At 48.3% G+C, this 141,400-nt stretch overlaps 3 protein-coding genes and 1 long non-coding RNA gene across 11 annotated transcripts; 2 read left to right on the top strand and 2 right to left on the bottom strand.

Annotated features, from left to right (window-relative positions):
* Positions 1 to 10,904: 10,904 nt before the first annotated feature.
* LRRC74A (leucine rich repeat containing 74A) lies at positions 10,905 to 42,398 on the bottom strand. 2 transcript variants are annotated; one of them, XM_027571619.1, is made up of 14 exons: positions 42,068 to 42,398; positions 40,406 to 40,534; positions 37,408 to 37,580; positions 34,830 to 34,937; positions 33,745 to 33,841; positions 28,762 to 28,811; positions 28,314 to 28,395; positions 22,921 to 23,006; positions 22,278 to 22,454; positions 18,778 to 18,873; positions 15,685 to 15,831; positions 12,844 to 12,951; positions 12,548 to 12,630; positions 10,905 to 11,078 (listed from the first exon to the last, which is right to left on the bottom strand). In XM_027571619.1, exons 1-14 carry the CDS (start codon positions 42,102 to 42,104, stop codon positions 11,054 to 11,056), a joined length of 1,398 nt encoding a protein of 465 aa, XP_027427420.1. In that variant the 5' UTR covers positions 42,105 to 42,398; the 3' UTR covers positions 10,905 to 11,053. The 2 variants fall into 2 exon arrangements, with proteins under 2 accessions (XP_027427420.1, XP_027427419.1); XM_027571618.1 differs by having other exon boundaries at positions 22,278 to 22,472.
* Positions 42,399 to 42,581: 183 nt separating this feature from the next.
* Positions 42,582 to 77,954, top strand: ANGEL1 (angel homolog 1). Of its 7 annotated transcripts, none has more exons than XM_027571486.2 (12): positions 42,582 to 43,069; positions 45,447 to 45,545; positions 50,014 to 50,128; positions 54,062 to 54,637; positions 55,539 to 55,765; positions 56,227 to 56,296; positions 56,971 to 57,404; positions 59,603 to 59,729; positions 60,033 to 60,143; positions 71,670 to 71,739; positions 72,251 to 72,414; positions 73,177 to 77,954. In XM_027571486.2, exons 3-12 carry the CDS (start codon positions 50,026 to 50,028, stop codon positions 73,335 to 73,337), a joined length of 2,043 nt encoding a protein of 680 aa, XP_027427287.1. In that variant the 5' UTR covers positions 42,582 to 43,069; positions 45,447 to 45,545; positions 50,014 to 50,025; the 3' UTR covers positions 73,338 to 77,954. The 7 variants fall into 7 exon arrangements, with proteins under 7 accessions (XP_027427287.1, XP_027427288.1, XP_027427289.1 ...); XM_027571487.2 differs by lacking the exon at positions 45,447 to 45,545 and having other exon boundaries at positions 42,582 to 42,734; positions 42,891 to 43,069; XM_027571488.2 differs by having other exon boundaries at positions 42,582 to 42,734.
* Positions 77,955 to 78,737: 783 nt separating this feature from the next.
* On the bottom strand, positions 78,738 to 98,680 carry VASH1 (vasohibin 1). Its single transcript, XM_027571327.2, has 7 exons — positions 97,017 to 98,680; positions 91,351 to 91,439; positions 90,152 to 90,208; positions 88,654 to 88,728; positions 85,302 to 85,683; positions 83,608 to 83,720; positions 78,738 to 82,686 (listed from the first exon to the last, which is right to left on the bottom strand). The coding sequence occupies exons 1-7, from the start codon at positions 97,317 to 97,319 to the stop codon at positions 82,614 to 82,616; spliced, it is 1,092 nt and encodes a 363-aa protein (XP_027427128.1). The 5' UTR covers positions 97,320 to 98,680; the 3' UTR covers positions 78,738 to 82,613.
* Positions 98,681 to 98,869: 189 nt separating this feature from the next.
* LOC113909778 lies at positions 98,870 to 100,728 on the top strand. The gene is made up of 3 exons (XR_003515811.2): positions 98,870 to 99,123; positions 99,843 to 100,032; positions 100,358 to 100,728. It is a non-coding gene; the product is annotated as an uncharacterized LOC113909778 (long non-coding RNA).
* The last annotated feature ends 40,672 nt before the right edge of the window (positions 100,729 to 141,400 follow it).

Here is a 141,400-nt window from a genome sequence, read left to right on the forward strand (position 1 = left end):
GGAGTTTTGTTTTGACTCCAGGAGCCGAAGCTCAGCTGAGGTCAGGGAGAGCAGGTGGGTCCTGCCCGGGGACTGGAGCCTCCCCGTCCAGCTGCATGGAAGGGCCAGGCCAGAGGGAAGGAGGGCCTGACAGGAACAGAAAGCAGCGCTGCCCTGCCCTGGCAGGCCCCCCGGGGCACAAGCCTGTGCAAGACCCTTCCTCTTCAGTAGCCTCATCCCCACGCTTCCAGACCCGCCGTTGGCCTCCTGGTAATGGTAATGGCCACCACCCCTCCCGTGGCGAAGCCCTTAGTCAGGGCCTGGTGAGGGGCATTTGTGGCCTAGGGGCAGTGTCCCATTTCTTCTCACAAAAGCCATAGGAGGTGGGTCCTATTGTTCCAATAAGAGTCTGATGAGCCGAGCGACTGGCTGCCGTCCCCATGGCGGCCACGTCATCCCTGGACACCCTTCCTTGGTGGCAGCCCTTAACACAGCCGTGCTCGGGCGGCTGTCGGTTTCTGTGCGCCTCCCTGATTGGGGTTAAACTCCACGTCAGTGAGTGGAGCTGCTGTGTGAATTCACGTCTGGCCAATCGCCACGCTGAAGACTAGCCCCGGTGCCACACTCAGTGCCCAGCACAGAGCGGGACGGCCATAGATGATGAGGGGAGGAAGGAGGGAGGGAGGAGGCGGCTGAGCGAGTGTTCCAGCACAGGCCAGCCTGACACGAAGCCTGGGACCCTTAACCACTGGACTGTACCAGCTCCTTCTCACCAGAGGCTCCCCTGACATACTTCTGCCAGGCTAAAGTGGGTCCCTGTGGCAGACCCGAAGGGGGCAGGACTGAGCTTGGCATCGTGGAAGGAGCTTGGAACGAGGAGGGAAAGGCCTTGTCACCCTCTCAACTCCCAGTCAGGGGTCCTTAGCACTGAGGATTCAGGAAGACCCCTCCTTCTGGGGGTACCCCACTGGGCCAGGTGGTGGCTGACTTCTTGACTCCCTGGCCCTGTGGGGCAAGGGTATTGGTAGCTGGAAGAGTCTATCTCTGTAGGGCCTGGGTAGCAGGGTGGGTGTCAACAGGGAGGCCTTTTCTAGTAGAAACACCTGCATTTATAGCCTGCTTCCAGTCTGGCCCCGTGGAGCAATTCAGTCCTCCGTTCTCTGTGCATTTGGAATATCTGCTTTCCTAGTGGGGCTGGAACCACAGCCTCTGGGCCAGTACTTCTGTCATCCGAGGCATTTGTGGGCGTTCACCCCAGACATGTTTACACACGGGCACTGCCAGGCTGCTGGAGTGCAGTGTGTCTGCTGGGGCAGCTCTCAGGAAGCCCAACAGCTGGGCTGCTGAGAGCAGGGATCCCCTCACTCTGTCCTCCATTCTTTAAATGTATTCATCAAATATCTCTGAGCCCCTACTCTGTCCCAGGCATGTTGCTAAGCCTGGAGATCACAGATGGGAACACAGCCCCAGATTCGAGGGGCTCCCAGTCCCGTAGGGGAGGGCCATGTGTCACCAGACAGTGGCCACACAGTGATGGTGTGGACAGGAAGTGTGGGGAGGGTGGCCTGCATCTCCTAGGATGCTTTGGCGCAAGCCTGGGCAGAAAGACATTTACTGGTTCACTTTGCAGGGCAGGTGTGAGGCTGGGTTGCCTAGCAACTTAGTGATGTTGTTGGAGTCAGGCTCGTCCCCATCTTCCTGCCCTGCTATGCTCAGCATTTTTGGGTGATGCCACCTCCAGTCCATGTGACGGCTACCGCATCCTCACACAATCATGTCCAGAAGCAGAGAGCAAGGGTAGGCTCTCCTTGTGCCTGTTCCTTTTATCAAGGAGGAAGGATTTTCCCACAAGCCCCTAGTGGCCTGCCCTTCACATCTCGAAGCCCAGCTGGGTCACCTGGGCGTGGCTAGCTGCAAGGGAGGCTGGGAGAGCGCGGGCCGGGCATTCTCAGCTCTCCCTGAAAGACAGGGAGGGGCACCTGTCCCCGGCTCCATTTAGTCTCCGTTTGTTCACGCTGCCACCAAAGAAGAGTGTAGACTGGGTGGCATATAAGCAGCAGAGGTTTCTCTCTCCACAGTTCTGCAGGCTGGAAAGATAAGGAGGCAGCAGACTTGCGGTGTGAGGACCCGCTTCCTGGTGTGCAGACGGCCATCTTCTCTGTCCTCCCGCGGGGGAGGGGCAAGGGAGCGAGCTCTCCGGGGCTTCTTTTAGAAGGGCCTTATTCCCGTGCATGAGGCCCTACCTCATGATCTAATCACACCCCAAAGGCCCATCTCCTAAGGCCACCACCTTGGGGGTTAGGATTTAAACACACGAATTTGGGGGTGGGGCACAAACATTCCATCTACGGCAGGGCTCCTGTGTACATCACAGATGTTTGGCAGCATCCTTGGCCTCTACCTACTCAGTGCACCCTTCCCCAGGCTCTGACAACCAAAAACCATCTCCAGACATGGTCAATGGTCCTTTCAGGGACGTGGGATCACCCCCCACCCCATTGAGAACCACGGATCTGGTCTTCATTAAGCCACGCTGAGGAGACAGGGAAGTTTTCCCCTGACAGAACTGAGCTGTGAAGAAGGAGAGCTTACCTGGCTGAGGAAGGTGAAGGGGCTCCTCCCCCTCCTCCTCCTCACACGTGTCAGGCTTCCTGCAAACGCCGATGGCTACTCCCTCGCATTCGTATACAGCTTTATAGTTAGAAATGCACTCGTGTTGATTTAATCTTACTTATTCCTCATCACAGTCCTGAGAAGTAGGCACTTGGCCCTCACTTGCGGATAAGGAAACTGAGGCTCAGAGAAGTTATGATCTTATGGCCAGAGGATGGTGGCACAAAGGTCTGAACCCAGGTCTTTAAACCTGGAGTTCTCCCCGTTGCTCTGGATGCTTCTGAGATGGTACGGACCGTGGCATTGCTACGTGACGGCTGGTGGTCGCTGTGGCGGGGGCCGCTTTCCAGGAGATGTGGGCACAGAGTGGGAGGGAAGGCTACTGGGCGGCTATGGTGGCCTTGGGGACTGTGAGCTTTACAACTTCTGCCTCGGATCCCCTCCCAGCCTGACAGACTGTGGGCAGTCCCGTTGGCTGCTGGTGTGACAGCACGGAGCCAAGGCTCTTGCGGGGCCCTGGCAGGCAGTTGGATATTTAGGACCCTCTCCTGTCCCTTTCTTCTCCAGTGGCTTTTGCCCTCAGCCCACCTGAGCTCTCCTCGTCCTGCTCACCCACCCACGCTGTTCTTGGGAGAGGCTTTGGGGTGAGTCTTTTGGGCTTGGCCGCTTTCCTCAAGTGCCTTCTGGGCCCTGCACTCTGGGGTCCCCCCTTCCTCCCGGCTGGGAGGTCCCCCCGCAATGCCCTGTGCCGGTTCTGCTCTCCCTCTCTTCTCCGTCCATGCTAAGACCCCCAGGGCCCCCTGCTGCTCTCCTGCCATCTCTCTGACGCCCAGGGCTCCCGAGCATACTCCCCAGTCCCGATCCTTCCCCCAAAGCCCATTCTTGGATTCCGAAGCCCTGCGTGACCCCTCCCTGCAATATCTCACAAACACCCCCCGAATAAATTCTTGATTTTCTTTCTCTCCGTCCCCAACACCCAAATCTGCTCCATCAGAGGCTTTCCCGTGTCAGTGATGAGGACTTTATTCTTCCAGGTGTTGGGGCTCCAAACCTTGTGTCATCGCTTTCTCGCACGGTCCATATCTTACCTGTTGGGGAACCTTGTTGGCACCGCCTTTAAGTACATCCAGGGTCTGGCATCCGCCTCACCCCCACAGCGTCCCCCTTCAGCTTTGCCGGTATTATCTTAATGGCCCCACTGGTGACTCTCCTGATTCCGTTTTTGTGTCCCTAAAGTCAAGCTTAACCCAGCCTGGCCCAAGCATCCTTTCAAAAGGTGTCTGAGTGTGCCCTCTGCTGCCCCAAACCCTGCAAGGGCCTTGTCCCCCAGACCCTGCTTGCTACGTAGTGGCCTTCAGGGCACCACGTGGGCTGGCCCTTCCCTCTGACCTCATCCCATCGCCCCTGCCTCCCTCCTAGCAGTCTCCCCCCCCCCCCCCCCCCCCGGCTCTGCTGCCTCTGCACAGGCAGGATCACGGGTCCTACAGGCCCGCTCCTGTCTTGGGTCTTTGCTCAGCCTGGAAAGCTTCCCCCCCCTCCCACTCCACCCATGTTCTTCAAGTCATTGCTCAAATGCCACCTGTTACCTGCCTGAAATTGTAACCGCCTCCAGTCCACCCCCCCCAGTAACGACCCTCCCGAACCTCCTTCCCCAGCTCATTTCCCCCCCATAGCACTTAATATCTTCTCACACACCATAGGACTCACTTATTGATTGTCTATATTGTTTGTGGTCGGTCTCTTCCTGCTGGAGTGTAAACTCCATGTAAGAGATGGGTTTTGTTTTACTCACTGATGTATCCCAAACATACCCACAATAGCACTGGACACAGGGGAAGCTCTTAATAAATGTTTATTGAGTTTAACTCAAGTCACTCACACTTTAGTATAAACTGAAGTATGTAATCGCTCTCCCTACCCACCCCCATCCCTCAGACTTGCATTCGCCATTAATTTTAAGAAAAGGTTATTTCCTGTGTCACAGTGCCCTTAGGAAAGGCATTTTGGGGGCTGTGAGTTTCAGAATCTTGAAATAAGGGCAGGTGGATGGAGGACCCACAGTGAAGCCAGGACTCAAGGAGGGAGAAGCAGCACCTGGCTCCTCAACAGGCAGATAGATAGAGGTGGCAGCCTCCGGGGTGTGGCAGAGAGGGAAGGGACAGTGGCCGGCCACGCACATGGCCATTGTGTGGTTACAAGTGGCTACTCCAAGGACAGTGGTGGGGGGGAGAGGCGCTGAGACCTAGACAGGCGGCTGGCCTGAGCTGTGTCTTGCTAGCGTGTTTTCATGGCAGGATGGGCTCAGGAAGCAGGCTGGACTCCTCATTCAGAGGCAGCTGTTCGCTGCTGGGGGAGATGCAGGCAGAGGCAGAGTCCCCTGCACCCCTAAAGAAGCTGAAGAGGCTGGAGCTGCACAGACCCTCGCTCAGTGAGACCCTCTACCAAGGCCCAGGGTCCATCTGACGTTCAGACCACTATGAGCTTCTGGAAAATGTGCCTTTTGTTGTGACTTTTTCCTCCTTCTAAATAAACATCCACTTACTATTACCTCATCTTGTATTTGTAAGTGTATATATTTATAAAGAGGTCCCCCAGCTCGTGCAGCTCAGCCCCCACAGAACCTGGACCTGCCCCTGGGTGGAGAAGCTTGCTCTCCAGGCAGGGTGAGAGTTCTGGCCCACGCCCCTCTGCTGTGACCAGTGTCGCTGAAGCAGGTGCACTGCTGCCCTTTTCGAGCATCTGAATTTGACTTCCTGGAGCCAGTCTGAGGTCCTGTTTTCTTTTTCTTTCCCCCAACCCCCGCGTTAGAGAGCTGAAGCTTTCCGGAGGGGGAGAACTTGTGAGGTTGGAGCGCCCTCTGCTGGGAACTTGGCAGTATAGCCAGGAGAGGTACAAGCCGGGAGTGGCTGCTGAGTTGAGTTTAGTCGTAAGGATGCAAGCAATAAAGCAGGTGGATCTGGGGGTTAAAACGCAGGTAAGCCCCTCTTGTTGGGCACAGACACCGTCTTGTTGGTCATGGACATATTTGAGCACACACATTATTTCTCTATAATTCAAACGTGGTAATGCATTCATGTACGGTTTCCATTTCCATCATACCTGGGGCCGGGGCAGCACCACCAGAGTGAGTGTTGGGACTCCACAGGTTAAAGGCTCAGTCCCCTACAGACTATTTCAGATGCCAGGTGCAAGGGGATTCCCCAGGATATCTGCACTTCTTTTTTTTTTTTAATTATTTATTTTTTTAAAGATTTTATTTATTTATTCATGAAAGACAGAGAGAGAGAGAGAGGCAGAGGGAGAAGCAGGCTCCCAAGGAGCAGGGAGCCCGACGTGGGACTCGCTCCCAGGACTCTGGGATCATGACCTGAGCCGAAGGCAGACGCTTAACCATCTGAGCCACCCAGGCGCCCGATATCTGCACTTCTGATCTGCCAGCTACAACGTGGGGGTTTCCCAGGACCCCCTCAGGTTTGATAAGTCACTGGAACAACTCACAGAACTCACTGAAAGTGCTATACTTATAATTACAGTTTTATTACAAAGGTTCTGGCTCAGCAGCAGGCAAATGAAGATGTGTGCAGGGCAAGATCTAAAAGGGAGTTGCAAAGCTTCCCCTCCCAGGAAGCTCCTCTGAGCCCCACTGTCCAGAGTTTTCACTGGAGTTTCATTAGGTAGGAATGATTGAACACTGGCTAGGTCATTGAACTCAATCTCAAAGCCCTCTCGCATCGGCTCAAAGTCCCAACCTCTACTCCCTGGTTGGTCATTATGGCTACCAGCATCCCGAAGCTATCTAGGGGCCCACCCTGGGTTGCTTCATCAGCATAACAAAGACACTCCTGCCACTCAGGAAATTCCAAGGGTTTAACCAAAAAAAGATTTATTTATTTATTTTAGAGAGAGAGATGGAGGGAGGGGCAGCGGGAGAGGGAGAGGGAGAGGGAGTCTCAAGTGGATTCTGTGCTGAGCACAGAGCTTAACAGGGGGCTGGATCACGATCCTGATCCTGAGGTCACAACCTGAGCCAAAACCAATTGTTGGATGTTCAACCCACTGCGCCTCCCATGTGCCCCCCAAGGGTTTTTTTAAAGTTGGTAGCAGGAACTGGGAGAAAGACCCAGTATGTTCTTGATGATAACGCAACACTTGTACACACTGATGAGAGTTCCGTCTTCTTCATCCTGGCCACCACGGCAGCCAGCTAGTCAGCCCCACACCAGCTCACCCACGGACTCCCTAAGGTGGGGCCGAACAGCCAAAGTAGCCCTCCGAGGGCCACACCACCAACCCTCCTTAAAAGGCAAACCACTGGGCCTCAAGGTGGGCCTCCCAGCCCCCTGGTGTCCCTCCCCATCCAGGACGGCTGCTTGCTGAAGGCGAAATGTTCCCTTCCTGTAGTTCAAGGCCATTGATCTGCAGCCAGTGTTTAGGATGCAGGCTTGCCTTGCCAATTATTGTTTGATTTTGTTGAACACAAAACACATCAAAACAAAACCCGTCCCGAGCCCCCGCTTGGCGAGGCAGCCTGGTCCCCCGAGGACATGGCAGCTGTCACTATGGCTGAGGTTGCCGCTCACACCGCTGACCTGCCGGCTCTGTGTCCTCAAGGGTCGCCAGCAGCATCGCCCCCACTGCGGGGGCTCGTTCGGCTGCAGGGCTTCGGCTCTTAGGGAGAATTCGCACTGGCCCTCGGTGCTTTGGGGTGCCGGCTCCTGAATCTAGCGCCAGGAGTCGGGGTCTGGTGTAGGCATGCTCCGGTGTCCCCGCGGCAAGTCTCAGCTGCCCCTCCCCCAAGGCGAGGCATTCTCAGCCCAGGAAGAAGGGTTCAGACCTCAGCAGCTAGATGTCTAAAGATGCTAGATGTCTACTGTGTCCCCCGCACTGTCCGCACAGTGCCGCCACTCCCTGGTCCTCCCCACATCCCTCCAATTCTTAAGATTCTGGATAGGGGCGCCTGGGGGGCTCAGTCGGTTAAGCGTCTGACTTCAGCTCAGGTCTCAGGGTCCTGGGATCGAGTCCTGTGTCAGGCTCCACACTCAGCGGGGAGCCTGCTTCTCCCTCTCCCTCTGTCCCTCCTCCGGCTTGTGCTCTCTCTCTTTCAAATAAACAAAATCTTAAAAAAAAAAAACAACAGACTCTGGACAAATTCCTTTGATTTTTTTATGCAAGTCTTAAACCAAAGCCTGAGATTAGAATGCTTTCATGGTGTTTCAGAGGCCAGTACTTGGATATTTCAAAGGTGGCTGCTTGGTTTGGCTGCTCTTGTGCCTGTGGGACTAGGGCTCCCCTCATCTCCACCCCCCCTCGGAAAGGAACGCCCACTGTAATGAGGTCGTCCTTATAAGAAGCACTTACTGTGCGCTAGGCCTTGAGCTCAGTGTTTCACATGCATGAGTTCATTAAATCTTCACAGCAATCCTGTGGGGCAGGGGATACCATTATTGTTTCTGTTTACAGATGAGGAAATTGAGATTCAGAGAGGTTGAGTGGCTTGCTCAAAGTTACAGAGCTGGCAAGTGGTAAAGCCGCCTGGCTTTAATCAAACCCAGAAATGTCACACGCCAGAATCTGTGATGCTGGCACACAGAACTTTCCAGACGCTTCCTTCTGTTCTCCCATCCTACCTCCCCTGGTGTAATTCCTGAGCAATGCAGGGGACAGGGAGAGCCTATCAACCTGACCTTGAGAAATCAGCTGCTATACAACATTACCATCTGCCTTTGCCTCCCTCCCATTGGCTAGTCCAGCCTGGCCTGGAGCTCATGCCTGCTTATGGATTTAGTTATTCCTCACTTTGTTGCAGAAAGAGTATAAACAGAGTTAAGTGCCCATCAACTTCCCTATCTTGATCTGAAGCTGCCACTTGGAAGCCACCAAGGGGCGGGAAGTATAGTGGTTAAGACCCCAGGAAGCCAGAGCTGTATTGCTAGGGTCTGAATCTCAGCCTTGCCACTTACTAGCAAGAAACCTTGAGTGAGATGCTTAACTTCTCCAGGCCTCCATTTCCCCACCTGTAAAATGGGGTTAAGAACAGACCTCCCGTACAGGGTTTCTGGGAGGAGCAAAAAGCGCACAAAGAAAGCTAACCGAGTTAGGGCATGGAAGGAGGGGCACTCCCAGGGTGCTGTTTCCCCGGGGCTGCAGCCTGACCCCCTCCAGTGCTGGGCCAGTGTCTTTGGGCCATTTCCACCCACCAGCCCTGCAAGCTTCCTCTAGCCCTGCCTTGGGCTTGCAGCTCCTGCTTGGGTCCTCCTGCCCATCAGCCTCCCAATTTGCCAGGCTGATTGTCAGAGGATGAGTTCCTTGTGCATTCTGCGCCCCCCCCCCCCCCCCCCCCCCCCCCCCCCGCCCCATGAAGCACTGTCTCCTCCTGCGGTCTTGCCCAGCTCCAGGGTGGGCTGACTGGGGGAGGGGACTGAATGTTTATGGTTTTTACCAGCCCCTGATTTTCTTCCCCAAAGGGTGCAAATGTAGCTGTTAGAAACCTCAGTTCACCGTGAGGACACTGAGCCTTGGAGAGGTTTGCCCAAGTGTCAGGCTGCTGGACGCTTCAGGGCTCATATTTCACGTCAGGCTCTTGAGGGGACAGAAGTTTGGGAGCTCACAGTAAGGGCGAGGCAAAAGCTGCAAAGCAGTCTGTAAAATCTGGAGGCGTGCTCACCCGGATTTTTGGAGCTGCCCTGACACCTAGTGGCCACTTGTAGGAATTACTTCAACGTTGGGAAGGCTCCCAGGCTCTTACAAGGCAGGTTTTTTTGGCTTGGCAATCCTTCACCCACTTGGGGGTGGCAGTGTCAAGGGATGGCCTGGATGGTCGGGGGTGGTAGTAGGGGTGGATTTTAGCTTCCCTATATCTCCATAATTTCCCCAAACCTACCCAAACAAAAAATAACATTTGATCAGAAGATTGCTGCCTTTTCATTTTTATGCAAGAGATGGATTAAAAGCATCTTGAGAAAACTTTGCTGTTTTTATTGATCCATGGCTTACAGTCCACAAATTCTGATACTTTGTGGCTTCATAATCCTCAGGGTTCCACCCAGACACCAGCAGTTATTGGATGCTCAGTATGGGCAGGAGACTTGATGGGGAAATTTATAGATTATAATAAACTTAAAAGACATAGCCTGACTTCAAGGGGATTCATTTGTGGAGTCGGAGCAAAAGACATCTACATACCCTGGTGAGTATGGTAGATGTGAGCTTCAGCCCTCAAATCCCTTATTGCATTTCTTTATTTTCTTTTATTATCCTAATTTTGACTCTGAGCTCCTATACCACTTAATCAATGGAAATTGAACTTCAGGCTAAGACCTCAATTAAGGAAAGGAAAGGGGGAAATGCACTGTGGGGAGGGGGCATAAATTATTTCAAATAATGATTCTGTCCCATGTGCAGAGGGGCCTTGGCGTCAGATCCACCCCCTGGTGAAGCAAAGTGAAACCCAGGGTGGTAACAGTATGCCTAGATGCTGGTCCAGCACTCCACCGGTGCTCAAAAGTGTTGGTTCTTGGTTACCCCCAGATTTTCCCAGTTCTCCACCACTTGGCAAAAACAACTGCCAGGTGAATGTATTTGTTCATTCCAAAGGTATTTATTGAGCATCTACTTTGTGCCAGGCACTCTGCGGTGCTACAGAGATGCACGCTTCAGTCCCTTCCCTTGCTCACCCACAAAGACAACTGGCAAGGTTGATCAGAACCCTTCAAGGTGCCAACCCCCCTTACCTGTGCAGCGCATGCTGTTCTTGACCCTCCCTGCTCTTATTATGCTAAGCAACTCTTATCTCCCTAGCTTCCAAAGAATTTTAAAAAGAAATGCAGAATAGTAGATTCCCCAGAACAGATTGGGAAGTCTTTAGTTCAGCTGTCCTACTTTTCAGCTGGAAGCACAAGCCTTCAAGATCAGGTGGCTGGGTAGTGCTGGGCCGCCACCACCTGCCAGGTCTCTGTCTCCCATCCTGGGCTCTCTCCACGTGGTCCCTCAGCATTTGCTTCTAAATATCCCTGTTCTCGTTTCCTGAGCATCTGTTCCCTCAGCCACTGCCTCCAGCATCTCAGAAATCTCCTCCTGGACACAGTTTACATTTACTATGATGACTGCTTTTGTGTACTGATCTCCTCCCTTCCACTCCCCGCTTTTCTGTAGCAGCCTAGCAACCCGGTTGCATTTCCAATTTGATCCCCCCCCCCCCGACCCCCCGACCCCGTTCCCACCAAGGCTGCCGAGGATGCGCCCCCTGCTGGCCACTAAAACCAGGAGGTGCTGCCCCGGGGAAGGGCATACCACCAGCAGCCCAGAGGCATGGAGACCCAGTCAGACTTTATTGGCTCGCTCACAGTCTGGCCTTGATGATTGTCTATGGAGGTTTCAGACAGATCGCTGCCTCCTCCCTGCCACCATCTGACTTGCCAGGACTTCTCTGTCGCCAGGACTTCTCTCCAGATCAGACTTGTTGCTATGGCTTCGCCGTTTTCAAGAAACTGGTTTGAAAGGTAAGGGGAAAACACTGGGTGTCGGTGGAGCCTCGTGGCTGACTGGCGGGAATGTTAGGCAGTCGCAAATCCAAGCGAGACCATCTGTCAACCCAGTGCTCATGGTGGCAGAGGGTTGAACATGGGTAAGTTTACGTGCCGGCTTGGGGGACCGGGCAGTGAGCTGGTTTACATTGTTGGCAGGGGTTTGGCAGTAGACTGAAATTTAGAATATGCATACCCTTTGGCCCAGCGATTGCACGGGATTCGCTCCACCGAGCCCTTGTTAGAGAGACTCATGCGTGCAAATACCGTATACAAAAGGATGCTGGTTACAGTATTATTTGTGGTAGCAAAACAATGGAAATAACTTAAACGTCCATTAAAAATGAGACTCAATAATGAGACTTCTGTGCTATATATAGCACATGGCATTTAAAAAAGATGGAGATGGATCTAAATGTACAGACGTGGAAAGATTGCCAAGACATCCTGGAAGGCAAAGCAAGCTCAGAGGAACATGATAACATGCTTCTATTTATGATAAATAAGGGAACCTGTGTGTTTGTGAGGGTAAAATAATATATAAGAAAACATATGTGTCCTCTGAGCCTACCACATGCCAGATAATGTCCTAAATGTTTTACAGGCGTTCATCCACTTAGTCCTCAAAAACTCTGCTACCATAGGCACTATTATTAGCTTCATAGTACAGATGGGGAAACTGAAGCCCAGGGAGATTGGGTAACTTGCCCAGGAGTGGAGCTGGGCTTGGGACTCCGGTGGTCCGGCCTCAGAGCCCACATTTTAAACCCCTATATCACACGCACGCACGCTGATGCGGGCACAGGACAGAGGTACCCGGGGAAGGCTCGTGGGGCAGGGCCAGAGTGGATCCCTTGGACAGAGCTCCCTAAGGACACTGTAAGACGCAAAGCCGCAGGGCCAGAGGGGGGCCAACCTGTAGGCCTTGGCGAGGAGGTCCAGCTCAGTGGAGCAGCTTCCAGAACCACACAGACCAGCTGCCCTGTTCTGTGGGCGCACTGAGCTTCTGTACTGCCCTCCTCCAAAACTCAGTGTCTATCGCCATGAGCAGGCGAGGACAGTGGCTGCTGAGCCCTGTGAGAGGCCGCAGCAAGGGCTCCCTTGGGACTGTCACCCTGGCTCTTTCCTGTCTCTTTAAGGGGCGGAGCCCACGTCCCGCCCACGGCGCTGAGTGGCCTGTGGCTTCCCAGTGCGACTCCCGTCCCTGCCTGAGCCATCCTCCCCTTCGGGCTCCCGGGGGACCTGCAGACCCCTCTCACGTACTGGGGCCTAGCCACGTGCTCCCCTGTGTCACCCCACTGTGTCCCCAGAGTCTGGCCCTGCAGCCAGCAGCCCATGGCTGAGGGGAAGCTGAGGCGGAGGGCAGCCCGCGGGGGGCCCTGGGGAGAGTGCTGTTTCGGGGGAGGTCGGACATGGGGGGGGCTGGGACTGACCTGAAGTTCACCCCGCCTCTCTTGTCATCCAGCTTCTTTATCAGCTCCCTGACTTGGTACAGGTTTACGGGGACCTTGTCCTGCTGAAGGGGTGGGTGGGCCGGGCAAGGTCAGCGGAGCTCTCTGCCCATCCCTCTGCAGCCCCTGCCCCCAGACACAGACACACGGACACACACACACACACACACACACACACACACACACACAGACGCACATGCAGACACACAGACACACACAGAAACACGGACAGACAGACACACACACACACCCTGGCTGTAGCCACAGGGTCAGCACACCTGTATCATAGCTTTCCGGAAGTCGCCCACAGGCATCGTCATCATTCCTTTAGGGTTCAAGCTCCTGAAGAAGTCTACAACTGTGATTCCGTGCTGGTCGGCGTAGCTCTGAGAGAAGCAGGAGACACCAGGAGCGCACACTTGACTTTATAACATTTATTAACCTCCCCCCACCCCCCACCGCTACCTTCCGCCAAAGGGTGGCCTGGCAAGGGCAGGGGAGGTGTAAGAGGCAGACTGGGGGGCCCGAGTCTCCTGTGTGTTAGCGGTCGCCTAAGCCCAAGAGCCCTGCACGGAGCTGCATGCCATGACGGCTGTGGGGTTTGCTCAGTGTCCGGGAGCCCCCACTCCACGGAGCAGGATCGCCATGCAGCTCCAAAGAAGGAAGGATTAGGGTCTCTGCTGTTTGTTCTTTCTATATATCTGTCTGTCTATCTGTCTATCTGTCTATCTGTCTATCTATCTGTCTGTCTATCTATCCATCTGTCTGTCTATCTATCTATCATCTATCATTCTATCATCTATCTATCTATCTATCTATCTATCATCTATGTATCTGTCTATCTATCCATCTATCCATCTATCATCTATCATCTATTATTCATCTGTCATCTATTATCGATCTTTCCGTCCATCCATCATCTTTCTATCGTACATACTCTTATAAAATGCCCTGTACTAATACATTGTGAACACCTTTTCAGTATCATTAAAACATTCTTTTGGGGTCCTTTCTAAGTATCTTTATGTTTCTCTTCCCCTCCCACTCTCAAAAGGCCCTCAAGGCCCAGCCAGATTGATAGATATTCCCGCAGATAACCGTGCTCACTGAGGAACTCCTCAGGGACCAGTTCTCGGTCCCCGGATCTTCTTTCCCCACACTTTGCCCTCTGGGGTGCACTGCCTCTTCCCCCGGGGGGACCCTACTTCTGCATCCTCAATAGCTGCTCACAAGTCCGTGCTGACACCCACTGGCACCTCAATCCAACACGTCCCAGGTGACGCACAGGCAGCTCGACCCTGTCGGCGGTTGTAAGCACTGTGGCGGACCCCGCGGGTGAGCCGGCATGCCTCCCCTCCCTCCACAGCACGCCCCTCTACAGTGCAGATGCTGCAGAGCCAAACGTCGACTTTCCCAAAACCCCCCTTCAGCTAGGCGTTGGAATGGGATGCATTTCACCAAGCACCCAGGGGAGGCTTGTGTGGGAGGTCTGACTTGGAAGGAGCAGGCCAGACGCAGCTGGGGGGCCGTCCTGATTCAATGGGTGATTCCCCATTGGGCAGCCTCCCGATCATAGCAGAAGCAGCCATCACCCTGGCAGCCCACATGGGGGATTTCGGGAGCCATTTCTGGAACCTAAACCAAGAATCTGTTTCTTCAGCCCCTCTCAATGTTTCTGGGGTCTGTCTCTGGTCATATATCCCTCTTTGTTTAACCCAGCTGGAGTGGATTGTGTGCTCAGCAACAAGAACTTTGACCAGCGCAAGAAGGGCTTGTTGCTTTGGTAGGTGCTGGTGACAAGACCCATCATCGCTCCTGCCCTGGAGGAGTTCAGAGAGGGCCTAGCTACTCCTGACTAGGGAGTCTGGAAGGGTTGCCCAAGGACATGAACTTGAGTAGAGACCTAGAGGAAGAGTAGGAATGAGTGAGACACAGAAGGCAGGAGGAAGGGTGTTCCAGGCAGAGGAATGTGCATGTGCACAGGCCTGGGGTTGAGCGAGAACTGGTGTAGAGAAACAGGGAGAAATCCAGGGGGGCTCAAATGTTGGAGAACCAGCTGGGAGGGGCGGACAGAGAGGGTGGGGCTAGAGAGGACTTCCCTACTCCTGCCAATGTCATCACCTTTATTTTAGTCCCTTGGGGGGCTTGAACTTTGCATCTGAGAACTCCATTCCTGTTCCCTGGAGCATCCTGCTCCCCTTGCGAAACAGGTTTCCTCTTGGTTCCATCTTATGTCATCTGACTCGTGAAGATACTTGATGACCCCCTTGCCTTCTAGAACTTTCCATACAACAATAATATTCATGCAGAGCTCTTCTATTTAGTCCTGGAAGCTAAGGCACAGAGCAGACCAACCAAGGAGCAGGAAGCAGCCCCAGCAGTACATACCCTGTAGAACCCACATCGGCATGGCATCACCACAGATGGCAACCAGTGTGCATCCCGCAGAGGCTGGTCAACCCTACCACCGGTGAGAGCCGGGAATAGGAACACCAGCCTGGGCTGGGCACTACTCTGTGAGGTGATCAGACCAGATGAGAGCCCTTGTAGCTCTAAAACTGTCTAATTTTTCATTTCCATGGTTACATCTGCCTTCTGTGATCTGAGACTTGAGCTGGGAGCAGGTGACCACAAGACAGAAAGGACCTCTTTAGCTGAAGCCACCAAATAGCTGTCCTCACCACAGGGGTGTCTTGGCATCCTTACCAGCTACTGGCAAGAGCTTGCATTTGTTGGGTGCTTATTATTGGCCAGGCGTTTGTGTGTAACAGAACTGGATCTCCACAGCAGCCCTCCCGGCGTGAGTCCTGTTGTTCTACCCATTTTCCAGGTGAAGAGACTGGGGCCCAGAGAGCACAGTGACTTGCCTTTGGTTGTACATTAGCAAGCAGAGGAGCCTGGCTGATAGAAACCATCCTGTTCCAAGCCCCTCCCACTTCAGCCCTTTCCCAGATGGCCCCTTCCTCTGGGAGCCGGGAAGCACTGCTGAGGGGATCCAACACCCACAAGGAATATTCCACGTCCGAGAGACATTCCTTGTCAGAGAGGATTGTGCAGACGCTTTGGGAGAGGGGCGACTCTTGGTCTTTGGGGTCTCCAAGAGGAAGGCGAGGGCTCACCTGGATCAATTTCATGGGGTTCGTCCACTGGAGGAGCGCTTTCTTGGCAGAGAAGCCTTGCACTGACTTGTATATCACGTCCAGCTGGGGGTGGATGGCACACACCCCATCCAATATTTTTAGGAACTGCTCAGACACCAGCACATTCTGAGGCGGGAAGAGAGGGGACCCATCATGAGGAAGGCATTGCCGCCGTTGTACCATCTCCACCCCCCCACCCCCTTCCGCACCTCCGCCCTGCAGACCAGCAGGCCCATCCAAGCCAAAGGCAGAGCGTTTTTTTGTTTTGTTTTGTTTTGGCTTTTCCAGCTTGTTCTGCAGTGCTGCTCCTAGACTGGTGTAGCTCACCTTTCTTAGAGCTTGCAATTTGACTTGTAAGGTTTGCACGTGATTTTGATCAGATGTTCTAGCTGAGGGCTGGTACTATCACATACTCTCAGTTCAGCTCTCGGATGGTGAGCCTCAGTGTCTGCGTGTGGCAGATGAGACACAGCTATGGGGTTAGGAGACTGGCCTCCAGGCAAATGCCCTGAAATGTCCATTTCTACACCATATTGGTCTTTGGAGCAGGTGCCCTGGAAGAGGATTCCTCATCCCAACCACCCTGTCCTGGTTCAAAACCCATTGGGAATGTGCCTTTTGGAAGTGCCCTCAGAGCTGGGTTAGAGGCCACAGGAGAAGACATGTTCTGTGAAGCAGTGTTTGACCAAAGCTGACCTTCCCTGGTTTGGTCAGCCTGCTTCATTCCTCAGATGTGGTTGTGAGGAATTATTTGCCACTTCAAATAATTAAACCCATGCTTAAGGGCTGCAGGCTTACCTCATCCCAATTTGTAGATATTCTAGAGAAAGTTCTAGAGAAAACTCATCTGCAATGAAGGGATTCCAACACTGTTTAGAGCTACATCAGGAGAGATGACGAAAGGGAAGGAAAAGTCTAATTCAGACCTGTCTGTGCTGGTAGGCTTGTAAGGTGGCAGTGTGATCTCAGCTCGTGGGGTCGTGCACCATCTGGGGTTAGCCAAACAGCACCGCTTCCAATGTTCCCCAGACACCAAGACAGTGCCTGAGGGCATGCCTTCCAACCTGCACTGGGCGGGGGGAGAGCAAATGCCAACAAAATCTGGACCCGTAACTGAGTCCCAGAGTTGGGGTGGGGTGGGGGTTAAGGCAGCGTGAGGGGTGCAAGTCCCAGAGTTGGGGTGGGGTGGGGGTTAAGGCAGCGTGAGGGGTGCAAGTCCAGAGCTGTAGGATGAGGGTGGACAGAAGGCCCCTGAGGAGAAAGACCATGAGCAAAAAGAGGAGCCCGGGGGCAGGGAGCAAGGAGAAGAGGACAGAATGAAAAGAAAAGCAGGTATGTTTTTCTAATGTTTCATAATCTGTGGCAAAACTAAGTCCAAATTTTACTTATTATTTAGTTCCAAGGAGTTTGGGCTTAAACATTCAAAATATCATCACTGATATTATTGCAAGGCTTTCAGATCTTGGCAAAATATCATATTTGTGTGGCATTAAAATAATGTAACATGACTTTAACACTGTCCCTTTATAGAACACTAGAGTAAGAGGCAGAAGCCCTGGGTTTACCCTTTGTCATGTTTCTCACTTGCCTGTGTGGTCCTGGGCAAGTCATCTAACCTCTCTGGTTCAGTTTCCTTATATACAAAAGGGGAAAATGAGGAACAGTTCTTGTTATGGGTTGAACTGTGTTCCCACCAAAAAGATACTGAAGTCCTAATCCCCCGTACCTATGAAGGTGACCTTATTTGCAAATAGGGTCTTTTTATTTATTTATTTTTTTTAAAGATTTTATTTATTTTTTTTAATTTTTTTTAAAGATTTATTTATTTATTTATTTATTTGAGAGAGAGAGAGAATGAGAGATAGAGAGCATGAGAGGCAAGAGGTTCAGAGGGAGAAGCAGACTCCCCGCTCAGCAGGGAGCCCGATGTGGGACTCGATCCCGGGACTCCAGGATCATGACCTGAGCCGAAGGCAGTCGATTCACCAACTGAGCCACCCAGGCGCCCCAAAGATTTTATTTATTTATTTGACAGAGAGAGACACAGTGAGAGCAGGATCACAAGCAGGGTCTTTTTAGATGATTGAGTTAAGATGAGGTCATTGGGGTGGGCCCTAATCCGCTATGACTGGTGTCCTTCTATAAAGGGGCGTTTGGATACAGAGACAGACATGCACACAAGGAGAACGCCATCGGAAGCTGAAGGCAGAACTCAGGGCGATGCTCCTACAAGCCAAGGAACATCCAAGATTGCCAACAAATGAGCAGAAGCTGGGAGAGGCATCGAGCCCGTTCTTCCTCGCAGTCCTCTAAAGGAACCAGTCCTGCCAACACCTTGATCTTGGGCTTTAGTTCACAGAACTGTGAGATAATATACTTCTACTGTTTGAACCCTGCCCCCCCTCCCCGCCCTGGAGTGTGGTACTTTGTTCACGATAGCTCTGGGACATGAGTCCACTCTACCTACCTCCCAGAGTGGGGCCAGAGGAGCGGAGCAGAGATCACGTTGGGGGGACAACTAGTATAAAGTGGTGGGCCAGCTACCACCTGTCTGATGATCCAGGCACGAACACCTGGCCCAGCGAAGTCCCCTCCTTGGGCCTTCCTCCTCCCTCAGGGCGTTCACCCTTACATGCTACTCTCAGGAGGCCACGTCATGGAATACAAATACAAATTTGTACGTGTGTTAATATGCAGATTCTAAAAGTTCTGCGATTCTGGAACCGTTCTGGGACCCAGGGCTGTCCACGAGCAGGGCTGGCAGTGAACAAAGGCTGCTCGGGGGATCCCACCTCTGTCTCTGCTGTTTCTGCTCCCAGACCCACTCGGGCTCTGGTCTGGGATTTCGCACCATAAAGTTACCAACGGACGGGCTACGCCTGCGAAAAGGAGCCCAAGAGAGGGCCAAGTTGTACTCCAAAAGGAGTGACCTTATCATGGAGCATGGGTGTCAGGGACAGAGCTGTTGGCGCCTGGCCACCCAGCGTGGCTGTGGTAAGCGCCCACATGGTGCCCGCGGCCGTGGTAACTGGTGTGGGCCCTGGTGCAAGCAGCCACTGTCTGATCACTCACGGAAATGTCGATCTCTTCCATCTTGGATTTGGGGTTCCTCTTGATGGACAGGATAAGTAGAACAGCCCCGTCCATACTCATAGGGTTCAGGAAAAGCTGTGGGAGGAGGGGCAAGATCAGAGGAAGACGAGATGGGGACAGGAGAGCCTGGCTCAGAGCAGGGCTTCCCTTTCTTCCCATCAAATCATCATCTCTATCTTCCACCCAGACTTCTCTGTAAGCACCTGTCTCCCTGTTCGTCCAGTCATCCATCTGCTTGTCCATCACTGCTCATCCATCCATCTATCCATCCGTCCAGCAAACCTACCATGTGCCGGGTGCTGGGAAATGTGCAAAGGGTTGCACAGGCAGACAGGACAAGGTCTCTGCCCTCACGTAGCTCACACTCTAGAGGGGGCCACAGGCAAAGGAGTCAATGGCATCAGAAGTGGGGTGAGGGCAGTGACAGAGGCACATGCAGGGGCCAGGAAAAGGACATCCAGCACAGTGGAGGGGACACTCGAACTAAGCCTTGCAGGACTAATGGGGATTCTTCTGGTCTGGAAGAAGCAGGGGGCAGGACCAGAGGAGGGAGTAAGAGGCACCGAAGTCGACAAGGGCAGGCAAGTGCAAAGGTGCAGAGGTGTTTGGGCAATAGCAAACATTTCATGAGCAGGAACAGAAAGAACAAGGCCACAGAGCTGGAATGGGCCAGGTCACAGGGACCATGCAGGCCTAGCTGCGTAGCCAGGGTAGTATCCTAATGTAGCTGAGAGCCACTGAAGCTTGGGGTGGAGGTTAACAGCAAGGAACATGGAGCCCAGTGGCTCTGCTTACTAGTTTTCTGGCCTTGGGTCAATTCCCTGACCCCTGGGAACCTATCGCTTAGGGCCACTCTGAGGATCCAATAAATTAATTCAAGCGAAACATTCAAAAGAGTGCTAGGTACATAGTAAAGCAGCAAATGAATGTTAGTTATTATTAGCGAAGGCTTTCCGCCAGGTGGTGTCCTGATGAGTCAGCCAGAACTTTCATTGAGCACCTACTGTGTGTCAGGTGTTTCCTGGGCTCTGATGGACTCGAGAGAGAAAACACAGACTTCATAGGGCTTAGCCTCTAGAAGACTTTGATGGACACACTTCCCTGGGGAAACCTTATTTTTTCCAAAAGTAGGGGAAGGAGGGCTGTGCTCCACGTGGAGAACAAGAGATCATTCCAGTGGCAAAACCGATGCAGCTTCCACCTACGTCCAAACTGAGAGGTATGTTTTAAGTTGTGTTTAAAACTTTTTTCTTTCATTTTAAGACATTTAAAATTTTTTAAATATAAACACATGACAATGGGTTTAATTAAACATTTAAACAATGACACATGGTCATTATACAAGAAATTCAAAAAGAGGTAGAAAAAGTGTTAAAATCACCGGTACCCCCATCAATTAGAGAAAACCCCCATTGCCATGTTGTTGAGGCCGTGTTTCAGTCTTTTACGATTCAGGTGCTCCGAACTTTCCTTGGCTTCATGGTTCCACGGAGGCTGAATCACAGGCAGGCTGCATCCAGTCAGTCTCTCTTCTCTGAGTTATTCTTCCTCCCGCTCTGGCCAGACCTCGCTCCCAGCTCTTGCGGTCACTAGCCAGCCGGTCGCCCTGCTCCCTCCACTGCTGGGAAGCTGGCTTCTTCTCTGCAGCTCTAAGGTGCTTGTCCTCTCAGATGGCAGCTCATTGTCACTGACTTCTAACCCCCGTCCTTCTCCACCAGCACCCCCACATCTGTTGCCTCCCCCCGAATCGCCCCCACATCTTGAGGAATTTGGAGTTGCAGTGGGAAGCCAGGGAGGGCTGACTTCTCTGCCTCTCTGGAGCTGCATGGGCCTGAGCTGGTCACGTAGGCTCCGCTTTCTCATCTGACAGGTGGAGCGAGCGGAGCCTGCGCCGGAGGGCTGTGCCGTGGGCAAGAAGCAAGCCACCTGATATGCATCTGTCTCACTGTGGGAGCCCCAGAAAGGGAAACTGGTAATGGGAGGCCTCCTCTTTCATCTGTTTTCCAACTGCCCAAGAGCTTCTATGTTAGACATCTATAAGCCAATCTATTTATTTATTTTTGAAGATTTTACGTATTTATTAGACAGAGAGAGAGAGCACACAAGCAGGGGGAGCAGCAGGGAGAGGGAGGGGAGAAACAGGCTCCCTGCAGGGCAGGCGGCTCAATGCGGGGCTTGATCCCAGGACCCTGAGATCATGTGCTGAGCCAAAGGCAGACGCTTAACCCACTGAGCCACCCAGGCGCCCTTATAAGTCAATCAATTTTAAATGAAAGATGTATTCATTCATTCATTAATGGACATTCATTGGGCACCTACTATATGCCAATAAGTACAAGGGGTATAATAATGGGCAGAAGCAAACACAGTCTTTGCTCTCATGCAGCTCTCACACCAGTGGGGGTAACCAGTCAGCGAGTCACTGAAGTCAGAGTCTAAGAAGGAACCTGGCAAGTTGTGCGTGAAGGGGTAAGCTGAGATCTGGGAGTCCATGAGGACAGCTGCTGGAGCGGCGTGCTGAGCTGGGGCAGGGACTCGGGTAGGTGCAGGGAGCAGTGGGGGAGAGCACTACAGGGGAGGCTGAGTCCGAGGCCACAGGGAGAGTCGGGCCCTGGGATGGGGGAGATGAAAGAAGACCCGAGGCCATGGCTGGACAGCGAGGGAGAGTGTGGGGTAAACTGAGGCTGGAGAAGCACACCAGGATGAGAGAACTGGGTTTGAACCACAGGAAGCCATGTGGGGGTCTAAGCTGGAAGAGACTAGATGGGGGTGGGGGTGAAAGTCAGACTTATGCTCAAAACGCACACTCTGGCTTCAGTGCAGAGCAGAGTCTGGAGGAGACCCAGGCGGGAGGAAGGAAGACCGGTTAGAAGATGACACCAGGCACCCGGTGACCGTAGAGGGTGACATTAGGGTTAGAGCAGAGGGATAGTCAAGAATCTATGCACATGTGAAGCACAAGGTGAATTTTCCCAACAATTCTCTCCAGCAATATGCAGCCCCATCACCCTGCTGTCCCCAGCCCAACACACACAAATACACACACACACACGAATGCATGGACACACCCCCGATGCACACACACACGGATGCACACACATGGACACACACACAAGGATGCATAGACACACGCACGGCTGCACACACGTGGACACACACACACGGATGCATGGACACACCCCCTGATGCACACACGCACGGATGCACACACATGGACACACACACAAGGATGCATAGGCACACGCACGGCTGCACACACGTGGACACAAACACAAGGATGCATAGACACACGTACGGCTGCACACATGTGGACATATGGATGTATACACATGGATGCATGGACACACACAGAGATACACACACGGATGCAGGCTCACAGAAGCGTGGGCACACAGATGCATGCACACATACGTGAGTGCACACATGCACACGGACACACACATAAAACGGCCCATTCCCAGCTTAAGTAAAGACTTTACCTTCAGAACTTTGAGGCTCTCATTGACCTCCAGCCCTTTGCTGATTTTGGAGACTCCGTCGTTGCTGATGTCATTGCTGCTGATGTCTAGGTAGCCCAGGGAGTTGTTGAGTCTGAGGACCTCTCCTAGGGCCGTAGCCCCCTCGTTCCCAAAGCCGTTCATAGAGAGATCCAGTTTCTGCAGGGTCATATTAGCCTCCAGGGAGGGGAGAGAACAGCATCAGCATCAAGGCTCCGTGTGACTCTTCCAGCCAGCAGGCCCTGGTTTCTCTCCCCTGCTGCCATCCAGTTGGGTGCTCAGTGGTCTCCCAGAGGGAGAGCTCCACCAGACCTTTCCAGATCCCTCCCAGTGGAGGGAGTCAGAACCTGGTCATTCCCTACCCCCTAAGGAAATTGCCCTCTTGAAGTATCCCCAAAGATGCCACTGAGGCCCCAGCAAGGTGACTTGGCCAAAGTAGGATTTATACTAAAGAATAAAGCACATGCAGAAATTATGGGAGGGATGCTAACAACGGGAAAGCATTTGACGAGAGCTCCATGTGTGCTCATCCATGGGGTCATGAGGAAGAGGTTCAAGATGGAGGGATGGGAGGCCCTGGATGTCCTCACTGGACGCAACACACCACTGCCAGAGAGCGCCTTACCTGGAGACCATTGCACAAGGCCACAGCTCCCCGTATGTAGAAGTGATTCCAGCTCAGATCCAGTGACTGGAGCCCTATATTGAGGGCTGGGGGAGGGAGGGAGTCATCTTAGTATTCCCCAAATCCCAGAGAACCCATTCTCAGAGTTGACAGATGTCCGTGGCACTGGGGAAAAAGGACTACTCAATGTTCATGCGAAGTAAGACACTGGGGCAATAATTTTTCAGTTATTCATTTAAACACAAAATATTAAGAGGAGTCCCAGTGCTGGCAACAATGTAGTAAAACAATCCTACTGCTATATTGCAGGGGGCAAGCAAATTGCTACAATCTATTTGGCAAATGTGATCTGGTCACAGATATTTTGCTATCACACAAGCAACATCACATCTGAGCTGCTTCCTAAGGAGACAGTGCAGGATATGAGAAGCGTTCCATGCTTGAGGTGTTTATCACGGCCTTACTTATAAAAGTAACATTCGTGACTCACAGGGGAAGGGTAAAGTATATAATAAATATCCATCTGGCAGAATATGATGCAACCATTAAACTAATAGAGATAGCCCGGAACACAGGGGTTGTATTTACCTAGAGAGGCTGTGGTGGTATATTACACCATGTGACGTGGTTTCCTTGGAGAACTATGGGAGCAGACGTGGCTCCAGAAACTTTAGGGACACCATCAGTTCTAAGTGGTGAGGCATCAGGCTTGTCTAGAAGCTGGTTTGCATAGAAGTTGTATTTTTTTTAACTTAAAAATATTTTGGGGGCGCCTGAGTCGCGTAGTCCCTTAAGTGTCTGGCTCTTGGTTTCAGCTCAGGTCGTGATCTCAGGGTGTGAGTTCGGGCCCTGGTTTGGGCTCTGCGCTCGGCAGAGAGTCTGCTTAGGACTCTCTCCCTCTCCCTCTGCCCTTCCCCCACTCTTTAACTCTCTAAAATTAATAAATAAATAAATATTTAAAAAAATATTTTTGCTTACGTGCTACATAGGGTTGGGGAAAACATCCTGTTGAAACACATTATCATGCTTATTTTTACGGGGGGAAGGCAGATATGCTGAGGACACTGTTGGGAAGAGGCTGAAGAACTCTTGAAACTTTACTGTGCGGGAGGCAGTGCCTTCAGCCTTCAGACCCAGGAAAATGTCTTACTCGATTTTCTTTTCCACAGTCAATGTTCTATGTACTGATTGTGTGTCTCTTGTGTCAACCACCAGGATGTACTTTCACTAAAGTGCACAACACCTTATATTGTTGTGAGAACAAACTTTCCCCCGCCTTCATTCTCTTCTTACCCCCTAATCCCTCTTCTCTGCCAATTCCCTTACTTAATATGCCATGCACACCTGCATCTCTTCAAGGGCTGCAAAATTTAAATGTTAGTTCTGTTCTCGCCCCTGACTAGCTGTGTGACCTTGAGCAAGCTACTTATTCTTCCCTTACTTCTGTTTTCTTATCTGTAAAAATGGAGATATTAATGCATACAAGGTTTTGGGAGGGAATTGATGTGAAATGTCTAGCATGATGCCTATCACGTGGCAACCATTTAATAACTAGCAGCTCTAATAATAATAAATATTTTTTAAAGCTCACATATAATATGATGATAACCATATTAAAACAGGATGTAGTCTGTCTCACTTTAAAGTTGTTTTAAAATTTAGGGTTATTTATTTATTTAAAAAGATTTTATTTATTTATTTGAGAGAGAGAGAGAGAGAGCACACAAGCAGGGGGGAGGGGCAGAGGGAGAGGGAGAAGCAGACTCCCTCCCCGCTGAGCAGGGAGCCCGATGCAGGACTTGGTCCCAGGACCCTGGGATCATGACCGGAGCCGAAGGCAGACACTTAACTGACTGAGCCACCCAGGCACCCCAAATTTACGGTTTTAAAAAAGATTTTATTTTTAAGTAATCTCTACACCCAACATGGGGCTCGAACCCACAACCCCAAGATCAAGAGTCGCAGGCTTCACCAAGTGAGCCAGCCAGGTGCCCCTAAAATTTAGTTTTAAGGTATTTGAAAATCAGTTTTCAGATGGACTCAAGTTGCCCCACGAGGCTTGTACACTTCGCTCCGCCCCTCTGACCTGTCAGCCTGGACTCTCTCTCAGGGAAGATGTTGCTCAGCAGTGAGATGGGAGACCTCTGCCCCCCACCCCCCCACCTGCCCCCCCCCACACCCGCCAGCCTACCTGCCGCCTCTAGCACACACCTCCAGCCCCTCCCTCTCTCAGCACTGCTCCCCGAGGCCACCCCTGCCCCTTAGCGCTGCACTCCATGGCTGCCAGCCTTTGTTTTGTTTTGTTTTTTTAATTTAAATTCAATTAATTAACATATAACGTATTATTAGTTTCAGAGGTAGAGGCCGGTGAGTCATCAGTTGTATATAACACCCCGCGCTTGCTCACTGCATCCAGTGCCCTCCTTACTGCCCATCACCCTGTTACCCCATCCCCCCACCTCCCCTCCAGCGTCCCTCAGTTTGCTTCCTATGATTAAGAGTGTCTTATGGTTTCTCTCCCTCTCTGATTTCGTCTTGTTTTATTTTTCCCTCCCTTCCCCATGCTCCTCTGTTTTGTCTCCACCTTTTCAAGGACTCTGTCCTGCAATTTTCTCCTCTTCCTTCCTCATGACCCATTTCTTCTTCTTTTCTTCCTATCAGCATTTTCCTTCTTTACGAAACTTCCTGCCTCCATGTCACCCATCTTTCTGCCCCAGCCTCCTCTCCGAGGGGCTCCTGGAGGTGCCCACATTGCCATTCACTTCTTTGCATCCCCTTTTCAATTCTGCTCCCTCCAGTCAGGTCTCCACACTCACCTCCTTCACTAACACAGCTTTTGTCAAGGTCACCAATTATCTTCATGTTGCTGAGTCCTGTGGTCACCTTTCTGACCTCATATTATTTGACCTCTAAGCAGTACTTGAACCAGCCGAGACCTGATTCCTTCTTGAAAGCATCCCTCACTTGGTTCCTTGATACCTCACCTTCCCCCACCTACTCCTGCTCAGGCTCCTCCTCCCCCTCTGGGACACCTAAAGGTGTCAGAGTGGTCCAGTGGCCGCCTTCTTAACTCCATCCACACTCCTTGCCTAGATGATCTCCTCTTGCCCCATGGTTTTAAATACATTGCCATACCTCTAACTCTCACATGCATATCTCCAGTCCTGACCTGTTCACCAAGCTCTAAATCCATATAGCAGACCAGATATCTCCCCGTAGATGTCAAACAGACAAGGTAAGCATCACATGACCAAAACAGAAGTCTTGGCTCCTGATCCCTGTCCCTCCGTACCTGTTACTCCCCGAGTCTTTCCCCATCTAAGTAAATGGCACCACCATCCAACCAGTTCCTGAAACAAAATAACCAGGCGTGTATCTTCCTCTCTTCCTTTCCTTCATTCTCCACATCAGCAAGTCCTTCTGGCTTTACTTCCAAAGTCCATTCTGGATCCGTCCACTCCTCTCTACCACCACCTCCTTCCTCGGCTCCAGCTATGGTCCTGTCTTGCCTGGACTGCTGCATTAGCCTCCTCACCGGCCTTCCTTCTTCCATTCTTTTTTTTTTTTTTAATTAAAGTGTAATTAACATACAATGTTATGTTAGTTTCAGGTGTATGACATATTGATCCAACCATTCTATACATTACTTAGCGCTCACTATGGCAAGTGTAGTCACCATCTGTCACCAAACAACACTATTACAATATTATTGACAGTATTCTCTATGCTATACTTCTCATCTCCATGACTTACTTGTTTTATAACTGGACGTTTGTACCTCTCAGTTCCCTCCACCTATTTCACCTCTGCCCCCTGCCCCTGCCCCAGCAGCCACGAGGTTGTTCTCTGTATTTAAGAGTCTGGTTGTGCTCAGCTGTGTTCTTCATAAAACTACATAAAACTTCACAAAACAGTTCCTCTAAAACTGCAAATCAAACCGTGTCACTCCCCGACATTTAACACCCTGCGCTGACTTCTCATCGTGTGGGGAATGAAATTCAGACTTCATGCATGTCATGGCCCACCAAGCCCCACCTGAATGGCTGCAGGCCACCTCGGTGACCTCCTCCTTCTATTGCCCTCTCCTGCCTGCTCCCCTCCCCACTCCCCTGCCTGCTCTGCTGCAGCCAAACTGTCCCCCTCCTCAGACATGCCAGGCTCTGCTCCTTTAGCTTAGAATGCTGTGCTTCCAGAACCTGGCATGGCTGATTCTTCTTTGATATTCAGGTTTCAACAAGAAGCCACCTTCCCTGTGGGGCTTTTTCTCACCACCCACCTAAAGCAGCATCTCCCCCACTAATAGTGATCCCCTTTTCTACTCATTTCCCCAGGAATGAACATTTAGGTTCTTTCTTTTCTCTCTCTCTCTTTTTTAAAAGATTTTACTTATTTATTTGACAGAGAGATACACAGCGAGAGAGGGAACACAAGCAGGGCGAGTGGGAGAGGGAGAAGCAGGCTTCCCACTGAGCAGAGAGCCTGATGCGGGACTTGATCCCAGGACCCTGGGATCATGACCTGAGCCGAAGGTAGTTGCTTAACGACTGAACCACCCAGGTGCCCCTCTTTTTTTTCTCTTATAACAAATCTGCAGTGAGCCTCCTCAGACTTTCTCTGTGTACGTGTGAGAGCTTCTCTGAGACATGCACAGGTGAATTGCTCTATCATAGAATATATACATTTTCAATTTTACTAAATACTGTCGAATTGCTCTCCAAAGTGCCTTTACCTGGCAGCTTCAGAGAATTGTTATTTCTCCCTTGGGTTCAATGCACTGGATATTCTCTCACTTGAAATTTCTGTAGCTTTGGTAGATGACAAGGGGGAACTTTTCATTGTTTTATTTTGCATTTCTCTAATTGCTAGAGAGTTTAGGCATTTGGCTTTCTTTTTGCGCTGTCCATATGCCTTGACCATTGTTTTATTGGGAGTATTTATCATTGTCCAATGGATCTATAGGCTCTTTTATCAACATTCTGAACACAAATCTTGTATATGATACAGATGCTGTAAGTATGTACTCTCTATCTGCTGCTTGTCTTTTAACATTGCCCCGTAACATCTTTTATCATAGACAAGTTTTAAACTCATTGTTGTCAAACAGATGAACGGTTTTTGTTACAGTTTATGCCTGCTGTGCATATTTAATCATCCTTAGCCTCCCTGAGGTCAGCAAGTTATTATATTCTTCATCTGTTTTTCTAATCTTTGTAAAGTTTACTTCCCACATCCAGGTGTTGGCTCCACTTAAGATGTGTTTGGGGTGTGGCTTCCATCCCTTTATGATCTGAACATTCAGTAACAATAAAAAAACAGGAGATACAGCCCTGACAGGCAACCGTCTGCCAAGTGCCTCTCCTTTGCTGGCCCTTTCCCTCTGCGGGGGGACTCACCCAGCATCTGGCCCACGTACTCTCCTCCCTTATCGGAGAACTGGTTGTGGCTGAGATCCAGCGTCTTGATTTGGTAATTGGCCTGGAGAAAGAAAGTGTAGAGAGAGGTGAGTTTTGGCTTCTCTATGGCTACCTCTTTCATCTCAGGGCCATGTGATGGAGGGCTCCCAGGCACCAAAAATCGGGTGGACGCGAGTTTTTAGACCGAAGACATTCTCCTGTGCATTTTTGTGTAACTGTTGATGACCCTGGCAGGGTCTCATCCCATCCAAAGGGCCCTGCTACTGCTGTGGCTGTTGTCAGGCTCGGCAGAGTCCAGACCCTCACCAGCTCCCTAGACATTCAGGGGACCTCACCTCTCTCTGCCCGGAGCCACCCGCCATGCCCCCACATCACCCAGGGCCATCCCCCACAGGGCTCTCAGTGGCCCCTGCCCCTCACTTCTTACCGACAGGGCTTGGCACAACAATTCTGCGGATTCATCCCTGAAGTTATTTCCTGCAGTGAAGGGTGGGGTGGGGTGGGGTGTTTGCAATGTTGTCCAGACTAGGGCTCCCTTCCTCTCCCGTGTCCTGGCCCTGCCAGGCTCTTCCTTTTGGAACAATCAGCCATAGGAAAGGTGGCAAGTACTTAAAGCAAATATACAAACATGGAAGAAAACAGGAGAAAAGAGGGCAACTATTTGCCTTTCGCTTTAACATTGTCTGCCATGATAGGGCAGGGAGTTCCAGGAGCCCGCGCACGGTCCCCTGTGCGCCCCCTGGTGGTGCCATCCCCTAGCTTAGTGCCTAAAGTCTGTCACGTGATAAAAAATAAGACTACAGCAGCAAGGCCAGGACCAGAGGGGAACAAGTGAGGCATGCCCTTTGTGTGCAAAATCTCAGCTCAGTAAGCACAATGAGCAATATCTTAATACAATATTTGTAAAAATCAAAATTAATGCAACACTTCTTTGTTGAACAAAATTTAAAAAATTTTAAATGCAGGATTAGCCCCTACACTTGCATGGCTAGGCCTCACTCACCTCACCCCAATCTGTCCCTTTTGGATCCTGTTTTATATTTGAAGTGTTGATATTTTGTTCACCACAGACTTTTTTTTTTACATTATTTTTGACATTCACAAACACAATATTATTTACTTGTTACTGAACTTTTTTGTGCCCCTTAAATTCTGGGACTGAGGCGTGTGCTTTCCTTATCTTACTCTTGGCCCAGCCCTCCTGGACAGTTTAAAAGATTTCTGGAAAATTGGGGTGCTTGGGTGGCTCAGTCAGTTGAGCGTATGACTCTTTTTTTTTTTTTTAAAGATTTTATTTATTTATTTGACACACAGAGAGAGATAGCGAGAGAGGGAGAGAGCACAAGAAGGGGGAGCGGCAGGCAGAGGGAGAAGCAGGCTTCCTGCATGAGCAGGGAGCCCGATGTGGGGCTCGATCTCAGGGCCCTGGGATCATGACCTGAGCCGAAGGCAGCGGTTTAACCAACTGAGCCACCCAGGCGCCCCTGAGCGTATGACTCTTGATTTTGGCTCTGGTCATGAACGTAGGGTTCTGGGATGGAGCCCTGCATCAAGCTCCGTGTCAGGCTCTGTGCTCAGCGGGGAGTCTGCTTGAGGATTCTCTCCCTCTTCCCCCTCTTCCTCCATTCTCGTGCTCTCTCTCTCTCTAACATAAATAAATCTTTTTAAAAAAAGATTTCTGGAAAATAAATGACCTAGAGACTTATCCCCAAATTTCTCCTTTAAACCCTTGATAATTGTATCTTTAGCACCTAAACAGGGCTTGGCACCTAACAGTGCTCCATAAATGTTTACTGAATGAATGAATGAACCCACTGAGACACAAATGCTTCTTGGTTGCATCTGTACCAGTGCAATAAAATGAGATAATAAGCTAGGCAAGGTATAAAATTAGGTTTCTAGCAAAAAAAAAAAAAAAATTAGGTTTCTAGCTATTCAAATTGTGTTTACATCAGTGGTTACAAATAGTAGAGCTGGCTGTAAGTTTGATAAAATACAGATGCCTAGATCCCTCCCTTTAAAGATTCTGATTCAGCAGCCTAGGATGGGACTAGGTAATTTGTATTTTTACAGAGCTTTCTGTATTATGCTAATGTTATATTAGAGGTCTTAGCCAATGCAACTAGAAAAATCACTGGTAGCTATAAATATTGGAAAGAAGAGACAAAACTCCCATTATTTGCAGAAAGATCACCTACCTAAATAATCCAAGAAAATTAATTGACAAAATGTTAGAACTAGGAAGATAACTCAGTAAAGTGACTGGGGCGGGGGTGCCTGGGTGGCTCAGTCAGTTAAGCATCTGACTCTTGATTTCGGCTCCGGTCATGGTCTCAGGGTACTGAGCCCCATGTTGGGCTCTGTGCTGAGTGTAGAGCCTGCTTGAGATTCTCTCTCCCTCTCTCTCTGCCCCTCCCCACCCCCCACTTGCACTCTCTAAGTAAATGAATGAATGAATGAATAAATAAATAAAGTGACTGAACATAGGGTCAATGTACAGAAATTAATAGCTCTCAGATATATCAGTAATGACCACTTAGAATATATGATAGAAAAACATTCTGTTCACGCAGGAATAAAATGATAAAACACCTGGACCTAATATGAAATGTGCAAGACTTCTAATGGAATAAAAGCATAATACTTTATTGAAGAAGATAAAAAAAGACTTGAAGAAATAGAGAAAAACCTAGTGCTTGGGATTGGGACCCAAGTATTGACTTCAACATCCACACATTTAATCATTCTGATTTACAGACAACTTGCTGAGAGCCAAAATGGAGACAGTATAGGGAAACAGATTTTCCCCTGGTGGTACTGTAACCTGCTACTGTCTTCTTACATGAAGACATTAAATATTTTGAATATGTCAATTCTTTCCTAAATTAATCTAGAACATTAAATATAACCCCAAGCAAAATTCCAACAGTTTTGGGGGGTTTTTTTTTGATGGAACTTGACAGGATGATTCTAAAATTCAGCTAGAGGAGAAATTGCACAAGAATAACCAAGATTACTTTGAAAAAGGTCAGATTTTTTCCACTCAAATATAAAATGTATTGTGTCATATAATGATACAGCTAGTATATTACATATTATATACTTGATATATTTCGTTAATTACAACTAATCATTACATTATAACACTTGGCATATAATTTTAATATTCTGAACAAATATTAAAACTGTGGTGTTGTCATAGACACAGAGATTAATAAAATGGAAAAGAAAATCTAGAAAGAAACTTGTATTTATATGGAAGTTTAATATACAATAAAGGTGACATTTCAAGTTAGTCAGTAAAGAGTAGTTTATTCAGGGCGTGCCTGGGTGGCTCAGTCATTAAGCGTCTGCCTTTGGCTCAGGTGGGGCTCCCTGCTCCGCGGGAAGCCTGTTTCTCCCTCTCCCACTCCCCCTGCTTGTGTTCCCTCTCTCGCTGTACCTATCTCTGTCAAATGAATAAATAAAATCTAAAAAAAAAAAGAATAGTTTATTCAGTTAATGATGCTGGGACACTTCGCTATACATTTTGGAAATACAGTGTTTGATTCTTTCTCTACCTCATGCCATGAATAACAATAAACTCCAGACATATTGAAGGTTAGGGATGAAAAAACAAAATCACAAAAATACTTGAAGAAAATTAAGGAAAAGTTTTTATAATCTGAAGTAGAAAACAGTTTTTTGAGCAGGACTACAAAAATCAAATCCATAAAAAAGAATGATGAACTTGACAATGGTAAATAATACAAACTTACGTATAAGAAAACACCATAAGCAAAGCCATATGTAACATTCCAATATTCAAGTGTGAATATGTATAATATATAAAGAGTTTCTAACACTCAATAATACAAACAATCCCATAGAACAATTGACATTTCATAGAGGAGGAAATAAAAAAGGAAATAAGCATCTGGAAAAGATGTTTTATTTCAGTAGTAATGTGAGAATGTAATAAAGATAGTAATAGTGATGAACACTTATTGAATACTTAGGTCCTAGGTATTGCTCTAGGTGTTACAGATTTTAATTCCCTTCATCTCAGCAGTCACTGTCTGAAGTAGGTAATATAATTCTCCCTAGTTTATAAATGAGAAAAATGAGTCACAGAAGGCCTAGATAACTTGCCTTGTTTCAAAGCTGGGATTTGCACCCACATACTGTGACTTCAACAGCCACACACTTAACTATTCTGATTCCCAAAAAACTTGCTAATAACCAAAGAAAACAGATAGATATTCCATTGGTGGAATTGTGAGCTGGTATAGTCCTTTTTTTTTTTTTTAGACTTTTTTTTGGTAGGTCATCTCTACCCCCAATGTGGGGCTCTAACTCACAACCCTGAGATCAAGAGTTGCACGCTCTATTGACTAAGCACCAACTAAGCACCCCTGGCATGATCTTCTTCTTCTTTTTAAAGATTTATTTATTTATTTGAGAGAGAGAGAGAGAGAGAGAGAGAGTGCACATGTGAGTGCGGGGAGGGGCAGAGGGAGAGGGAAAACCAGACTCCCCACCGAGCAGGGAGCCTGATGTGGGGCTCGATACCAGGACCCCAGGACCTTGACCCTAGCCAAAGGCAGACGCTTAACTGACTGCCACCCAGGTACCCCTGTTTCTAATAATTCTATTTTCTCAAGTTCTTGATGGGGCCACTTGTTAGAATCTGACAGCTCTCATGGTGTTTTGTTTCCTTGTTTTGCAATTTTGGACTGTGAGCCCATCTTTAGTGGAGTTTTATCTGTGGGAATCTCAAGCAGCCTGGAGCCTGGGTCGAGGGACTGTTCCTCCAACTAGGTGTTCTATTTGTTCCTGTTGCATGCCCCAGGGCATTACCAGTATAGGACCACTTAGGTTAATTTCTTAGGGGTTCCAGGACCCTGAAGATAATATAAACTCAAACCACAAACCTGAGTGAGGACAAGTCTGTGGGTGCTAGAGTTCTCAAGTGACTTTTTTTTTCTGTGAGAGAGACAGATAACAGACTAATTAAAAACTGAGTGTACAACTGGGGTCAGGTAGCAATAAATGCTGTTAAGAAAAAAAATAGTGATGGCGATGGAGGGGAGGTCTGGGAAGTCCCCCCTCAGGAGATGACATTTGAGCAGAGGCATAAATAAAGCAACAGAGGGAACCATGCAGATATCTGGGGGAGAGAATTTCAAGCAGAGGCAAGCATGCTGCCAAGTGGGTCAGAAGTCTCTTGTCCAGGACAGCCAGGAAGCCAGTGTGGCCATGGGGAGGGGGAAAGGATGGCCAGAGGGCTTAGCAGGGTGCGGACGCAGTGTTCTGATCTTGAATCGCAGAGGGTGCCTGGTCTGGCTCAGTTAGAGCCTGGATTCTCTCTGCTCTTCCCCTTCTCGACTTTTCAGCCCCTTGTTCTCTCCTGCCTCTTCCATGGGCTCACCTGAAAGCTGGAGTTTCCAGAGCGAAGAGGTATTTCTCTGAAGGAATTCCGAGATGATTCTGGCCCCCTTCAAGCCAAGATCATTGTCGGAAATATTCTAAAAGGCAAGAACACGCTTATGTGTGTGAAAGTCCCAGCCAAGGGCCCTCGTTAACAAATGGTGTCGGGGTGGGGCTTATAGGAGGCCGGCACCAGGGAGTAGGGCTGGGAGGGGAGAGGGGCAGGGGTGAAAGGGTAGGAAGCATTGGGAAGAGCAAAGGAGCAGAGGACAATGGGAATTCAGCTTTCCTAAGGCCCAGCTGTGAGGCCCTCTCACTGGTCTCCGTTTTCTCTGAAGTTGGTTTTGGTGACTCCCCACTTCTCTGGTTTAGCCCTAGTACTTTAGATAAGCACACTGTATTATTATTATTATTATTATTATTATTTTAAACCTAAGACAGCTTTATGTGGAGAGTTTGGCATAAAGCAATTGAAAGATTCGTTTAGAGTAACTCATCATGGTAAATTCTATTCATTGATTCATGAAGCATGGACTCTGCTGGGAACACGTAGGGATACAAATGGACATAGTCCTTTTGGGCTAGCAGGAGGGACCTTTATATAAACCAGCCCTATTATCTTAATTGTTTCTCCTCTCTTTTTTCCCCCCATTTTTTAATTATGGTAAACTAGACATAACACAACATTTACTGCCGTAACTCTTCCTAAGGGTACCGTTCAGGGGTCTGAAATATATTCACATACTTATGCAACCCTCACCATCATCTGTCTCCAGACACCTTGTGTTTGATGAAAGCATTTCATGCCTTTATTTTCTCTAAGTTCACTTTAAAGCGACTCTGTGGAAGGGCTTATAAGGTCCAGGCAGAATTGGTTTCTCAGGGTTTCCTCAGGCCACAGGGAACACAGCCCCCCGGCCAGCCTCTGACACGCGCGGCCCTCCTCTGAGAAGTCACCTCTGGAGGAGAGGGGCCTCCGGGCCACTCGCAGAAGGCTGGAGGCTGGCCAGGGCCAGGGTGGGGCCCTCTGGTGGGTTCTGAGAGCCTTGGTGCGGGGGAGGGAGCTGGCAGAGCAGGGCACAGTACCATCTCCTGCAGGTAGTAATTCTCTTGAAGCATCTCCACCAGGCTCAGGAGGCCCTCCTCCATGAGAGAGTTGTCTGCCAGCTCCAGGGTGACGACACTCATGTTGGACTTCGGCCGCCACCAGGGGAGGGGGAGAAAGACAGAGGGAGTCTGTGATCCGGCCAGTTCCCCGCCCTTGCCCAGAGCCTGTCCTCTTCTTGAACATCCCAGCCTTTTGGGAGGGTATGGAGACGCAGGTTAGCACTTCTGGAGAATGGAGAGGAGCAGGAGAAAGCCCAGGGACAAGCCATCCTGCTGAGGTGTGCTGGGACAATATGCTTATTCTGGGCACCTCCACCAAAGGGGGCTCTGCAGGGGAATTTAGAATGGGGACATTAAAACGATGAAGTGGGGGCGCCTGGGAGGCACAGTCATTGGGTGTCTGCCTTCAGCTCAGGTCATGATCCCAGGGTCCTGGGATTGAGCCCCACATCGGGCTCCCTCCTCCACGGGAGGCCTGCGTCTCCCTCTCCCACTCCCCCTGCTTGTGTTCCCTCTCTCGCTGTGTTTCTCTCTGTCAAATAAATAAAATCTTTAAAAAAATAAAAAATAAAAAATAAATAAAATGATGAAGTCCCTGAAAACTGCGAGGAACAGGGATGATCTAAACAGACTAGCTATTTAGCCTGGAGGAGAGAAGCTGTGACCTACTCTAAGATTAAGGAGAACTTGCTGCATTTAATCAGGGTATTTAAACATAAAACATCTACTGGCGCCGGCTTTTTCCAGAGGTCTTGCTTCTAGTTTAGGCTCTGGCTTATCTGGTACGTTTCTTTAGTCAGGACATGGCCCCAAGGCTGCTTGGAAGGACCCGGGCTTCAGTCTTAAATATCTACATCCAAGCTAGTCGGCATGCCCACAGGCAGCAAGGTCAGAGGAAGTGACTTGCAGCAAGAGGGCCAGGGGTCCGCTCTCAGCAGCACTGTTTGCTTTTCTCCCCTTCCGCACCTCAGGGGTCTCGGTATGGAAAGAACAGATACATGGCTGGACTTGAGCATTTTCAAAGTGTGCCAAGCAGCGAGAGAGGTAGCCAGCGGTAAGGAGCTCTAGCTCCAGGCAAAGGGCAAATGTGAGCTCAGCTACTGCGATGGGAAATGGTCCGCTCAGGGCCTTCTGGTCTCAGCTCTCTGGGCGGGCAAAATTCCATCGTGCTCAAAGGCCACGGTCCTGGCTCAGGTGGCCAGGTGTCATTTAACAGTGTCCAGGATCGGGGGGTCGGATGGCCAGTTCCGGAGTCACCCTGGTGACCAGCATGGTGTGGGGGGCAGTGGGCAACCCCTCCCCCCAGGACTATCCACATTCATCTCACACAGGCCGGTAGCCACTGGTTACCCTTTGTGCCCACTGCCGGGGAAACAAGAATGAACAGAGAAGATCTGAGCACCCCACCAAGTGCAAGGGCGCAGAGGCGGGCAGGTGAGGGAGGGATGAGACGCCTGAAACATGACCATCACTATCAAGGTGCTTTTAAGCTAAGCCAGGGAAACACGACATGTGCAGAGTTGAACAGTACAAAAGATAAATAACAGTTTAGTCCGCTGACATGTCACAGTGATTAATTGTCAAATTAGTGACACAGAGAATCAGAGAAGAGAAAACTCCCCCAAACAGAAACTGTTGTTACTAAGAGAGAAGTGGCCCAAGTCCTGAGAGAATTGCATTATTATCCGTTTTTTTTTTCATGAAACTCATGAGGTAATGGTGCATTCCTAACACCTCATTAATCAGTCTTTCAACACTCAATAAATTTCGAGATGACTTTGTTCGTTCTCTGCTCTTCTCCTCTTCCCTCCCCCCCCCAGAAAGCAGCACAATCTCACATTTTATGTAGCCTCTTAATGGGCATGTGCTAAATGCAAATGCTGTTCTATTTCCCAAAATAAGTGAGTACTTTTTTTAAAAAATCAAACTTTCCCTTTACCATCCTAAATGAACAGTGTTGTGCTGACCTACAGTTGTCACGTGTTCTGTTTTTCTGGGATGGAAGGTGGTTTGTATACAATCAATTATAATTATATAAAGCCATGATGAATTCAAGGTCAAGTCCTTGGTTGCTCATGCCAAGCCGAGAGAAAGAGAGAGAGAGAGAGAATTATTCCTGTGGGAAAACATGATCTACTCTACAGTGTGATCTTTTAAGAATTATAACATTGCAAAAGGCAAGCATTGAATAGAATAGCTCAGTAGTGAACCTATTTATAGCAAAAGTGAGCTTTGGAATTGAGACCCAGGCTGACGTTTTGTACTACGCACTTGCATTAGTGCCCAGCCCAGCCACTTACCCAGGGCTGTTGCCTTTTCTTCCTGAAGCAGAAAGAGCATAGGCTTCTAAGACCAAGATCCCTAGCAGCCCCCTTCCCAGGAGCTAATGGGGCATCCCTGCCTGTTAGGTAAATCAACTGGTAGTCAAGCAGAGCCTAGGGCAGGGTGGGCACAAAGCTTGAAATTTAGGGTCCCATGGAGGATCTCTCTGAGTCTTGGGCCCAGCACTCCATCAAACCCCACCTCTGTCTACACATGCTCCCGTTGGCATGCTCACCACCAGGGCTATAGCAATAGCCTTGGTACCGTTGGGGCCCAGCCCATGGTGGTTGAGGTTCACGTAGGACTCCTCCATATTCCGGAGAAAGTAGGAGACAGGCACTACGCCCATCAGTTTGCAGGCCTCCAGGTACAGCTCCCTTTGTCCAGTGGTGGAAAATTTCTCCATATCTACACAGAAGATGCAAATGGATGAAGTGGGGTTTCTCTTCTCCCTTTGCCTTATTTCCCCTCTAACCCCAGGCCAGGTGCGCTTCTGCCTGGTGTTCCCTCTGCCTGAGGATGTCCCTGTGGGTGTGTGCGCTGGAGGGCGACTCCAATCAGGAAGGCAGCTGGAAGTGGGAGAGGGAGACCCAAATTTTAGAAAGCCCCAGATGGACGTCTCCCTTTGGGTAAGGGACAAGGCCCCTGGTTTTCGGACCCAAGCTTTCCTAGGAGAAGGAGCAGTGTGCCCACGCCCACCTTCCCGGGTTGCCCACATCCAGGACTAATTATCAAGGATGCATAAAGGCCCTGCTCTTTTGCCCACTGTGGGGCAGCTCTGAAAGTCCAAACAGACAAGAAGCTCATTCGTGATAGTTGAGGGGAGCCTCCATTTAGTTTTAGTGTTATGGCCACTCTTAAAATGAGAGCCACAAGGGAAGTTTTACTAAAGATTTAGAGAGGTTCCAACTTTAAAATACCCACGTAGGACTGAGTGGGCTTCTCAAGGTGGCCAATCAGTGCAAGATGGAGAGCCCCCCCAAATCAGCATGAAACAAAGAAACTTGTATTTGAGTGGGCTTTCCTCTTTCAAAGACTTGCATGTCATTTTCCTCACAAAAAGGATGGTCATGCCTCCTTTACCAATGACAAATCTAGCCCCAGATCACACACAGCTGATCAGCGCTAAAACCAGCTAACAGAATAGGGGACTTTAATCTCTCCATTCCAACCTCTTGGGGCATTTGTTCCTTGGGATTTAGACCTGCCTGGCTCGTGGTCAATGGGCAGTGGGCCTCCCTGGGTTCCCTATGCCCTCACAGCTGTCTCCTCATTAGGTGAGTCCCTTCCATGGCTTCCCATGGCCATCTGGGGTCTAAAGCCTGCATCTGTTTTTCTTTTGGATGCCAGGGCCTTTGGCCAATCCACCCCGGACATTTCTGAGGCAGACAATGAGAGCTTTGTCAGTGAAAGGACAACTTTACAAGGAAGTTGACTTTGCAGACACAGCTACTAACTAGCCTTCTTAGGATGGTCGTAGAGCAGAGTTCTCAATCTTGGCACTACTGACATTTTGAGTTGGATAATTCTCGGTTGCGAGGAGCTGTCTTGTGCCGTGAAGGATATTTAGCAGGATTCCTGGCCTCTGCCAGCGAGATGCCAGTAGCATCCTTCACCCCACCCCGGCCCAGGTTGCCCAATGTCCCCTGGGGTGCAAAATTGCCTCCGAGTGTGAACCACGGCCACACAGGACGGACAGCATGTGGCAGGTGATCAACTTGTCCTGTCTTCTCTCCCTCCTCCGTAGCTTCGTTGCAGCTTTGCTATTGCGCCTGGGCTCAGGCCTCAGGCCTGCCCAGGAAGCCCTCCCTGCCCCATTCCCATCACCCCAGTACCAGCGGCAGGGGCATGAGAAGCTGGAGTAGCTGGGCTCTGGGTTTCTGCCCCAGCACGGCAGAGATGGGTAGAGATCCCTGTTTGCCAAGGCAGGGTCGGTAAGCCCCACCTTTGTCCTTGGCACTAAGTCTGCTCTGTTTTGTTCTGCTGACCCTTTCTAGCTGTAGTCACTATGGTTGTATTTTATTTTATTTTTTTAAAAGATTTTATTTATCTATTTATTTGAGAGAGAGAGAGAGGGCATGAGCTAGGGGAGTAGCAGAGGCAGAGGGAGAAGCGGGCTCCCTGCTCGGGGCTCGATCCCAGGATCCTGGCAGATGCTTAGCTGACTGCCGTCCAGGCGCCCCACTCTGGTTGTATTTTAGAGGCAGCTTGCAACAGCGTTATCTCTTTTGGGGAGTTGGGGGTGGGGGAGGAATGGCATGGAAGCAGGAATCTGGGAGAAAACATCCAGTTTCTATCTGCCACCCCCTCCAACCAGGTAAAATTCTGTGTTGAAAACATTAGTACATTAGCAGTCTTGACATGGAAAAGAAGTCAGAAAAAGAGCAACAAGATGCAGGCTGGGCAGGCAGGAAAGAGGCATGCGTGGAGGGGAAGTTGTGTGTTGACCATGGGTGGGGAGGTTTACGCACTGACTGACCCAGGCTGGCCCATCAGGCAGGGCGAGCCTTGTGCTCACCTTGCTTCACAGGGGTTCTGGGCACCACCCTCCTCGGGGAAACAGAGAGGGAGAAGAGGGTGAAGCCTTGTTTGCAGTAACAGAGTCTTTGCTGCAGCTCAGCCAGCACCCTCCTTCCCCGCCCTCCCACTTCCCAGGGCACACTTGCTTTGTCCAGGGCGAACTCTCAAGTAGGAGAACCAAGAACTCAAATGTGAGTAGAGAGGAAAGTCACCAGGATGCAAGATGGGCCACAGACACTCCAGGGGCCCCCATAATACGGAGCAGATTGGCAGGGTGGGGTGAACAGGGGATCGGTGAACATTGGCATCTCTCCGTGGCCTTGGGCAACTCACACAATCCCCGTAAGCCTCAGTTTCCTCCTCTTTAAAACGTGGGTGATGATGACTACCTCCCGGGACACTTGCAAAGATGACATGTGGAAACATTGAGAAAACCAGAAATCCCCGTCCATGTATTGGTTTAGCTTCCAACAAGCTGATGTGACCACTGGGCTCACCAGGAAGGCCACCAGCACAGGGCCGCTGCAGCTGCCACCACCAGGCCAGCCTTGAGGAGGATGTGGCATAAAGCCGCCCCAGGCTGCAGCCACTCTCCTCCTGCAGGACAGATAGCCCAGGGGCCAGAGCCACGGCCGCCCCGGGGGAGCAGAGCTGTCCAGCTTCTGAGGAAGGAGGCGCGCCACCCACCCCCCCCACTAAGGGCCCACCCTCACCTTTGATCTCCAGGTCGGTTTCTGAGCTCTCCCGGGCTGCCTTCTCTTTTCCTACAGCCCTGGAGGCCTCGGCCTCACAGTAGAGGGTTTCATCACTGTTCTGTGGCGCTGGTTCAGTTTCGGGTTCATCTGGAAGAAAAATTCATCTCCTTGATGCTGGAAATGAAACCTGCTGGCCTTTCACGTGGAGCCCGACCTATGCTCCCTGGCTCTGCAAGGCGGTCCCGGCTACAGCCTGGGGCGCCCCAGCCTCATGGGGCTCGGGGTGCTGAGGAACTGCAGTATGCGTTCAGTCCCCCAGGGGGACTTCATTCTACAAGCCCTCCCTCCCAGACAGTGCCACCTCCTGATCGTCTGTAGGGTCTTGTGCTAAATGCCCTGTGTCCTCTGGGGACTCCCTGCTTCTGCCCCGTTCCCTGCTTTGAGCCTATCTCAGAGACTGGATTTTTCCTGCTCTTTTGGCTCACTCTTTTCCTGCTCATCGGCTTGGGTGGGGTTCAGGGTCCGCTTCACTCTTTTAGGGAGAGGATGTGTGCCGATGCCTAGGCTTCCTCATTGGCAGGCACAAGCCATGCTGCGGACGGCCTGGGGCAGGGCAGGGCAGGGCAGGCGACTTGGGTCAAATGTGAAATGAAGTGGAACAGGAACAGTCCCAAGGAGAAAAAAGGATAACTTGATTCCTAAGAATTTGACCTAGCTTCTCTCCCTTTCAGTCCAACATTTTGGGACCATGAAGAAGGAAGGGCCTGCAAAATCTTGCTGGGGTCAAAATTAATTGCTATGATTAAATATCCATGCCCTACACTTCCCTCCCACCAGTCCCTAAACTCGCTGGACATGGGTTTTCTGCCATTGGACCACTGATCTGGAATAAGCATGGGCTCCTGAAAACCTCACACAAGGGTCCAGAGCTAGTCACCCCACCTCTGTGGGATGCAATGTTTGGGGAAGCCATGCTTGACCACCAGATAGCCCATCAGAACTTGGCCAATCTACTCTTTGGGTGGGCTGAGAATTTGTGGCAGTGGTCCCAAGTTTTAACCACCCAGGTTCTAAGATAGTGGGGTTCCTAATGAGTCCATGCAGGTCTGTGTTTTCTTAGTCCTTATCCATAAACCCAAGCTCCAATGTTTATTTCCAACAGGGTAAGACAAGGTCTGCGTGACAAGGGGTGGAAGGAGCAGTCCCCCAGCAGTTAGAAGACATACAGTGGCTTAGCCATCAAAAAGTGATGACTTTCTGAGTCTTAATAGCCTCATTAGTACTACAATTTCAGAATTCTGTAGAATGCTATTAAATATTTAACTGTCTCTCTAGGAAAAAAAAAAATCCTGATTTGGAGTGTTAGCCAATTCAGGTGGCGTGAATATTCCCAACATGGCTGATTTCAAACTACCAACATGACATAGGCCAGCTCACAAAATGAAAATTAAAGTCAGCCAGAGCTAGTCCAAGCCAGTTCCAGCATAGTATCGCATCTCGCATCCAACTCTCTCACTCCCTGTTTGGGAAGCCCTGAAGCCAAGTCACTGTGACACACTGTCCTGGCTCTAGAGGGTCCCACGTGAGAAGAGGAGGGGGCTTCAGGTCCATGTGATCACTGAGTATTATACTGAGGCAGCCCAGAAGGGCCCGGGGGGTGAGAGATGGTTGCCTGTTCACCTTTTGTCTCAGGCTCAAGAGGCTCATCATTGTCCATGGTGCCAGGGCTCTCTCAGGGGCTGCTGCCAGCTTCTTGCCACCTTTCTGCTGCTCCCCTAAGAAGCACAACTGTCCATTCCCTTCTGTCTCAAAGTTTGTGTACCCTGCCCTCAGACAGATAAATCCCAGGGTGGGGGACCTGGAGTTATCCTTCCATCCCAGCAAGCCCTGGAGAGAGGGGGCTTTGGTGGGAACAGGATAGGCATGGATTGGAACCCAACTCTGTCTGGAAGAAGGAGCTCCTTCCCCGGATCATCAGGGAAAGTGGTACAGCTCGGTTTCTGGGAGCCCTGTCGAAAGGATACCCACCCGCCTGTGACTTTGTGATTTAGGACCCACTATCATATCACCTCTTCAACATTCCATGACCTCATGCCGTCATTGTGATCCACGTGGGTGGACCTGGCAACAGCCAGTCTCCCACCCTCTTGGTGGCTCTGGCAGGTCCTCTTTTCTCATATGTCTGTGGGGGCCGAGCCCAGGCTTGGCTGTGAGTGTGCAGGTGCTGTGGGGGGTCCTCTCAGTGATGTTGTGTTTCCCTCTGAGGCAGGAGCAAACCCAAGCCCCTTAGTCAGGTGACTGTGAAGAGCGGCCACCATGTTCTTCTCTCAAGGTGGTTGTGCTTCAGGTACGAAATATTTCAGTGATGGGTGAAGTCCATTTTCTTCTACCCAGTTCTCTTTCCTTTTTTCTTTCCCCCTTGGGAGAGTATCCTCAACCTTGGAGCAGAAGATCAAAAGCAAAGCCCAACAAACATATGTTCTATCACTACAATTTGTTGCAGCCAAAGCATTGTTCAATCCAAATTACCGGGCTGCCTAACTTGAAACCACTCAACCATCATTCACATGCTGGTCTGTTTTCACATGTCTTGGAGTTGAAGTTCACTTGCAGTTTACTCTCAAGAGAATCTGGAGGCGTGTTTGTTCCTTCTTGATAAACTTTCAGCACATCAACGGTCAGGTCAGTGACTGGAGGGCTTGGGGACATGGAAATCCCTCTTTGCCACTCAGAAGAATTATGACAATCTAGGAATTTGTGAAGGGAAACCATAGTTAGAAACCTGAGATGTTACTCCTTCCTTCAGGCATTTGTTCTGTAAAATATTTATGGAGCATCTATTATGTATAAGGCACTGAGATAGTCAACCACTGTGGGGAGGGGATGCAGACATGATTATGGCATGGACCTTTCAGGGCATGTATCATACAAGATAGAAATTGACATAGCCACCTCTAGGGTGTGAGGGTTGTGGGCAAATATTTTTGGCAGAGCTCCCATTCATAAAATGATTTTGGGTCACCCTAAATCAGCATGGCAACACCATTCTACTGGTCCAATCTCCAGTCGTTCCTTGAAAAAAACACCAAGCAGACCGGGGGAGTGCTTGTCTCCTAGGATGATTTGGTAAGCATGAGTCCTGGAGATCATTTGGGCATCTGATATACTCCATGCTGGTGCAGAGGATAAGAAAGTGTCCTTAAAGGAGAAAAAAAGGGCACTGGAGAGTATGTTGGTCCTGGTCTAAACTCTAGGCGCTCTGGACAGCACCACATGGTCTCAGGCACAAAGGGAGAATTAGAAAATTTGGAGGAGAGCACCCTAAATAGCCACTGGGCAGAGGCACCAGGCAGTTACTGGAAATTGATAAGGGTCAGGAGGGAGATTCTCTGGGAGTTCAAGGGAGGGTGAGGTTTCTTCATGCTGAGGAGCGTTTGTGGGCTCTGGACAAGTAGCGTCCTGGCAAAAGGCATTTCCAGGAATGCAGAATAAAGGAAGGCTGCGACAGAGCCCCAGGTGGGTTGGGGGGAATATAGGGTGCAGGGAATAGTAGGGAAAAGGGAGGCAACAGGGTCCAGAGCAATTTCAGGAATAGATTCAATGCAATGAAAAGTCAATAGGAAGCCACTGAAGATTTTTGAACAGGAGCATGATTTAATTAGAACTTCTCTTTATGATGATGGAGAGCAATTATTTATTTATTTGGGGGAAAGAGTCCATTCTGGAGAAATAAAAATATTCAAGAACCATAATTTTAAATTTTATAACCTTTTAACATCACAAAATGTATTTGCAACTTCTTTTTATGTTATTTTAAAAGTTTATTACTGAGGGGTATCCTTTTTATTTTTAAAAGATTTTATTTAGGGGCGCCTGGGTGGCTCAGTTGTTAAGCATCTGCCTCTGGCTCAGGTCATGATCTCAGGGTCCTGGGATCGAACCCCACAGCACACTCTGCATCAGGCTCCCTGCTCGGCAGGAAGTCTGCTTCTCCCTCTCCCACTCCCCCTGCTTGTGTTCCCTCTCTCGCTGTCTCTCTGTCAAATAAATAAATAAAATCTTTAAAAAAACAAAAAAATAAAGATTTTATTTATTTGAGAGAGAGAGAGAGAGAGAGAGAGAAAGCATGAGTGGGGGGAGGGGCAGAGGAGGAGGGATAAGCTGGGATGAAGGGCTTCATCCCAGAACCCTGGGATCATGACCTGAGTTGAAGGCAGACGCTTAACTGACTGAGCCACCCAGGTGCCCCAGGGGTATCCTTTTTTTAAATTAAAATTTTAATTTTGAAATATTTTAGATTGTAGTAGACTTACAAAAATAATAGAGTTCCCATCTACTCTTCACTCAGCTTCCCCTTGTATTTACATCTTGCGCAGCAAAATTATCAAAAGTAAGAAATTAACATTGGTACAATGCTATTAACTCCACTACAGATCGTATTTGTACTTTACCCATTCTTTTACTAATGCCCACTCTTTGTTCTGGGACCCAATCCAGGATCCACATTGTGTTACCATGTCTCTCTCAGTCTCTCCCAAAATATGACCTTTCTTCAGTGTTTGTCTTTTATGACCTTGACACTTTTAAAGAGCACTGGTCAGATATTTGGTGGAATGTCCCTCAATTTGGGTTTGTCTGATGTTTTGTCATGATTACTGGGAAAGGTGCCAGAGCTGATGTGCCCTTTTCAGTGCGTATCAGGGACACATGATGTCAATATGTACTACGTTGATGTCTTGGTCAAGGTGGTATCTGCCAGGTTTATCTATTGTAAAGTTACTGTTTTCCCCTTTGTAGTTATTATATATTTTGGAGAAGATGTTTTATGCAAATATCCTATTTCTGCTTACATTTTTGCCCAATACTTTATTTATTGTGCCCAATAACTTTAGCATCCATTGATCTTACTGAGGTCTTGACTCAACCTTTACTACTGTCATGTTTTAATGGTGATTTTCTGTTTCCCACAATCCTTCTATGTTTGTTAATTGGAATTCTTTTGTAGGAGAGTGGTCCCTCTTCCCTATTTATTTGTTTATTCTGTTGTTTATATTAACAGGGATCATGGATGCTTATCATGGATAGTGCTGATCATGGATACAGGACTATCATTATTTTGCTGTTCAAGTTCCAGCTTTAGCTGTGGGAGCTCATTCAGGTTGGCTCCTATGCCCTTTTGACATGTGCCCCACCTTTTATTTTTATTTGTTTGATCCCTTCCTTCCTTTCTGGCACCACAGGCATCAAGCACTTTTCCAAGGAGAGTGAAACCCTAGGTCTAGGTGCTGGCATGCTCATCACTGTTGGGTTGGCACTGCTTCTAGTCCTTCCCAGTGGATAGAGCTAGGAAATACACATCTGTATGTATATATGTATTAGGTATGTATGTAGGTAGGTAGGTACATATACTAACTCACACATAACAGACATCTGTATTTATTTCCATACCCATCTATCTGTATGTATATTAAACAAAAGCCATGAACACACCAATACCTCTGATTCCAATTCAGCACCACAGGAGACATTCATGTCTTCTCCCTTTTCATATTTGTCATTTCTTTCTCCTCAAGAAACCTGGCTCTCATTTTCTACAACATATTTACTTATTTGCTCATCTCTAGGATACATATAAAGTAGTTTCAGAATTGCTAAATCATAACAGGGAAATTTACCAATTAGAATACAGTGTTATTATATAGTGTGTGTGTGGGTTTATCCTTATGTATCCAGTTAAAACATCCCCCCCACCCGCCAAATCTAGGTCCATCCTTTTTCTTCCTAGTCCCTTCAATGTGATTATTTGATTCATTTTTTTGAAGATTTTATTTATTTATTTGACAGAGAGAGAGAGACAGCAAGAGAGGGAACACAAGCAGGGGGGTGGGGGAGGGAGAAGTAGGTTCCCCACTGAGCAAGGAGCCTGATGCAGGACTCGATCCCAGGGGATCATGACCTGAGCCGAACGCAGACGCTTAACGACTGAGCCACCCAAGAGCCCTATTTGATTCATTTGTAACATGGGTTCACTGGTCACAGCCTGTATTTCATCTCCCCCCCCCATATCCTGGTTGATTTTATTTAATTTATATACAGCAACATTCACTTTGTACAGCACAGTTCTGTAAGTTTTGACAAATACAAAGAGTCATATATTTACTACCATGGTTCCACTCAGAACAGTTCCATCACCTGAAAATTTCTCTCATGCTGCCCCTTTATGATTAACCCCTTCCCAGCCTAATCCCTGGCAATCACTGTTCCATTTCCATCCTTATAGGTTCACGTTCTCCAGAGTCATATAAATGAAATCATACAATGTGTAGTTTTTTGGGGGGGGGGGTCTGGCTTCTTTCACTTAGTAAATTGACATTTAAGATTTATCTATGTTATTGCATGAAGCAGTAGTTTGTTCCTTTGTATTTCAGAATAATATTCCATTGTAGCATGTACACCATTATCCATTTACCTGCTAAATCTTCATATGTTCCCTTTCTTGGTGATTATGAATAAAGTAGCTATAAACAATCACATACAGGTTTTTGTGTGAATAGAGATTCTCTTGAGTAAATACTAGGAGTGGAATTGTTGCATGTATGTACCAGGTGTATGTTTCACCTTGTAAGAAATGACCATGTTGTTACCCAAAGTGCAAAGAGCTGCACTAATTTGAATTCCCCCTAGAAATATATGGTAGCATCAGTTCCACATTCCTGCCAACCCTTGATATTGCCAGTTCTGTTTTTGTTTTGCCATGCTAATTGTGTAGTGGTATCTCCTAGTGGTTTTAATCTGCATTTCCCTAATGACCAGTGATGTTGAACATCCTTTCATATGCTTTTTGGCCATTCATATATCTTTCTTATTGTTCAGATTTTTTGCCTATTTTAAGCTGGGTGGTTTACTTTCTTACTGAGTTTTGAGAGTTCTTGATATATTCTGGGCAGAAGTCCTTTGTCAGAAATGTGGTTTGCAAATTTTTTCTCCCAGTCTATGTTTAGCTTCTTATTCTTTTTTTTTTAAGATCTTATTATTTATTTATTTGACAGAGAGAGAGAGAGAGAGAGAGAGAGAGACAGAGCGCACAAGCAGGGTGAGCAGGAGAGGGAGAAGCAAGCTTCCTGCTGAGTAGAGAGCTAGATGTGGGGCTCGATCCCAGGACCCAGAGACCATGACCTGAGCTTAAGGCAGATGCTTAACCATTTGAGCCACCCAGGCACCCCTCAAAATTCATAATTGAAAAATTTTCAAAATTGATCAAAATTACCATTTTTTTCTTTTATGGATCATGTTTTTGGTGTCATATCTAAACTTTCTGCCTAACCCAAGGTTGTGTAGATTTTCTCCTATGTTTTATCCTAGAAGTTTTATAGTTTTAGCTTTTACATGTAGGTCTACGATCCATTAAGTTTTTTTTATTGTGGTAAAATATGCCAACATAAAATTTATCATTTTAACCCTTTTAAAGTGTACAATTCAGTGGCATTAAGTACATTAACAATGTTGTATAACCATCACCACAATCTGTTTCCAGAGCTTTCTCTAGGATTCATTTTGAGTTAATCTTTGTATAAGGTACCTTTGTTGAGGTATGGGTTGAGATTCATTCCGCTTGTGGATGTTCAAATGTTCCAGCACCATTCGTTGAAAATATTGTTCTTTCTCCATTTAATTGCCTTTTTACCACTGTCAAAAGTCTGTTGGCCATATGTATCCCTTGGGGTTATTTGTGGGGCTAGCATTTCAGAAACCATATAACCATTGTGTGATGTCCCACCTAATCAAAATGTTGTACTTTTAAATTACTAATTTGAAAGACGAGCTCCTGTGGTGCTGGGAGGTAGGCATAAGGCACATGGGGGTAGGAGGTAAACTGACTCTATAGTTAATCCACAGAGCAGGGACAAAAGAGACAGTCCAGGGGAAAACGGGGGCATGGTTTTGACTTGAAATGAGTCAAAGTCTGCCAGCTAGCAAGTGGCAGAGCTGGGACATAAATGAAGTCAGTCTGGTTGCAGAGCCCATACTGCCTCTCAAAACTGCCCCCCTTGCTGTTGGTTTAACATGACAAGGTTGTTCTTCATTCATGGCTCAGAAGGGTCTGGGCTCAGGTGATAGATTTCAGGAGTTGGAAAACTAGTCTGAGGACCAAATCTGGCCCATTGCTTGCTTTGTAAGTAAAGTTTTCTTATTAAAATGAATTTCACCTACTTTTTTTTTCCTTTTCATATGAGGCTACTAAAATTTTTTAAATTACATATGCGGTTCACATTGCATTTCTCCTAAGCAGCTTTGCTCTAGGTCTTGGTCAGTAGTTTCTGCAATCCTGAAAGGAAGGATTATACCAGCCTATATGATGCACATGTTCTACCAGTAAATGAATAAAGGCAGCCATCTTGAACTTGCATACATCCCTGGTGGCAGAAGTAAAATTTGAACCCACAGGCACTTGCATTTCTTGTATATAGGAAATTCCCCTGTAAAAGAACATTTTGTATCCTTCAAAGTATTGCAAAACCTTCCACTGGCCCTACTAGATAGGGTCTGCATCCTTGCAACCACCCAGTGGTTTATCATCGCCTCCACTGTTATCACAGTTGGGATAAATTGAGGGACTCATCCGGTCCCTCTTCTTGGAATATTTCTGACGCAACAAGGCTGCAGATGGTGCAGATTGTACTTAACACTTTTCCTTTGACTGGGGAAGCCTGAGGCTGCTCTTCTCCAGCACAAGTCTCTTTGGAATCTGCAGGGAGGGCTAGCTTAGCATTACAGTTTGGAAGGCTCTATTTCTGCCAGGGATTGTAGAAGATGACCCTACATTAGCAGTAGCCAGAGCTGGTTTACGCTTAAATTAAAAAAAAAAAAAAAATAGTAAACACTAAGAGCTTACCCTAGGTTGGAGGAAACTGAGGCCCCAAGAGGTTCAGTGACCTGAGAGGTTCCACAGGTGTGAAGTTGGCTGAGCCAGATCTGAACTCAGGTGGTCTAACTCCAAACCTTGTGATGCTCACATCCCCCTACACTTTTCAACATAGCTGATTATGGATTGGGAAACAGAAAGAGGGCAGTCTCACTTACTTGGCCTTGGGGAAAAGCCTCTGAAAGAATATGGCATCAGTTGGCCTGACACATTTTGCTCACACATGCTTTGAACAGTACAGTTGAGAGCGGGTCCTTTAGCAGAGGTTCCCAACTGTACACCAGAATAACTTGGTCCGTGTTAAGGGCCCCATTCCAGACCTGTTAAATCAGAACCCTGGGAGTAGGGCCTAGGAATTTGTATTTTTAAAATATTTCCAAGTGGATAAGGGAAACCTCATGTCCCAAAATGATAAACATAGGCTTTAGGTAAGTACCTTGATTTAGGATCTGATTTAGAACTTGGACTTCTGGGTAACCACTGGGACAAAATGGAAGGAAGTTACAAGGAAGGTTTATTTCAGCCACCTAAAAGGAGTGGGCCTGGCTTTGGGGGCTCCTTAGGCAGAGCTGACGTTTGTGCGCTAGCTTCTAAGAGGCTTCCCAACCTTCAGATTGCCCCTGGGGCCCCGGCTTCATCTCAGGCAACAGGTGAGTGCTGTTAGTCGAAGCCAGACTGACTTTCTCCTTCTTCTTCCTTTTAGCCTTTCAGTGTTATGATGTACCCAGCTGGTCCTGGATCTGGTGACTCCCCAGAGGGCTTCCCCGAGCAACCGAGGCTCCAGCCACAAATCGGAAATCACACAGCTCAGACACTAGGTACTGAACTTGGGAGTATTACACAGTCCTTGCTTCCCAATGTGGCCGGCGTAGACTGAAGATGAGGGATGGGGAAGAGAGACTCAAAGAGGTCTTCGGGTAGCACAGAATCCACAGAAGACCCGGCCTTCATTTAGTGACCTCTGCTTTGTTCAGTCAACAAAGATTTGGTCCCTTCTATGAGCCTGGCACTGTTGTAAGCACCGGAGCGACACCTCAGTGAAAACCAACCAACCAGACTCGGTCCCTGCCTTGTGGAGCTTTCCCCCCTGCCTTTCTTGACTCCCTTACCAATGGGACACCCCCTTTTTTCCAGATTGGGTAAAAAAGAGGACTCATTTGGAATGGGATGGGAAAGGAGACAAAGGTGTGGACTTAATTTGTGACCTAGAATCTGAGCTGGGGAAGACCGAGCAGAGTCAGGAAAAGAAAACAAATGGGGAAGAAGGCGCTCTCGTCTCTGGGATGAGAAGAGAGAGATTACAGAAGTCAGGGCTGTGTGAGCCTTTAGAGAAAGTCCAGCCCCTCATTTTACAGGCGAGGAAACTGCGGGACGGAGAGGTTATAGTGTACCCCAGGGGGACCCCTAGTTATGTGGCAAAAGTGGGAATGAAACTGTGGCCCTGGAATGATACTACGCAGCCTCCAGCGAGGCGCTTAATTTTCAAACTGGGCGCCTGGATGGCTTCGGGGAGCTAGACCGGGCCGTTGCCACGGCAACAGGCTCCCCGCCCCCGCGGGCCACGCGTGGCACTGCGCTCCCAATAAAGTTGTTGTTGAAGCGCAGCGGTACCACGTGAGGCGGCCCGGGGGGCGGGGCCGAGCCGAGAGAGACCCGGCGGGCCGCGGTGAGGAGGGGAGGCGGGCGCGGGTGCGGGCGCGAGCGCGGCGGCTGGCCATGATCGCGTCGTGCCTGTGTTACCTGCTGCTGCCGGCCGCGCGCCTCTTCCGTGCCCTCTCAGGTACCGGCCCTGCGTCCTGGCAGGCGGGTGCCAGGCCCGGGCCCACGTCGGCGGGGCCCCGAGGGGCCTGGGGCGGCGTGCGGCGCGTCGGGCCTCAAGACCACTTTTCCCCGACCAAGGTGTGGGGAGGTGGCCCTCGGCCCCCGGTGTCCGTCCTGGACCCCATGAGGCCCGGGCCCGGCCGACGACCCTCGCGTGCGCCCCTCCTCTCCCCGCGCCTGTGGCCTGGTGGCGTCCGGCCACAGTTAACGTGGGAGGGGGCCGGCGAAGGGGCAGGAGCCGCCCTTCCCGGGCCCCGGGGGTGCACAGGTTTCAGGGGTCCGCAGAGTCACTGCCCTGAGGGGGTCGGCGAGGGTCGGCAACTCGGGTCGCGGCGAACGCCCCGAATTGTCGGGAGCGGGGCGGGGTGGGGTCTGTGGGCCGAAGACCCGCACGCACCTGCCTTCCCCCGGGTTACTCCACACTCGCCTTTCACCGCCGCCTCTCCAGTTTCCAGCCGAGCTTTTGGTTGAAAAACTGGTGCTCACAACCCGGAGACCACATAAACCCCAGCTTTGAAGCAGTCTCCCGTGCGTTTAGGGATGCGGCGGGGTGGAGCCAATGCCCAGTTGGTACTTTAGAGCGAGAAGAGAGTTATTCTTTCACTTTTTCATGATCTGCCAGCGCTCCCATTCCTGGTCTTTGAAAAATTCCCGAGGCTCTTAGAGAATCACTTCCCACAGAACGCCCAGAATGTTCTCTGGCAATTTAGAGGGCGGGACAGACCAAGAGCTACTTTCTTATAGAAATGAGCGGTCAACTGCATTCTGTGCTTTTCCTTTCTGGAACTTTACACAATGTGTGTGAGTGTGTAAATTCATTCATTTATTTATTTCTGTGTGTCTGCCGCTGGAATGCAGGCTCCAGGAGGGCAGGGCCATGTGTGTTTTGCTCCCTGTATCTCCAGTGCTAGCACACTGCCCAGAATATAGTAGACACTCAGTTCCGGATGAGAAACTCCACGGAAAGTGATTGTTTTCAGAGAATTAAAGCATATTCCTTTATCCATGTTGCTGTCATTTCTGGAGCTCTTCCGATGTCCGCCATGGTAGCCTTAGTGACATACACTAGTCTACAGGTTTCTAGGCCGGTAGTCAGAATTTAGAGATCTCAGAGGAAGGACCACCTCCCTCTCTCCCCCATTAAAGTAGTGCCACTTTTTTTAAACTTTGTGTATTTGGTTTTTACAGAAGGTTTTCTTTCTCTTCCTTCCTCCCTTCCTCCCTCCTTCTTTCCCTCCTTCCTTCCTATATAACAATTCTGTTGAAAAACCAACCACCACCACCACCACCAAAAATCTGTGAAATTTGAAAACAAGTGCCCTCACACACGTAAACCAGAGAACGTCTGCCATCTGGTATGCAGGGGATGTTTCAAGGGACAGGGAATTAGCAAATCTGAGATTTAAGCCAGCAATGAAGTTCATGGATTTAAAGCAGGGTTTCCCAATCTCAGCACTGTTGACATTTGGGTCTGGATAATTTGTTGTGGGCTGTCTTTTGCACTGTAGGATGTCCAGTAGTATCCTTCTGCACTAACCTCTAGATGCCAGTAGCATCCCCACAGGTTTGACATCCACTGTGTTTCCAGATAATACCAAATGTCCCCTGAGGGCAAAATTACCCCTGGTTGAAAACCACTGGGTTAGAGGGACATAAATCTACATAGACTATAAATAAGATAGTATCTTGCAACATTTGAACCATTTTGAAGCTTCTCTTGCCTTTTAAAAAAATAGAGCTGATAAAATGAATCTCTTGTGGTTGAGGGTGAGCACGTCCCTTGTCCTGTGCTGTAAATAAGTGAGTTAGTGAGTGTGGGTGTTTGCTTGCACCAAAATACTGTGCTTGGAGTTTGGGGGCTCTAATTTTAGAGTTTTCCCACTTGCTTTCTTGCCTGTTGGCTGTCATTTATGGCTGCTGTGGCAGAGAGATGACAGCTGTCTCTTGCTGTCACTTGTTGGCACCTTCCGATTTACAGCCTCTGGCGTGTTAGGGAATGGGAAGGCTGATAATGAAGTTTGTGAAGATTTATGAATAGAATATATAGCTTCAAGAAAAAGAGCAAGGGCCTTTGCCAAGAAGTAAATTGTATAGATTTTGAGATGCCCTTTTTGTCTACCTTAGGACTTTTTCTTTTGGAATGTATTTATAGATTAGGGGATTTATAGAACTAGAAAGGCTCTTGGAGATTATGTAGTTCAAACTTCCCCTGTCCCCCTTTAGAGTCAAGAGTGAGCCCCTCTCAGTAGGGGCAATGCCCAAGGTCACATGGTTTGTTAATTTCAGTGCTAGGTCATAACCCACAGTTCAGATTCATGGTCAAGTTCTGGTTCCAATGTAATGTGGCCCTTAGAACCAGAGAGTTGATGCTTAATAGGAGTTGTAACCTCTAGATAAAAGGGGGGGTGGTTATATGTTACCATCTCTGTCCTAGATTATGTGGGATGGCCATTCTTTCATTCAAGCCCTGAATATGTATCAGATCTCTACCATACAAATTAGTTAATATTTGTTAAGCACTTAGAATAGTTCCTGGCACCTAGTAAGCACTTTATGCTAATGATGATGGCGTTCCAGGCACTAAAATGGGCAGGCTCAGTGATGGATGGTACAACGATGATCAAGGTGCATGTGATTCTTGCTTGTATGGGACTTTGTTCTAGTTGGGAGAAGAGTATGGATTGGGGGACGTTGTCATCTTATTTTTTTTTTTAATTTTTAAAAACTATTTTTATTTATTTATTTATTCATGAGAGAGAGAGAGGCAGAGGGAGAAGCAGGCTCCTCGCCTAGCAGGGACCCCGATGCTGGACTCGATCCCAGGACCCTGGGATCATGACCTGAGCCGAAGGCAGACGCTTAACCATCTGAGCCACCCAGGCGCCCCGACACTGTCATCTTATAACATGATATTTTGGCTTGCTTCTTAGATGCTTTCTTCACATGTCGAAAAAATGCCCTCCTGGCGAAGAGCTCGTCCACCCAGGTAGAGGGCGACTTTGCCATGGCCCCTCGGGGCCCCGACCAGGAGGAGTGTGAGGGCCTGCTACAGCAGTGGCGAGAAGAAGGGTCGAGCCAGGCGCTCTCAACTTCGAGTGAGGGTCCCCTTGTAGATAAGGGACTAGCCCAGAGCAGCCTGGCGCTCCTGATGGATAATCCCGGAGAACAGGATGCTGCTTCAGAGGACAAGTGGTCCAGCAGGCAGCTGAGTGACCTGCGGGCAGCAGAGAACCTGGAGGAGCCTTTCCCCGAGGTGCTAGGAGAGGAGCCACTGCCAGAGGTCGAGGGCCCAATGTGGGCAGCTGTCCCCACGCAGACTGGCCCCCAGTATGCAGACTGTGCTGTCCTCCCAATGGGTGCCCTGGCTGCAGAGCAGTGGGAAGAGGACCCCGCAGTGGTGGCCTGGAGCATAGCACCCGAGCCTATGCCCCAGGAAGAGGCTCCCATCTGGCCTTTTGATGGCCTGGGGCAGTTGCAGCCTCCCCCAATGGAAATCCCATATCATGGTGAGTCTGACAACTGGCTGAGGGAGCCTGGGCAGCAGTTTGTCTCCAGTGCGAGCAGAGCCATTGCTAGAGAGAAGATTCTCTGGCGGGGAGCTCTGTTGCTGCATTCTGTTTTTCTGAGAATCTTACAGTATCAGATCTAGAGGGGCCTTAGATCTAGGGATTGTCTCATCCAGCCCCATGGTCTTTCAAATGAAATAGCCATGGTGCAGAGAGGTGGCAGGACATGCCTGAAGTCACATAGCCAGGTAGAGGCAGAACTGAAAGCACACCCTCGTTCTCATTCTCCACGATATTGTTTCTAGGAGTAGTGGTGGAGAGATCTCCGGGCCTCCACTCTCTGCCTCAACCAGAATTTTATCTTCCAGTTTTATCTGTGTTATATATTTGGCTTCCATTAAAATTTGAAGAATGAGTTCTGTGGCTCAAATAGCTTTGAAATCCACTTTGCAGCTCCATGCTCTAGGGGAGATGGGGACATGTGGTTTATAGCCCCACAGGCTTTTTTGAGTTTAAAGGTTAGGAAACACCCAAGGCTGAGATTACTCTAGAAATGTCTTTAATCTCAGGTGACTATGAAGCACATTGATCTGTGATTCTCCAGAGATCCATAGATTTATCAAAAGCGAGAAATTGTCAGCCTAGATTTATTGAAAATGTACCAGGTACTCTGCTAGGTACAGTGGCGAACAGGCCAAGATTGTCTCTGGCTTTGTGGAGCTTACTGTCTAGTCTGCAAATGTCCTAAGAGTGCTGCTCAAATAGCCATAGAGAGGGTTGGGTGGCAGGGAAGATGAAAAAAGGAACTTCAGGCATAGCATCTCTGAGTCAGGAGTGGAGATGGCAGGGCCTGAGGATAACATGTACTTGTTGTGGACCTCTTCTTTCCACCCGTTTGCAGAAATCTTGTGGAGAGAATGGGAGGATTTCTCCGCTCAGCCAGATGCTCAGGGCCTGGAGGCGGGGGATGGCCCTCAGTTCCAGTTCACTCTGATGTCCTATAACATCCTGGCCCAGGACCTGATGCAGCAGAGCTCAGAGCTCTACCTGCATTGCCATCCGGATATCCTCAATTGGAACTATCGCTTTGCGAATCTCCTGCAGGAATTCCAGCACTGGGACCCCGATGTGAGTGAAGAGGGGAGGAAGTGCCATCTTGTATTTGCTTTGAACGTGGGCTATTTCCCAGTGCTCTTAGAAAATGAGTTCAACCCCATAGTTGTTTATAGGATTGGAGTTCTGCCTAGGGCTGGAGCTTCCCTGCCTGGAGTAAATGAGTTTTTGGCAGGTGCTGAGAAGACTCCGTGGGTACACACTTTGCAGCACCTTTATGCAGGGAGGGAGACTTGAGGGATTCAAGAAGTGGGAAAATCCAGCGCATGCATCTGGTCTACTCAGCTTAACTCTAGGCCTGTCCTTGCTGCTGGTGGCTGTCTGGGAAGAGTCAGCCCTGTGGAAAGTTCCAGTGTGACCCTGCGTGAGACAAGCAGCAGCTTCCCACCTGGCCTCAGTGCCTGCTCCTAGGGTGGGAGTCACTTTCTAGCACTCTTGGTACTTTGGAGTGATTGGTTTCCTTGTCACTTTCCCAGATCCTGTGTCTCCAGGAAGTCCAGGAAGATCATTACTGGGAGCAGCTGGAGCCTTCTCTGCGAATGATGGGTAATGCAGCTCCCTGGCATGTTCACCGGTCTTGCTTCCTCCAGCCCTGTCTGCTCTTTCCTGAAGGCACCATCTTTTCCTTTTGCTTCAGTAAATCCTCAGTCTCACCTGTGCACTAGTTCCTCCTCTGCATGGGTGAGAAAGAAAGAGTTCTGGAGTTTTAAAGCAATTTTGATATTTTCTGCCATTTAGTCCTTGAAGTAACCCACCCTGTGAGGCTGAGTTATTGTTATCCCCATTTTTACAATGAGGAGACTGAGGTTCTGAAAATGTGTGTGACTTGCTCCAAGGTCACCCAGGCTACAAAGCTAGTAGGTTGTGGAGCTAGGACTCTAATTTGTCTGACTCTAGAATCCATGCTTTTCCTATCCACCATGCTTTTCCTATCCACCATACTTTTCCTATCCACCATGCTTTTCCTATCCACCATGCTTTTCCTATCCAGTTATATTGCTTCACAGCCTTCAGTCCTACGTCCCCTGTAGCCACTCGGTCACCTGGTTATAACTGTAAGGGAACCTCTGCAGAACCAAGGAGCTGGCAAGGACAGGAACCCCCTTACTGAGCAGCAGGAGCAGTGCCATAGGCACACACGCCCTGGCTACTGCCACTGGTTGGAGGGATTCAAGCTTGGGGGACTCTGACCCATCTCCTTGGCCGGGTGTTCCTTGCAGGTTTTACCTGTTTCTACAAGAGGAGGACCGGGTGTAAGACAGATGGCTGTGCTGTCTGCTACAAGCCCACGAGATTCCGTCTGCTCTGTGCCAGCCCTGTGGAGTACTTCCGGCCTGGCTTGGAGCTCCTCAATCGGGACAACGTGGGCTTAGTGTTGCTGCTGCAGCCACTAGTCCCAGAAGGCCTGGGGCAAGTGTCGGTGGCCCCCCTCTGTGTGGCAAATACTCATGTCCTGTACAACCCACGCCGGGGTGATGTCAAGCTGGCCCAGATGGCCATTCTCTTGGCCGAAGTGGACAAAGTAGCCAGGTTGTCTGATGGCAGCCATTGCCCCATCATCTTGTGTGGGGACCTGAATTCTGTTCCTAATTCACCTCTCTACAACTTCATCAGGGATGGAGAGCTCCAGTACCATGGGATGCCAGCCTGGAAGGTGAAATGGGAGAGGCCACTGCGGGGGTGGGAATATGGCCAAGGGAGAGATTCAGGTATGGGCAGCTAGTGCTCCTTCTGTGGCAGGGACCACAGTTACACCTTTTCTGGCTCCCTCCGGCCTTTTCTTGTTCTGTTGAATAGACTGTACTCAAGCCTGGAAGTTAGAAATTCCTGGGTGCCTTTGGCATCTTGAAATCCTTTCAATTTTTATCATTAATTTTTAGTTTATAAGTAAGACAGAAGTGCATTCTGGCAAGAATTCAAACATTGTAAAATAAGACCAAAACCCTCTTTATCACCTACATTCCTTACCTTTCCCTTTAGAGTGAAGTAATAACTGTTTGAAGTTTGTTGGTGGTCTTCCAGACTATTCTGTATGCATTTACAGTGATACCTATGTTCCTGTGATATTGTAATTATAATTTACATTTATTAGGCCCTTATTGGGTTCCAGGTGCTATTTTAAGCACTTTACATGTGTTAACTCACTCAACTTTCACAGTTTCTATCATTGCTTCCATTTTTTAAGTGAGGAAACTAAGGCGTAGAGAAGTTCGGCAGTTTGCTGGCTCTAGGCTATGCAGGTAGCTAGTGGTGGAGCCAGGATCCCAGAGCTCTTGCCCTCCAATACTGTGCTGTGATTGCTTCTGACAGCTGGTATATGATCTGTTGTATATGTGTTTATAAACCTATTACTGTATGTTTCATTCTGTAGCTTGTTTTTTTTCACTCGACAAGGTATATATGGGGCTATCTCATTCCTTTTAACTGCTGAATGTTGATAGCATAGATTCATAGTTTTATCCCATTTAGCCCTGCTGATGGACAGCTTGTGCTGATTTCTTTATATGTCACTTAATCTCCCTCTTCCTCTGGCCACTGCTGTCCGACTTATTGCTTAGCTTTTGGCAAGGCGCAGTGGAGAAAGGACACAAAATGGCTGAATAGTTGAGCACTTTGGGCTTTTATTTTAATGAGGTTACTCAAATGCCAGCAATGTCCTGGTTCCCATGTGTGCAGAGAAAGGTCTTATCCTGCCGGAAAGCTGCTATAATCAAGGAGCTCGGAGAATGGGAAAAAGAATTTACTAAGTGCCTACCATGTGACCAGCGCCATTAAGCATAGTGGTTAAGAGCCAGACAGTCCTGAGTTCCAGTCCCTGCTCTGCTACCTTGTGCAGGTTAACTTCCTTAAGCCCCATGCCTCATCTATACACTAGGGATACAATGGGACCCACTTTAGAGGGGTTTTTGTTGTCGTTGTTTGGTGGATCAAATACAAGAACGCATGGTAAAGTGTTTTCCAGTTCCTGCTTCAGAGGAAGCAGTCAGCCATCAATTGTCATTATCAAGATTCTTAATTGTAGGTGATATTATTATCCCATTTTATAGTAGAGGATATTGAACCCTAGAGAGTTAACTAACTTGCCCTAAGTTACACAGCTAGAAAGTGACCATTAAATTTTAGGTCTGTCTTACTTGAGATGGCATATTGAAAATTTATGTCCTTCAAGGGCAGAGAGATTCTATCATTTTGCTCTCCCCAACACTTAGCTAGTGTCTTGTACATAGCTGGCATTCAAATATTTATTGTTGTTAAATGAAATAAAGGGAATTTTGCTACACACGGTGGAGATATGCAGATGACTGATGTTACCCAATGTTTCCCTACTACATTCTGTCTGTTCCCAGGCTGCTCATTGGCTTTGACCGAGGATGGTGACATAGATACAGTAAAGTTCTTTGGTGCATTTCCCATTTGGTTTGACCCTGTGTTTTCCTCATGATGCACTTAAGATGCTAAACCTTGATCCAGAAGATCCGAAGATCAGGATAAAACCTTTTCCCACTACAAATTAAAGCCCCCTGAACGTTGATATTCCCCATGGAGACTCATGTAGATTTTTCGGAGGTGAAATTTAGGGGACTATATGTTCATACAGTTCTATTCTCTTTGACTCACGTACCTTATTCCCTTAGCCCTCGTTTCTGCTTTGTGGCTATTTCAGTGCTTCTGGTTAAAAAAAAAATGGTTTTAATTAGCTCCTTATTTTTAACCTTCCCGAGACTGACGTGTTTTGCTTATGTTATGTATACAGTGTGTGATTGTGTGCGTGTGTGTCTGCATGTCCCAAATCATGGGCTGTTTTCTTTTTCCATCTCGGTATCCTCATTCCCACCTGCTATTTCCTTCTAGGTGTCTGGACAGGAAGACTTCTCCCATCAGCTTTACCAGAGGAAGCTGCAGGCCCCACTCTGGCCCAGCTCCCTGGGCATCACTGACTGCTGTCAGTACTTCACCTCCTGTCACCCCAAGAGAGCAGGTGAGCCTGTGCCACATTCTTGGTTGGCCGTGCCTCTGCCCATTTTGGGAGACAGCTGGTATTTCAGTAACAAGAGAAAATGTAATTCCCTCAATTCTCTTAGCAAGTTCCTTTGTTTTTCCCACTGTCCTCATGACCTCCCGGTGAAATGGACAACTTTAAATCTTATGTCTTCGAAAATCAACTTGTCTTCAGAGCCAGGCTTCCTCTTTGTCCCTACACTGGAAGCTTCTCGGTATTAAGGCGGTTTCAGCATGTGGCTTCTCTTCCTTTCTCTCACTGTATGGCCTTTCTGGTTTGCAGAGAGACTAAAGTATAGCCGAGACTTCCTGCTGCGATTCCGTTTCTGTGACATCGCCTGTCAGCGACCAGTAGGACTGGTTCTTATGGAAGGAGTGACAGATACTAAGCCAGGTAATGGAAACTAAGCTTGTTTTCTTGGTCTTCTTTCCTCTTGACCCCTGATATTTGTCAGTTATGTGGTTTCTTAGTCTTTTTGTAGGTATAATTCTTAAGGTCAGCTTCTGGCAATAAGCCTGCTTAGAAGGAAGGTCAGTGGAGTTCTGTGGCCATATACATGCACAGATGTGCGGCACAGTGAGAACATGGACCAGGAATCAAGAGACTTGGATTCCAATCATGTCTGAGACCTTGGATGAGCCATGTAACCTTTTTAGGCTTAAGTTGCTAATAACCAATGTGTGTACAGCATATAGGGAAGATGCACATGACAGGGTTTGAAAATCAGAAGGTGACAGTAGTCCTGCTTGTGATAAAAAGTTACTTCTACTGAGAACTACCAGATCAAACATGGTGGAGCACACTTGACATTCTCCCCTTCTTGTCTCTGAAACCATTCCAAAGCAACAAGGAGAATGGGAAAAAGCAATGCAAACTCCATCTTTGAGAAAACTAGGAGATCTGAATGTATCTGAAACCATGAATCACAACATAAGTAGAATGGCTGCAGGAAGCACTGGAGATCGTGCATGGGTGCTGGAGGAAGTGTGGAAGGACTTCTCTGGGGACTATGTAGATCTCAACAAAGAACCAGCACAGTGCACTTCTCCAAGGTGAGGAGTGTACCTCAAGGCACAAAATTAAAATCCCTTATTTCATCAGCAAGAATAGGATGCACAGGTAGTGATAGGAGATTGTCTGAACCTGTTTTGGTCTTAATAGGCACTGGAGAAAAGCCTGATCAAGGAATCAAGCCCTATTTGCATTAAGCAATCTGTTTGAGGGGCAGGAAGAGCAATGAGATACTCACAGAGCTGCATGTTGCTTTTGGCTGCGGAGAAGTAAAGATTAAAAGGACTCATATAGGGCGCCTGGGTGGCTCAGTTGGTTAAGCGACTGCCTTCAGCTCAGGTCATGATCCTGGAGTCCTGGGATCGAGTCCCACATCGGGCTCCCTGCTCAGCAGGGAGTCTGCTTCTCCCTCTGACCCTCTTCCCTCTCGTGCTATCTCTCATTCTCTCTCTCTCAAATAAATAAATAAAATCTTAAATAAAAATAAAAAATAAAAGGACTCATATACAACCCTGTGTCATCAGGAATAGTCCTGTTACTTGGAATGCATACCCAGTTCTTCCCTTAGAGAAGCTTTACAGATAGCTGGTACAGAAAAACCTCAACTAATTCAAAGCCAGAAGGAACCAGCATGCAAACTGTGCTAGAATACTGCAAGAAAGAAAGAAGAAGGAACAGGAAAAATAAAAGGCAGATAAAGAATGCTTACCTCAAAGATAAAAATTGTTGTCATGAAGCATATGAAAGGTTATGATTATTTTCCCATGAATAAAAAAGTGAAGCAATTGCCTTTATGAAATAAGAGTCCAAAAATAATTGCCTTTATAAAACAAGTTCAGGCACATTGCAAGACATCAGAAGATGAAATGGAAGCTACAGAGCCAGGAAAGAATAAAAAATTTAAAAATCACATAAAATGAAGACAAAACTGGGTGCAGCATGAGAAGGAATAGGAATAGATACTGCTGAAAACAGGCCAAGAGACAGAGGCTATGAAAGCAAAATAAAAAGGAAGTAAAAGGATAAAAGGGATTAGAGAGAAATGGCAGTAGTGGAAGATGAGGAGACTGTCCACATACACATAATTGGGGTTCGCAGAGAAGAAAACCAATGTAATGGCACCAATGAAATAGGTAAAGGTATGATCCAAGGAAGATTTTCCCCAAATTAAAAGATTTGAGTCTTCAAATTGAGAGAATGTACCATGTTTTCAGTAAAAAAATGACATAGGAGAATCAACAATAAGACATCTTACTGAAGTTACTAGAAGCCAGAGACAAAAGAATCCTTTGGGCAGTTGAGCCAAAAAGATTGGGCTGCTCTTAAGAGTGAAAATAACCAGGTTGGCTTCAGACTTCTTAACGTTATCATTCAACTCTAGAAGACAGGAGAACAAGGCTTCGAGGAAAGAAGGTATGATTCAAGAATTTCATGCTCAGCCAAAAGCTTTTCTTGACCAAACTGCTAGAACAACCTAAAACGACCAAGCAGTGACTGGAAAAACTATATTAGAAGGACTGGTGATCAGTGATGAATTTATTTTTTCTTGTAGGAATTTAATTTGAATTAGCATTTTGCACCAAGTAATGAACATTTCAGTGGCTCTCTTTGTTTTTTTATTTAATTGCAAAACTAAATCTATTATATAGCTGTAGCAATTGCAATAATGATAATGATGGCCCCCATGCATGAAGCAGCTAGCATGTTCCAGGAACTGAGATGACTGCTGGTATTAAGTGGGCTCAGGCAGGGAAGCGGTGGCCCAATGTTTTATAATTACAAAATCCTAAAGTTAAAACAGTAGCAGGACCCCACATTTCATGTTAAGAATATATTATTAAAAACCAAAACAAAACAGTATTGTACTTGAAACATAAAACAAGCATTTCAATTCAATAACAAAATTAAACCTTTAAAACACATACTGATGATCACTTTGTAAGTAGAATCATTATGTAGGGGGGAAATATCCAATTCACTAACTGTAAAATAATAACAGTATTTTCAAAATTGAGATTAAATTTGAGTAAACACACCCATCCACCATAAGTGTAGTTACCATCTATCACCATACAAAGTTATTACAATATTGACTGTTCCCTAACGTTGTACTTTTCATTCCTATGATTTACTTACTTTATAACTGGAATTTTGTACCTCTTAATCTCCTTCACCTATTTTGCCTCCCCCTCACCCTCTCCCCTCTGTCAACCACTGCTTTGTTCTCTGTGTTTATGAGTCTGTTTCTATTTTGTTCTTTGTTTTGGTTTTTAGATTCCACATGCAAGTGAAATCCTAATTTATTTGTCTTTCTCTAAGTTATTTCACTCATAATGCCCTCTAGGTCCACCCATGTTGTCACATATGGCAAGATTTCATTCTTTCTTAGGGCTGAATAATATTCTGGGGGTGTGTGTGTGTGTGTACACTATATGTTCTTTATCCATTCATCTGTTAATGGACACTTGGGCTGCTTCCATATCTTGGCTATCATAAATGAGGCTGCAGTAAACATAGGGGTGCATGTATCTTTTTGAATTAGTGTTTTTGTTTTCTTTGGGTAAATACCCAGAAGTGGAGTTACTAGGTCATATGGCATTTCTATTTTTAATTTTTTGAGGACCTTCCATACTATTTTCCATAGTGACCAGTTTATATTCCCACCATGAGCAGAAAGACTTAAGTGCAATAAGGAAATCATAATATGTGCTCTTTTTTCTGGAAGATGTGTTTAGATATGCTAACAAAGAATATTTCCAGTCTAATACTAGAGTCATGCAACCCACCAGTGCACATCAGAACTTGCTGACTTGACTGTGACACTGGTTTTACTAGGCAGCATGTGAGTTGCAGTGCTAGGTAGTGGTGGTCTAACCTTCCCACTGGCTGACACTGCAATGCACCAGAGAATTCTGCATTACCCAAGTTGTGCAATAAAAACATTGTGATTCTCACTGTCCCCAGCTCCCTTTGTTGGGGAATAATTCATGAGAAGAGAATCTAAATTTTAAGTCCCCATCTTGTAAACATTTTCAATTACTAATGATTTCTTCCTTCCAGTATGGTCTTAAAGACACTGAAAGGGGGTTACTGATTTTCTTTCTCATGACCACTTGCCTGTTTCCATTGAACTCTGGACCCTCAGGTCTTTTAACAAATAACAACAAACCATATGCCCAATACAGCACATCATAGAAAAAGCAATGGCTAATAGATGATTTTTGTAACCACTATTTACAAACTGACCAGATGGCCGCAGACCGAAAGCGTCTGATCAGTTTTCTAACCAGGAAAGTTCTGAGTCCAGCTTCTCCACTGGCCCATGCCTGGACACAGCTTAGCCTCTTCCCAAGTACTTGCAGAAGAACTTACTTGTTAGACTGCTCCCAGTGCTGACTGGGTCAGGAAGACGCTGCAGCTCCGGTAGAGGCAGCTGTGGCCCATGTGCTCATCTGGCCTGGCGGGGCATGCAGAGGCCTCTAGTCCCGTGTGACTGCCAGAACAGTGCAGTCTGTACCCAGTGCTGCGTGGACAGAACCTGCTGTTGAGGGAAACCGTTTGTAGTATCCTGCTGCTCACTGAGAGTTTTCGGGTGTATTGTGATGGTAAAAGATACAACTCAAAATGAAGATATTATTAGCATTATAAATATTTAAGCTCCAAATAACATTACATCAACAATCATAAAGTGAAAGGGCAGGCTTAACAAGGAACAGTAGCCAGAAAATAACTAATGGTAAAGGGTTTTAATTTATCTGTCTTAGCCCACAATAGGTCAAGTAGAAAAAAGATAACCAAGAATATGGAAGATTCCAGTAACATGTTGTATATGGTAAATCTGATTGATGCATATCAAACTCTGAATATTGAAGGCAGAGCAAAGACATCTTTTTAAGTATTCGTAGGAAATTCTTAAGAATTAGACCACCAAAAAAAACCAAGACCTCAGTAAATCTCAAGCATAGAAGTTATACAGTCTTTCTCTGATCACACATGCAGTAAAAATAGAAATGAGAAACAAAAAAGAAAACATTATCATCTGGATATTTAGAAAATTTCAAACTTTTGAGTCAAAGGTGAAATTTAAGCTAAAATTGCAGAGTATCTAGAAAATAATAATAATGAAAGTACCATATATTTGTGGGATATAGCTAAAACTGTTCAGTGAAAAGTTCATAGAATTATACAGAATATTTAGAGGCACAGAATTACATTTGTATATAAGATAAAAGTAACTAAATTACACGTTCAACTTAAGTTAGAAAAAAAGAACAAATAAGCTGAAAGAAAACAAAAGATATAAATGGGAATAATTTAGAAAACAGAAAAATAGGAGTTTGTTGTTTGGGCAAAAAAACAGCTGTCAATTAGGTAGGCCCATTAGCCAACCCATTTCGAAGGGCAGGGAAGGAACAAGTGAAAGTATCCAGATGCAGAATAATTAATAGGATTATAAGGGGGTTCTTGGCCCAGCTAAGTGCAAAAGAAATCAAAAACTTAGATGGCATATATTAATTTTAGAAAATGTATTTTAGTAAAGTTGGTTACAGAGGAGAGAGAGACTCTAAGTAGGGAAGAAATACATAAAGTTCTCAGCGGTGTAGTCCCACCAAAACACCAGGCTCAGATTGATTGGAGAATGTAATCAAACCTTTAAAGAACTTGTAATTCCATTACTATTTAAGTTATTACAGTGCACAGAGGAAGAAAGCTGGTTATTTTTATGCAGCAAGTATTTTGACACCGATACCTGACAACAATTATACAGAAAAAACTGTCGATGCTAAAATTCTCCACTTATGAATACTGATGCAAAAAAATTTAAATAGAAGATCAGGAAATAATCTAGCAGCACATTGAAAGAGCAGTATGCCATGACCAAATGGAGTGTATCAGAAATACAAAGGTTGTTTGATAAATCTATTAATATAACTTAACATACTAATATATATAAAATCTATTAAAATATATGAAGTGCATCCTATAGATGTCCAAGAGACTGTTAAAATTCAACATCTATTCTAGATTTCTTTTTAAAAGACCCCCCTTAAATTAAGGAAAAACTAGATATAGGCATACCTTGTTTTATTGTGCTTCACTTTATTGTGCTTTGCAGACATTGTATTTTTTACAAATTGAAGGTTTGTGGCAACCTTACATTGACCAAGTCTATTAGCACAATTTTTCCGATACCATTTGTTCACTTTGTATCTGTCACATTTTGGTTTTTCTTGCAATATTTCAAACTTTTTATTATTTTATTTGTTATGGTGATCTTTGATATTATTATTGGAATTGTTTTGGAGCGTCATGAACCACACCCATATAAGATGGCAAACTTAATTGGTAAATATTTTGTGTGTTCTGACTGCTCTACCGACCAGCCATTCCCCTGTCTTTCTCTCTCCCTCTCCTTAGGCCTCCCTGTTCCCTGAGACAAAACAGTATTGAAGTTAGGCCAATTAGTAACCCTACAATGGCCTCTTAAGTGTTCAAGTGAAAGGAAGAGTTGCATGTCTCCCACTAAATCAAAAGCTAGAAATGATTAAGCTTAGTGAGGAAGGCATGTTGAAAGCCAAAAGCTAGGGCTCTTGCTCCAAACAGTAAGACAAGCTGTGAATGCGAAGGAAGAGTTCTTGAAAGAAATGAAAAGTGCTACTCCAGTGATCACCTGAATGATAAGAAAGCAACAGCCTTACTGCTGATGTGGAGAAACTTTTAGTGGTCTGGATGGAAGATCAGCCTAGCACAACATTTCCTTAAGCCAAAGCCTACTCCAGAGCAAGGCCCTAATTCTCTTTAATTCTACGAAGGCTGAGAAGTGAGGGAAGTGCAGGAGAAAAGTCTGAAGCCAGCAGGGGTTGGTTCATAGTGTTTAAGGCAAGAAGCCATCTCCATAACATAAAAGTACAAGGTGAAGCAGCAAGTTATCCAGAAGATCCAGCTAAAATAATTAATGAAGGTGGCTACACTTAATGGATTTTCAAAGTAGACAAAACAGCCTTCTATTAGTAGAAGATGCCATCTGGGACTTTCATAGCTAGAGAGAAGTCAGTGCCTGGCTTCAAAGTTTCAAAGGATAGGCTGACTCTCTTGTTAGGGGTTAACACAGCTGGTGACTTCGAGTTGAAGCCAGTGCTCATTTACATTCCAAAAATCCTAGGGCCATAAGAATTATGCTAAATCTGTGCTGCCTCTGCTCTCTAAATGGAACAGCAAAGCCTGGATGAGAGCACATCTGTTTGCAACATGATGTACTAAATATTTTAAGCCCACTGTTGAAACTTACTGCCCAGACAAAAAGATTCCTTTCAAAATATTATCGTTCATTGACAGTGCACTTGGGCACCCAAGACTCTGATGGACATGTACAAAATTAACGTTTTCATGCCTGTTAACATAGTATTCATTGTGAAGGCCAGGGATCAAGGAATGATTTTGACTTTCAAGTTTTATTATTGAAGAAATACATTTTGTAAGGCTATAGCTCCCACAGATAGTGGTTCCTCTGATGGATCTGGGCAGAGTAAATTGAAACCTTTTAGAAAGGATTTCTTGTTCTAGATGCCGCTAAGAACCTTTGTGACTCCTGAGAAGAGGTCAAAATACCAACATTAATTAACAAGAGTTTGGAAGAAGTTGATTCCAGCCCTCAGGGATGACTATGAGGGGTTCAAGACGTCAGTGGAGGATGTAACTGCAGATGTGGTGGAAACAGGAAGAGAACTGGAATGAGCAGTGGAGCCTGGAGATGGGACTGAATTGCTGCAACGCAGGATAAAACTTTAATTTATGAGGAGTTGCTTCTTTTTCTTTTAAGATTTTATTTATTTATTAGGGAGAGAGAGCATGAGCGAGGTGGGGGGGGAGGGGGAGGGGAGAGAGGGACAAGCCAACTCCCTGCTAAGCAGGGATTCCCAGGACCTTGAGATCATGACCTGAGCTGAAACCAAGAGGAACCCCCAAAGGATTTAGAATATTACATAAACTTAGTCAATAAGGCAGTGTCAGGGTGTGAGAGGATTGACGCCAATGTTGAAAGAAGTTCTCTGGACAAAATGCTATCAAACAGCATTGCATGCTACAGAGAAATCGTTAATAACCACCACCCTCATTAGTCAGCAGCCATCCACATTGAGGCAAGACCCTCTGCCAGCAAAAAGATTATGACTTGCTGAAAGTTCGGGTGATGGTTAGCATTTTTTAGTAATAGAGTATTTTTAAATTAAGGTATGTACATTTTTTTTTAGATACAATGCTATTACACAATTAAAAGACTACAGTATGATATAAATGTAACTTTTATATGCACTGGGAAACCAAAAAAAATTCAGTTGACTGGCTTTATTGGGATATTTACTTTATTGCCATGGTCTGGAATTGAACCCATGTTGTCTTTGAGGTTTGCCCTTAATCCCTTACACCATTAAAATGATCTTGGTCAGTCAGAGTGCCTGGTGGCAACAATGTGCAGGAGAGGTGAGGAGTAGGAGTTGGGGAGTGGAGCCGCTGCAGGCCTGCAAATTAAAAACCAAAACCAAACCACACTTCTCTCAGCTCCACATATTAGCATCTGGCTTAAAGAAGACGCTGTAGTAGCATTCCTGTCAAAGTTAGGAATAAGACAAGGATGACCACTGTCATTATTCAGCCATATTCAAAGATGACAGCCAACAGATTTAGAAACAGAAATGTGGGTCAGAAAACAGAAGTAACACAATGGAGGGGAGGGGTTAATTACTTGCTCAGGTTGTTAGATAACTGGTGATCCAATCAACTAACAACTATTACAAGCATTAAGATAATTCTGGAAACTGGCTGGCACGATATGAATATACAGAAATACAATAGTATTCATATATAAAAATGAGGATATATTTGTTAAAATAATGAAGAAAAGACCCTATTTATAATACCAACAAAAAAAAATCAACAGGTAAAATGTAAAGTATATAAAGGAATCTTCCATTTAATCTGAATTATTAAATTTGTTGGCAGGAAGTTGTCCATAACATTCCTTTACCCTTTTTTTAAAAAAACAGCTTTATTGTGATGAAGTTCATATACCATAAAATCTACCCACTTAAAGTGTGTAAGCCAGTGGCTTTTATTCTATTCAGAATTGTGTATACATCACCACAATCTAACAGTAGAACATTTTCATCTTTCCCAAAAGGAACCCTGTATCTATTAGCAGTCATTGTCCATTCACCCCTCCCCTTGTGAAACATTAATTGAACATGGCCATACAGGTTTCTGGACACTCAGTTCTATTATGAGTCTTCACTATATGTCTATATGTTCACTATATGTCTATCCTTATGCTAGTACCACAGTGTCTTCATTATTTCAGCTTTGTATAAGTTTGAGATAGAGAAGTATACATTCTATAACTTTGTGGGGTTTCAAGATTATTTTGTTTATTCTGAGTCCCTTTTATTTCTATATGAATTTTAGGATCAGCATGTCAATTTCTGCAAAGAAACTAGTTGGGATTTTGATAGGGATCTAGACATCTATAGATCAGTTTGGGAGGTATTACCATTTTAATAATACTATCTTATGATCAGTGAACATGAATGTCTTTCCATTTATTTAGATCTTTAATTTCTTTCCATGTTTTGTTTCCAGTGTGTAAGTCTTACACTTTTGTGAAATTCATTACTGTTTTATTCATTTTGATGATAATTGTAAATGGAAATGTTTTCTTGATTTCATTTTTGGATTTTTACTGCTAGTGTATAAAAATGCAATTTTTGTATATTCTTATATGTTGCAGTCTTGAGAACTCATTTATTCTAATAGTTTTTTAGTGGATTTCTTAGGATTTCTGTATAAAAGGTCATGTCATCTTGCAAACAGAAATAGCATTACTTCTTCCATTCTAATCTGGATGCCTTTTATTTCTTCTTCCATAATTGCCCTGGCTAGGCCTCTCTAAAGTTGAGTGGTGAGGGTGGACATCCTTGTTTTCCTGATCTTAGGGGTAGAGCTTTTAAGTGTGTTGTGCGTTAAGTATGATATGAGCCCTGGGGTTTTTGTGGATTCCCTTTATCCTGTTGGAGAAGTTCTCTTCTGTGTCTAGTTTTTTATGCTGCTTCCCCCCCCCCAGTAAAGCAGTGTTGAATTTTGTCAAATGGTTTTTCTATGTGTGTTCAGATGATCATGTGGTTTTTATCCTTCAGTATTCTATTAATATAATATATTACATTAATTGATTTTCAGATGTTAAGCCAACCTTACATTCCTAGGGTAAATTGTACTTGGTCATAGTATATAATCATTTTTATATTTTGCTGGATTTGGTTTGCTAATATATTGTTCTTTTGGTGTTCTGAGACTTAATATTCAACATGGAGAAGAGGGGGGGTTAAACTCAATTTAATTCTGACACCATCTACCCAGAGATAGCACCAGATTCCACAGATGAAATAAAGGCTCAGTCCTGTAAGACTTCCTCCACTCCCCAACTTCAGACACCAGTCACAAGCCCAGCCTGTGCTTCCAACAATCCCCTCCTTGGACTTCAGATACCAGTCATAAGTCCAGGTTGTTAACTGTACTTTCCGACCAACTGGCTGTTATAAATCAGAGGTTCCCATGACCCTCTCCTTCCTTGGGTTTAATTAATTTGCTGTAATGGCTCACAAAACTCAGGGAAACATTTTACTCACCAGATTACCCATTTATTATAAAAGGATAAAACTCAGGAACAAGCCATATGGAAGAGACGCATAGGGCAAGGTATTTGGGAAGCTTCCATGTCCTCTCTAGGCATGCTGTTCTCCCCAAATCTCCACCTATTAACCCTATTCACAGTTGTTTATATTATTCTCATAATTTTTAAATTTCTGTAGGGTTGGTAGTGGTGGCCCTTCTCTCATTCTTAGTTTTAGTAACTTGAGTCTTTTTTTTTTCTTGGTCAGTCTAGCTAAGGGTTTGTCAATTTTGTTGATCCTTGTTACCCTGTTGTCATAGTCAGTTTGGGCTATTATAACAAAATGTCACAGCCTAGATGGTTTATAAACCACAGAAATTTATTTCTCACAGTTCTGGGGCTGGAAGTCTAAGCTTGGGGTGCCAGAATGATCCAGTTCTGGTGAGGGCCGTCTTTTGGGTTGCTGAGTGCTAACTTCTGTGTCCTCATGTGGCAGAGGGTGAGGGAGCTCTCTGGGATCCAAACCTTTTATAAGGGCATTAATCCAGTACACAAGGGCTCCACCCTTGTGTACCTAATTACCTCCCAAAGGCCCACCTCCAAATACCATTTCACTGGAGGGTGGGATTTCAACATACTTGGGGGAGACACAAACATTCAGTCCATAATAAGGTCACTGGAAATGTGTATTTTTTTCTTCATGTATGTGTATGTACTTATTTATGTGTATTTAAGAATGTATACATACATGTTACCTAGTGTGCATACATATGTATATGCACACATACACATATACACACAGCAGATGGCATGTGATAGAAAATCTCTGAAGGAGTATAACAGAGATTTGGTCACATCGGTTGCCTCTGGAGAGGGAAATTGAGTGGCAGGAGCCCCAGAGCAGGAGGGAGACTTTTCACTGATATTTTTCTCTACATTTTGATTTTTGTACCGTGTGACTCTATTACCTAAAGAATAAATTTAAATAAATTTATTTATAAAGAATAAATTTAAATAGATTATTTGAAAAGGTGCTGAGCCAAGGAAGAAATGGCTGCATTCAAGGTCTCTGTCTGCCTTCCTCCAACGTTGATCTGTTGTTTTCTTCATCCCATCACCTCTTCTCTTCCCCTTTCCCCTTTTGGAGCAATCTGGTCAAGGGTCTGAGAGGGATTCCAGGGTGCAAAGTTCTGACCCTGCTTCACTGTCTGCTGGGAATAATAAAACCTTTTCTCTCTGGTCTTCTACAGAGCGGCCTGCTGGCTGGGCCCAGTCTGTCCTTGAGGAAGACACTTTGGAGCCTGAGCCTGTCTTCCCCAGGTGATCTTCCTTCCAGTTCCCTGCAGCTTGCTTTCTAGCCCCCATCTGGGTGAAGGAGAGAGAGTCTCATTGGCTTTCCTGAGGCACTTTTTGCTGAGGTCTCTCTTCTCCTAATATGTGCTAAGCTTTTGGAAGGGCTGGTGTGCAGAGGCCAGAGGTGACCCACCTAGGTTCTTGCAGATGAAGAGCCCATGCACTTTTCCTCAGGGAGTAAGGCTTCACAGAAGAACTTGCTGACCCCTGGACAGGGTACATTAGGTATACTTTACCAGGTAATGAGAGGAGAGTGGGGTGGGGGTGGGGTGAGGAAGGTCAGGGGGACTGCATATAAATGTGTCTATTTCTAGGCTAATTTTAGCTAAGACCATCTGCCTCTTACTAGCGTGGGAAGGAATCTGCTGAAATAGAGTTATTTGGGATTGTCCCTTAAAAACTATAAAACCCATAGAGGAAGTGACTTTGAGAAAAGTTCAGTGTTTGTTGACTGACCTCTTCCCCTTCATCCCTGCAGGACTGTAGGCACCATCCAGCACTGCCTTCACCTGACCTCAGTATATACTCATTTCCTGCCCCAGCATGGCCACCCAGAGGTCACCACAATGCCCTTGGGTCTTGGAATGACAGTGGATTACATCTTCTTCTCAGCTGAGTCCTGCGAGAATGGGAACAGAACTGGTAAGCCTGGAGGATCCTGGGTTCATAGAAGCCACCCTCAGAAGTCCTTGGGAACAGCTGATGATAGGGCAGGCATTTGGTCACATGGCTTGGGCTGCTGGCAAAAGAGCAGACTCGCAAAAGAGCAAATTTCATACCTTCCTGGCACTGGTCATCCTCATCATAATCCCCTTAGGCCACTTGCCTGCCTTCTTTTTTTATCTTTGTAGCATTAGAGAGAGGTGGGCAGAACCAGCCCTACCTCTATTTAAGAGGTAAAAATAGAGCACCAGGAGGCAAGTGGATTTTGAACATGGCAGCCATTTAGCGAGGGACTTGGTTAGGTTAGAGACCCTATTTCTTGTTTCTTCACCCTCTACCGGCAGTCACAGTGTGGCAGCCTACCAGCTGCATGCCTGTTTTATTTAAAGCATGTCTTTTAAAATGTTTGAATTGATTTCCCTATGTTTAAAAAATCAGATTTTATGTAGAAAATCTGGATTTCCAGCTTTTCTCAGAAAATCCGAAGTTGTCGTAGATGCTGGGCCTGGGCACACATTCTCCGGTTGCCACAGTCTCCCTGAAAACACCCTGCTTCATTCACTGATATATCACAGAGTATCTGAGAAAGGGAGGCCTCAGCCAGAGGCAGCAGGGGGAGGTGAGGGAGGGCGGGGGAGCCAAGGGGATGCAGCCTCCATAAAGCATAGCTCCCACAGGCCCCAGCCACCCCGTGTAGTGGCCGTGGCTACTTTCCCTACTGGTTTCTGTTTTGTGCCACAGATCGCAGGCTGTATCAAGATGGGACTCTCAAGCTTCTGGGCCGTCTCTCCCTCCTCTCTGAAGAGATTCTCTGGGCTGCCAATGGCTTACCCAACCCCTTCTGCTCTTCAGACCACCTCTGCCTGCTGGCCAGCTTTGGGATGGAAGTCACCGCCCCATGATGGGGCTCCCAGAGGAAGAGAGCTTCTCTTCCAGAAGAGCTCACTGGATCAGAGACTGTGGAAATACCCCATGCTTCTGGAAACTTAGATCCAAGAAACTTACGTCCCCTCTTCTCCTCTCCCCTTCCCCGTTTCCCTTTTCCCATGGTTAGATTTTCTCCAGGCCTGTCCATGTTCTCTGCCTGTGGTCCCTGCCCCGCCCCAACCTCTTCCTAATCCTGTGCCACATACTCAGTGGCCCTGGGAGAGGCCGAAGCAGGGGGGGGGGGGGGTTCCCCTTTCCTTCCATGTATCCAGTGCTCCCCCTTAATTTTTAATTACCAGGGTTGTGGGAGCTATTAATCTCACTGGTTATTTGCTTTCAGGCCGTTTCTTGATGGTATCTTCTAACCCAATCTTCTTTCTGCTTTCATGACCTCTGGGCCCAGCCGTCTTGCCAGAAACACACATGTGAGGTGTGTAGCATGCATGTGTCCTCTTGGGGTGGGACTGCTCTGTACGGCCATGCCTGCCTCTGACCAGCCCACTTTCCACACGGGCTGTCGCCCTCCTGACAGGTTGAGGGCATGACCTGGTAGCTGTGTGCTGCCACGCAGCAGCAGGGGCATGGGCCCTTCTCCCCTTTTATCCCCTGTGTCTCATGAGGCGTTCATCATGCCACCCAGGGCATATACTCATCTGGCTGCTGGGAATGAATGGGCCTCATAGCCTGGAACAGCAGATTCCGGGCTGCACTGCCTGCCGCAGCAGCCTCTGAGCCTGCGACCCAGAGCTCCCACAGCCCTGGCATGCTTTCTCTAGGGCTCGTCCCTTTCCCCAGGCTGCTGTGAGAGAGGTGCCAGGGTGAGCCCCTGTGTGGGGTCAGTGGACTGGAATAAGAGTTTGAGGTTTAAAGGACTAGAAAGAACCTTCAGGAAACTTCTTGTCTTACTGGACTCCCTGCAGAACTGGGGCAAGGGTGGGAGTCCTGGCAGTGGTAAGAGCAGGCAGGCTGTGTGGCCACTTCAGCTAGGACCCAAGACCTCAGGGACTTGTTCTCTTTCCTCTGCACACCTCCGAAGCTATCTTCTGTTCCTTTCCTCCCACGACTTTTTACCTTGCTGCTTCCCCCATTCCTGTCCATTTTCTCCTAAAAAAGCCTGATACTTAGGTGGGGGCCAAACCCTCTCTGCAGAAGGTGGCCTTGGGCAAGACCTGTCCAAGAACTCGAGGGGGCAGTGCTTTAGGATTGGTTCTGGCCAGCAAGGCCTCAGCTGCTCATTGCCAGTGCTTTTCTTCCTAGCACAGGGCTACCCTGGCCCGTTCAGGGGGCCCCTTGCCCACGTGTATCACCTGCATGCCTTAATCTTTCATAGCTGGGGTGCAGCCTGGGTGTTCCTGGGCCGGCAGCTCCTCATACCTCCCTCAACTCAGAACAGCTGCTGGTCTTTGCAGATTAGCCTTGCTGCTGCCCCGCTCAGCCTCCGGAATGGGACTGAAGGGAGTGGCGGAGAGGCTAGAATTAGGGACAGTTAGCAGGAGGCTCTCTCCCCCTTGTTTTGAAAGCCAAAGACCCCGCCTGAATTCTGCTGCTGTGTTCATGGTTATAAGCTTTCCACGCCCAGGTACTGGGGAATTTATCTGTGCGTGTGTATTTTGGAACATTGTCTCCTGGGCACTAGGCGTGTGCCTGTCTGAGCCCCAGGCCCACCTGTCCACACCCTACCCATCGTTCATCGTGTTTCTCTCTCTCCGGGCACCTGCTGAGATGGTCTCAAGTCAGTGCCCTATTGGTTTTCAGGACTAGGGCCCATCACTGTTCTCTTCTGCCAGGAAATGCAGTTTAAAATGGCTCAAGATGGCAGAGGGCAGGAGTTTTATAGATGATCATTTCCTTGTTTTCTTATTTGTTTCTGTTTTGGAAATGAAATGGGGGTTTTAAGTGGTAATTTAAGCTCTCTTTTCCAAATAAAGGTTTACCATTCTCCCCCGCCCCGCTACTGTTGATCATTTTGTTAGGATCCTGAAAGGCATGGGGGAGAGAAGGCCTGGAGAGTGAGGTGGGCGAGAGGAAGAGACCGATCCTGGGCTGGGCTCTCAGGTCCTAAAGCTTGACCTGAGAAAGGTATATTGGCCCTGTGATAATTGGCACATATCCCTGCTGCTCTGAGGCCTGCGAGGAACAGGGCCTGAAGAAGCCTCCTCGCTTGCCTTTTGTTGGGGTCCAGCTCTCTTCTCCCTCCTCACCAAGCTAGAGGACAGCTCCTTCAGCTGCTTTCATTCCCATTCCGTCGGCTGCCCCCATACCTTCCCCAGGTCCACATGCATTTCAGGAGAGTCTGAATGGAATGTGGGGTGAGAAGCATTTTCTTGGTCAAAGCCATGGCAGCTGCGTGAGGCATGATGTACGCGTGGCAGTTGCCTCTTGCTCAGTGCCTATTTCTGATAATCTCTTTTGCATGCTGGAGTCAGAGCTGGACTGTGGGCCATCTGTTGCTGGAAGGTTTCCCTTCTGGGCCTCATTCTGCTGGTACTTTCGTCTTCCTCCAGTCTCCTTCTGCAGCAGGTCCATGAAACCCACATGCCCCTGGGAAGCCCTGAAACTAGGTGTGGCTTCCTGCCTTACCTGAGTAGAATCCCAGACCCCATACCTCTGAATCTGAGAATCTGAATTACTTAAAGTTACCTGGTGCTTCTGTTGAACCACCTGGGTTGGGATTCAGCCGAAAGAAAACAGCCAGAGATAAGGAACACCGCTTGGTCATGTTGGCCTGGTCATTTGGTGACTGTGGGTAAGTTCATTCTTTGTTGTTTTATATCTTGGTGAAATAGGAATTAAAGTAAAAATCTTTTCCACCTGTGAGGAATTTTCAGATCTGAAATTATGTCGTTTGGGCTTTGGCAAGCAAGGGATGCTAAGACTTGCAGAGTATCATTGGTAGGCATTGAGGGTGGGTAGTTCTCCCCAGCCTGGCTGCATGGTTTGCCCATGGGTGAGGCATTATTTTGCAGCTCTAAGCTTTGAGGTGTGTCCCCAGAGACCCTTTCCTGGCCTGGAGGCTTTCCTGAGTCACGTGACATTGGCACAGACTTTTGCTAAGTTGAAACAGTACTTCCACTATCAGTTGACAACACTAGCTCGTGGCAGTGCAGGTGTTCATATATTACCTCTATTTACATCTGAGGAAACACAATTCCCAAAGAGGTAAATTGAGAATCTCCTTTGCTTTATTCCTGGACACTCCACCCTCCTCAGAACATAGCCTTTCCTGGAGTAGGAGAGACAGGTTCTCTTGTAAGGCAGACCCATGGGGGGTGGGCCTGGGAGAAAGGAAGTGACCGACCAGCCTGCTGCTGGCTTTTGTCTTTCAACTTTGTTTTGTTTTTTTCCCTAGTTCCTGCCCTGGTGTAGCAACTAACCGGAGGGTTGTTGTTTAATTGGTTATGTAATGCACAGCGTGGCCTCTCTTCTCCCAGGAGTTGGAGGGAGCCCCCTCTTCTAGTTTCCACCTGAGGAGATGGAGGACCTGCGGCCCGACACTTCCAGCCTCATCCTGGTGCGCCTCCCCGCTCCTGAGCAAATGCACAAAGCAAAACTGTTCTAGGCAAGATGAGAGCCTGATAGGGTCAGCTCTCACCCCAGTTAGGAGAATGAGAACGGAATGTGTTTCCAAGGCGACTCTGCCTTCGGCCCCATCCCTCCTCAAGTCCTTTGCTGCTGAGGCCTCACACGGCTGTGGAGAGAAGACTGGAGTCTCTACACTTAAATTCTGGGAGGTTTCATCTTTTCCACGACCAAGCCCTTTCTTGTTGGGGGTTGGAGGAAATGCATATCCCCAGAGAGCCGTCCCTCCAGCTGACCTGAGGTGGCCCATCTCCACCACCTGCCAAGCCTCAGCAGCCGGTCCCCTCACCCCCTTGGCAAACACTAAGGGTTACCAGGCAGTCCACATCAGGACCAGTTGTTTTGGTCTTTGCTATGACCACTTTTTCTTGTCACCACCGCCTTCCAGAGTGATGGTCAAGAGGTCAGATCCTGGCAGATGGGGGTGACAGGGCTTTCAACCTCTTCATGTTCAGGGCTCCAAGAAGTGCCACCTGCATCCAAAAGTCCAACACAAATTAGTCATGTGGCTAAATGAGGCTGGGACATGCTGAGAGCCAGGAAGACACAGGGCAGCAGGAAATGAGGTAACCCCTCTCCCCCATAAGTTGGGTCCTGACCCTCCCGGAAGTCCACGATGATATTTACCTCTCTGCCAATTCTAAGCAGTGTCCACAATGAGCCTGCTGAACTCATGATCCCAGCAGACTCTGGTCCCAGCACTGACCCAACCCTCACTTGTACACCAGCGATCCAGGAGCCCCACTATGAATGAGCCCATGTCACTGAAGTCTACCCACAGGCCCTTGACTGGGTATTTTAGCTGGACTTGAATGTGTACATTATAATGTTGCCTTTGGGTAAAAGTGTACAATCCATATTACTCACAGATTCTGATTACCTTTACTGAAAGGTCTTTTTTGGGTATCATTTAAATTGGACTTAAATGAGCCTGTAAGTAGCAAAACTGCCTCTCTCTGGATGCTCTACAGTCTAAGACGTTTGTGGATTCCGGCAGGCTGCCTCTCTTCCGAGCTGCCATGCTTTACTACCACGCCCCTGAAAGTCAGCGAATCTTGCTGTTTAGCACAGGACCTTATGGGGATTGCCTGGAATAAGGAGGAGGAAATGCCCTACCTCTTCTTACAAGTGCAGGTTTTACTCTCAGCTGAATGAAAGGAGAGCAGAGGAAGGAAGGGTACAGGTGAAAACTAAAGCTGTGGGGTCTAAAAGCTATTTTTGTACAAGTCTGGTTGCCATGGTTGGGCTAGTCTTAAAGCATGGGAAGGGGCCCAGAGCCGGAAGGAGCAAGGGTGATGGGTGGAACCAGAGGTGTTCTCCAAGGCGGTGGCTTTAGCCACCATAGATTCTGTGCTGAGACTGTGGGCAACTGTGCTGAGCAGGGACTTCAGATCCCTGTTGCTGTGGTTTTCTGAAATAACCTTTCCTCCTAGGGGAATACTCCTTCCTCCCTCAGTTCCTGGGGAGCTGCTGGAAACTGGGATGGGAGGAGCAGATGCCGGCCTGCAGGGCTCAGGCTGGCTGTGTGAAGGAGAAGAGTTCATTTCCAGCCAGCAGGAAAGATCTCCCAGGCTAGGATTAACAAGAGCAGAGTGGCGTAGGCAGGCAGAGGGTGATAGTCTGGGGCCCCAGAAGTTTCACGACGACTACAGGGGCCTCAAGTTTTCCTGTTGGCTGGTTTGGGGCTCCCCTCATTTCTGGTCAGGTTCTTCCTGGAGCCACCGAGGCTGACACTGGTGGGTGGGGTGGGCTCTAGCCCCAGCTCCCAGGGGGAAGGAGACAAGGCTTCCACGTGGTTTCTGCCCAGCCCGTGCAACCGGAGCCAGGGAGCCTTTATTCATTTCAGGAAAAAAGTGAGCACAGCAATGAGAGGGGTGTAAAAGTGAGAGAGGAGGGGGCAATACTGACACAGGAAGAGCAGGAAGGACTAAGTCTGGTCCCACAGGCAGCCCAACACAAAGCTTAAGGGAGGGGCGGCCCCCATCACCAGGCCCCTGGGCCAAGCACACCCGAGAGAAAGGGGAACTTGGGACTCAGGAGCACCAGGATGTGGCAAGGGGGTCAACACTGGGGCTTGCAGCCAGCACCGCAGCAGCCCTGCCCGGCCTGGGGTGGGCCCCCTCCCACCCTTCAGCTGGCTTCTCAGCGGGAACGAATGGAGATTGCAGCACAGGGGTGCTCTGGCATGAAGAACACAGTATGCCGGCCCAGCTTGCACTTCCTGTACTTCGAGGCCAGAGGGTGGGCCTGGGGATGTTGGTGCATCGAAGCCAGAAAGCCACCCAGGCAGGAGACCCAGGTGGACACAGACACATGGGCCTCTGGGCACGCTGCTGACCAGAACTGGACCCCGTCTCAGAGCCAGAAGGTCAAATTCGAGATGGAAGGAATGGGCTGTGTGCTGACAGGGCCCGAAACCAGACCCAGCTGACCTATGGCCCTTTCTGCTCCTTGGAACCCTGGCCCTAGCTTCATGGCACCCAGGCCAGGGGGCTGCTACTCTCCCCATGCGGCCATGGCCAGGAAGGATGGGGGCCTGGTGCGATGGGTGAGGGAACATGACAACACAGTCATGTGTTGAGGCCATGCGAGGGAGAGGACTGGCAGGTGGGCAGGAAGGCTCTCTGAACCCAGTTTCCCAGTGTTCTGATCTAGCACTGAGCACAGGGAGCTGGGCTTTGGGGAACAGTCACTGCCACCCTGACCCACCTTCATTAAGCAGCTTTTTCTGACCTCACCTTGGGGACTCCTCGGCCAGCAGCACCCCCACCCCCAACTGCTGGGGGCAGAGGAGCCCCCACTGAGTGCTGGAAGGCAGTCCTGAGTCAGGAGCCAGGCCCCTGTTCCTCACAGGAAGTGAGATGAGGTGAAACCAAAGATGGTGACTAAGGCCCCAAAGTCCTTTCCTCTGCCTCCCCAGAAACTCTGCAGTCAGGCCAGCCCCAGGGAGCAGAGCCCGTGTAAACACGCTCGGGAGGGGAGGAGGGGTTGCTACATATGAGAAAATGTTAAACACAAATTACAAAGCACCGCTGTATCCTGTGGTGGCCTCCACCGGCCCGAGGGCTCAGCGAGGAAAGGGAGTGCGGGGGGCTATCAGCTCAGGGTGATCAGCTCCCTCTTGGAGGCAGCAACAGGGGTGGGCCTCATTCCACTTCCTTCTCCCCAGACGGCTTTGGCAAAGGAGTCTGTGGGTTGAGCAGTTTCCTCCCGTCTCCCTGACCCCAATCCCCTCTCACACGCCTTCCCTCAAACCCTGGGCTCTACAGGGGGTCTGAGTCCCCTCCCCTGGTGATGAGTGGCTTGCGCGAGGCAACCACAGGTAGACCTGGAAAAGGCCTCATTCCTTTTCAGCTGCACACCCCCCAAAGGGAGCCATCTCTGCCTCAGGCCAATGTGGGGAACGTGGGGACCACCACTCCACTCCCTGAGAACTGGGATGGGATGGGATGGTGAGTCAGGGGTCACAATGGCCCTTGAATTGACCTGGCCGGGGTACAGTCCAGGCGCAGTTTAGGTGCCTCCCCAGGGCCTGGTGACCCCTGAGGAACCCAAGGGACTGCCCATCTGACTTCCTGCTGGGCCTGGCTCTGGGCCAGAAGCTGCTGGTGTGAAGAGCTGCCAGCCTCTGGTGCTTCCCTGATGGGCACTCACATTTGCAAAGGCATCCTGTCTCCCTCCCTCCCTCTTTCGCCCCATCCATCTCCCCATCCATCTCCCTAGCAGGCTGGGAGTTGCTCAATCTCCACTCCACCCCTGCTGGTGACCCTGGTGGGTCTCTGGTCTGCAAGGAGAGTGAGGAAGACAAACATGGGCCCGCTGCCCTCTCTGGGAGCAGCTTCAGTGGCGAGCATCCTGCCCTGGCCCAGCCCACCCTGGGAAGCCTAGAACTTTTGCGATTTCCACCTCAAAGCGTCTCAGTGGACTTCTACCCAGCACCAGCTCTCTCTACTTCAGAGATTACAAACTGGCATTCTCTTTCATTTTGGGTTTTTACATTTTCTGAACTGATTGCCAACATTTAAAAGTCAGGATATTTCACATAAAAATCCAGAGTTCTGGCTTCTGAAAAAAAAAATCAATCTGGCAATGCAGGGCCCCTCTCTGAGAAGAGCTGAGCAGCAGTAGTGCCTACCCAGCCCGCAGCCCTCCTGTTAATGCCCTGCCTGGCCCTGGGGGCGTGCGAGCTTACCCCTCTAGTTGTGATCCTCCCTCTTGCAGGGCCCAGGCCCTGGCTGAATCATAGCCTCTCAGTGAGAAGAAACCTTACCGGTCATCTTATCTAGCTACCCTCCCATAACCTGATTCCTCTCTACAGCTTCCCAACAAGTAGCCATCCAGGCTTTGCTTGGATCCTTCCAGCAGCAGAGAACTCACTATTCCCCAAGCAGCCTGATTCCAAATTCTCCCCCACATCCTTTTCTCACGTACACTCCCCAGTTCCCAGGCTCTGCTCCTCCATGGTGGCCAGGTGCACCCTTGCCCTACCACCTCCTTGTTGCTTGAGCCTCTAGAACCTTCCCCCAACCCTGCCAACTTCTTTCCACTTCTCACTCGCCTGCCAGGTATCTCACACTTGACAGGCAGACTGTGCAGACTCCGGCTGTTCAGATTCTTCCCTGACAAGCCACACGCCAGAGGCCTGATCGCCACTGGTACCCCCAAACCTAGATGGGCTGTTAAATGAGGGGAGACAGGCCTGAGGCACAGGCATCCTTTTCACAGCAAGGACCGAGGTAACAGAAAGGGGGAGTAGCAGTGCCTCCCCCCAACCCTTGGGGACTGCCAGGGGATAGCCCCAGGCCTGAGTGTCCCACTCTATCCCCAGCCACAGTTCTTGGACCCACCAGGCCTGCTCAGTCCCTACAGTCACACTGAACCCAGTGCAGCTCTGGGCCTTTGGCAAAGCCCAGCCCCTCTGCAGGGAGCCCCCCAGCTTCAGGACCAGGCAGAGCTGGACGAAGCAAGGAGACCAGGTAGGGGCCTGGGATCTCTTCCCCCAGTGGTCTCTCCTGGGCTCTCCTACAGCCCGCATAGCATTGTCCGTGGGCCACAAGGGCATGAGGGCTCTCCTGGGCCATGGGCTCTGCTCTTGGGGCAGATGTGGCCTTGTGCCAAGCTCCTGATACTGGCCACACAGACCTTTCCCAGGATGATTTCTACCCTGCTTCCCGTTCCCTGGGTCAAGATTCTGCCAGGGCAGGCAGAACCGGAGAAACACCTCCAGCCCTCCCCAGACCCCACCCCCATCCTGCCACAGGCTTAGTGGGGCTGGGAGATTTCCCACAGACAGGATGGATTCAAGTTCCAGAGAGATGCCAGCAGAGCCAGCCACTCCTCCTGGCCAGCCTTGTGGGACTTAGATCTCCTAAGCACTGGCCTTCTGGCGATGGGCAGATCCATTAGTTTTTTAAGTTTTCCCCAAACACTTTAAACTTCAGTTATCAGGTTAAAAATTCCAAATAAAACACTAACTGCTTCTTGGCCCAAAGTTAGGGGTCTTGGCCCAGTGGGAGGGGCAGCAGCTTGGGTGGCTGAGCTGAGACAGACTCTTCCTGCTGCCTCTTGCCCTGCCCCCCATCACCAGCCCCTCCATCCCCACGAACGAGGCTGGTCCTGGCAGATGGATCCTGGCCCCCAGAAGTGGCGAGGCTGGGGTACTGCCACGTGCCTCACACCCGGATCTGGTACCCATTGAGGTCTGGCATGGCTTTGGGCTCAGAAGGCTTCTTTTCACCCGATGGCCTGCAGGGAAAAGAGAATGGAGAAGGGGTAGGGGTGAGTGGCTTGGTGGGGGGAGGGGAGAAGGGAACAAACAGCGGCTGCTCCCCGTAGCTCCCCCTCCATTCTTCAAGGTGCCCCAAAGGCAGCAGCAAAGTCCATGTGGGAGTGTGTTCCTGGGACCCCGACCTGCCTGTGCCGTCCTGTGTGTGGTCCCGACACTCTCTTACAGGCTCCTGCTCTTTGCTGGAGGCCCCCTCCTCTGCGGCTGGCTGTGACAACTCAACCCTGTGGCTATCTGCACTGGGAGCTTGTTCCCCACCAAAGCCCCCATGCCCCCACCCCCGGTCGAAGGGAATGACACAGCCCACGGGAGGCCTGCTTGTGCCCCTTAATCATCCCGGAGCTTTGACTCCTGAACGACAATGATATTAACGCAAGAGCCAGACCGCCGGGTAGGAAACAAAGGAGAGGAGGCGGCCTGGTATTTTAATGGGATGTTTTTGCCATCTAGATCGAGGCAAACACCAGACTTGCAGGGGCAAAAGTTAGGTTCAAAGCCGCCCACCAGCTGACATCTGAGGTTAACCTTTCCCAGCGGTGTTCCTGGGAGAACTCATTGTCTGGCAGGAGCCCACCCCTCCCCGCCTCTCTCCCACATAAGCTGCCTCTGACCCTCTGTGTGGGCCCCTTGCTCTGGCACCAGGGCCTCACACGGGGCAGCCAGTGGGCCAGTGAGTGTGGTTTTTGCCCCGGGGAAATGGGACAGCAACCCACCAACCCACATCACCTCCCTCGGGCCACGGGGGCGGGAGGGGGGGGGAAGGGGGAGGCAAAATAGGGAAGGGTGGGAAAAGGGTGAGAAAAACACAGGGCTCTAGAAGATGAGAGGAGAAAGCTGCCTTCAGGCTCCCCCAGGCACGACCCCATCACCCCATCCCTCACCGCCTTTCGCTGCGGCTGTTCCTGCGGTGGGGGCTGGACTGGCACCGCTGCGGGGAGGAAACGTCCTTCTTCCGGTCCTTGGTGGGGGAGGGAGGGCCGGTCCCTTTGCCAATCTTGGTGTGGAGGAAGAAACAAAGACACCCTTAGGGCTTTTCCCCAGAGCCCCTCCTGCCCGGAGGCTGCCCTGTTCCCAGGGTCATCCCAAACCTGTTTCCTAGGAACTAAAGCTGCCAGAGCAAGGGTTCCTCAGCCGGGCAGTCTGCATTAGGGGGAAGTCACTGAGCTCTGTGATACTGTAAGAAGCCCTGGAGAACAGGGCCATTACCCATGCCACGTGAATGCAACAGCTGGGGAAGCAGCCTGGGTCTGCATTCTGGGTTGGGATCCTACCAGTCCCAAGGGGGACACTGGTAATCTTGAGCCAAGCAGAAGCTCAGACTGGCAGCCATGTATGATTAAGCAAGCATGAGAAAAGCAAATGAAACATCTTTCGTATGTCATGATCAGCTTAGCTTGAATTTTCAAAACCTGGGGTATACGGTGGGGGTGCTGGACAGGGGCAAATAATGTGGGGATCCTTAGCACCATATAGATTGGGAATCACAGTGCTAAAGAATAGGTGACTCTTGGCTCCAACTCCGGGTCTCACCTGCTCCCTCGAAGACCCCCTACGACCCCAGCAGCCGGAGCCAGGGCAACTGGTGTACGCAGGTGAGGGCCAGCCCCCAGAGCCGCGCAGGGCCACTGCACAGGGAAGGTGCTGTCACTGCACAAGGTCATGCCTGGGGCCTGGCAAGGCAGGGCAGCCGAGCTCAGACCGGCCCTGCTGGGGCGCTGCCGGCACCTGTGACATGCCCATGTCCCCCATCTCGAGACTGAGCGAGCGCCTGTCCAACCTCATCGCCTGTGAGCAGAGCTCTTGGGCTCCTTGTACCTGTTTCCTGCCCTGAAAATAGAGCTCCTCCCTGCCACCAGCTGCCTCCTGGGCTCTTTAGTGACTGACCAGTGGGGAAGGGCTGAGCACCCAGGAGGGGCCAGGCAGGCACCAGGGGAGGCTCTCCAGTCCCAGGGCCACCCAAAGAGAGGCCAAGATTCTGCCCACTGGTAGGCTGGGGGTGGGCAAGCCTCTCAGCAGCTCAGCCCACCTGCTAGGGTACAACAGCCCCTCGCCCTCCTGCTCATTGCAGGTGGGCAAGAGGAAGAAGGAACCACCACCCTCTTCGTCTTCCCATGGTATGCCTTCCTTCTTGTTTCTGACTTCCTCCTGGTCCTCTACTCAGTGCAGGGTTTGGGAGGTCAAGGGTCAGGATATGCAGGACTGACGGCCCTTGCACCTGGCCCTACCTTTCCCTCCAGACAGCCCCCGATTTCCCAACCAAGGGCTCCACCAGAGAGGGTCTCAGCCCTGCCCTTCTCCCCGGGGTGGCAGACTCGCCCTCCACCCACACCCAGCTCACCTGCTGCTTCCTTCCAGACCCTTCCCTGGCCCGCCCCCCTGAGGGAACCCAGAGGCAAGCCCCATCCGCCACGGAGACTCTTCACCCCCATCACCTCCCTTGAGCCTCGCTCCACCTCTGCTGGGGTGGGAGCCAAGGTGAGGGGGGGCGGGGGGCACTCCCCCGAGAAGTGGCGCACTAGGAAGCAGCAGCCCTTCCGTTTCCAGAGCCGGGCCCAGGGCAGGCGCCCGCACTGACCTTGAGCCGCATGTCGCGGGCGTGGCGTTCCAGCTCCTTGCGAAAGTCCTCGCGGCCCAGCCTCTCCACGTCCAGCACGGAGTGCTTCCACTCGATCTGCTCCACGCTGTGCGGGTCGTGGGACACGCACTGGCCCAGCTTCACCTTCTTCAGCACGTGCCAGCAGCGGCCGTAGGCGGCCTCATAGTCCAGCACAAGCTCGCTGAGCGTGCGGAAGGCTGGCGGCTTGTACATCAGGTCCTCGCGCCGGCTCATGCCCAGCGCCCCGTAGCGGCCGCCGAAGTTCACCCCCAGCACGATGTGGCGGAAGTAGTTCCCTGAGAAGTAGGTCTTGAAGCTGATGGGGAAGCGCTCCAGGGTGGGCATGCTGTTGGTGAGGTAACTGGGCCCGCCAGCCCAGCTAAGGAAACAGCCGGCAGAAGCGCAGGCGGGACCCTCCGCCCTGGCTCCCGAGGGCGGACCCCCAGCCGGCCCCACCCGCATCCCGTCCTCCCGCCTGGAGCCTGGCATGCAGTAGGTGCTCAATAAAGTAACCTGTAGGGTCAGGGCTCTCAGTCATTCGTGGCCGCTGCGAGAATGTCAGGCAGGGCTCGCAAACTATTAATAGCTAACAGTGAGTTCCCCACTGCAAACTGCAGAGCTTTCCAGAAGCCCTCGTGGCTGGAGGAGGGATGAGAAAGGCTTGCTGCCCGCAGCCCTGTCTCCCTCCCTCCCTCATTCTGTCCCCTCACCCGCCCCCCTACTCACTCGCAGACACATGCTGTCACATTCGCTCTCTCTCACACATACCTTCCTCCCAGATGCACAGGCAGTTCTATTCGCTTTCTCTCACTGCTGCCCCCCAGTACACACTCGTGCTTGGCTACTGCCCTTCACACCTAGCCAAGCTCCCCGGGCCCGGGAGGCCCACACAGCCTGGGCCGCCTGCCGGCTCCAACCTCTCACGCCGCCTGCCGCGCTCCTTCAGTCTCTCCGACCTGGAGTTCCCCACACCCCCCAGGACCTTCTGCACCAGCTCTTCCCTTTAACCAGGGGGCCGGTCCGTGTCCACCTAAGCTGGCCCCTCTCATGCCCTAGGCTCAGCCGCCATGGCTGACCTCCCCTTCTAATGCAAGTCGGCTCTCCTGTTTCTTTCCTCCATGACACGCTCACCACAAACTGCAACAATATTACTTATTTCTTTGTCCGCTTGCTTATTTTTGTGTCCCCTGCCAGAACGATTTTTGTGTCCCCTGCCAGAACGCAAACTTCTGAGAGCCGGGACCTCGTCTGACCACGTTCCTTGATGCCTGTCTGGGGCTTAGCCCAGAGCCAGGCACCTAAGAGTTACTCAATGAACTCTCCTTGAACAAATGAGTAGAAGGGGATGAACAAACAAGAGCTTGGAGCAGATACCCTGTACAGGCACTGCGCCAGGTGTCCTCTATGCAATGACTTGTCCGGCTGTCCTAACCACCTTGCACGACAAGCACGGCCAGCGTGCCCTTTGGCAGAGGAGGACTCCGAGGCTCAGAGATGTTAAGGGACCTGCTTGGGGTCACACAGCCAGTAAGCTGCAGAGCTAGGATTCAGGTCCAGGTCAGCCTGCCCTCGAAGTCTGTGCTTTCGGTCGCTAGGGTACGTACTGAGCCCGGCTCCTTGCAAGGCCTGAGGATGCACAGATGAACAGGGCACACGCTCAGGGCTCAGCAAGGAACGGCCCAGGAAAAAACTCAGTACAGGGTCCGCTGTGTGTGCAGCAAACAAAGGGGCTGTGGCAGTTCTGTGGGGACCACGGGGAGGGGCCCCAGCCGAGATGGGAGCTGCTCTTGTCATCTCCCTGTCCAGGAGTCTCCAGGTAACCTCTGAAAGGTCTCTGGGACCATGTGATCCTGCCTGGGTCAGCTTCAGGTGAGCTCTGCCGGGGGGGGGGGGGGGCAGGAAGCAGAGTGTCCCTCCCCTCTCCCACAGTGTGGGCGGGAGCCTCCACCTGGGGATGTGGCCCCTGAAGAAGAGAATGTGGGCTCATGAAGGAGGCACTGGCAGCGGCCTCAAGTTCTAGGGCTGGCCTCAGGCACATCCCCGCCAAGAACCCTTTGGACTGGGCCAGGCTTCTCAGGCTCTACGGAGGTGGGCCTGCCTCTCAGCAAACCACCGCCACGGTGCAGTTAGCTCTTGGGGCCTCTGCGGGAGGGGGACTGAGGAGGCACCCCTGTGGTCTCTGTGTATAATTTCAGGTAGGTATGTCCATGAGGGGTGGGGGGAGTGCCCCCTTGGATCACAGTCCTCCTGGAGAAGCCGAGCTCCTGGCCTGACCATCATGTTCTCCTCCCCGATCTGTCCCAGGTCTGTTCGGCAGCTTGCCCCCTGCCCTCTCTGCGGCACTAAGCCAGGCACCTGTACCTGGGGGTGGGGGGCACACAGAATACTTAAGAGCTGGGAGGTACTGTGGGAAGCAGGAGATGGGAGGGGTGGGCAGAGACGAATCCAGACTGGCCTGGACTGGTAAGACTGAGTGACGGGCACATGGGATTCACTGTATTATTCTGTCTGTACAAGCTTAACATTCTCCATCGTGAAACAAAACAAAAGGCTATAGCTAAGGCACAGACAAATTAGAACAGAGAACAGGCCATAAACACCTGTCTCCCTCCTGCTCTGACTTGGGGCTGATCTGTTCCACCTCGCTACCCTGGTGACCCAGCTGTAGGCCTCAGTTCTGCCCATTGGATGGGGGGTGACCCAGAAACTCTGCTTTGTTAAAGAGGCAGTTTTGTTTCAAAGACCCCATCCATCATTTCCACAAATCAACGGGTCCTGGAGATGCCGACATTTGGGCATTTAAATGGCTTCTCCCAGACTGTCTGCTTCTCCGAAATGGCACGACAGCCTTTGTGAGACAATATGCCCTGATTTGGGGGCTCAGAGAACACAGTCACTGTGTCTACATGACTCAAAAAAGACCAGCCTAAGGGCGCCTGGGTGGCTCAGTCAGTTAAGCATCTGCCTTTGGCTCAGGTCATGATCCCAGGAAGGGATAGAGCCTGGTGTTGGGGGGGGGTCCCAGCTCAGCAGGGAACCTGCTTCTTCCTCAGCCCCTGCCCCTCCCCACTGCTCATGCGCTCGCGCTCTCTCTCTCTCTCTCAAATAAATACAATCTTAAAAAATAAGGATCTGCCTAAGAAGCCTGGAAAAGTTAGCAACTGAGGTGCTGGGGACTGAGTCTGCCAAGAGCTCTTCACTTTGGGACCAAGTCCATGACTGCTGGGAGGGCCTTGGGGCTCATTCAGCCCTCCCCTTCCAGAGGAGAAAGCTGGAGCCCAGAGAGGCTGAGCCCACCTGCCCCTAGTCTCCAAAGGCCAAGGAAGGATACATTCCCAGGATCACAGCTTCCAGGCATTTGATTGGCAGAGCCTCTTTGGTCATTTCCTTGGCCAGGTCCATCAGCCTGGGGGGAGGGAGGCAGAACCATAAGGACACAGCCTCCAGTCCCTTCCAGTGGGGGAGGGTCAGCGGGAGGGAGCAGGTGGTCTAGAAGTGCCCCCTCCCTTCCAGCTCAGGGCCAGCAACCCCCCCGCCCCCCACCAATCTGTCCTGAGCCTGAGTGGTAGAAGAAGAGGCGGGGTGGGGGGGGGCATGCCCTGGAAAGCAGGTCTTGGACACCCACGGGTCTGGGGGCCTTCTATGAAGACGGTGTTGCAGGGGCCAGCGGGAAAGCATGCCAAGGATGCTGGGGACCCTGGCATTGCTCTTGTCCCTTTCAGAGCACAGTGAACACCTATGACTCAACCATGGCTTCTCCAAAGAGCTTGTAATTAATTACAACTGCTCCCCCGCAGCTGGCTGGCTGCCCGGGGCCTAGACACAGGCTCTCAGGCAGTTAGCTGCCCAGCGACAACCCAGCCTGTTCCTGAACTTGCAATTCAGGCCACTTTGAGACAGCCTATCCCTGAGGCCTGGTTCCTTCCTCCTCATCAGATGCTGCTCCCAGGCCTGGGAATGCAGCCTGGCCGCTGGCCCTGCCCAGGAAGGTGCTGGATTCCCCCATCGCACTGAGGCTGGAGCGGGGCCCCCAGCACCCAGCAACCACAGGACGGTGAGAGCAAAGCTTCTCCGTTAGAGAGGCTGGATTCTACCCACGGCTTTCAAGAAGGGGTAATTAAGTCATTGAGCAAGCAGACCATGTAAAGTATTTTTCATAAGAAAGCAAACATGGACAGATCGTGTGTGGAGAAAGATGTAAAATTCACATTAATTTTTAAAACACAGGGTTTTAAACTTTGGGCTGAGCCCCCAGACCCAGCAGTGGCATTCACCCTCCACTCTCCTCTGCCTTTGGGGCTTCTTTGGGGTGAAGCCTGCCCAGGGTCTACAGGGGCTGGCGGAATGGGAAGTGCCTGCGGGGTCCCTGTTTCTCAGACACTGGGCCCTGTACTAAGTGACTAGAAGAGTGTCCAATAAGGCAAACGGGGTGGCAGACAGGTCCCCTGCAATGGGGAGTATGCGGGCAGTTGCAGGGGCCGGAGAGAGTGGGAGGCCTGGCTCTCTCCCACTAGGATCATTGATTAAAAAAAGAGAGAGAGATAAGGCTAGACATCTACCTGGGACACCCTCTGTCATCACCAAGGCAGGCTGAGGGGCTGCCCGTCACTCTCTCAGCTCAGCATGGATGTTCCATCAAGGGAGCCCTGGATATTCATCTTGGGCAAGAGTTCCCCCTTTAGGACAACCTTAGAACCCCACAGTGGTACTTGCCCCCACTGGCTGGGTCCCCTGGGAAGTGTCCCTGTCTGCCTCTCCCCAGGCGCCCCAACCTGGCTGGGTCCACTGTTAGCCTGGATGCAGAGAGACAGGGTGCTCCCCAAACTTACCCTGTCAGAGGTCTGCTCTTCTTAATTTCAAAGAACTGTGTCCCTGTGTGATTGTACCTGCGGGTACCAGTTAAGGGCTTCCTAGCTGGGTCTGGAAGTGCTGCGTCCCTCTGCCCCCACCCATGTGCCAGACCCTGGGCCCAGCACTCCCGGGGTGCAGACTCGGTAAGAACCCCACAAAGTGCTGCCACAAGGCACTCGAGACTGGAACACCGGAAAGGAGAGGCCAGCACAGCTCTCCCCTCCAGGCTGTGAGCTGTGGAGCGGGCAGCCAGGCCGGCCAGGGCTGGGAGAGTCAGAGCAGACGCTCTCAGCAGCATGTCGTTGTCCAACCAGCCGAGAAGCAATGTGCATGGACAGGAGGCTGGAGCTGGGGAGATGCATCCAGTGCAGCTAAACTGCCCAGTGCTGCTCCTGAGCCAACGGCCTTCCCCAGTTTGTCCCACAACGTCCCCACTGGGACAATGGAAGGGCTGGACCTGATTTCCAGTAATGAGTCTGTCTTTTCTCCTGCTCAGGCCCCATGCCTGGTCCTTCCATCCCTGTCACATCTGCAGCTGGCAGGGCCTAGTGAGAGGACTCAGGACACACAGCTCTGGGCAGGCACAGGGGGCGGAGAGGCCCAGAGCAGGGATACTGGGGAATCAGGCCTAAGGGGGGGTCAGGTCTTTCCATGCAAGGCAGCTGGCCTCCTACAAGGGAAGAAAGAGGCAAAGAACTAGGAGAACGTTCCAAGATGTGGAAGTTACCTCTTAGAGTGTAAAATCCTTTTTCTCCTCCACCTGCCTCCCCCCATCCCTTTCAAACAGCTGTTAAACAGCCCCAAGGGAGCTCCCCCTCTCTCTTGCCGGGTCCGGATGGACAGCAGAGGAGGAGGTCTTGGCTGGGGGACCCGGGCTTGACAATCTCACCAGCAGGCCCCTCAGGAGACATTTACCCTGTCACACGGAGGACGAGGAAGTGGGTGGCGGAGAGGCCCGTGTGCGGCGGGCACTCATCCGAGAAAACCCTCCCATGGCCAGGCGGTGCCAGCACCCTCGAGGGCCACAGAGATGCGCTGCGAACAGCACTCTTGGGCGTTGTGGCCCTGGGCCGCTCTGCTGATGCCTCTCCAGCCCCGTCTGGAGATGGGCCCCCCTTGGTCTTTGGACCAGCAGGCCAGCCAGATGGTGGCCATGACCCTGAACCTGGGAGGATACTGCAGCTCCCTGATGTAGCGCTGCACGGCTTCCAGGCGCTCAGGGACAGGCGTAGAGGACTGGAACGTAGGCACACTCGGTATGGGAATCTAGGGGTGGAGAAAGAGCTCTGGTCATAAGAGGGAGGCTCACCCCGGAGCTTCCAGCCCACCCGACACCCAGGATTTGCCCCCAGAGAAGCTGCCGCCTGAAGGCCTCCCCCTTCCCTCCTGTCCTGACCCTCTGTCTTTGGCAACTGCTCCCAGAGATTCTGGTCAGGCCCCCACCAAGGCCATTTCTCTCCCTCCTGGCACTCGACAGCATTTCTAATTTGGAGCTTATGTTGATGTTTCGATTTTATGCTTCTTCCATAATTTTAGAAAAACACAGGTTGGCTCACCAGCTGTTTTGAATCTTAAATATCCGTCAACTTCCCGGCTCAACAAGAATGTCAATATTGGGGTTAATTTCATTTGTGTTCAGGGTTTGCTCTGGTTCAACTGTTGGATCAAAATAGATCTACCCGGTGTCGCCTTCCCCCCAGGGCCCTGCCTGGGCTGGGGGAGTGCTCCTTCCGTGAGGATGAATGCACCCCAGTATCACAGAGTGTTGGAAGGCACAGGCCTTCTACCTGTAGCCCAAACTGCTGAGGAGTCGGTCAGTGGTCGCTGGTTGGAGGATCAGGTTTTGGGACAGGCTTTGCCGGGGATCTATTTGCCATGGCCTCGCTGCTTTGGAGGGGTTTCGTGGAGGCACAGGAGTCCCCCTCTCAGGCCAGGGGTCCTGAATTCTAGCAGTTTGGCTGCAACAAGTCAGTGAGGCTGAGGTGGCCAAGAGGAGCACCAACTAGGGTTCTCTGGGGTTACAAAACAGATAGAAGGTAGAAGAACCCGGCTTCCAGAAACAAGGCCCACCTGTCTGGGCTCCCCCTCGGCCACCAGGACATCTTGCTGGGAGGTGGCCTCAGGCTCCTCACAGAGAGGTCTCCCCCTCTCCCCCTGAGGTCTCTACTCCACCCTAACCCCCACCCCCAGCCCACATGGAGCCCACCCAGCAGGGCTGGGGCTGCTGAGTCTCAGGCTGCACGGATAGGGCTATGTGTGAGCCAAAGGGTAAAGCGGGCGCTCCGTCTGTGTGACCTTGGGGTAGGGCTGGGGTGGGAGAGGTTCTGCCTGTCGTGAGATACCGAGCCCACAGGGCACAGCCTTTTAAATGGCAAGGCTACCACGGTTGAAGACGCGGGAGGGAAGGCCCGGTTGGGAGAGTCCAGAGCAACAGCTCTGTGTCAACTTCCTCTCTTTGCTGGTCCCCTCCTTCCCGTCTCGGCAGTCCCGAGCAGCAGACACTTCTCTCTGGAGGAAGCTATTTCCCCTTTCACATCACACTGTGGCCCAAACTGACGCAGCCACGTACAGTCCCCAGGAGGATAAAAGTCCCAGGATTGGGGGGAGGGGCTCTCTCCCACTTCCTGCTTGACCACCAAGGGCCAGATGAGCTCCAGAACTCTCTGAGGGCCTGGCTTAGCCTTCCCCGTGTCAGGATATGGGGTGAGAGGGAGGGGAGAGAGGAACTGGAAAAATTCCTTCGCAATGTGCTGTGAAGAGCATGGCGCCTGACCTCCTCAGGTGGAAGGTCCCTGAGAGGCAAGTGGGTCGTCCCCTTCTCGACTGAGGTCATCCAGGAACTTCCAGGAGCTTTGGATAGAGACTGAAAATATGTCCCCCTTTGAGACAGTCCAGACAAGGAGGGAGCTCCAGTCAGAGGATCCTTCACTGACGCTTACCAGAGCCAGCCTTGGGTCAGGGCATCACCTGCCATCCAGACAGAGAACCTAGGGATTGATTACTCTGGGAGAAGGCAAGGACTCTAAGAGAGGCAAAAAAAAAAAAAAAAAAAAAAGATGTGGGATTCACAAGTGGGGCCTCAAAGGCCCCCACCACTGAGGCTTAGCTGGAAGGAGCTGTCTGGCCAGCTGCATGACTCACGTTATGTGTGTTAAGTGATGCAGACAGCGCCGACGCTGTTCTTCTGAACGTCCACGTACACACTCATTCGCTCAAAAACAAATACGCAGGATTCCGTACATCCAAACGGCCACGCCCGCTTTAGGACTGGGGGCAAATTGGTAGCCTGGATTTGCCCCCTGGCCCCCAGCTACAAACCAGGAGCCAGGAAGTGTCAAAGGGTGGTTAAGTGGGGTACGTGGCAGTGAGTGATATCTACTACCCAGATCTCTTCGGGGACAACTCCTCCTCCACTACCAAGGCCAAGGGTTACCCTTGGTCCACGGCCCCCTGAAGTCCTGAACTCTACTAAGACAGTCTCCCTGGTAGAGTCCATTTCAACCAGCCCAACAAGGAGGCTTTTCAGGGAGGTGGATCAGCCCGCAGATGAAGGTGTGGGCAAGAGGCAGGACAGCCTGGAGGTTGATAGAGCCGGTCAGAACCAGACCATCTCAATCCAAATCCCAGCTCTGCCATTTACTGTCTGGCATCAAGTTCCTGAAGGTCTCTCTGTGCCTCAGAAGCCTCATTTGTGAAATGGGAACCGTAACAGAACCAACCTCACAGCATAAAGGAGGTGCTACACGTCGAGGCCTTAGAACAGCGACTGGCACAGAGCAAAGGTTCGATTCCTGCTCAGCGTCACTTACAGTGTGGGCCAAGGCGGCTGGTCAGCGTGTGTGGATACCGGCAGTGTTACCTTTTTGGAGGAGATGTCCAAATTCCCATTCTGCAGGAGCTCTGTGGCCAGAGCCACCGTCAGAAGACCAGCAGCAGCTGGTCTGGGAGAAGTGGCCCCTAGGCTTTTAAAGGTGGTGGCAGCTTGGAACATCAAGGAGAGATTCTTATGAAAGGACACGAACTGTTCCTGGACCTGAGATCCTTTTGGAAGCAGGCTGCCCTTCAACGAACTGTATCATCCTCTAAAGGATGCTCCCCCAAAGCACCTGGGGTGTGGCCACCACACCCTCAGGCCTTGCTCCATTTGCTGGGCACACATTATGTGCTCACCTGGTTTCCCATGCTCGACTTCATCAATCCCTCCCCAAATCCCTTGGACACTGGTGTTGCTACCATCCCCATTTTACAGCTGAGGACACTGAGGCAAAGGAGGTTGCATGCCTTCCTCACACAAAAAGTTATGAGAGAATCAGGATTTGAATATGCTAGATTCTTCTGCTGAGCTCTTTGTATCACACTACACTACAGGGCTCCCAGGCTGAGCCCCGGGCAGGGGCCGGGCAGGTAGCACAAAGGGGGAAGGCAGGCGGGGAGGGCGTGGCAGGGACTGTGGCCAGTTGGGAGAGAGGGAACTACTCCTCAGCTCCAGCAGCCAGCTGCTATGTGGGATCACAGATTCTCTGTTCCCGGATCTTCTCATTTTCTGAAAAGATGCCCACAATCTGGATCTTTATGTGAAATCTCCCAATTTTACACTTTGGCTCCAGTGATCTTTTAAAACAGAACGCCATCCCAACAAAACAGCTCTTGGGCCCGCCATGATGTGACCTCTACAGAGAATGCCTCCAAGGGCATGGCCACCCAGGAGGGGCCAGCCCAGGGGTTGGTCGTCTCTGCTGCTGGCACTCTGGGATCCAATCACCGGTGCCTCCCAGACTCTAGGGCTCCTTTCTATTCTGGGCTAAGGTCCAAGAGGAACCCCACAGAGACATCCAGCTTCTCTATCTGTGACCTTTGTCACATGGTTTAAGGAGGGAGAGTTTGGAATTTTTCCAGTCTGCTCACAAGACCCCTTCCACACCAACCAGACTGTCAGTCATGACATCCCCTCCACACCCAACCAAGAGCTTCATTTTTCATGGGTGTCCTCCCTAGACGTGAAGGTTGAAGATGACAGGATGACATTATAGACCAGTCGCTAATGAATTCGTGAATTTTTTTAGTCTTTGGGAGTGGTGACAGTTTTGCAGGGAACCATTCACACTCTCCCACAGCCCGATTCAGACATAAGCAAGGTGCTGGAGAGCTGTCTGCTAACCCCCGACTTGCTGTTGTTTGGGAGAAGCGTGGGGCTCTGGCCCTCTTGGCGCCGACACCGAGTGAAACCTAGCCTCCCCTCCTGAGGGAAGATGTGAAGAGAGGTAGCAAACCTCCAGTAACAACTATGGCCTTTGACACGTAGTCTCTCACTGAATTTTCCCCACACTCCACTCCATCGCACAGGTGAGAAAACTGGCTCAAATAGGTCGAGGGCCTGCTTGAGTTCACACGGAGAGGCGGGTGATCAAAACCATCAGCCGTATCCTTTGACGCAACGCTTCCTTTCCAGGAAGTTATGCCAAGGAAATAATAAGAGACGGATCCCCAAATGTATGTCTTAGAATGTTCGCTACCGTGTTCATCTTAAGAATAAAATATTAGAAATAATGTCCAATCACAGGGGATTAGCTTCCTAAGTTCCAAGTTTCTACATAGGGCAATTATGTAGCCATGCAAAATCAATCCATATTTTATTTCCCCAGGAAATATTAGGCCACTGCTCAGCCTTCAGCCTCTGAATTCCCTTTTCCCGGAAGACAGTTTCTGACGGCTCCACCAATAACTTGGTAAAAATGAAACAAAACAGGCTGTCTCCATGTCTATTCCACATGAAGGGCCGCTGTCCCTGGTCCCCTTCTCACCTGAGCCGGCACGACTAAGCACTGGGCTCTGACCTTTGCCCCAAGCGCTTTTCTTTGGGCATTTCTGCATGGGGGAGAGTGTTTCCTTAGTCTCAACCTTAATGCTAAAAAAACACAAAAATTATGCATGCGAAAACTTCAAGCACTCTTTCATCCAGCAAACACACACCAGTGCCTGTCCTGTGCGAGGCGCACAGAAAGCCCTGGAAAGACAAAGATGAATGAGACACAGCCTCAGCCTTCATGGGGGACGCAACTAAAGGACAGCCATCATGGAGCCAGCCCTACACGGAAAGATGATTTAACTTTACTCCTCTCCACAGGCCCTTTTCGTACTGCCCTGCATCTCACATCCAGCAGAGCAGAGGACGTGGAACCCGAAGACCTGTGGTTGAGTCCTGGCTCTGTGTCCACTTAATGGCTGTGAGACCCTGAGTTCCTACCTGAGTTTCCATCTGTAAAATGGGACCCCAAGCCCCACTTGTTCCGCAAGGCTGTCTGAGAACTCAGTGGGATGAGGCACGAAAATATTTTCTCAACACTTGAAGCCCTGTGTACTCCTTAGTCCTTCATTACCTCTCTGCCCACACAGTTCATTGGCTTAGCAAATAAGATATAAGCCACGCTGGTGTACTCGTTAGTTAATCCACTGCCCTGCCCACAAAACATGGGTATTTAAAAAGAGACGGAAGAGGGGGCGCTTGGCTGGCTCAGTCAGAAGAGCATGAGACTCTTGATCTCTGGGTCGTGAGTTCAAGCCCCACTGGCGTGTAGAGATTACTTAAGTAAATAAACTTAAAAAAAATAAATAAAAAGAGATGGAGGAGTGCCTACTGGAAACAGGGTATGTGGACCTCACAGAACCTCAGGGGCAGTTGAGAGAAAATTCTTCTGGACAGGTACAACCTGTCTGTATTTTTAAAGTGTTACCATGCGAGTGGTCCCCTACCCCACAAAGGAAGGTGTGGTTTTGTTCTCCCAGCCCCAACATCACTAAAACCCTGAATACCAACCCCCACCCATACACATACACATCCCTCACCTTGGGCAGGTCTGTGGCCCCACGGATCCGCTGGGCCACCTTCTCTCCATCGGGGTGGATCTTGGCCACGTGCTTCCACATCCTTTCCCAGGTGGCCTCGTCCACAGGCAGCCCACCCCGGTTGACAAAGAAGGGGACGCCTCCATCTCGCAGGTCCTCTTCCCCTTCCTCTTCTGGCTCATCATCTCTCTGGGCTGAGGCCCCTTCGCTGGTCTCCAGACGTCTGACCCCAGAGGGGGCGGCAGCGACAGTGGGGGCAGCACCACCGCTGCCACCCCCGGCCACCTTCTTCCCCCCTGGCATCCCCGAATCTTTGACGGGGGTGGGAGAATGTATCAGGAGGCAGAAAAAAAAAAAAATAGGTGGCTCACAAGAGGCCTCCCACACACCAGCTGCAGAGATAACACATGGCCAAACAGAGTGCAAGGCGCCTTTAAGAAACCAGGGCGTGGCTCCTGTACAGTAAAATACTACTCGATAAGAAAAAAAAAAAAATCAGTGCCTCAACGTGAAGTAGGGGGTAGAGAGGTGGTTGTCCGGGGTCAGCCTTAGAGGCTTTGTTCTTTTTGTGAAGCGGGATAAAGAGAACACACCCCAAGTTGGCAGCATTCACAAAGCTCCCCCATTTGACAGCGAGAACAATGATGGCAGCAGTCTGGGCTTGCAGAGAGGAGAAAAGTCGGAGGGAAACTGAGGCCAGACAGCTCCGACCTGCAGCCACAGAGGGTCAAGGCACCGGTGCCCAGGCCGACCGGGCGCCCCAAGTCCCAGTTTTGGAGAGAACAGATTCCTCTCCAAAATATCGCACGCTCAGGCAGCGTGCGCTCCGGGGGATATCGAGGCGACTCCCGGCCGCATCAGGTCGGAGCCGGGACCCCCGGACCGGAGGGTGGCGAGGGGCCGCGATTTCTTCCACGCGACGAGCCTGGGAGTCAAGACTCGCAGCTGGCGGGGCGCGGGGAGGGGGCGCGCGCCGACACGCTCATTCCACGCCAGCGGCCAACTCCCCGCACAAAGTGGGCTTTGTCTCGGCCCCCGTCCCCTAGCCCCCGGGAAACAGCAGCGAAGCTCTCAGAAGGGGGAAGGGCGCGGTGGGGAGCGCCAAGGCCCCGCCGGTCCCCAGCCCGGCGCGTCTCAGCGGGCGGACAGCGGGCACCCGGCGCCGCGCAGCGCCGACCGAGCCATCGTGGGACGCGGGTCCCGCTCCCAGGCCCGGGGCTCAGCGGGGCCGACTCGGGCGGCGCGCAGGGGCCAGGCTGAGGTCACCGAGCGGCGGGCTCCGGCCGCGCGGTCGCAGCCTCGGAGTGGCTGCGGCATGGGCGGTGGCGCGGCCGGGCCGGGCGAAGGATGCTCCGCGGCGGTCCGCTTGCGCTCGCGCTCCCGCTGCCCGGGCTGAGCGGAGCCGGGAGGAAGGACCTCCCGCGGGGAGGGCTCGAGGCTCGCGCAGCCACAGTCCGCGGATGGAGCTGGAGGCGAGTGACAAAGCCCCGGCGAGCGCGGGCTGCGCTAGTCCCGGGAGAGCAGCCGGCCGAGCGCGGGGTCCAGGCACAGATCGCGGCTCGGCTGCTCCGCGAGGCTCGGGCCACCACCGCCCCCGCCGCCCCAGGGCCCAGCTTGCGCCGGCCGCGCGCGTCCCCTGCCCGCCTGCCGCCCACCGGGCTCCACTCCGGCCCGCGCCGCGCATGCGCTCCGTCCCCCCCTTAAAGGGCCAGCGCGTTCCCGCCGGGCCCTCAGCCTCTGGCGGCCCGCCCTGCGCCCCAGGTTATCGCTAGGAGGCAAGGGGTCGTCCGCTCGGCTCTCACCTCTCTGTCAGGGCGCTGCGAAGCCGGCGCGGAGCCGCGGAGGAAGTTCGCAGCGTGCTGCACGGAGGGCAAACTGCGCGGAGCGCAAACTGCACGGAGATGCCGGGTTCGGGAGGCCCGCGGTCGGGGATTTCCTAAAGGAAGCACCTCGCAGGGGCCCTCAGGGGGTTAGGAGCGAGAGCTCCGGCCTGGAGGACCGGGTTCTAGACAGCAGTCAGAGTCTAGTTTCCTGCGGGACATCCTACAAATCGCTTCCCTCAGTGGGCCTCGGTTTCCCCATGTATCAGCCGAGCTCGTCACCCCGGGTGAGCGCAGAGTCCTCCTGGCATGCGGGCTCCTTAAAGGAAGACATCTGGGGGTTAGGGTCACGACTTCTGGAAGCGAAAGGGTTAAAAGCCACCCAGTTCCACCCCAAGACCTCCACCAGTGGGAGGGGCAGGCGCGGGGTTCGCCCCTAGTTGGCTTCCCTGGACCCGGCGGTGGACGCCCTCGTGCCCCGGGGCAGAGGGGCCGCTGCGCACCAGGGTTTGGGAACCGCGCGTCCCGTGGGAGTGTGAGGCGACGGTCCTGCAGGGTCCAACCGGCTCAGAAGAAGGAGAAAGTACAGCCCATTGCTGTGTATGGGCCCAGGACTGCGGAGACCCAAGGCAAACTTTTCTTCCCCCTCCACAGAGCAGTAACGCGGAAAAAGCGCGAAGAGGGAGCAGAGGGAAAGAACTTTCCGAAAGGAGACAGATAGCCATGGGCGCTTTGAGACTTCTCTCCTCTCTCCCACCAGGAGTTAGTATGAATGACAGTCTTGTGGGGGTGGGGGCTGGGGTAATGCAGATTCCTGGGCTCTGGCCTGCCAGCCCGCATATGTGGATTGTTCAGGTCTGTAACTGCTGCATTTCTCACCACCCCGTCTCTGACAAGCTGAGGTTTCTACACCTGGGCTGGGACAGAGAAGGCCTTGGAGAATCAGGAGGTGCTCAGTGGTTCCTCCTCCGTTCCCTAAAGTTATCCCTGGTGTTGAACTTCCTAGGTCCCCTGAGCTCCAGTAGCTACCTCTTGCTGCCTCCGGGGTCAGAAACCAAGGGTGATGAGTGATGGGAAGGGTCACGGGACTTCAAGAAAGCTAGTTAAGAGGCGCTCCTCTTAAGCTCACTGAGGCAAGAAGACTCCAAGCATGAAAACCACCAAGCGCCAACAACTGCAACCTACTCATTGTACAGGTGGGAAAACTGATTCTCAGAGAGCAATTCCTTCAAGCTCACACGGATAATAATTTGAACCGAAACCTTCTTTAGACACTTACTTTTCACCCTGCCCTTGGCCTCTTGCACTAGCTAAGTGGTTGTGGTAGTTTAAACATGTTTGCAAGTTCTTTACCACTTCTCTTTTCAAAAGATGTTGGCTAATTCCCCTCCCCTTGACTGTGGGCTGGGCTTAGTGACTGATGTTCTAATGAACGGAACGTAGTGGAGGTGATGTTATCTAACTCCTAAACTGAAGTCATAAAAAAGAGACGTTCCTCCTGTCTCTTTCTTACTTTCCCAGGACAGCCACCCTTGAACCTAGCCACCCTGCTGTGAGGAAGCCCACACCACATGGAGAGAGGACAGGAGGTGCTCTGGCTGACATCTCCAGCTAGGCTCTCAGCTCACAACCAGCATCACTCATCAGATAAGTGGTGAACTGAGATTATTCCACCACCAGCCTTTGAGTCTTCCAGCCAAGGTCGCAGACAAGAAGCAGAGATAAAGCCAACCCTGCTGTGCCCTGTCTGAATTTCTCTCCCACAGAAAACAAGAGATAAGAAGCGATCATTGTTGTTTTAAGCCAGTAAGTTTTGGGGTATTTTGTTATGCAGCATTAGATGATTAATTCTGTGAAACGACACTTCCTGAAATGACAAATAATAAAATGGATTTGGAGTCTTTATTCAAACATTCTAACAGGAAATAGTTACTGAGCACCTTCTATGTGCCTGGCTCTGTACGAGGCACTGGGGACACGGTGCTGAACAAGAGGAACGTGAGCTTTGCCCTGGTAAGGCTTATGGTCTACTACTGGAGGAGATGGTTAAACATGATTCTAGTAAAGTGTTTTGCCAGAGGCTTAGTCCAGGAAGCTATGAGAGTGCATACCCAGGGCAACTTGCCAGTTAAGTGGGTTACTGGGGAAAGAAGAAATGAATTGGATACAAGGCCAGCATGATCTAGCCTAGAGTTTTCTGGGATATATTCGTAGAAGGAGGAGACGGGTGTCAGGCAAGGTGGGAGGAGCATACAAATCAATGAGAAAATGGTGAAACTAGAGAGGGATGTGCCTTAATCTCATTTTAGCAGAAAGCTGAGCAAGGACAAGTGTCTTGCCTGGGGTCACAGAGCTTGTGAACGGGGCCCAGATCTTGGGTCCTGCATCAAACCTTCCCACGGTTCCCCATACCTAGACCCAGGAAACAACACCTCTGGTGACACTTTGGTCACTCCCTCATTTGGCTCAAAGCTCTTATGGCTAATTCTTTTGCCACCTTTACAAAAACTCTGGAAGAAATTTGGATGAGTTAATTTCCATTTTACAGATGGAGAAATGATGCACAGGGAAGGTAGGCAGCTTAAGTACGTGGTTTAGGAGCCAGCATGCCAGGGCTGCTAGGTACTGCTGATGTACTTGGATGATGATAGGGATGATGATGATAATGATGCCTAGGTCACATCATATCTCACTTATTACTGTCACACTAGGGAGTAATGTTCTGGAAACGAATACACAGTGTCTTAGGGAATCCACATTGGTATTAACCTGCTCCAACTCATTTTCTTGCAACACTGAAGCTACAGTTAGATTCCTGGAAAGGAGAGTCTGGTTGACGGAGTTGGGGTTCTGGGCCCACCCCTCGGCTGGAAGAGGGCAGGGCAACTTCATGAGCTGCCCCCAAAAGACCTCAGGCAGTAGGGGCAGGGGACTGCCCTAAATGAAAACGGCATTGTTAGTAAAAGAGGGGCATGGAGGGGCATGGCTATAGGTACGTTTGTGAAAGGCAGACACTCTATGTCTGCACTGTCCAATAAGGTGGCCCGAAGTCACACATGGCTATGTGATTCACATGACAGAAAACTAACAATCCAGTTCTCTGTCACACGAGCCACATTTCAAGGGCTCAAGAACCACATGTGGCTTATAGCTACTGGGTTGAACAGCACAGATTATAGAACATTTCCATCACTGCAGAAATTTCTATTGGATAGCACCGCTCCAGGATTCTTAATTTGCAATCTAACTGTTTGTTCTTTTACCTCATACATCGTGAATAGGGAAATAGCAAAAAACCCGAGTCAAAATCTTCACGAACTTATTCATCAAGCATACATGAAGTGTCTAGTTTTGAATCATACATTGTTGTAGGCACCAGGATGCTGAGAGGGACTTCAGAGCGAGCCTGTCCAGTGGATCTCATGTTAGAATTATTAGAAAGCTATTAGAAGTACTGCTATCCAAGCTCCACCTAGCAAAGACCCTGGTGAAAGTGGTTTGGGATGGGGCTGGCAGACCCTTAGGGTGGAAAACCTCCCCAGGTGATGTTAATGTGTTGCTGTGCTGGAGAACCATGACAATCTGGTCTGGCTAGGGAAGTGATTTGCTTCAGACAACCTGAAAACCTGAGTGTGTGTGTGTGTGTGTGTGTGTGTGTGTGTGTGTGTGTGTGTGTGTGTCTGACCTCAGGGTCCTTATGGTAATATCAGAACTCTCCACGGATGTGGCATCTATCTGATCAAATGCAAAATTCTTAGGGAAGAACAAGTCAACTCTTCCTTAACCCAAAGAGAATCCAATCCAAAACCGAAAGAACTTTTGGTTTTAAATCACTTCTTTCTCAAACTGTTTGCATGTTTTGTGCCTGGGCCTGCCTTATTCAGCAAGCCAGGGAAATCCTTATAAAAAGACTGCCTGTTCTGAGTACCTAGTGTAGGTCAGGCACTTCCTATGCAGCGTCATTTAATCCTCAGGACACTGTTCAAAGTGAGTTTTGCTGACACCAGTTTATAGAGAAGCAAACTGAGATGCAAGGAGGATAAGGATTAAAACTTGTCCAAGTTGGTACAGCTGGGATTCCAACTCCAGATTTCTGACTCTTTCCCCTTCGCCACCCAGCACCTATCCATAGTCAAGAGTGCAGGGCAGCCAGCAGACAGGGGCATGGTGCTTGATTTGTGGAGGGAAGAAGGCTCTGTGGAGGTGACAGGCAGTCCTTAGTGTGTCAGGGATCACCCTGGAGCTGATGTGAGTTCAGTGAGAGGACTGGGGGCCTGGAGGGAAGGGGGATTCAGGGATAAAACAGATGAAGGGATTGGGAGTGGAGTTCTCCTTTTACGAAATGGTTGTGTCTGGATTCCTTACCAAGGGATTTGGAGGAAGCAGCTAAGAACAGTGTTGTACCTGGAACAGTGAGCTCTTAGATACCTAGCAATTATGATTATGCTTGGTAGAAGCATTATCTATTCTTGGCCTAGATCCCTGTGGGCTTGCAGAATGTCTGTGTCGCCATGTATCTTTGCAATCTGAGTCCCTGCCTGATACTTCCTGGGCAGCCTGGCCTGGCCTCGGGGCGCTGTGAAGGGACAGGGCTCATTGTGTCCATTCCAAACAACTTGAACAGTGGGGGAGATATGTGTCCCCTGCCATTCTCTGTGGGCCACCTCGTACAGTAATAGGAGATCCCGACCCTGGAGAACAGAAGGGCTGCCCTTGGACTGCATCAGGGCTTGTCTGTATGGCATTCAGCAGGTCTCTGTGGGAGCCAAGCCACGACTGGCCATAGAAAGAGCATAGGCTATCAGAGCCAGAAAGAACCGTAGAGAGCTTTGCAGGTTTCATTTCACAGATGGGAAACTGAGGCTCAGTGAACTAACAGGACTTCCTTTGAATTACAGCCTGTTAGAGACAGGGATCAGACTTGCAGTCAGGTCTCCCTCCTGGCCCAGTAGGCCTTCCCTGATGTCTTCATCAGCAGGAGAAAAGGGGTAGTAGATGAGCCTTGGAAAGCTTTGCAGTGGCAAGAGGTAGAGATGGTTTGTTCACATTTGCTCCCGGGTGTAGCCGAGCTATGTCAGCCGTTGGGTGTGGACTGAGTATGTGTTTAGGAAGTCTCCATTCAATCTGAAGGACTGGAGGATGACCACTCTCATTTTCCAGGCAGATCACACTTCTCCAGGCTTGCATCCCTCCTGTTAGGAAACTGGCATTTCCTTTGACTTTCTTCTGCCTCCACTAGAGCAGATGTTTGGCTGGTGGTGGGTTATTGAGTTGCTCAGCCAGGAATGGCCCCAAGCAGTGGCCAAGACTCTGGCAGTCCCAGAAAGAATGGAAAGACCAGTGTCAGTCTCCCTGCTCACTGGAAGGGCCTGGGACTTGGTGACAGGAAGACACAGGGGCAGGGATGTTGGTGTATCCTGAAGACTAAATCAAAACCATTTAAATCTGTGGGGCCATGTATAGGTCCCCGAGATGGGCTGGGTTTATTTCTTAATCCTTGGCTTCCAGGGAACACTTCACTTTAGTTCAACAATTTCCGAGCGCCTACTATGTGCATGGCATAGCCTAAGTTGCAGACGTATGCAGGACATTACTTGACCTTCTGGGTTGTATCTAGTGAAACGCGTCCCGATAACTTGGTGGGAACTTGCCATGTGCCAGGGGTTCTGCACAACATTCTATGTAACCCTGCCCTTAAGCTTGTAAATTAGGATTCTAATTCTCCATTTTTCAAATGAGGAAATGGTCTCAGAGAAGCTAAATGACTGTTTCTGGGTTTTAGCCAGCGGGTGGCTGAGTCAGGACCCGGGCCCTTCCGGCTGTACCAGGACGCCACTAGCTAACTAGCATATCTAGGAGAGTCAGGCCAATACCCCAACACAAGCTCAAACAAGGTGTTTGCAGAGCATGGAGAAGGGAGAGCTTCCTTTTAATCTTGGCAACAGCGTTTGGCTTTAGGCACTGTTGATACTTGGGGCTGCATGATCCTGTGTTGTGGGGAGCACCCTGTGCCTGGCAGGAGGCTAGGCAACCTCCAGGGTCTCTACCCACGAGATGCTGTTAGCATTCCCCCATTGTGACTCCTGGCATAAAATCACAGGTGGTAGGAAAGAAATGGTCTTCCACTGGGGCCTGTGAGAATCCTGTAAATAAGACAAGGATTTGGGCAATTGAAGACAGGAGGAAAACGGTCACTTGCTTACTGTTTTTCCATGGACAAAGAGTTTCCACTTTGGTCTTCCCCCTGGCCCCATGACGTGCTTGTGTCAGCACACAAAACAAACAGCCACATCAAGTCACCATGGGACCGCGGTGCACGAAGGGGCCCTGCATAGATTGCAGGCGTCCTCGGGAGCCAGGTCCTTCCTGGCCTCTGTTCGTTCAGCCTGCAGTTAATGCCTCATTTCCATCTTCTGGCCCCTAATTCCCTTTCCAGGGGGGCTCTTAGAGAATCTGTTCACCATCGCCACCACCAAGCACATTCCTCCAGCACTCATTTGGAGTGTGGCTGTGTTAAGGGCTTTATAATGGTTAACTCATTTAGCCCTCACAGCACCCCAAGAGGAAGGGGTTCTTACTATCCCCATTCCATGGTGGTGGGGAGGGAGATGGCAGCCAGCCAGAAGAGGGGGAAGCAACATGCCCAAGTTCATGCCTATGCAAAGTGGCAGAGGCAGGATTTGAACCCAGGCCTTGCTGATTCGCCTCTCTTAACCTCAGTATGCTACTGTCTCTTAAGAGTGTCCTTCCCTCATTTGGCAGCCCACTGGGCTTTATGCACCCCTCAGATGAGTTCCCAGGAGAACCACAGGAGCAGCCTGCCCCAGCAGGCTTGTTGGTGGTTGGGGTGGCGGATGGTGAGGGTTGTGAAGGCTGTGGGAGGGAAGACAGTGTTTCTGGTGGTGCTGGTGGATCCTCCCCCAGTAAAGGGCAATTATCGGGGCTGCATGGTGCATGGCTATCAGGAGAGCTTCCTGTGAGCGGGGCAGAGCCCCCAGTCAGGCTGCAAGACAAATGGGTGACATATGGACTCCAGATCAGCACACAATGGGCTCATTACTTTGCATCTGCCAGCAATGAAATAACACTCTATTTTGCAGGAGGCATAGAATAAATAAGCACAATATTTGGGGCTGGGTTCTGAGGTCATTTTATCTGTGTCCTCCCTTCTCTTGGGGGTCATGGTCCCTTTGGCACCATTAGTTCTGAAGCTTGGGCGTTTTAGCTGCCATGGAGTCAGACCAGTGGGCACAAACAGACCCTAGATGAAACTCTTTTTAAAGATATCCTGACATTCATGTTCTTTCTGGTTCACAAAGGACCCTTGTTCCATCCCTTTGTGCTGCAGAGAGAGAGGGATGGGATAGCTGAAGCGTCCCTGGAGATGAGAGAGAAGGGTGACCTGGCTTGCTCTCATCCATCACAGACGGATCACATGAGGAGGTCAGGGTCCAAGGTTTCAACAGAGTCCGGAATAGAGCGGTGTCTTGATAGAATTTGCTGGATGTCCTAAAGCAGTGCTTCTCAAACTTGAGCGTGTATCAGAACCAGGGGGCTCCTCGCTGCACAAACGGTTAGACCCACCCCTCAGTTTCCACCAGGGTTGAGCAGGGGATTTGGAGCTCTAACTTCTTAAAAAGCCTTTCAGCCAGTCTTCCTGTTTCTGCCCATCGCCACCCTCACTTCCCAAGGTGCTGGTGCCTCGTGTTTGGGGCAAGCTGCGTTTCTTCTTGGATTTTAGTGATTTTGGTATTTCATTTTCCCTACTAGCGAAGCCATTTGCTAATTGACCATCTATTCTTCTGCTTCCAAAATTTTGTGGATATCATTTCCTCTCCTGTTGCTTTGTCATCATGGGTTTATGATTCCCCCCACCCTTTAAAAATCCACATCCCTTTATTGTCATTTTAGTGTAGTTTCAGAAGGGGATGGAGCACACTACATCCATTATCTTGCCTCCTGAGCCCCCGAACAGCACTCTGGGACGTGCTGTGGCCTGGTTATCATAGTGCCTCTTTTATAAGTGAGGAAACAGACTCAGAATTTACTTGACCAGAATCTCCTTTTGCAGATCTCATTCCATATTCCAGGGTCTTTGCACAAGAAAAATCGTTCTAACATAGTCCGGTTTTCCCAAGTACTTTGGCAGAGTTTCTCTTGTTGGCTCCTCATCCCAATTTGACAGAGCAGGCAAGGCAGGTGTCTGTCTCTGCTTTATGACTGGGAAGACTGATCAGGAAGGGGAAGGGACTTGCCCAGGATAACACAGCTTAATGTGCTTTGAGCCCACTGTTTATAAGTTCACATCCAGGGCCCTTTCTCCTGCAGACTTTGGAATAGCTTTCAAGACATCTCCAGATAATAAAACATCTAATTACTCAACAAATATTTATTGAGTGCCTACTATGTCCCTGAAACCCCACTAGGTTCTGGGCTTATCACAGGGAACAAGATGCCTCCAGTGCCTCCTCCATCCCTGTCGCTCATCTCAGAGGTCGCCTCTAGATTCTTCTGTGCCTGCTTACAGCCTCCCTTTGTCTCTGCCTGGGGTGCCAGGGCGTTAAGACCCTGGTGGGACCTTCGGCTAATGAGGTTGGGAGTGGGTGGGTAAACCCTTGAGCTTCCTTGCCCCTCAGGGGGGTACTTGTGAGGCACATTCTATACAGTCTCTACGAGGGTCCCCCAGGACTGAGCCTCAGTTGCCCATGGTGGTAAGTGTCTCATTAACAAACTATTTATGGTCTTCCTTCTTCGCTGTCACTTCCCCATTTGCTCACCTATGCTTCCTGGGATCACTTCCCCAATAAGCAACCTACTCTCAAATCCTTATCTTGGGATCTCCTTTTGGGGGAACCCCAACTAAGACCCCAGGCTTCTAAAATCCTTTTTTTGTAGCTGATGGTCCTGTTGCCTGCTGTTCCCCATCATCCCTGAGGGCACGTTCACCTTCCCCCCAGGAACGTAAGCTGCAAGAAGACAGGACCTTTTGTTGTGCTGTTCACTGCTGTGTCTCAAATAGTGCCTGGCACGTGGTGGGTGCTCAATAAATATCTGCTGATTCAGCAAGTACCGATTGTTGCTACATTGATCGAGGGGGGATCCAAGAGACTGGAGTGGAATGATGTGGGGGTAAATCACAGCAAAGTCTTTCTCTTTTTTTGTGTTTTATAAACGGTCTTCATGTCCTGGAGGCTTCATTCTGGTTCATTCTGGCCATTTTCTCCTCTAGACTGGTGGAAAGAGGTGAGCACCGGAGCTGTATTGGTGGCAGGCAGGGCCTGGCAGGTGGAGGAGGGTGTCTCTGAGGCTGGGCTCAGAGAAGGGGGTGTGAGTCACTAGTTCAGACTCAGAGGCACTGCCAGTGAGAGCATCAGCATTACCAGGGATTGGCCCCAGGAAGAGGCCAGCCTTGGCCTTTGTCTGTTCTGCAGATGAGAATTTCTTTGAAGATGGGAGGTAGCACCTCAGCTCCCACTGAAGGCTGGTCTAGGCTAATTTTCGGCAATGGTGTCAGGAGCTCATAGATTGAGTGAGATACTGTATGGAGCGTATCCAGTCCCTGAGTTTTGATTGAATGATGTGCTTTTTGAAAAAATACCCTCCCCCCCAGGCCATCTGGTGGCTCTTGGGTAAAATTAAAATTCAGATTGAGAACTCATTTGTTTTCCCCCTTAAAGTTTATTCCAGGCCGGTAACTCTCCTCTTGGCTTCTGGTATCGCTGTTTTTTGGCCGTTTGGGTTGGATAGCCTCAGCATCTTGGTTAATCAATAGATACTGAGAAAAATGCCTTAAGGAGGTGTGTCGACTAGTTTTCCAAAAGGATGTGTTCAGTAATGTTGGTGGGAAAGAATATCTCAAGTTTGTATAACGTTTTACATTTTGCAAAGTACTTTCCCCAGACATTATTTCCTTTAATTAATATTTTTAGTATTTACACATAAAATCACCTAAAGACATCGCATATCCAGGGCTAGATTTAATGAAACATGTGCAAGACCTCTTCCCTGGAAACGACATATTATTATTGAAAGAAATTAAAAGAAAACCTAAATGCGGGGAGGGCTAGACCATGTTCATAGATCAGAAAACTCAGTACTGCAAAGATGTCCGTTGTCTCCAAATCAGTTTTTTGATTCAGTGTAATCCCAATAAAAATACTAGCAGGTTATATTTTGTGGAAACTGACAAGCTGATTCTAAAATTCATATGGAAATTCAAACAGCTAAGAAGAGTAAAGATAATCTGGAAGAAAATGCTGGAAGATGTATGCTGGAAGAAGCACCGAGTATGACAAAGCTCTAGTACATAGGACAGTGAGGTATTCCTCCTGTGGCCTCACCTTAGGTGTTCCTTGTATGGTTCTGAAGGCTCGGATAGAGACAGTGGGAAGCACAGAGGTGCAGTGTACATCTCTGTTTCTTTCAGTTGTTTAAAGTAGGCTGGAGTAAGTCTTATTGTGGGGTTCATACTGTACAATTAGCCATCATGAGTGACCCAAGGGCCACTGCAGGAGTTTAGGCAATCCATTCTCCACACAGCACCAAAGCACTCCTTTGCTTAAGGCTCTGGGATGGCTTCCCATTGGAGTAAGGACGTATCCCACCTCCCAACCCAGACTTAAATAAAATGGTCCTTCATATCTGGCCCCTGCCTGCCAATCTAACCCGGCCTTCTGCCATACTTAATGACGCTTTTGGATGTCTTCAGTTCGTTAGGACTCATCGACTCTAGACTTGGATTCTGGGCATCAGTCTGCCCATTGTTCTTCTCCCTGATCCTCCCGTTTCCCTGCTTGGCCCACTTCTACTTACCTTCCATGTCTGGGTTTAAACTTTCATTCCTTGGGAAGGCTGGATCCTCAGCTCCTTGGACTGGGTGCCATCCCCTGGCCATACATTCTCAACACACCCATCGCTTCTCCCTTTTCAAGCCACTCTTCACCTTGTTCAGAATCTCTCCTTCTAGCAACATGAGAACAGGGACTGTGTCTGTCTTGCTCACCCTTGTGTTGCCTGCTCTTAGAATAATCCCTGGTACAGAGTAGATGTCTAATCAATATTTATTAAACATGTGAATAAATAAATGAATGTGTAAATTAAAAATCCATACTTGAAAGGCTGACTTTATAAAATCAAATCTATTAAGTTTTGGCAAACTTCGCAGTTTGGCAAAGAGCACCAGTTTATGATAACCAGTGCCATGGATGGAGGCTGTAGAAGGTTAGTGCCATTGCCTATTTACCAAGCCTGCCCTCCTTGTCTAAATGCTTCTCAGAGTGGGCCAGAGAGCGTGGCTGGAACATGGCCAACCATCTGTGCTCCTGGAGAAATAAAGCCAGTGTGGGTTGGTGGAGTCCTCTCTGGGTGAAAAGGACAAGGCATGAACCCATTCTCTTTGGTAAGCCAGAGAGTTACTTTGTCCTGAAAACTAGAGGTTTTGTCTTCTTGGTTGGTTCTGGCAGGAAATCTTTGGATGGGCTAGATCAGCAATGCTGCAGATGCCAGGCTGTATCCAGTGGGGATGTTTTAAAGTCCCTGGAGGGTGTTGCCCCCAGAAGCTGTATCCACTCTTAGTATTGTGTGTAAGCAGTGCATAAAATGGGCCATTACTTTAGTTTACCAATCTCTTGTTCAAATGGTTTTTCGTTACAGTAATAGAATAAATCTTAGGGTATTGAAAATTTAGAAAGCACAGATAACCAAAAAGGAAATAAAAATCAAGTAATTCCATTACTCAGAAATGAGGACCAAGTCATCTGATAGCTCCTGGAGGCACAGAGCCTGGCGCCCATGAATATTTTCATTTTAATTTCTCCTAAAATGAGAAGAAAAAAATAAATAATAATGAACATTTAACAATGAATCCGGCCTGGGTTGTATTATCTTTATACCAATGCCACTATGAAATATAATTTTTAACATTTTTTATGGGGGAAGGGGTCCATGAAGACAAAAGTGCCCACGGCCCATAAAAATCATAAAGCAACCCTGGCAGAAATAACCACTTTTAATAGTTTGTTGTATATCTTCCCAGTGTTCCCGTATCCTGTACATGCAACACACATCTATGCATATACATATTTGTGTCATTATTACAAAATTGTGAGCATATTTGCTCATTTTTTTAACAATACATTGCTCATGTTTTTCTGTGTTATCAGATATTCTTCTCTAGTACTCTTCAGTGTTTTATTTTTAATTATAAAAGTAGCACCTATAGGGTGCAGTCCATTGAGCAGCTGACTCTTGGTTTCAGCTCAGGTCACAATCTCAGGGTCTTGGGATCGAGCCCACGTGGGGCTCTGCGCTCAGCAAGGAATCTGCTTCAGATTCTCTCTCCCTCTCCCTCCCCCTCTACCCCTCCCGCTCGTGCCCTTTCTCTCTCCAATGAATAAATAAATAAATCTTTTGAAAAAAAGCACCCATAACAACATTCTTAATGCCTGTATAGTGTTCCAAAGAGTGGATATGTTGTAATATATTTAACTAATCTTTTTTGCTGTTTTTAGGGTTTTGCTATTGTAACAGTAAGATGAACATTATTTTAGCAAAATCATTGCATTCATCTGTGAGTCTTTCATTGGAATAAATCCATAGATAATTTTGAAACTTGATACATTAGGCATAACTTAACAGTGAAAGAGTAGCAATGCAATATGCGTCATTTATGATGCCTATAACATGTCCTGGCGCCTTCTCTTACCATCAGCAACACTGTAGTGGCCTCTCCTTGGTTTAGGGTGAATATCTCAGAGTGCATGAGCACTGGTAGTCTTAGAAACCATCATGTCCTCAGGTCCTGTCTCTGTGTACGAGACCTCTGTGGAAGCTCAATAACTACTTGTCAGATGAACAAATGGATGAATGTATAGTTGGTGTGAATGTTAGTCCACAAACTCAGATGTTCAAGACTATTACATTTCTTTGTATTCTTTAAATCAACTTGGGTTTATCTCGCCTGTTGAATTGATGGGAAGTTATGTTTCAATGGTTATTGGCTCTTCCCCACAGCACTCTGCCTTCTCCAGGTTATACAAAGATCTTAAAACCTTAAGCATTAAAGCCTCATCTGAAATATTCTGCCAGCCTCAATCCCACTGACCACTCTGAGACCCCTGTGTCTCAGTTCCATGTTCCCTTTAGGCCCCTGCCCCTATGCCACATTCGGGGCCAGCACTCTTGAGAAGATTTGAAGCTTTGGTGCCTGGGGCTCAGCTCACTTAGGTGCACCAGACAGCCAACTGTTGCTTCAGATCTTGCCAGAAAGAGGTGCATGGCTCCCCATCGCAGGCTAGGGGATTCTCTTCTGCCCTTTGCTATTCTCGCTCCCCACCTGATGTAGCACACCGCTCTTCACTACATTCCCTTACTTCTTGCCCCACCCCCGTGCCCCACCCCCAAAATAGTGAAGGAGGCATTGACTACAAGTTCTTGTGCCTTCTGCTTTGCAAAATCCGGAAGCTAAGCAGTTCCAAAGGGCCTGGCTATCTGCTTGAAAGCAGAGGAGAGCAAACCCAAGTTAATCTCGAATGACTCTGCTGTCGATGGACTCATGAAGGCATATTGTATTCAGGTTTGAGTTAGTGGGAGTGAGACTCTTGGAAATGGTTTGGTTTTGAGAGGAAGCCAGTGTTTTCCTGAAGCCTTTGTTTTGGCGGTGCCTGACCTGCATCTGCATTTCTTGCAGTTTCTTACAAAGAAACTTCCCTTTGAGAGTTAAAATGTATCAACTGAAGTTATTTTCCACCCCAGGGAAATGTTTGAAAGTCAGCCTTTGTTAGCCTAAAGAACATTGTTTCATCAGCAGTGGTTGCAATAGTAATTTCCTTTGGGAAGCCTTAGCTATTGAAGCCAACTTTGATGTTGGAAGCAAATGTTTGGGCTCTAAAGATGGCATCCAAGGGTTACAACTTCTTCTGGCTCCTTAGCCATTTTACTGTAGTGTGATGATAGTACATTTCTTCAGGTTTAAACAAGGAGAGCTGCTTTGGCTGGCCGGGGCCATGTTAAGAGGCAGTATATAGTTCAGTGAGAGGAGCAGGTCCCTTACAGGGGGCTGCCTATGTTTGCGTTCCTCACTTGGCCCCTTCCAAGCTGAAATCTTCAGCAAACTACGTTAACTGTTCTGAATCTCAGTTTCTGCCTCTATAAAACTAGCAATTATAGTATTTACTTCCTTTGATTGCTACAATGATTGAAGAATTAATGTAATAAACAGCACTTAGAGAAATCCAGTAAGGGTCATTGCTCAGTTAATAGTATTGTATCCATGTAAATTTCTTGGTTTTGATCATTGTACCATGATTATGTAGGATGTTATTGAAGGCAAAGTGTACATAGGAATTCTATGGTATTTCTCTGTGAGTCTAAAGTATTTCAAAATATCAAGTTAGGAAAAAGCACTTAGAGGAACTATATTTGATGGTGTCATTCCTCGAGTAAGTTATGTCTTTGACCAGAGACTATGAGCTCTCAAGTTAGGGATCATGACTCTTTTTCTTCCCTAGCATAGTGCCTGGCACACAGTAGGCCTTCAATAAATATTTGTTGACTGAATGAATAAAGAAGAAGTTGAGATGCCAAGGGTACTGGCCAACTGGTGCCAAAGCGACCAAACAGAGATCGAGCCCAGTTCCCACATTTGAGGGTGGGAGGAAAGAAGTGAGAGGGCCATGCATCAATCTTTAGTACACCCTTCACCACAGAGGCGTGCCCATGCATGCGCACACTCACACAAACACACCCGCCCCTGTGTGCATGGGGGAGATGGTCTGAGGCCAATGCCTAGGTTGGTATGTGGAGCGATGGCCACAGGAACAGGATGACAGGATGGTTCCTAACGTCAAGTAATTTAGAAGAAGCAGTTCAGAGCCAGAGGTTACCCCAAGGGTGGGATGAATCAATATTATCTGGATCTTGGGCGGCTCAGTGAACCCAACCAACGGTTTTAGTAAATAAACGTAGAGCGTGTAGTAGGGGGAGCATAACTTTACCTCTACTTTCTTAGGGTTTCTGGCTGCTCCTAAGAATTAAATTGACATAAAACAGATTAATAGGAGAGAAGCATACAGAGTTTTGCATGTATGTGGGAGCCCCCAGAGGAAAATGAAGACCCAAAGGGCAGATTGGACCTAGTGCTTATATGCTAGATTGAACAAAGACTAGCAATTGTGGAAAAGTACCTAAAATACACGGGGACACTAGAGGAAGATAAGTTATTTTAAAAAGGTCCGTTTGTACAGATTTCTTTCTGCCTCCATCCCTGTCTCTGGGGATGATAATGTTTCTTTCCTCCTGGGGTAGGGAGGGCATCTTTCACATTAAAGACTTAACTTCTGCTTCCAGGAAAAGAGGAGGTCAGAATGACCTTTTTGCATCTGCTGTTCTTAAGGTGTCTTTAGCTCAAAATAGTCCTTACACCAACGTGGCATATTTTGGGGTGATGTATTCTGCCAGCCTTCACCATCTTCTTCTGTACTCAAATGTTAAATGTAATCTTGATTTTTTTTTTAAATTTTATTTATTTGTTTGACAGAGAGAGACACAGCGAGAGAGGGAACACAAGCAGGGGGAGGGGCAGAGGGAGAAGCAGGCTTCCCACGGAGCAGGGAGCCTGATGCGGGGCTCGGTCCCAGGAACCTGGGATCATGACCCGAGCTGAAGGCAGACGCTTAACGACTGAGCCACCCAGGCGCCCCTAATCTTGATTGTTTTAATGCTGTTCTAATCTAAAGGGTGCTGGAAAGCTACCTATTTTGCTAGAATATACTGGGAAACTGGGAAAGAGGGTCAAACTCGAGAAGTAAACTATGTTGCTGGGAGCATCAGAATCACATCAAGTAAGCGATGAGCTGATCAGAGTATCATAGAGTTTAATAAGCTGGTAACACTAGGATTTGGAAGTATTCCGGAAATTGAGAGATCCTCTGATGTATTTATGCCTCTAAGAAACACAAAAGTCTTTATTGTGAATTAGGTTCTATATTATAGACAGAGTATTTCAATAAAGACTTTGCAAACAATTCTTAGGCAAACCTTAAAAAGCCTGGGGCACCTGGGTGGGTCAGTCTGCCTTCAGCTCCCGTCATGATCCCCAGGTCCTGGGGTCCACACTGGGCTCTCTGCTCAGCAGGGAGCCTGCTTCTCCCTCTGCCTGCCGCTCCCCCTGCTTGTGTGCACTCTTTCTCCCTCTGTCAAATAAATTAATTAAAAAAAAATCTTTAAAAAAGCCCAAAACTTAAAAGGCCTGAAAGCATTTCCTGGAAGCTGTTCACAATGCCTGAATTACATTCTGTCCATACCAGATATAATACAAAAATTTTTGCGTAGAGTTTTTTTTTTTTTTTATAAAAGGCAAGTACTTAGAGTTCAGTTTCACTTCAATATATATCATATCATTGGGAAGGGTGGGCTACATGACAAATATTGTACAGCCCACAGAAATGGGTGGGGCCATTTCACCTGTTTATGTCTTAGTTCCCCACGTGCTCCGTTAGATATATAGTCTTCCCAATCTGTTGCCTTTCGAGACATTCTTAGTGGAGTTGTTAAAAAAGAAATCTGTGTTCATTGCACCAAATACAAAAGGTACAGAAAAATGTAAAGAAAATAAAAATCAATAATAATTCCACCATATAGCAATAATCACTGCTGACAGCTTCACACATAACCTAGACTCAGGGATGCTTTTCTGCACAAGACAGGATTCATGTCATATCAAGATAATAACTTGTTTTTTTCTGATTATCACCTAGAGAATTCCTTCATTAAGTGTAGTGTCATCTTTAATGACTTCACAATATATATATATATATATATATATATATATATATACACATGTACGGGTTATAATGTCAACCCCTATTGTGGAATGTTTGGGGTATGTCTGCATTTTCTCTATCATGTGTTATAATTTGGTAGATATCTTTGGATTTTCTGAGGAAAAATTCCTAGGAGTGGAGTTGCTGTTAGTTTTAGTTTAAAACTTGATTATATTCTAAGTTGTTTAATTTTAACGGACATTGAGCACATGTATATATGGCTAGTTTCCCCATCTTGACTATAAACTTCTAGAATAGAAGGATGAAATCTAGGCCTAGATGTCTCTGTATCCTTTACAAATTCCAGCATTGCGGGGGTGGGGGATATTAGAAATGCTTTGGGCTGCAAGTTGTAGAACACCTACAAAAGAGTAACTTGTATCAAAAAGCCACTTAATGATCTCACCTCATGAAGAAGTCTGGGTGTAGACAGTTTGGGGATTGGTGGAAGAGCTCAGCGATGTCACCCAGGGCCTGGGCTCCCCTCCTTCCATCGTCAGCACACTTCCTGTCCTCAGGCTTGCCACCTCATGGTGGGGGATGACCGCCTCAGTAACAGGCGTGGTGTCTTCCCACTCTGCATCCAGACGGGAAAACATTTCCTAAAAGCCACTTGGGAGAATTGTGCTTCTCTTTTGGTGGCCAGAACTGAGTCACAAGGCTGTTTCCAGCTGCAAAGAAGGCTGGGAAGGCAATTCTTTGGCATTTTGTCCCCTCCCTTGAGAAGCAAACTCATGGGAGGAGGGAGTCAGGGCCGGTTACCAACAAATGGGGGTACAGTGCCAGGACTCAAAATATTCCCTGAGTTGGGATCCAGATTGTCTCCTTCCTCACCTCCTTGTGGGCTCTCATGAAGGAAAATGAGTTCTTGGGGTGTGACGGTAGCTGGGGGACCCTCTAGGACAAAGTGGCTGTGAAGGACAAAGGCTCTCTGTGATCATATTTGAGTCAGGTTTCTCTGAGCACTCTTCTTGACCTGGCCTTGACCTTGGTCCTATCCTTGCTGGGCCTGGCCTTGACCTTGGTCCTATCCTTGCTGGGCCTGCAGAGCCCAGTTACAGAAGAAGGAACCCTGCCAGATCAGTTTAGAGAGAATCCCCCCACCCTTGAGGTTCGATCACCCTGGTTGCCTTCAGCAAGGCTCCTATGAAGTGGGTTGAGCAAGAACACCCTGGCCTTGAGGTCTCCTCCTAGAAATGTCCACCCTCCAACCTGCTCCTTGGCTATAAATCCCCACCTGTTCTTGTTGAGTTTGGAGCTGAGTCCCATCTCTCTCCCCTGTTGTAACAGTCTTGATACCTATTGCAGTAATCTCAAATAAAATCTTCCTTACCATTTGAACAAGTGTCAGAATAATTTTTTCTGGAGCAGTTACAGTGCCATGACTTCCTTCCTGAACATTTTGGTGGGGCCTTCCTTGTTCCTGTGGGTGTCCTCCAGGGTCTGAGGCCTGGGGCCATGGCAGGGCCGCTCAGGGATTGAGGGAGACTTGGGGTCACCTCTGTTTTTAAAGGTCCCCTGTAAATTAAAAAACAAAGAGCAGAACCCAAACAGCATTATAAAATTCGTGATTTATTTTAAATATTTGCCTTCCACAGATTAGCCCATTAAAACTGGCTACAGTCGTCAGTGAAGTTGTGAATGGTACCAGTTCAAGTGCATTGCGGCTGGAGTCATTCAGGATGGGGACACACTTCAAGTTGAAGGTGGAGCATTGTCTTCAAAACACAGGTCTGTGCTTCTCAGCATTTCTCAGCATTTCATTTGGAGCTCTAAATTTGAGGGGACCCAGCACACAGCCCTCCTGAGCCCCCGTGAGAGGCCCAGCCGGGCAAGAGTTGACCCAAAGCACTGAGGACACAGGTGCCACGAGTTCATAATTAGTTACTCATTATGTTTCCTCTTCTTGGGTTTTCCTTTCCCCACCAGTTTCCACCTCCATTCTCTTAGATCCCTTCTTCCCCTCCCCCCCTTTCCCTTCCTTCCTTCCTCCCTTCCTTCCCTCCTTTGAAAGTCTGGGCAGTGGGAAAGACTGGAGTCTGAGATCTGGCCGGCAGCCAGCAGGGGACAGGGAGCTTCTGTGGGGTCAGACCAGGGTCACATCTGCTGCCCCCCCCCACCCCCGGGGCAGGGCAGTGAGGCTGCCTGTGCTCCCTGCCCCACTCCCTCCAAAAGACCCCCCCCCTTAACCCCCTCCATTTGCTGGGAAGATCAGGCTTATTTTAAAAGCAACAAGGGCATCCATCATTCCTGCATCATTTTGCTCAGGACTGCTCTTTGCGGAAGGTTTCCTTACAACCCCAGGGTAGGAAGTCACCCTATGGAGTGGTCACCCACAGTGCTTGGTCGGAAGTTTGATCAGTCTAGGCTGAGAGAGAAGAGACACTATCTTCTTGACCCACTTCTAGGGAGAAAGCCTGGAGCCTCATTAGCTCTGACTGTCTTGCCCCTCTATCTACAGCACCCACTTCCCACTTTTTTTTTTAAGTTCCGGGGTCTTAATGGTGCCAAGACCTACTTATGCCAGGGCATTAGGTCCAGGTAATGGTCCTACAGCTCACTCCTGGGCCGTCCCTCAGTCTTTTCCATGTGGCCCTGGGGAAGTGTGGGGGCTCTCTGCTGCTCTGTGGCATAGGGACACCGAGCCCCTCTCGAGGTCTGTCCACACAGACACTGCCTCTCGGGGGTTTGCCATGGGCGCCCCTGGAGCTTGGCCCTTCGGGACCCATGTCGCATTTGTTCTCATCCTCTCCCCTCCAACACCCGTCCAGAGAAAAACCCGTCCTCGATGTTTTGGTTGTCACCTGCAGGTTTCTGTGTTCTTCCCAAGTGTTGAGACGTCAGAGGTCGGAAACTGGGAGTTCTCGGACTGGTCTCAGCTTTCTGCCCTTTCATTGCTTTCTGGAGGAAAGAATGTGGAGCTCAGGATCTGCTTCACAAGGGCGGGTAGCAAAGGGGGCAGATATCTGAAACTGTGACCCAGACTCTGAGCACTTGTCCCAAGGCACAGAGCCCAGCATGCAGGAAATGGTTGTTCAAAGTGAATGAGCAAGGGAGAGAAGGTGCTGGGCCCTGGCCTAGAGCCACCGGACTTGGATTCAGACCCTGTCCAGGCTGACCGCCTCTGTGTGTCCCAGCGACCTCATCCCTAAGGGAGGGAAAGGATTAGATCATCTCCTGAGCTCCGGCCAGCTCCCAAACTCTAGATTGTGTATCCACATAGGAAAAAGAAAAAGAGTATTTATGCCACCATCCCACGGAACTGGAGCAGGAAGGAAACCTTCCCGAATAATTCAGGCTCACATACACAGTTGCCTCCAAATGTTTTTCCCTGCTGTTGAATGCCGTCTCTTCTACATCACAAACAGTGGGATGAGAAGGCAGAACTGAGCCTATTGCTCACTGTGGTAAGGGAGAGCACCACTCCACAGGGCCTCAGTGTGGCTCACAGGGGAGGGCAGAGTTGGGGTATCTATTGAGACTTTGAAGCCTGGTTTCAGGTAGCTCTTTCAAGGTGGATGCGACATGTTTGATTAAGAGTGGTAAGGATCATGATATAATGAACAGTTGGGTTGGTGGACACAGCAGAGTGTGGATTTCCAGCCTAGGGGTTCAAAGAGTATTGGGGTGTAAACTGTCTTTTGATGCTTCCTATGAGAGAGATGATCAATCTTTCAGGAAGTTTCTGGAATGAACTGTAAAGTCATTTGCAACTTTTGTCTTCCTGGGCAAGAATCTTCTGGAGTAATAGCAAAGTTATTTTGATAAAGACAAGGGAATAGTAAGGTCGTGTTAATATAGAGCTGTGAGTGGTTTGACTCTCACCCAAAACCACCTTTGTTGGCTGTCTGAATGACAGGGATGTGCCCTCCACCGTGCTGGACCCTGGAGGCCGCCACCATGTATGACTGGGTCCATTCTCTCTTACTTTCTTGCGTCCAGTTGGCCCAGGCCAATAGGGAGAGGGGATGATAGTGAGGTCAGAACACTCATTTCTGTTCTCTCCTTGTTGGATTAGTTGTTTCCTCTTATTTGAGCTCCCAGCTCCCATCAGGCGGCCTTCTCAGTCCCCCACCCTGTTGAGTTGGTGTAACTGCTCCCCCTGCCGGCCCTCTCCGAGGGGCAGGAGCCAGGTTACTATTAACCCTATTGTTTTGCCTCTTATTTCTTATTCCTAAGGCTCATATGTTACTTTTCTGAGGGCACTTCTACAACACTTTATGTTTTTAATTATTATTATTTTTTTATTAATTATAATGTATTATTTGTTTCAGGGGTACGAGTCTGTGATTCATTGGTCTTACACAACACACAGCGCTCCCCACAACACATACCCTCCCCAGTGTCCATCACCCAGCCACCCCAAGATTTACTTATTTGAGAGAGAGAGAGAGAGAGAGCGAGCAGGGGTTGGGGGGAGAGGCAGAAGGAGAGGGAGAGAGAATCTTAAGCGGGCTTCTTGCTGAGCGTGGAGCCTAACAAGGGGCTCAATCTCACAACACGGAGATCACAACCTGAGCCGAAACCAAGAGTCAGACACTTAATGGACTGTGCCACCAGGCACCCCAACACAACACTTTTTTTTTTAATTAATTAATTATTTATCTATTTTTTACAATTTAAATTCAGTTTAATTAACAGAGTGTATTATTAGTTTCAGAGGTAGAGCTCAGTGATTCATCAGTCTTATATAACACCAAGTGCTCATTACATCAAGTGCCCTCCTTATTGCCCATCAGGCAGTTACCCATCCCCCCACACAACTCCCCTCCAGCAACCCTCAGCTTGTTTCCTAGAGTTAAGAGTCTCTAATGGTTTGTCTCTCTCTGATTTCATCTTATTTTATTTTTCCTTCCCTTCTGCTATATTCATCTGTTTTGTTTCTTAAATTCTACATACAAGTGAAATCATATCGTATTTGTCTTTGACATATTTCACTTTGCATAATACCCTCTAGTTCCATCCATGTTGTTGCAAATGGTAAGATTTCATTTTTTATCTTTTAATTTTTTTATTGTTATGTTAACCACCATATATTACATAATTTGTTTTGGTGTAGTGTTCCATGATTCATTGTTTGTTCATAACACCCAGTGCTCCATGCAGAATGTGCCCTCTTTAATACCCATCACCAGGCTAACCCATCCCCCTTCCCTCCTCCCCTCTAGAAACCTCAGTTTGTTTTTCAGAGTCCATCATCTCTCCTGGTTCGTCTCCCCCTCTGACTTACTCCCCTTCATTCTTCCTCTCCTGCTATCTTCTTCTTTTTCTTTTTTCTTAAAATATGTTGCGTTATTTGTTTCAGAAGTACAGATCTGTGATTCAACAGTCTTGCACAATTCACAGCACTCACCATAGCACATACCCTCCCCAATGTCTATCACCCAGCCACCCCACCCCTCCCACCCCCGACCACTCCAGCAACCCTCAGTTTGTTCCTGAGATTAAGAATTCCTCATATCAGTGAGATCATATGATACATGTCTTTCTCTGATCGACTTATTTCACTCAGCATAACACCCTCCAGTTCCATCCACGTTGTTGCAAATGGCAAGATCGCATTCCTTTTGATGGCTGCATAATATTCCATTGGGTATATATACCACATCTTCTTTATCCATTCATCTGTCGATGGACATCTTGGCTCTTTCCACAGTTTGGCTATTGTGGACATTGCTGCTATAAACATTGGGGTGCACGTACCCCTTCGGGTCCCTACATTTGTATCTTTGTGGTAAATACCCAGTAGTGCAATTGCTGGATCGAATGGTAGCTCTAATTTCAACTGTTTGAGGAACCTCCATACTGTTTTCCAGAGGGGTTGCACCAGCTTGCATTCCCACCAACAGTGTAGGAGGGTTCCCCTTTCTCCACATCCCCGCCAACATCTGTCGTTCCCTGACTTGTTAATTTTAGCCATTCTGACGGGTGTGAGGTGGTATCTCATTGAGGTTTTGATTTGGATTTCCCTGATGCCGAGCGATGTTGAGCACTTTTTCATGTGCCTGTTGGCCATTTGGATGTCTTCTTTGGAAAAATGTCTCTTCATGTCTTCTGCCCATTTCTTGATTGGATTATTTGTTCTTTGGGTGTTGAGTTTGATAAGTTCTTTATAGATTTTGGAGACTAGCCCTTTATCTGATATGTCATTTGCAAATATTTTCTCCCATTCTGTCGGTTGTCTTTTGGTTTTGTGGACTGTTTCTTTTGCTGTGCAAAAGCTTTTTATCTTGATGAAATCCCAATAGTTCATTTTTGCCCTGGCTTCCTGTGCCTTTGGTGATGTTTCTAGGAAGAAGTTGCTGCGGCTGAGGTCGAAGAGGTTGCTACCTGTGTTCTCCTTTAGGATTTGGATGGACTCCTGTCTCACGTTTAGGTCTTTCAACCATTTGGAGTCTATTTTTGTGTGTGGTGTAAGGAAGTGGTCCAGTTTCATTCTTCTGCATGTGGCTGTCCAATTTTCCCAACACCATTTGTTGAAGAGACTGTCTCTTTTCCACTGGACATTCTTTCCTGCTTTGTCAAAGATAAGTTGACCATAGAGTTGAGGGTCCATTTCTGGGCTCTCGATTCTGTTCCATGGATCTATGTGTCTGTTTTTGTGCCAGTACCATACTGTCTTGATGATGACAGCTTTGTAATAGAGCTGGAAGTCCGGAATTGTGATGCCGCCAGCTTTGCTTTTCTTTTTCAATATTCCTCTGGCTATTCGGGGTCTCTTCTGGTTCCATACAAATTTTAGGATTATTTGTTCCATTTCTTTGAAAAAAGTGGATGGTATTTTGATGGGGGATTGCATTGAATGTGTAGATTGCTCTAGGTAGCATTGACATCTTCACAATGTTGGTTCTTCCAATCCATGAGCATGGAACGTTTTTCCATTTCTTTGTGTCTTCTTCAATTTCTTTCCTGAGTATTTTATAGTTTTCTGAGTACAGATCCTTTGCCTCTTTGGTTAAATTTATTCCTAGGTATCTTATGGTTTTGGGTGCAATTGTGAATGGGATCGACTCCTTGATTTGTCTCTCTTCTGTCTTGTTGTTGGTGTATAGGAATGCCACTGATTTCTGTGCATTGATTTTATAGCCTGCTACTTGACTGAATTCCTGTGAGTTCTAGCAGTTTTGGGGTGGAGTCTTTTGGGTTTTCCACATAAAGTATCATATCACCTGCAAAGAGTGAGAGTTTGACTTCCTCTTTGCCGATTTGGATGCCTTTGATTTCTTTTTGTTGTCTGATTGCTGTGGCTAGGACTTCTAATACTATGTTGAATAGCAGTGGTGAGAGTGGACATCCCTGCCGCGTTCCTGACCTTAGGGGAAAAGCTCTCAGCTTTTCCCCATTGAGAATGATATTCGCTGTAGGTTTTTCGTAGATGGCTTTTATGATATTGAGGTATGTACCCTCTATCCCTATACTCTGAAGAGTTTTGATCAAGAAAGGATGCTGTACTTTGTCAAATGCTTTTTCTGCATCTATTGAGAGGATCATATGATTCTTGTTCTTTCTTTTGTTAATGTATTGTATCACGTTGATTGATTTGCGGATGTTGAACCAGCCTTGCAGCCCAGGGATAAATCCCACTTGGTCGTGGTGAATAATCCTTTTAATGTACTGTTGGATCCTATTGGCTAGTATTTTGGTGAGAATTTTTGCATCCATGTTCATCAAGGATATTGGTCTGTAATTCTCCTTTTTGATGGGATCTTTGTCTGGTTTTGGGATCAAGGTAATGGTGGCCTCATAAAATGAATTTGGAAGTTTTCCTTCCATTTCTATTTTTTGGAACAGTTTCAGGAGAATAGGTATTAATTCTTCTTTAAATGTCTGATAGAATTCCCCTGGGAAGCCATCTGGCCCTGGGATTTTGTTTCTTGGGAGATTTTTGATGACTGCTTCAATTTCCTTAGTGGTTATAGGTCTGTTCAGGTTTTCTATTTCTTCCTGGTTCAGTTTTGGTAGTTGATACATCTCTAGGAATGCACCCATTTCTTCCAGGTTATCTAATTTGCTGGCATAGAGTTGCTCATAATATGTTCTTATAATTGTTTGTATTTCTTTGGTGTTGGTTGTGATCTCTCCTCTTTCATTTATGATTTTGTTGATTTGGGTCATTTCTCTTTTCTTTTTGATCAGTCTGGCCAGGGGTTTCTCAATCTTGTTAATTCTTTCAAAGAACCAGCTCCTAGTTTCGTTGATCTGTTCTACTGTTCTTTTGGTTTCTAGTTCATTGATTTCTGCTCTGATCTTTATTATTTCTCTTCTCCTGCTGGGTTTAGGCTTTATTTGCTGTTCTTTCTCCAGCTCCTTTAGGTGTAGGGTTAGATTGTGTATTTGAGACCTTTCTTGTTTCTTGAGAAAGGCTTGTATTGCTATATACTTTCCTCTCAGGACTGCCTTTGCTGTATCCCAAAGATTTTGGACAGTTGTGTTTTCATTTTCATTGGTTTCCATGAATTTTTTAAATTCTTCTTTAATTTCCTGGTTGACCCATTCATTCTTTAGTAGGATGCTCTTTAGCCTCCATGTATTTGAGTTCTTTCCGACTTTCCTCTTGTGATTGAGTTCTAGTTTCAAAGCATTGTGGTCTGAAAATATGCAGGGAATGATCCCAGTCTTTTGGTACCGGTTGAGACCTGATTTGTGACCTAGGATGTGATCAATTCTGGAGAATGTTCCATGGGCACTAGAGAAGAATGTGTATTCCGTTGCTTTGGGATGGAATGTTCTGAATATGTCTGTGAAGTCCATTTGGTCCAGTGTGTCATTTAAAGTCTTTATTTCCTTGTTGATCTTTTGCTTAGATGATCTGTCCATTTCAGTCAGGGGGGTGTTAAAGTCCCCCACTATTATTGTATTGTTGTCAATGTGTTTCTTTGCTTTTGTTATTAATTGCCTTATATAATTGGCTGCTCCCATGTTCGGGGCATAGATATTTACAATTGTTAGATCTTCTTGTTGGATAGACCCTTTAAGTAGGATATAGTGTCCTTCCTCGTCTCTTATTACAGTCTTTGTTTTAAAATCTAGTTTGTCTGATATAAGGATTGCCACCCCAGCTTTCTTTTGGTGTCCATTAGCATGGTAAATGGTTTTCCACCCCCTCACTTTCAATCTGGGGGTGTCTTTGGGTCTAAAATGAGTCTCTTGCAGACAGCATATGGATGGGTTTTGTTTTTTAATCCAATCTGATAGCCTGTGTCTTTTGATTGGGGCATTGAGCCCATTTACATTCAGGGTAACTATTGAAAGGTATGAATTTAGTGCCAGTGTATTGCCTGTAAGGTGACTGTTATTGTATGTTGTCTGTGTTCCTTTCCGATCTTTGCTGCTTTTAGGCTCTCTCTTTGCTTAGAGGACCCCTTTCAATATTTCTTGGAGGGCTGGTTTCGTGTTTGCAAATTCCTTTAGTTTTTGTTTGTTCTGGAAGCTTTTTGTCTCTCCTTCTATTTTCAATGACAGCCTAGCTGGATATAGTATTCTTGGCTGCATATTTTTCTCGTTTAGTGCTCTGAAGATATCTTGCCAGTCCTTTCTGGCCTGCCAGGTCTCTGTGGATAGGTCTGTTGCCAGTCTAATATTTTTACCATTGTAGGTTACATATCTCTTCTCCCAAGCTGCTTTCAGGATTTTCTCTTTGTCTCTGAGACTCGTAAGTTTTACTATTAGATGTCTGGGTGTTGACCTATTTTTATTGATTTTGAGAGGGGTTCTCTGTGCCTCCTGGATTTTGATGCCTGTTTCCTTCCTCACATTAGGGAAGTTCTCTGCTATTATTTGCTCTAATATACCTTCTGCCCCTCTCTCTCTTTCTTCTTCTTCTGGGATCCCAATTATTCTAATGTTGTTCCGTCTTATTGAATCACTTATCTCTCGAATTCTGCCCTCATGATCCTGTAGTTGTTTCTCCCTCTTTTTCTCAGCCTCTTTACTTTCCATCATTTGGTCTTCTATATCACTGATTCTCTCTTCTGCCTCATTTATCCTAGCAGTTAGTGCCCCCATTTTTGATTGCACCTCATCAATAGCCTTTTTGATTTCGACTTGGTTAGATTTTAGTTCTTTTATTTCTCCAGAAAGGGTTTCTCTAATAACTTCCACGCTTTTTTCAAGCCCAGCTAGTATCTTTAAAGTCATGATTCTGAACTCTAGGTCTGACATTGTACTAATGTCCGTATTGAGTAGGTCCCTGGCTGACGGTACTACCTCTTGTTCTTTTTGCTGAGGTGATTTTTTTCGTCTTGTCATTTTGTCCAGAGGAGAATAGATGAATGAGAGAACAAAATGCTAACAGGTTTACAACGTCCCCAGCAAATATATTGTATACAAATCAGAAAAGACCTGAAACCAGGGGAAAAGAAAGGGAAAGAAAGAAAAAAGAAAGAGAAAAAAAAAAGAAAAAAAAAGAGATAAAAACAAAAACAGAACAATACAAAAAAAGCAGAATGTGATCAAATATGATCAGGCTAGTGCATAGATCAGTGCCACACACTAGATTTTGGGTGTATTTTGGTCTGTTAGAAAAAAGTGCCTCCTAAAATTTTAAAGGAAGAAAGACATATATGTACAAAAATAAGGGTTGATACAATGAAGGGATAGAAGATGACTGTAAAGAGGAAAATTATAAAAGATTTTATAAAAGGACTTGATAAGATAAGAAGTTGTTTGAAAAAAGAAAGAAGATTTAAAAAAAAAAAGAAAGAAAAAAGGGAGAGAATGTGATCAGGCAGGAGACTAGAACAGAACCATACACTAGTGATTTAGGGTATATTTTGATCTGTTAGAAGAAACTGTATCTCAAAATTTTAAGGAGAGAACAACTTATATATATATGCCAAAAATAAGGGTAACTACTATAAAGGGATAAAATATGACTCTAAAAATGAAAAATAAAAAATGTTTTTTTTTTTAAAAGAGATTGATAAGATGTTGGTTGAAAAAGGGAAAAAAAAAGAAAAAAAAACAGTTAACAAAAATTAACTTTGATGAACTAATGAATCATGGTAAAAAAAAGCCATGAATTCTATGTGCAGTATTCCCCTAGCGCTGGAGTTCTCCCGTTCTCCTTGATCGGTAAACTTGGTCTTGGCTTGCTGGCTGTTAGTGCTGATCTTCTGGGGGAGGGGCCTGTTGCCGTGGTTTCCAAATGTCTTTGCCGGAGGCTGAATTGCCCCGCCCTTGTCGGTCTGGGCTAAGCAAGCTGCTCGGGTTTGATCTCAGGAGCTTTTGTTCCCTGCAAGCTCTCCGTACAGCCTTGGAGGACCAGGGCAAAAATGGTGGCCTCCCAATCTCCCGAGCTGAGAACTCGGGGCCCCGCTCCTCAGTGCGCCCCCAGAGAAAAGCAGTCACTCCCTTGTCCCTGGTCTCCGGCCGCACTCCGTGCTCACCCGGCCTGTGACCGAGCGTTTGTATCTCTGGCACCCGACCCCGTGTGGAGTCTCCAAACCCAGCAGATCCCTGCGGTGCGTTCCCGCGCCGCTCCTCCCTGGGAAGGAAGGGGAGTCTCCCCGGATCTGCCGCCTGTTGGGTCCCTGCTGCAGGAGCAGTGGCCCGACTGGGCCGCGGATCACGTTTATGGCAACCCCAACCTGAGAGCCCGCGCCTCAGCTCGTCTCTGCAGCCGGCTTCCCCGCTCCGATACCTGGGAGCTCTGGCGCACTCAGGCTCCCCCGGTCTTTCTGTGACCCCAAGGGTCCTGAGACCCCACTGTCCCGCGAGGGTTCCACCCCCGCTTAGCCACTGGAGCGATGTCCCTCAGCGGAGCCGACTTCTAAAAGGTCCGATTTTGTGCTCCGCGGCTGTATCACTTGCCAGAAGTGGCCGGCGGAGGCCCCTCCCCCGCCGTCTATCCTCCCGAATATCGCCTCGGATTCACTTCTCCGCACGTCCTACCTTCCAGTAAGTGGTCGCTTCTCTGTTCAGATAGTTGTTGCTACTCTCCTCTTTGATCTCCTGTTGAGTTCGTAGGTGTTCAGAATGGTTTGATCCCCATTCAGCTGAATTCCTGAGACCAGACGAAATCTAGGCCTCCTACTCCTCTGCCATCTTGCTCCGAAAGTCAAGATTTCATTTTTTGATGGCTGAGTAATATTCCATTGTATATATATACCACGTCTTCTTTATCCATCCGTCTGTTGATGGACATTAGGCTCTTTCCATAGTTTGGCTATTGTGGACATTCTGCTATAAACATTGGGGTGCAAGTGCCCCCTTTAATCACTATTTTTGTATCCTTTGGATAAATACCTAGTAGAGCAATTGCTGGGTCATAGGGTAGCTCTATTTTCAACTTTTTGAGGAATCTCCATACTGTTTTCCAGAGTGGCTGCACCAGCTTACATTCCCACCAACAGCCTAGGAGGGTTCCCCTTTCTCCACATCCTCGCCAACATCTGTCATTTCCTGACTTGTTAATTTTAGCCATTCTGACCAGTGTGAGGTGGAATCTTATTGTGGTTTTAACTTGTATTTCCCTGATGCTGAGTGATGTTGAACATTTTTTCATGAGTCTGTTGGTCATTTGGATGCCTTCTTTGCAGAAATGTCTGTTCATGTCTTCTGCCCATTTCTTTCTTTCTCTTTAAGATTTTTATTTATTTATTTGAGAGAGAGAGAGAGGGAGAGGGAGCATGGGGGGGGCAGGGGGAGAAGCAGACTCCCCACTGAGCAGGGAGCCTGATGTGAGGCTCCATCCTAGGCCTCTGGGATCATGACCTGAACCAAAGGCAGACGCTTAACCAACTGAGCCACCCAGGTGCCCCCTGCCCATTTCTTGATTGGATTTTTTTGTTTTTTGGGTGTTGAGTATGGTAAGTTCTTTATAGATTTTGGATACTAGCCCTTTATCTGATAAGGCATTTGCAAATATCTTCTTCCATTCCGTAGTTTGCCTTTTAGTTTTGTCACCTGTTTTCTACAGGCAATTGTGTAGAGAGTATAAATGCTATTAGGGATCAGTAGCTAAACTGAGAACTAGAAAAGAAAGCTAAAGCCATGACTCTCACATAGATATAGATGAACACATGTTAAAGACTTCATTTAGATTATTATTTTTAAAAGATTTTTAATTTATTCATTTGAGAGGGAGAGAGAGAGTGAGAGTACAAGCAGCGGGGAGGCTCAGAGGGAGAAGAAGCAGACGCCCCTGATGAGCAGGGAGCCCGACGCGGGGTTTGATCCCAGGACCCTGAGATCATGACCTAAGCAGAAGGCAGATGCTCAACTGACTGAGCCACCTAGGCGCCCCTATTTAGCTCATTATTAAGGAGTGTAGCTGAGATGTCAAATGAGAAGTCAAAGAAGCATAAATTTATATGGAGTAAAAGCATGTTGACACTTGTTTTCTCTTCTGGGTTAGGGAGGGAAGTTAATTAAGCCTCTACACAGGATGGAATTTATTTGTGCATCTGTAAACAAGAATTATTTGCATTGCTATCAGTTGTCCACAATTTACAGAGTTGTAAAATAGCTCGAAGGCAATGAAAGGGTCCCCTAGCATCATAGTGAGATAACCTGGAAGAGCGTGCTCTAAGTGATGTGTAGTTTTCCACTGAAGCGCACATTTTTTCCCATACAACATTTATAAAGTGCTTAATGTTTGCAGGGAGTGATCCATTGCATTAGAACTGAGAGTCTCGTGGGGGTTTAAGACACCTAGAGCTGAGCTATCTCCCTCCCTCAGTCTGATCGCTGGCATGCTGATTATATCCTCCACCAAGCGACATAGGATATTTACAAACAGACTTCCATCCTGAAGTTTTCTTTTGGGGAAAAACCCAATGTTCCATTGTTTCAAAAAAGTTTAAAAACACCCAAATATGTCCAACTGCTGCATATTACGGAAGAGAAAATGAAGACTCAGAGGGGGAAGTGACTTTCTCGAGGGCACACAGCTGGATAAGTGATCTCTGGTTCGAAGACGGGCTTTAAGGGCCAAGAAGGCCTTCCTTTTGGCATTATTCAGTGACACAAAGAGCTTTCCTGGAAGGAAGGGCTTGGGAAGCAGGCTGTGACAGATGGTTTTCATCTCCTGTGCTCTGGGAAATCTGCTGCCATCCCTCTAATCGGATGTTGGGAGCTTCAAGCAAACTTGCAATCTACATTATATCATTGTTTAGTAGCCCTAATTATACCTTGGAATTTGGCTTAAGTGCAGCTTAGAGGATGTTCATTAAGAGTGTGGACAGGGACACTCAGCATTTATAAAATTCTTTACAGTAATTTAAGTCCCAACACTGTTCCGGTGTGTTAAGGAAGCGTGTTTGCTCCCAGCTGAAAGATGACTTAAGTTCAGAGAATGGGGACTGGCTGACAGAGTTGGTTTGAATGCAAAGCTTTACAATCTTGTTTTCATCAGCTCAAGGAAGCTCCTAACTGACTAATATTCAGGGCTTAATCCACCAAAGTTGGAGCGATCTGCACTTGGCATTTCATAGCCAAGCTCAGCTTCCTTTCTCTTGGCCATTGTGTTGTCAAAAACCTCATATTCTTGTTTGCACGACCAGTTCACAGAGAAGCTTTGTCTCCACAGACAGACTGTGGCTCCATCTGGCCCTGCCACCAAGAGCCTTGTGATTCCAGATGGAAAAATCCCCATCCCTCCCCCTATTTCCAAAGCAGCTCCCACCCCCATTGTTTTATCTGCAGCCAACCGCACAAACCCTCCACAACCCTCTCTGCAGGGGTGCAAAGACCCACTAATGGAGGAAACAGCTCATCTTTTCTTCCGTCCTTAAACCCTGTGCTGTGTGAACGGAACACGTGCACACATCTGGCCAGACTTGTTGAAATGAGGGGCTCTGGGGCAGAGAAGCTGGGTGGGGGGCCAGGCTTTGTCACAGAAGATGTTAAGGGAAAGGCTATTCTCACTGTCAAGAAAAATTATAACTTCAGGACATGACTGGAGTGATTCAAATATCTCAACTTTTTTTTTTCTTTTCAAAAGACATCGTTCAGGAACCCCAAATATTTGGTTAGAATCTTCTGGTGATGGCCAGCTTTCTTTCAGGAGGTTGGAACCAAGCCGTGTGTGTGTGTGTGTGTGTGTGTGTGTGTGTGTGTGTGTGTGTGTGTGTGTGTGTTTAGAGGAATTAAAAGCAGTTGAACTGGTTTTTGTTCAACAGTATCCTCACCCACCTGCCAAATGAGAAGGCAAGCGGGGGGGATTAGGAAGGGAGAAGAAGACTTCTGAATTTCAGGAGCAAAATTTCAGCTGCCAACAGCGCCTGGAGATATGTCCACTCGTTCGTGGGTCTCTGCCTGTGGTGCCCTCCCCGCCCGGAGGCTTCTGGGACCACACTCTCACTGTTCATTCCTTCCCTCTCAGCTACAAGTCAGGCCAGATTTTTGGTGACCTGTTGACCATGCTGAAGTTGATCTGAGCCCTGTGCTCACAGAGAGCCAGAGAGCTGAGACACGAGAGAAACTGCAGAGGACCTCCCTCCCTGCTGGCACAGATTCAGCCTGTTTCCCCGCCACCCCATAAGACTTGTCATCTCCTCCACCCCCCCCCCCACTGTCTTGCCTCTGCAAAATCTCAGGCCCGCCTTCCTTTTCTCTGAGATGTTCCTCTGTGTTAATGAATGTCCTCCCAGTTGCAATAGCCCAAATAAAATCATCTCCTTCATTCTCCGGTGGATTTTTTTCACACCTGCTGCCCTGTCCAGGGAGCCTGGAATAGCGCCCTAAGCATATTTGGAGTTAAGAGGAAGAATGACCCTAGGGGGTCTTGGGCAAAATGTGTACCGGATCCAGTGAATGGACTGAAAGGCAGGATTCCTTGAAGCGTGCATCCTCCTTCTGACAATGTGTTTCACTTCGAAACCTCAGAAGCCATTTGCTTAAGAGGGAGTTTATTAATACGCTAGGAAGCAAACCAGAAATCCACATTGTGCATGTGTGTGTGTTGGGGGCAGTGCAGGACAGCCAGTGAGGGAGGGGCAGATGCAGTTTTGTTCCATTCACAAAGACCCCTTGTTGCTCGCTGACAGCTGGGAAGCACCGACGACTTCCCGTTGATTACCTACCCTCCTACGTGGCACCGTGGCTGCCGTGGCTGGGCCATGGTGGTACAGACTTGCCGCTTGGCAGATGTTGTTCAGACAACAACTTCTGGAGGAAGTTAGCTTTCAAAATTGGGAAGCTTTTTGACTTGTTAAGTGGAAAAAGATGACAGCCTCTCTGCCCCTACTATAGGAGACCTGGGGGAGGGGGAGCTGGTCTGAAAATGCTACTTGAATATGCTGCTTTAGGGGCACCTGGGTGGCTCAGTCGTTAAGCGTCTGCCTTCGGCTCAGGTCATGATCTCAGGGTCCTGGGATCAAGCTCCGCATTGGGCTCCCTGCTTGGCGGGAAGCCTGCTTCTCCCTCTCCCACTCCCCCTGCTTGTGTTCCCTCTCTCGCTGTCTCTCTCTCTGTCAAATAAATAAAATCTTAAAAAAAATGTTGCTTTAAAAGATACTCAGTGATGTGGTAACAGCCACTAGTTTAATTAAAGAAAAACAACATCCATAACCTCACATCCAAACACAATATGATGGGTGTTTACTGTTTTCGTTTTTATGTATTAGGTTCCACTCTCACACTTTTATAATTAGTGGCCATCCTGAATTATGTTTTTTTACTCTTAATGTTATGTCATTTAATCATTTTATTATTACATAATAACTATAATATTTAATTCCGTTGGGTTTGTGGAGCATATTTATTATTGTTAATCCTTTCCCCTGATATTAGACATTCAGGATGTCTCTTTTATCTTTTTTCTTGTTGTTGTAGCAAATGCCAAAATTAACATCATCAGATATTTAGCTTTCTGATTTTGAAGAATGAAAGATAAATAAGAGAGAGCTAATGAAGGGGTTAATGAAGTTCCCAGCATAGTGGTTCCCAAATTTTTGGGTCAGCCTTTATACTTCTCCAAGTGATTGAGAACCCCAAAGAGCTTTTGTTTATATGAGATATTTGATATTTGCCTTACTATATTAGAAATTATAACTGAAAAATTACAAAAATACTTATTTAAAATAACTATAAAAACCCAGAGCATATTAACATACATTACATATTTTTATAAACAGTAACTGTATTTTCCAAAACAAAGAAATTTTTGAGAATGACATTTTTATAAATCTTTTTATTTTTTTATTTTTTTAAAGATTTTATTTATTCATTCATGAGAGACAGAGAGAGAGAGAGAGAAGCAGAGGGAGAAGCAGGCTTCCAAGGAGCAGGGAGCCCAATGTGGGACTCAATCCCAGGACCCCAGGATCATGACCTGAGCCGAAGGCAGACGCTTAACCATCTGAGCCACCCAGGCGCCCCTATAAATCTTTTTAATGTTTAGTTTATAGATTCTCATATCCACTTGTGCATTCAGTCTTTTATGATATATTGTTTGATCGAAGTTTCTAAAGAAAACCTGCGCCGGGCACCTGGCTGGCTGTTAGTAGAGCGTGTGATTCTTGATCTTGGGGTCATGAGTTCAAGCCCCATGTTACTCATGGAGCCTACTTAAAATTAAAAAAAAAAAAGAAAAGAAAGTCTGCCCTCACACAGACATGTGGTTGGAAAAGGGAAACGGAAACCTCAGGGGTCCTTGGACCACAGTTTGAGAACCATCTGCCTACAACCTTCTTGGCACTGCACTAAGCATTTCTCTTCTATATTTTGCAATTAGAGATTTAGATGATAGTATAAATTTAACACTCTCTTCTTTTGAAGTCAAGGTCCTAGTAAGCTAGTCTCTTAGATACTCTCAGACACTCTGCTTTTAATTTACTTCAACCACCTCTGATGCTTGATGTGTCCTTTTGCTAGGTGTTGTATAAGGCTGGTGGGAGCACAGAGCTGCATAAGGGATCCCAGACTTCAAGTTGCTCACTAGCCAAGGACTAGCCAAGTTCACGAATAATTATAAGACCCAAACTAGTTACATATCCCACTGTTTATGGAAGAGTTGTTTTCTCTGTCAGTATGAGGTATACACATTAAATTGCATGTATCATAACGCTGCTCTACAGAAACTGAACACACCTGTGTCATAACTCTTCTTAGGACAATTTTTGGATAGCTTTTGTCAAGAGGCAGGGTGGAATAACAGAAAAGCAAGATGGCCTGGGAGAATTTGTGAAGCCAGGGTCTACTGACCTCTTGGGTTCTCACTTTTCTTCTTCTATAAATGAAAGGTTTGGCTAAAAAAAAATTGACCAAATTTTTGCCCACCCTTAACATTCTATGAATCTGAGCGTGTTTAGGTACTTCCGGGGGGGGATTGGATTGTTGGAGTGCTCTTTGGAATCATTTCTCAACTTGAAATTGAGCTGATTGGGGAATAAAGCAGGAAGCCTGCCATCTACTGGGGAATATATATATTGCTCTATTGCTCAACCTGAGGCTGAGCTTCCAGAACCAGAGGCCTTTTCTCCTCACCACATCGCCTTTAATTACAGGGGTTTTCGTTGTGCCACAGTTACAATACTTTACTGTCTTGGCTACATTATAACAAGTGAAGGGAATGTACTTGTGGTTTGGCTGACAACATGAGAGGGGAGGCCTCTTGCATTTGTAGTTAATTGCTCTGAAATTCTGCCCCCAGGCTTTGCCAGTGCCCTCCACATGCACTTTGGGCAGGCCAACAGGAAGGTTAAAATGATAGGTATCCATAAGATGCTGTCTCTGCCTCAAGACTTCAGGCTCCAGGGAGGGACGCCAGCTTGAGTTCTTTCTTAGAGCACATTATTGTGGGGGGCGGGTGGACACCCCCCCCCCACTCTAGCCAGTTAACTCTAGGGCGTTTACTTGTGAGAATGGGACACAATACAGAACAAAAGCCTGGGCAGAGGCTCTGGCATGGGCGGGTTGGAGTTAGGCAGCAGCACTGAGGGCTGGGTTTCAATGGAAGGGGCTGGGATGCTGGGGGCAAGTGCGTGCAGACAGGGGAAGCAACATGGGCATTCCCTGGCATCCTGAGACTTCTATCTCCTTCACGTTTCCCCACACAAAGCCTTGCTGTGGTGAATCAGGGAAGGATGACAATCTCAACACACAACCCTCCCTGGCTGGTAAAGAGGATAGGAAACTGCGTGACGTGACCAAGTGGTGCCCAGTCTTGAGACTAGAAGGAAACCGACCTTGTAATACTAAGTGCCTAGCCAAAAGCATTTTTAAAAATAAGAATAAAAGGCACTTTTGTGTCCAGCCACCTTTTATGGGGATAAAACCGAAATTGGTGGGTTGTGAAATATAAAAGGCTGATAATTGCTGGCCTACTAGCTAATTATTAATTTAGGGGCGCCTGGGTGGCTCACTCGGTTAAGTGACCAACTCTTGATTTCAGCTCAGGTCATGATCTCAGGGTCGTGGGATCAAGCCCCACGTCGGGTTCTGTGCTCCTTGTGGAGTCCGCTTGAGTTTTTCTCTCTCCCCTTCCGCCCCCTCCGCACTTGTGCGCGCTCACTCTCTCTCAGAATAAATGAATAAAATCTTTTAAAAAAAAATTATTGGGCCAGGCCCTGTGCTGGGTGCTGGGGTTAAGGGTGGCAGAAATGCATAGTTCCTACCCTGGTAGGATATACAGGCTAGAGATGAAGACATTGAACAAATAATTATATAGTATACACCCAGGGAGTCAATGACATTGGTGATATATATGAGTTAGGGAGAGAGAAAGAGAATGTGTGTGTGTGTGTGTGTGTGTGTGTATGCACACATGCGCATGTGTGTAGGGTGTTCCAGGAAGTAATAAAAGGTGTGACAATGTGGAGACGGGAAGGGGCAGGGTGCCTCTAGAGGCTGGTTCTCCCTCACAGTGTGGAAGAGCGGATGAGAGGGAGCTGGAGAGCCAGGCAGGGACGAACTCACACAAGGATGGCCATGCACCATCCCTGTCCTCAGACAGTGGGGAAAAGAGAAGAGGGGCCTGACCAGATTTGCATTTTGAAAGCTCATTCTGGTGGCTGTGTGCTGGACAGACTGCAGGACAGCACAGGAGGGGACAGGAGGAGACAAAGGGAAGTTAGTTGGGAGGCTGCTGTCATCACTCCAGAGCCAGGTGATGGCGGCCTGAGCTAGTTAGAGAGAAGAGAAAGGAGTGGAGATTGAATTGGGATTGCCAGGCCTGCCCGGGCGCCGCAGCTCCAGGATTTCGTTTGCTCCTGGAGTGAAGGGCAATGATTGTCAGGACCGTGGTAACTTCTGAGCATGGGGGCCAAGGGACACAGACTCCTTGTGATTCTGAACAATGCCTGAGAGAGTTGTCCGTTTAATATCAATAAGACAAGGCTGTTATCATTGCTAATATTGAACATATTTTAGAGGTTCTCACTAATAAATGAAGAAAAGAAATAGTCTCTATGAATATTACTAAAGAAAATTATCTTTTTTGTCAGGTTGGATTGCAAATCCAGCCTAATAGCAAGTGATTACAATTAATGGAATTTTGAAAGGTGGTTATGTGGAAGATAAGTATACAATCATTAGCTTTACTCTATGCTAACAAACATAGAGACATTCCATATTAGTGGATGAGACAACTTACTATAAAAATATAAATCCTTTTAAAGTTAATATATAGGGGTGCCTAGGTGGCTCTGTCGGTTAAGCATCTGTCATTAGCTCAGGTCATGATCCCAGGACCCTGGGATGGAGCCCTACATCGGGCTGTCTGCTCAGCAGGGAGTCTGCTTCTCCCTCTCTCTCTGCTGCTCCCCATGCTCGTGCTCTCTGTCAAATAAATAAAATCTTAAAAAAAGTGAAGTTAACATATAAATTTAATGCTCTTCTAATCAGAGTCCGAAGTGTGCATGTTTCTGTGTCTTTGCTTAATTTTTGTCCATTTAATCTGTCTTATACTGAGAATGGTGTGTTAAATTCTCCCTGTAGTGTATTTTTGTTTTACTTTGCTTTTCTGCTTTAGATAGATGGAACATTCACTATTCCCACCCAAGGATAATCACTATCTTTACCTCTGATACCATGGATTAATAATTTTGCCTATTGATAATTAATAGTTTTGTCCTTAAATTAATGGAGTCATAGAGCATGTGTGCTTTTGGTTCTGGTTTCTTTTATTCAACATTGTGTTTGTAAGTTCATCCATATTGTTGTATATCATTATAGATTTTCTGTGTTTATATACCACAACTTATTAATCCTTTCTACTACTGATGGACTTCTAGGTAGTTTCGAGTTTTGAGCTACTGCAAATAGATTTGCTATGATAGTCTTGTATGTATCTTTTGGTGCATATCTGTGTGCATGTCTGTTGAGTATATACCTAGGAGTGGAATTTCTAGGCTGCAGGGTACCAATCAACTTTTTATGTCTTATTCCTAGACATGAAACAGATAGCCAAGGTTTCCTGTGTAAGACTGACACAAGAAACACACAGGCAGCAAACAAACAAACAAATACAGGTGTGTCTACCTTCTCTATGAACAGTTCTAAGGAATTTTATCCTGTGGCGTGGCCTGACTCTCTGGTTGTCTTCCTCATCCATCATGATAAAAATAAACATTGTGGTGGGTCCAGTAGCCGCCACTGTACATGTAGAGTTTTGGGACAGTTGGGCCATTGTGAGGTTCATCATATTTCACCACTTCCTTGGGAACTGGAGGCAAATGGACGTTTCCATGTGGGTTTTGGTGTCATACATAGAGAATATTTCTTCAGTTTTGTGGACCACAACGTGGTCACATACAGCACACCACATGCCCTGAAGGCCTTGCTGGCCTCTGGGCAAAACAGACTGTTTTCCCAGAACAGGGATGGTTGGAAGGTGGTCTTGTTAACTTTGACCAAGATGATATTACCTCTGCTTTCCTCAGTTTCATATATGGCCCCAAGGCCTGTGTGTTTTGGTAGAGATGTCTTCATAGACATAGAGAAATCTTCACAGAAGGAAGAACTATAGGCAAAACAATTGTTATAAGCTGCAATTGGAAGTAGACTGGTTTAGACCTTATTTGAAGTGACATTGCCCTGCACATGTTGTTGTTGATACCGTTGTAGTAAAGCTGGTTCTTGTCATGACCATTCCAGAGCCAAGTTCCTGAATTAACAGGCCTGTGGAAATGACAGCACTGAGCTGTTTTAATTTGGTGTCATCTTTGTATATAGAATGTCTAAGGACAACAGGGGATGAATGTATAATGCTCTAATCCAATGCCTTCTGGCCTGGTTCCAGGTAGAGGTCCTTCCCCCCCCCACCAACCTCCATTTTTGATGGGATGATGTGGAGAACAAAAGGCTGGCTGAGGCTAGTGATGCCTCCATTGGCATAGAAACCTGGGGGTGTGAAAGGAATGGCCTTGGGATCTGCAGACATCATACATAGCTACAGCATATGGCCCATAGCAAATGTTCTAAAGGTGTTCAGGAGGGAATGATGGAAGGAAAGAAGCTGGCCAGTGACCTCTCTATCTTGGATGGATAAAACTTTGAGAGGGGAAACCTCAAAACTTTATTTTAGGGGTGCCCATTCTTTGGGGTTCCCAAATGTTGGGCTTTTGTTGGGTCATTGTACTAATCTGCTTAGGCTACCATAACTAAATACTGCAGACTGGGTGGCTTAAACGACAGGAACTTATTTTCTCACAGTTCTGGGTACTGGAGGTCCAAGATCAAGGCATCAGTAGGTTTGGTTTCTCTGAGGCCTTTCTTCTTGGCTTACAGATGGCCGCCTTCCAGCTGTCTTCACACAGCTTTTCCTCTGCGTGTGTGCATCCCTGGGGTTTCTTCTTCTTATAAGGACAACAGTCATATTAGATTGGGTCCCACCGATATGAACTCATTTAATGTTAATTACCTCTTACAGGCCCTATTTCCAAATAAGTCATATTCTAAGGTATTAGGGATTAGGGCTTCAACATACACATTTTGGGGAGACACAATCTAGTTAATAGGAGTCATCTGATGAGGAGATGATCTGACTAGGTGATGTGACCACTGGAGAGAAAAGGCATGGCCCCAGCTCAGAGTTCTCAGGGACCCAGATTTCTAGGTTGCTTGGGTTAGGGTGTTCATGGTCTTGAGTTGTGGTTCTGGGGTTCATGAACAAACCTGTTGGTAATATGTGTTGAGCAGGATCTCAGGAGCAAAGGGTGTAGGGAACAACCCTCTGAGGAGGGTTCCTGTCCCACCCAAGTTAGATGTTGCCAACCATTCTCTAGAGTTTTGACTTGGACTTACCACCGGGTGAAGTGTGATAACATGATGATGAAAAGGTATCTCGCTCGCCTGGTTATAGATTTCCCAGGACTGTGGGGTGTTGTCGACTAGGAACTTAAGCTTCACTCACTTCACTCACAATGCAAGTATATTCAGTTTTCTTTTTTGTAATTTCTTTGATAAACATTGCTCTACTACTACCTACCTCAATCCATATCAGTCACATAATAAGTATTGCTTATGGAAAGGTCAGGAGGACTTGCATGTTAGGAAAAAAAAAGATAGCAGGAAGTAAACACCTGGGAAAAAAAGGTCAGCCTCATTATATTCTATTTAAAGATAAGTAAATTAGAATAGGTATCCTTACATGCTTCTTAAATTTGCAAATGTAAAATAGTAAAATCCAATGCTGGTGAAGTTATGAGGAAATAGGTTTACTCACCATACTTGGAAATTACCGTTTGTATTACATATGTACCAAATAGGCATATACATATAATGCTGTGCATATTATATATTAGTAGAAGAACAGTTTAACCATGTTTAATTCATGCTGTGAAGCTGTTGATAAACTGTGATCTGTATTTTTTATATTTTGTGAAATAAATGAGTTACTTTGGGGGAACGAATAGGCAAAACCAAAACACAGCGTTGCTGGCTATACATCTTACCAAAACTGGGTCTCTGGTCCCTGGGACGTGTAATCCTCTGGCATTCTTCCAGTTTCTATTACAGTGTGGTTAGTCCTTTTTGATGCTTCAGGACATGCCTGCTGTCAGAGGGTTCCAGTGCTTTTCACGTCTGAGTAAAGGAAAGTTCTGGAAATCTCAGGGCCTGGGCAAAGGAACCTTAAGCCCTTGCGATGCTGTGCCTCATCACCTTGCTCTCTGGGCCTGTCTGGATCAGAGCTAAGGCTAAGGCTTCAGAAAAGTCAAACTGGGCTTTTGGAACTGAGCAGTAGCCAAGTGATCTTGGGCCAGTCTTAGGACCTCTCTGAGCCTTTCTCAACTCAAAAAGCAGGGCCTATGATTAGAGCCACGGGACCTTAGTTGTTTTCTGGTCCAGTGCCTCAATGACAAACACAGAGACTGTAGCAGGTACTGTTCCCTTATTGAATGCCAGCCACTGTCCTAAGGACTTTATATTGATTTGTTGATTGAAGGATTTGATTCTTTCAACAACCTTATGAAGTTATTAACATATTGTATTGAGTTTATAGATGTTTAAACCAAGGCTCAGAGAGGTGAAACAATTTGTTCAAAGTCACATAGCTAGCAAGCAGCTGAGCTGGGTTCAAACTTAGACTGTCTGACTTCACACCTTTCACCCTGGGAGACTATGCCAGGGGCTTTCAGACTCTTCTGAGCATGGTGCACAATGAGAAATCATTTTAACATGATCATTCGCTATGCATAAACAACTGAAATACAAGTTTCACCCAACATGTGATGCACATTGGTATGTCCATGCTATTCCAATTCATACCTTTCCAATAAGTCCTGGTCTTGATGTACTAAACTAACCTCAACTGATTTGAAGACCCTGCCCTACGTGAGGAAGGCACTCTACCATTCTATACTACCGTGCAGAGAGCATGAGTGGTGTCATATTCAAAGTCACAGATCCATACATGGCAGAGCTGGGTCTAGAACCCTGGTCACCAGGATCAAAGTCCAGGATGTTTTCTCTGTATCATCCTGGGATGTCTCTGGTACATCCTGTGAGTGTGAAATAACCTTTTTGGGGGGAGGCCAGTGGGTCAGAGTGCACAGGGCAGAGGTCAAGGCTTTGCAGAAGCAGTATACGAAGGGCCCTCCTCCCCTCACTGAAGACCCATGAGGGCACCCAGTTTCCTTGTCCCCCAGTGCTTTGCTCAGGGCAGGCCCCGGTGCTGCGCCAACCGCTCTGCCCTGCAGTCTGGAGTTCACAGGAGGAAGGGCATCTGGCTTCTTTTCCAGCTCGCCCACATGCTTAGTTAGGCTAGTGATCTTTGGCACATATTGAACAATTATTTTCCCATCACTTTCCCGCTGTTAGAGAAACGTGCTTCAGACTCATCAGTTGGCGAAGGTGCCCTGAGACAGCTGATCCCAACCCCCGTCTTTGCTTGGGGACTGAGCCTCACGATTCATGTGCTGTCATTTTTGCTATCTTTCTCCCCTCCTCCATCCCCCAAAGTCCAGTTGAAGCCCCGCTTCTGCTATGATTTCTTCCCAGACCACTCTGCCGGCACAAATCCTTCCCTTCTCTGAAGAGCTTATTGTCCCCAGTATGCATGTGCATAGCTCAGAAACAGTCTTGTTTTCACATTATATTTTATTTCATGAATGTAGAGACCTGGGCTTACACCCAGGATCACCACTTACATGTGTCTCGAGCAAGTCACTTAAACTCTCTTTCCCCATTAGTGAATTGTTACCTTTCAGGGCTCTTACGAGGACTATAGAAAAAAATGTCTAAATGTCCAATATATTGGAAGATCTTTATTCATCCAACAAACAGTTATCAAGTCTTTACTGTGTGCAGATACTGTGCTTTCCTAATTGAAAAATTAGGAGGTCTAGGATTGTGCTAAGGA

This window comes from Zalophus californianus, chromosome 6 (genome assembly GCF_009762305.2).
Source record: "Zalophus californianus isolate mZalCal1 chromosome 6, mZalCal1.pri.v2, whole genome shotgun sequence".
Classification (NCBI taxonomy): Eukaryota; Metazoa; Chordata; class Mammalia; order Carnivora; family Otariidae; genus Zalophus; species Zalophus californianus.

Bases quoted from the DNA above. Each gene is read 5' to 3' on its own strand.
- VASH1 (XM_027571327.2), bottom strand. From the start codon at position 97,319: ATGCCAGGGGGGAAGAAGGTGGCCGGGGGTGGCAGCGGTGGTGCTGCC. The intron at 91,440-97,016 runs GTGAGGGATGTG...CTCCACCCCTAG, and splicing joins GGGCCACAGACCTGCCCAAG to ATTCCCATACCGAGTGTGCC. The intron at 83,721-85,301 runs GTCAGTGCGGGC...CTCCACACCAAG, and splicing joins CCCGCGACATGCGGCTCAAG to ATTGGCAAAGGGACCGGCCC.
- ANGEL1 (XM_027571486.2), top strand. From the start codon at position 50,026: ATGATGTACCCAGCTGGTCCTGGATCTGGTGACTCCCCAGAGGGCTTC. The intron at 60,144-71,669 runs GTAATGGAAACT...GGTCTTCTACAG, and splicing joins AGTGACAGATACTAAGCCAG to AGCGGCCTGCTGGCTGGGCC. The intron at 72,415-73,176 runs GTAAGCCTGGAG...TTTGTGCCACAG, and splicing joins CGAGAATGGGAACAGAACTG to ATCGCAGGCTGTATCAAGAT.
- LRRC74A (XM_027571618.1), bottom strand. From the start codon at position 42,104: ATGGACAATGATGAGCCTCTTGAGCCTGAGACAAAAG. The intron at 40,535-42,067 runs GTGAACAGGCAA...TTTTTCTTCCAG, and splicing joins TCTTGAGCCTGAGACAAAAG to ATGAACCCGAAACTGAACCA. The intron at 12,952-15,684 runs GTGAGCCCTCGC...TGCTTCTCTCAG, and splicing joins ACCCCATGAAATTGATCCAG to AGCTACGCCGACCAGCACGG.